This window comes from Apiospora hydei, assembly GCF_038363865.1.
Source record: "Apiospora hydei strain CBS 114990 chromosome Unknown utg000004l_segment0_segment0, whole genome shotgun sequence".
Classification (NCBI taxonomy): Eukaryota; Fungi; Ascomycota; class Sordariomycetes; order Amphisphaeriales; family Apiosporaceae; genus Apiospora; species Apiospora hydei.
This window is the reverse complement of record NW_027117363.1, coordinates 2124247-2242965: the sequence shown is the minus strand read 5'-3', so window position 1 is coordinate 2242965 and position 118719 is coordinate 2124247. Positions and strand designations below refer to the sequence as shown.

At 53.7% G+C, this 118719-nt stretch overlaps 36 protein-coding genes across 36 annotated transcripts; 20 read left to right on the top strand and 16 right to left on the bottom strand.

The window, feature by feature from the left end:
- Positions 1-1331: 1331 nt before the first annotated feature.
- On the bottom strand, positions 1332-2207 carry PG997_003205 (superoxide dismutase; the record flags this gene model as incomplete). The annotated part of the gene is made up of 3 exons (XM_066807520.1): positions 1332-1816; positions 1874-2075; positions 2133-2207. The coding sequence occupies 3 exons, from the start codon at positions 2205-2207 to the stop codon at positions 1332-1334; spliced, it is 762 nt and encodes a 253-aa protein (XP_066671138.1).
- Positions 2208-6538: 4331 nt separating this feature from the next.
- Positions 6539-6889, top strand: PG997_003204 (uncharacterized protein; the record flags this gene model as incomplete). The annotated part of the gene is made up of 2 exons (XM_066807519.1): positions 6539-6576; positions 6658-6889. The coding sequence occupies 2 exons, from the start codon at positions 6539-6541 to the stop codon at positions 6887-6889; spliced, it is 270 nt and encodes an 89-aa protein (XP_066671137.1).
- Positions 6890-8369: 1480 nt separating this feature from the next.
- On the bottom strand, positions 8370-10511 carry PG997_003203 (uncharacterized protein; the record flags this gene model as incomplete). Its single annotated transcript, XM_066807518.1, has 5 exons — positions 8370-9222; positions 9574-9797; positions 9917-9927; positions 9977-10244; positions 10341-10511. The coding sequence occupies 5 exons, from the start codon at positions 10509-10511 to the stop codon at positions 8370-8372; spliced, it is 1527 nt and encodes a 508-aa protein (XP_066671136.1).
- A 3130-nt stretch (positions 10512-13641) lies between these two features.
- PG997_003202 (oxidoreductase) lies at positions 13642-14601 on the top strand (the record flags this gene model as incomplete). Its single annotated transcript, XM_066807517.1, has 2 exons — positions 13642-14105; positions 14172-14601. The coding sequence occupies 2 exons, from the start codon at positions 13642-13644 to the stop codon at positions 14599-14601; spliced, it is 894 nt and encodes a 297-aa protein (XP_066671135.1).
- Positions 14602-14886: 285 nt separating this feature from the next.
- On the bottom strand, positions 14887-16060 carry PG997_003201 (uncharacterized protein; the record flags this gene model as incomplete). Its single annotated transcript, XM_066807516.1, has 2 exons — positions 14887-15252; positions 15350-16060. The coding sequence occupies 2 exons, from the start codon at positions 16058-16060 to the stop codon at positions 14887-14889; spliced, it is 1077 nt and encodes a 358-aa protein (XP_066671134.1).
- Positions 16061-22696: 6636 nt separating this feature from the next.
- Positions 22697-23524, top strand: PG997_003200 (uncharacterized protein; the record flags this gene model as incomplete). The annotated part of the gene is made up of 1 exon (XM_066807515.1): positions 22697-23524. The coding sequence occupies one exon, from the start codon at positions 22697-22699 to the stop codon at positions 23522-23524; it is 828 nt and encodes a 275-aa protein (XP_066671133.1).
- Positions 23525-25572: 2048 nt separating this feature from the next.
- PG997_003199 (uncharacterized protein) lies at positions 25573-27399 on the bottom strand (the record flags this gene model as incomplete). Its single annotated transcript, XM_066807514.1, has 6 exons — positions 25573-25774; positions 25850-26047; positions 26115-26727; positions 26796-27081; positions 27155-27178; positions 27244-27399. The coding sequence occupies 6 exons, from the start codon at positions 27397-27399 to the stop codon at positions 25573-25575; spliced, it is 1479 nt and encodes a 492-aa protein (XP_066671132.1).
- A 1303-nt stretch (positions 27400-28702) lies between these two features.
- PG997_003198 (uncharacterized protein) lies at positions 28703-29685 on the top strand (the record flags this gene model as incomplete). Its single annotated transcript, XM_066807513.1, has 2 exons — positions 28703-28840; positions 28939-29685. 2 exons carry the CDS (start codon positions 28703-28705, stop codon positions 29683-29685), a joined length of 885 nt encoding a protein of 294 aa, XP_066671131.1.
- Positions 29686-29929: 244 nt separating this feature from the next.
- Positions 29930-31447, bottom strand: PG997_003197 (tRNA N6-adenosine threonylcarbamoyltransferase; the record flags this gene model as incomplete). Its single annotated transcript, XM_066807512.1, has 1 exon — positions 29930-31447. The coding sequence occupies one exon, from the start codon at positions 31445-31447 to the stop codon at positions 29930-29932; it is 1518 nt and encodes a 505-aa protein (XP_066671130.1).
- A 2004-nt stretch (positions 31448-33451) lies between these two features.
- Positions 33452-34867, top strand: PG997_003196 (diacylglycerol acyltransferase; the record flags this gene model as incomplete). Its single annotated transcript, XM_066807511.1, has 1 exon — positions 33452-34867. The coding sequence occupies one exon, from the start codon at positions 33452-33454 to the stop codon at positions 34865-34867; it is 1416 nt and encodes a 471-aa protein (XP_066671129.1).
- Positions 34868-37167: 2300 nt separating this feature from the next.
- PG997_003195 (nucleotide-sugar transporter) lies at positions 37168-39446 on the top strand (the record flags this gene model as incomplete). Its single annotated transcript, XM_066807510.1, has 3 exons — positions 37168-37188; positions 37354-38115; positions 38895-39446. The coding sequence occupies 3 exons, from the start codon at positions 37168-37170 to the stop codon at positions 39444-39446; spliced, it is 1335 nt and encodes a 444-aa protein (XP_066671128.1).
- A 1379-nt stretch (positions 39447-40825) lies between these two features.
- Positions 40826-42250, bottom strand: PG997_003194 (RNP domain-containing protein; the record flags this gene model as incomplete). The annotated part of the gene is given in 3 exon segments (XM_066807509.1): positions 40826-41033; positions 41221-42228; positions 42246-42250. The coding sequence occupies 3 exon segments, from the start codon at positions 42248-42250 to the stop codon at positions 40826-40828; spliced, it is 1221 nt and encodes a 406-aa protein (XP_066671127.1).
- Positions 42251-45547: 3297 nt separating this feature from the next.
- Positions 45548-47583, top strand: PG997_003193 (6-phosphogluconate dehydrogenase; the record flags this gene model as incomplete). The annotated part of the gene is made up of 4 exons (XM_066807508.1): positions 45548-45561; positions 45975-46007; positions 46079-46637; positions 46708-47583. 4 exons carry the CDS (start codon positions 45548-45550, stop codon positions 47581-47583), a joined length of 1482 nt encoding a protein of 493 aa, XP_066671126.1.
- A 731-nt stretch (positions 47584-48314) lies between these two features.
- Positions 48315-50698, bottom strand: PG997_003192 (uncharacterized protein; the record flags this gene model as incomplete). Its single annotated transcript, XM_066807507.1, has 3 exons — positions 48315-48915; positions 48987-50584; positions 50657-50698. The coding sequence occupies 3 exons, from the start codon at positions 50696-50698 to the stop codon at positions 48315-48317; spliced, it is 2241 nt and encodes a 746-aa protein (XP_066671125.1).
- Positions 50699-52846: 2148 nt separating this feature from the next.
- PG997_003191 (uncharacterized protein) lies at positions 52847-54874 on the top strand (the record flags this gene model as incomplete). Its single annotated transcript, XM_066807506.1, has 2 exons — positions 52847-54316; positions 54377-54874. 2 exons carry the CDS (start codon positions 52847-52849, stop codon positions 54872-54874), a joined length of 1968 nt encoding a protein of 655 aa, XP_066671124.1.
- Positions 54875-55983: 1109 nt separating this feature from the next.
- On the top strand, positions 55984-56362 carry PG997_003190 (cytochrome c oxidase copper chaperone; the record flags this gene model as incomplete). Its single annotated transcript, XM_066807505.1, has 3 exons — positions 55984-56008; positions 56071-56132; positions 56222-56362. 3 exons carry the CDS (start codon positions 55984-55986, stop codon positions 56360-56362), a joined length of 228 nt encoding a protein of 75 aa, XP_066671123.1.
- Positions 56363-57092: 730 nt separating this feature from the next.
- On the top strand, positions 57093-58091 carry PG997_003189 (acetoin reductase; the record flags this gene model as incomplete). Its single annotated transcript, XM_066807504.1, has 3 exons — positions 57093-57385; positions 57510-58052; positions 58079-58091. 3 exons carry the CDS (start codon positions 57093-57095, stop codon positions 58089-58091), a joined length of 849 nt encoding a protein of 282 aa, XP_066671122.1.
- A 1877-nt stretch (positions 58092-59968) lies between these two features.
- PG997_003188 (uncharacterized protein) lies at positions 59969-60553 on the top strand (the record flags this gene model as incomplete). The annotated part of the gene is made up of 1 exon (XM_066807503.1): positions 59969-60553. One exon carries the CDS (start codon positions 59969-59971, stop codon positions 60551-60553), a length of 585 nt encoding a protein of 194 aa, XP_066671121.1.
- A 334-nt stretch (positions 60554-60887) lies between these two features.
- PG997_003187 (small glutamine-rich tetratricopeptide repeat-containing protein 2-like protein) lies at positions 60888-62053 on the bottom strand (the record flags this gene model as incomplete). Its single annotated transcript, XM_066807502.1, has 2 exons — positions 60888-61955; positions 62051-62053. 2 exons carry the CDS (start codon positions 62051-62053, stop codon positions 60888-60890), a joined length of 1071 nt encoding a protein of 356 aa, XP_066671120.1.
- An 869-nt stretch (positions 62054-62922) lies between these two features.
- Positions 62923-66670, bottom strand: PG997_003186 (uncharacterized protein; the record flags this gene model as incomplete). The annotated part of the gene is made up of 6 exons (XM_066807501.1): positions 62923-63579; positions 63643-64039; positions 64091-64261; positions 64319-64510; positions 64591-65238; positions 65292-66670. The coding sequence occupies 6 exons, from the start codon at positions 66668-66670 to the stop codon at positions 62923-62925; spliced, it is 3444 nt and encodes a 1147-aa protein (XP_066671119.1).
- A 4186-nt stretch (positions 66671-70856) lies between these two features.
- On the bottom strand, positions 70857-72416 carry PG997_003185 (uncharacterized protein; the record flags this gene model as incomplete). The annotated part of the gene is made up of 5 exons (XM_066807500.1): positions 70857-70888; positions 70980-71472; positions 71527-71778; positions 71875-72120; positions 72216-72416. The coding sequence occupies 5 exons, from the start codon at positions 72414-72416 to the stop codon at positions 70857-70859; spliced, it is 1224 nt and encodes a 407-aa protein (XP_066671118.1).
- A 1887-nt stretch (positions 72417-74303) lies between these two features.
- On the top strand, positions 74304-75318 carry PG997_003184 (Tyrosinase-like protein orsC; the record flags this gene model as incomplete). The annotated part of the gene is made up of 2 exons (XM_066807499.1): positions 74304-74546; positions 74713-75318. The coding sequence occupies 2 exons, from the start codon at positions 74304-74306 to the stop codon at positions 75316-75318; spliced, it is 849 nt and encodes a 282-aa protein (XP_066671117.1).
- A 623-nt stretch (positions 75319-75941) lies between these two features.
- Positions 75942-76567, top strand: PG997_003183 (uncharacterized protein; the record flags this gene model as incomplete). Its single annotated transcript, XM_066807498.1, has 2 exons — positions 75942-76217; positions 76328-76567. The coding sequence occupies 2 exons, from the start codon at positions 75942-75944 to the stop codon at positions 76565-76567; spliced, it is 516 nt and encodes a 171-aa protein (XP_066671116.1).
- A 2198-nt stretch (positions 76568-78765) lies between these two features.
- Positions 78766-79878, top strand: PG997_003182 (uncharacterized protein; the record flags this gene model as incomplete). Its single annotated transcript, XM_066807497.1, has 1 exon — positions 78766-79878. One exon carries the CDS (start codon positions 78766-78768, stop codon positions 79876-79878), a length of 1113 nt encoding a protein of 370 aa, XP_066671115.1.
- Positions 79879-80777: 899 nt separating this feature from the next.
- PG997_003181 (uncharacterized protein) lies at positions 80778-82730 on the bottom strand (the record flags this gene model as incomplete). The annotated part of the gene is made up of 8 exons (XM_066807496.1): positions 80778-81118; positions 81183-81425; positions 81480-81901; positions 81963-82040; positions 82092-82182; positions 82253-82358; positions 82446-82566; positions 82606-82730. The coding sequence occupies 8 exons, from the start codon at positions 82728-82730 to the stop codon at positions 80778-80780; spliced, it is 1527 nt and encodes a 508-aa protein (XP_066671114.1).
- A 2374-nt stretch (positions 82731-85104) lies between these two features.
- On the top strand, positions 85105-87874 carry PG997_003180 (LIM domain-containing protein C4F6.12; the record flags this gene model as incomplete). Its single annotated transcript, XM_066807495.1, is given in 3 exon segments — positions 85105-85192; positions 85288-87683; positions 87698-87874. 3 exon segments carry the CDS (start codon positions 85105-85107, stop codon positions 87872-87874), a joined length of 2661 nt encoding a protein of 886 aa, XP_066671113.1.
- A 1212-nt stretch (positions 87875-89086) lies between these two features.
- On the bottom strand, positions 89087-89532 carry PG997_003179 (uncharacterized protein; the record flags this gene model as incomplete). Its single annotated transcript, XM_066807494.1, has 2 exons — positions 89087-89152; positions 89290-89532. The coding sequence occupies 2 exons, from the start codon at positions 89530-89532 to the stop codon at positions 89087-89089; spliced, it is 309 nt and encodes a 102-aa protein (XP_066671112.1).
- A 2612-nt stretch (positions 89533-92144) lies between these two features.
- Positions 92145-95221, top strand: PG997_003178 (Nucleoporin NUP84; the record flags this gene model as incomplete). Its single annotated transcript, XM_066807493.1, has 6 exons — positions 92145-92609; positions 92758-94088; positions 94110-94357; positions 94410-94674; positions 94729-94841; positions 94893-95221. Coding segments are annotated over 6 exons (2751 nt in total), but the record flags the coding sequence as incomplete, so codon positions are not given.
- Positions 95222-95646: 425 nt separating this feature from the next.
- PG997_003177 (uncharacterized protein) lies at positions 95647-98172 on the bottom strand (the record flags this gene model as incomplete). Its single annotated transcript, XM_066807492.1, has 6 exons — positions 95647-95892; positions 95979-97068; positions 97140-97357; positions 97398-97589; positions 97657-97922; positions 98007-98172. The coding sequence occupies 6 exons, from the start codon at positions 98170-98172 to the stop codon at positions 95647-95649; spliced, it is 2178 nt and encodes a 725-aa protein (XP_066671110.1).
- A 1932-nt stretch (positions 98173-100104) lies between these two features.
- On the top strand, positions 100105-100994 carry PG997_003176 (cutinase; the record flags this gene model as incomplete). Its single annotated transcript, XM_066807491.1, has 2 exons — positions 100105-100632; positions 100710-100994. The coding sequence occupies 2 exons, from the start codon at positions 100105-100107 to the stop codon at positions 100992-100994; spliced, it is 813 nt and encodes a 270-aa protein (XP_066671109.1).
- Positions 100995-101517: 523 nt separating this feature from the next.
- On the bottom strand, positions 101518-101989 carry PG997_003175 (uncharacterized protein; the record flags this gene model as incomplete). Its single annotated transcript, XM_066807490.1, is given in 3 exon segments — positions 101518-101683; positions 101701-101850; positions 101937-101989. The coding sequence occupies 3 exon segments, from the start codon at positions 101987-101989 to the stop codon at positions 101518-101520; spliced, it is 369 nt and encodes a 122-aa protein (XP_066671108.1).
- Positions 101990-102916: 927 nt separating this feature from the next.
- On the top strand, positions 102917-103725 carry PG997_003174 (uncharacterized protein; the record flags this gene model as incomplete). The annotated part of the gene is made up of 2 exons (XM_066807489.1): positions 102917-103155; positions 103254-103725. 2 exons carry the CDS (start codon positions 102917-102919, stop codon positions 103723-103725), a joined length of 711 nt encoding a protein of 236 aa, XP_066671107.1.
- A 649-nt stretch (positions 103726-104374) lies between these two features.
- Positions 104375-106921, top strand: PG997_003173 (uncharacterized protein; the record flags this gene model as incomplete). Its single annotated transcript, XM_066807488.1, has 1 exon — positions 104375-106921. The coding sequence occupies one exon, from the start codon at positions 104375-104377 to the stop codon at positions 106919-106921; it is 2547 nt and encodes an 848-aa protein (XP_066671106.1).
- Positions 106922-108482: 1561 nt separating this feature from the next.
- Positions 108483-110015, bottom strand: PG997_003172 (GLCD beta; the record flags this gene model as incomplete). Its single annotated transcript, XM_066807487.1, has 1 exon — positions 108483-110015. The coding sequence occupies one exon, from the start codon at positions 110013-110015 to the stop codon at positions 108483-108485; it is 1533 nt and encodes a 510-aa protein (XP_066671105.1).
- A 1753-nt stretch (positions 110016-111768) lies between these two features.
- Positions 111769-113273, bottom strand: PG997_003171 (uncharacterized protein; the record flags this gene model as incomplete). The annotated part of the gene is made up of 3 exons (XM_066807486.1): positions 111769-112362; positions 112426-112681; positions 113203-113273. The coding sequence occupies 3 exons, from the start codon at positions 113271-113273 to the stop codon at positions 111769-111771; spliced, it is 921 nt and encodes a 306-aa protein (XP_066671104.1).
- Positions 113274-115606: 2333 nt separating this feature from the next.
- PG997_003170 (uncharacterized protein) lies at positions 115607-117406 on the top strand (the record flags this gene model as incomplete). Its single annotated transcript, XM_066807485.1, has 5 exons — positions 115607-115645; positions 115838-116360; positions 116593-116713; positions 117038-117188; positions 117254-117406. The coding sequence occupies 5 exons, from the start codon at positions 115607-115609 to the stop codon at positions 117404-117406; spliced, it is 987 nt and encodes a 328-aa protein (XP_066671103.1).
- Between the last annotated feature and the right edge of the window lie 1313 nt (positions 117407-118719).

Here is a 118719-nt window from a genome sequence, read left to right as displayed (position 1 = left end):
ATAGAGGTGTGATGCAGGGTCAGCTGTCAGCTGACAGCCAGCTCTAGACAGAAAAAGGAATAAGCCGATGTCACTAATGCGGGTTAGAGGTTCAAATCCAATACTCTGGTAGCAAATGGCCGCACAGTCTGCTGCCAGATAGCGAGCACACTGGAGGGTTTTAGAATCAGCGATGAATACTTAATTCATCAATACAGATTGGAGCACTGGTCGATCGTCTTCCCACTGAAGTAAGGGTACGTGATCCGGCACTGCCTCACCTGAAATGTAGGTAGGTATAGATAGAGACAGAAGCAGCGAGAGGGTCGTCTGCCTTGGCCTTCGGCCGCTGTCTTGCATACCAGGGTAGTATTGAATCAATAAAACACCCTTACCTGGCCAAATTAATAAGCATACCGATGACTTGCGCGCGAGCCAAAGGATCCAAGAACCAAATATTCCCTAATAATGGCTGAATGATCAGCTCACTAATGCAGCAGATCATGAGCGTCATGCATATTGATATAGCGGCGGCTGAGCCCCAGCGATAGCTCTGAGCCAAGCGTACATGGGGGCACGGTGACCAGCACTCGTCTGAACGCCTATCACGATCCTATCACGGAAGCTGCCAGCGCCTATCGCGATTCACTAGCGCTCGTCACCAGCCACCAGCGCTGATCGTTCACAGTCGGCGTATGCCGGATTCGGAAATATCGCTGAGAAGGGAACAGGAGAGTGTAATTACAGGCAACTCGCGTGTTGTGTTGATACCAAGCAGGATTGGTCCGTCCAGTTCAAGCGAGTCCGTGGATTGTCACCGCATCATACGATCAGCGAGCCCAGTCTTGGATGCATTGGCCACATCGCATAAAGTGCTTACTGAACAGCGCGCATATGCAATAGATCGGAGTAGGCCCCGTCTTCACAGCCTATACCAGACCGTTGGGATTCACCAAGAGGGTTCGAGAGGCAATGTTCATACGACGCCAGGCGCATACTGTACGTGGCGTGTGCTTTGCAACGTTACAAGCCTACAGATCGTATCAATGTCACTCCCGGAACGCGAACGTGCAGCATCCAATGCAATGATTTCTTTTTTAGTCACTATCTGGGTGTTACTGGACGTGGTCATGTATCACCAGATTGGAGACCCATCCAGGCGCGGCTTCTCCTTGGGCCAGGGGTATCTCCCGGATGTGCAATGTCGTAACGGTGGCCCTACAAAACGGACCACCCAAACACCAGAACGCCGGGCCCATTAGTCCATGTGATGAGGGGAAGGAACCCATAACCTCCTCAAGCTGGTCAATGTACATCTGGTTATTATTTTGGGCGTCGCTGTCCATCCCCCCTTAAAGAGCAAAGAAAAGGCCGAAAAGGGCCAAACAGGCGGGCTGGGCGAAAGCGACCACTTGAAGAACGTTGGCTCCAGCTGTGACGACGGGAGATGTGCTTGAAGTGGGCGAAGTAGGAGTGCTGTTGGAGCCGGGCGTGGCAGAGCTCGTCGGAACAGGAACCGTGCCCGAGGGCCCCGACGCGTCGACCTGGAAGTTGGCACACGAGATGCGAGTCTTGTTCGAGAAGTGAATAACGAAGCTGCGGTCCGGAACGGAGGCATTGGCGCCGTTGTTCATTGAGCCGAAAATGTCCGTGTACGTCACCTCGAAGGGATCCGAGGTAATGGCGCCATACTTGCCGCTCAAGTCGCCAACCTGGCAAGTCTGAGGGAACGACTTGTCACAGACGGGCGTCTCACCGCGGATGGTAGGGTCCAGGTGCGCGCCGGTTGAGGTACAGTTTCCATCATCGGGGACCTTCTTCTCGTGGATGTGGTAGGCTACAAGGAATTAGTAAGCAGAGCATGTAAAGAAAGGATAACATGTCGAGGACATACGGAAAGGACCGCCCTCCTTGGGGAGGTTGGAGAACTTGACAGTATAGACGACGCCGATACCGTCAGGGCTGGACTTGACAGAGACAGAGCCCTTGACATTGCCATCGAGGGAGCCGGCGGTAAAGAAGGCCTTATCCGGAAGGTTTCCGGCGGCCGAGGCACCGACTGGGTTGTTGGTGACTGCTGTGGCATTGCCCAGGTCCTATACACGAAAGAGGCTGTCAGCATGGCCCGGTGGGGCAAAGGTGAAGTCACTTACGCCGGTCTTGATACCCTCAGCGCTGGCGAAGGCAAGGCCGAGGGCCATGGTAGAGAGGACACCGAACGAGTGCATGGTGGAAAGCGTGAATCGAAAAGCGGTTGCTGAATTCGAGATAAAGGCCAGAAAACCCTTGAAGCTGTATCCGACTACAGTAACACGAGCCCGAGATGTAGGTGCTGGATTGTGCAGAAATACGGGACCAAGGGGACAAAGATGCCTTGTGCGGACAGAATACAGAGGCGCGGGTGCTTGTTGCTTAAGAGAAAGGAGCTGCTTTTCTTTGCTTTGTTTTGCTTTGTTGGACCTTGGGGTTTAAACCGGGTGTATGGAAGCGTGGAAGCGAGGAATCACGAGGCAATCTCACGGTGGCGGTGGGAAGGCGGCAACAGAGTGGGAGAAGGCGCAGGAGGGGAATCCAAGGTGGGCAAGCACCGAGCCTTATATCAACACAACACTTGGGTCGCTGCGCCGACCTTTTGCCCCTCCCTAGCAGCCCTAGGAGGGTAGGTACGACGTAGATACATCCCCCCTGGGAATGAGACGATGATGTGAGACCAGCCAACGCCAGACCAACCGGCGGGAGAAAGAAAGAAAGCCTTCTGCCTGGGGGCTAACGCCGTGCAGGGCAAGGTCAGTGACCAAGAGAGCGCCAACATCCACGCGACTGGCTCAGTTTAGAGCGATGCGGAGAAGGCCCCGGCTCGTGCATGGCTATATTAAACCTGATGGAACCTTGCATCATCAAACAGCTGCGTTCTTGGGGAATGGGATGGCGCAGCACGAACAAACAAAGAACGGGCTGGAGTCTTGCCGCCGTTCAGGGTAAACCCACAGCTGCCTGTCTGGCCTATCAATCCATTCAAGGTACATGTAGCCAGTGCTGTTTCTCGCTTCTCTTATTCGAAATTGGGATGACCTTGGGTGCCAAGCAAAAAAAGCTTAGCATCCCCCCTTCACCAACTTCAGACAATGACAGCTGTCTTTCCCCCCTTTTAACGCTACATATACTTTCGCGTTTTATTTTTGTTTCCCTTGTGCGACCAAACCGGTACGAAGAGATGATAGATGAATAACACCACATGCTCAGGATCCTGATGCTTCAAACATAGTTCTTGCCTGTCTGCCTGGTGCAAAATTACAATCGATGTACACTCGCTCCTGCTGTTGGTCTATATTAGTTTGCGGATGGAATGTTTCAGTTTGTTTGCCGCTGTTCCTCGACTAAACCGTTTGTAGCTAACAGGCGAGGATGATAGCTGCTCAGGTTGTGATCGGCTTCGTATGTGCACTGCCGGATTAGGCGGTCGGCACGGTTCGTCTGGCATATACTGGATGTACTAATGAAGTACTTGTGTGGTGGAAGAATGGTAGGCGTGTGATAGCTGCATACCTACCAAGTACTCTATTTCTCGGCTAGTGAAGTGTCTGTCTGTCCCCCCCGCAAGCCCCCTCCTCTTCGTATCCTTCAGCCTACAGGAAAAGAAAACCAAGATGACTTTGGACCTGAGTCTCTCCCAAGAGCATTGGCAAGACTAGACGTACGCAGTAGATGAAGTAAAATGACATCAATCTAATCGGGGACGGCCACACAGTTGCATGGATCGACTACATCTTATCAATCTCGGATAAATGCGCCAGCAACTACCGCCGCGGTACAAGGCGGCATTCCTTGATGGTCCCTGGCGTTAGGCAAATGTAAGCAATGGAATATGATAAACGCCCGGTTATATGAGCGGCACAAGCATATAATATTAGCCAGACTACATACCTAGGTAGCTCCTAGCCAGAGAAACAGGGTACATGTATGGTAGGTAGATCGCTGATCACGCAAGATTGCCTTGAATTGACCACCAACAGAGACACCCATGCTGCCGTGGGCTGCTAGCCTGTCGGTATCCCGGCAAGATCTACCTAGAGCTCAGGCCCCTTAGCAGTCCATTACCTGACACATTGTGTGCCCACGTATTCCATATTGCCCTTCATCCTAAGACGATGCTTTTTCTTTTGATCCTATCAATCATCCTCCTTGTTTCAAGGAGGAAGCTGGAAGACAACAACATTGAAGTACTACCTTAAAATTACCTAAGGTATCTAGGTAGCTAAGGTGGGGGAGCTGGAGGTAAGCATGGTCCCTTCAATGTTGCTTTTAGAACGTTGGTTGGCGCCCTGAGCTGCTGGGCTGCTGGGCTGCGCTGCAGAGCGGCCATAAAGCCCAGCCAGCCCACCGCAGCCCGCGGCCAACAGCAATCCCGTACCTGGAATTAGAAACATCGAACCCACACTGGGCCACCTGAAAGGCCGGACCTCTACGTGCAAGCGTGCTAGCGAAGAATGCCCACTCATAGCCACCGTGTTTCCACCACTGCTCGCCAATCATTCACGACCGGTGTTCTGTTTATGGGTGTTTTGTTTCTATCCCAGAGCCTCGGGCCCTATCCTTGACCACATATGTATCTAGAATAGACTTCTGGATGGATACACAGATATTCATTCTCCTTGCGGTGGCATTGATGGCGGGTGGCCCCCTACCTAGATCCAACTTCACCTCTCATTGTCCAATCCCGTGGGCCAGTTTGCCGCTCTTCTAATGCCTCCATGTATTGGCACACTCAGCTCTTTCTCATACCGTTAGAGAGCACTGAAGAGAGGCAGGCTGCGGGAGGTTGTACCACAGCCTAGTTTTGGGAACCACATCCCAGGCGGCTACATAGCACATACTCTTGTCAATTGATCTTCCTTCCTTGATCTTCATCATCCAGGCCGACTTACATGATGCGTATTATTAGACCGTGTTTCGCGGAAGATCAGATAGACTCTTTGACTTTCCCACTTATCATGCGCTTTTTTCATGTGCTACTGCCGCCTGAACCTCTAATTATTACCCTAAGTAGCATATGTAACCATTTTGTTGTCGAAGGTAAGGTTGGGACTTATCCTGAGGGGGATGATGCGGAGAATGAGATAAGGTTCGCATTCGATTGGAAATGTCCCATGAGAGCCAAACCGAACAGCCCTATCGTTTATGCTCGCTTTCGAAACCCAAACCCGAGCCAATACCGAGAGCTTTCCCTCCCCCCTTACCTTAGTAACCTTACCTTGCCTTACCTACTCATGCAGCCGCGAGTAAGAACGGCGTCGTCTTTCCACCTGATCTTGAGTCGCATTGACACGGTCGTGGCGGCTCGGCGCGGGTATATCATATATTATTGGGCTTCTTCTGGAGGCAACTCAAAGACTGGACGTAGATGATGATGCATGGATGCATTTCCCATAAAGAATACGAGGTGGTTGGATGCGACTGACAACTAGTCCAACCTACCTGTCTTCCCTACACGTCCTTTCTTTTACTTGTTGTTTTTGGTCCGCGCATGAGAACCCGCCAGCATGCTAGTGCAGTGCAGCTCGCAATCTGGCTTGAGGTGGCTAGAAAACAAATACCCAAGTGGCCTCGATCATTGATGCAAGGGGGCTGGGTGAGAACTGCCACTTACCCGATGGCCAGGCAGGTTGGGCAGAGAGTTATCCCCTGTCTTGCTTACGAATCTCTACGTTCAACTGTCAGACAACATGTCACTTACAAAGCGATGATACACTTGTTCCGAGTCAGACACTGCCTTCACCCGCATGCAGAAGGCCGCATCGCGACCCAATACGACGAAAATCGGGTTGATCTGTTCCTTCGGAAGCTCCTTCCTGGGTCTCAAAAACGTGTGTCACAGAGATTACAGGAATCACAGACAATAGGTAAATAGGCAGGTAGTAAGTACCTACGTTGGTGTGAAATGTCAATTAGACTGACAGTGGAAGGTGCATTTGGCGATTGGATACATCAAGTGATCAGTTGCAAAATATCAACGCGGGCAGGGGAATGCTCCGAAATATCACCACATTGAACATATATCGCCGTTGGCTTGAGTTTAGTCTCCGCCACTCCATCGGAATCCGTTGTGAACATTGAGATGTATGAGAAAGCGGGTTTGATCATGTCTCACTGCTCGATTTTGGCCTACACTGTTGTTGACTGCACCACCCATTCAACCGCTGTAAAGCTTGAGCTTTGACCACTAGCACCAGCAGCAGCCTCACCAACTTCCGGCGCAAGCTCCCTCGCTCTCCCCCAAACTCCAGGCTAGCCAGGCCAAGGCAAGGCCCGGAAAACAGTGGATCGGCAACGACGACATCTAGACTCCGAGAGAAGCTCTCTAACCTAATTGAACTCAACCAACTAAAACACTCGACGGAATCTTGAATTACGGCATCCCATCCGCATCACGAACCCCGGCCCATCTCTGCTGTATCTCCAAAAACACCTCGTATTCCACGCTCTAAGTCGTCATCCATCGTCAGTTTTCGAAATCTAGATCGTACCAGGGACCCCGTGTCGGTCTCAGCATTCCGCCAAAATGAAGCCCGTCGTGTCGTCCATGCAAGCCTGGTCTTGGTGAGTTCTGGTCCATCTCCATCTCCGTCTACACTGCGCAACGCGACTCCAGAAATAGAGGCTAACAAGACTCTGTTGCAGCACCGTCATCTCCGCCTTCGCCATCATTATCCTCTCCGTCATCGGCGGCCTCTTCCGCTCAAAGCACCACTCGCTGACTGGCCATGCCGACGACCCGGCGGACGGCCCGGCTGTAGCCGGTACCGTATTCACCGCCGTCTTTGTCTATATCGTGAGTCCATCGCTCCCCATACCTGAGGCGCACGGAAATGAGCCGAGGTTACGGTTGATGGCGCTCGGCTTTGCTGACTGATTGCGTGCTTTGCAGGGCTTCCTCGTATTCTGCGGCCTCCAGGGCATGCTCCATGTCCGCGAAAACCGAAGGGGTGCGATCGCGTTGTAAGAAAGGTGTTGTTGCTATGTCAGAAGAAAACAACATAGAAAGAGAAACAGAGAGAGATTTAAATCGCGTGGGTTGGGCGTTCAGGTTCTTTTGCGGGGTTTTTTCCTGCGCGCGGCGGGTGCGACGACGATGGCGACGACATCAATATAAAGGAGACGAAGCTCGGACTCGAGTCACCAGCTACGAATACAAGCCGACCGACCTCTTGATTGCCGACATCGAAAGCGGAGGGTTGCGGCCATCTCTGTAAGATCGAGTCTTGGATTGAAGAGCAGAGCATCCCCAATTCCTGTCAGGAGCGCGCGCGTGTATTCATTATGGTCAACTATGAGAGCGGCATTTTCTTGCCGATTTGCGATGGGGGAATCGCGGGTATCCGAGTACCCGCCTGTACGTCAGAATGTGGTGTTGACTAGACGCGACATGTAACAAGCATACGGGGGCTTCTGGCGAAGTCTCTAATCGAATATTAAGATTGTACGATACTAGTTCACGCTTTTGGACTTTTTGGAGACATTTTCATGAACTGCTCATTCGCAAAGCCTGGGAATCCGTGGATATGCAGGTACGGTGTACCGTCAAGCCACTGCACTCAATACGGAGAGCATCAATTTGCATCTCAGACATTTGATAACTGTTGACAAACCAAACGCTGGTGGGTATGCCTCGATACAAGAGCTCGGCAGTGCCGTATACTTTACGAAGTCTCGGTGTTCCTTGCATGAAAGCTATTTGTGTTCAGTCAGACGCGATACGCAACATCCCACGGAATCAATCGCCCGTCACTTGTACTGTAGACAGCAACCCCTTAACGGCCCTGGGAAGCCAGGACTTCCTACCACGCCATCATAGACACAGCCGCTACAACTAAGAAGTCTTTCGCCTCCTGAACCTGCAAAGATCTCTGTCACTCTTGTGCGTCCTGGAAAGAGCACCCTGTAGGTATGTGCTTGAGCAGGATCCTCTGCGGCAGGTACCCGGGCATGACTCCCACTGATTGTACAAACTTCTCTGCAAGGAACGGTGAATATTAGGCCCGGGTTCGACGACAAGCATGAAACCTCAGACGGGTGGAACGTGACACTCACTCGCTCCGTAAGCCTCATTGGAAACGCGGCAAATCTTATGTATGTTTGCTTCCCCATATTCAAACACGCGAGTAAGAGGTATATATACTAAAACTACAATCAAATTTTTTACCGAGGTATCTTAACAAAAGCAAACAGAAAACTGGCCTCGGGGAGGGAAAGAAGTTCAACTAGCAAACCAACTCCCTAAACTCCAAGCTCTAACAAAGAATAACAAACAAACAAGTCTCAATTTTCCCCATTTCGCTAATACGGAAGAAGACAGCAGAACACCGAATCACTCCATCATCATTACCGTCGTGTTACCGTCGGTGCAACCGGTGGCGGCGGCGTAGTGACCACGTCGTCGTGCCCTGCAGCGGCAGGTCCCGGGACGACGAGGACGTGTTCGACCCGGTGGGCTCGGCAGAGAACGCCGTCACGGAATGCTGCTGTTGCAGGTGATGATGATCCCGAGGCAGTGACGACGACGACAGGGAGTGAAGGTCGAACGTCGTCTGGACGTTGATGCCGCCGTCAGTGGCGGCGGAGTTCGGTTCCACGTTATGCTCGCGATTCCTCCGAGCCTGAGGCGGTGGCCGTAGGCTTTCTATCTGCCAGTGCTGGTCCCGAGAATCGCCAAAGGCGTCCATGTGGTCGTAGATCCCACTGCTGTTGCTTCTGTTGCTCAGGAAGGTAGGTGAGTGCTGTGGCTCGTTGAGTGTAGCCTCGGATCCCCGTTTGTCGGGTCGATAGGTTTTAGTCGTGGTACTGCCAGTACTGCTCTCGGGGCCGGCTGCCACCGTCGTCGTCGTCGTTCCCGTTTTCGTCTTGTTAGTCGGTGCGAGCTCTAGATCCAGTTCGCCTCTGTTTCGGTCATCGTCGGCGACAAGGTCCTCCTCGTCGTCATCCATATCGTCCAGCCGCAACATGTTACGGTTGTTGTAATTGACGCCGTTGCTGGGCCGCGTCATCCGCCTGCTCGCACCACCGCTGCCGGCACCCGTGCTACTGCCGCCGCTATGGCTCTGCTTCTTGTTGTTGTTGTTGGAACTGTACTTCCTTGATCGCTTGAGGGCGCTCAAGCCTAAGTTCTTGAAGAGCGGGCGCAGCGTCGCGATGCACCCGGCTACTATACCGAGGGCTGGCTCTAGTACGGACCATGTCGCCACATCCCTACAATATCCACTTTGTTAGCAGGGTATAATTAGTATGTATGTATACATAAATACAAATATATATATGCGTGTGCGTGTGTTGCCGTTCCATGGATGGGTTGTTGACTTACACAGTATCGTGGAGAAAGTCGGCAGATATTGTGATATTTTTCACATAACTTGCCCTTAGTATCAGAGCAATACCAGCACTATTTGTCGGTTTCTTTTGGTCAGCAAAGTGCCGTGTACTACATGAAACTGGATTGCTACACAGCAATGGTGCGCGGGCTCCTACTCCAACCTCCAGCCTACACCCCCTTGCTGCAGTAGCATGGTAAAGGAGAAAAGAGAAAGCAGCCAAAGTGCTTACACCAGGCCGGTACCCAAGAGCATGGCAACACTGATCTTGGTCCGCAGGTTGATCTGGACATCCCACAGCATCGCGATGGGCAGCAGAGCCAGGGTCCAATCGGAGATGGCGCTCAGGACGCTGTGGAAGATGGTCGAGATGGGCACGATGGCTTTGTTGATGCAAGACCCGTGGGCGCCAGGGACCTTGGCGGGCCCTTCCCAGAAGAACGAAGGGGGCGTGCACTGAATGACCATTACTTTTGGGTTGATACAACTGATTAGCAAACCAACTAACATATAACATAGTATAGTCTCGTATCTGGCTTCCCTTGTTGCCCAAGGCTGACTGCGTGTGATCTCACGTGCTCTCGCCCTATTTGGATTCGATAGGAAACAGATGATGGAAGATTCTTTATACGTACTGAAGAAATACCCAATATTGAGGACCAAGATCACCACAATATTGATGCGGGTTATCCAGACATGCCAGGACTTGACAGCTATACGCAGCAAGAAAAAGGCGATGGACGTGCGGATCAGAGTGGCAGTCGGCACATATAGGACTTCGCCGAGATACCAGGCTCGCAAAGCGGTGATGATGCCTTGCTGTGTAAGCTGCGTTGTATGAAGCCCAGTACCGCCGAGGACGATACTGTGGAGTATTATGATGGAGGTTGGCGTGTAGATGAGCTGCGGGAGCGCTGCTTATTAGTCCCCGATCTCAGGATTCCTCACGTTGTTTGTCCTCTCAGACGCGTGATTTAGACAGGAACAGGTAAAACTTACTGTTGCAGTCAGCATCATCCAATCTTCCATCAGCATTTTCCGTACCATAAAGGCCCGAACATAGACCCTCAGGTAGCAGGCCAGACTTGCTAGAGCCAAGGCAACCATCTGGACGATGAAGAGCCGTGTCCCAGCCGGGTTCACGTCGAAACCCAACGTCCTAGGCGCCATCTTGGGTGGAGACAATGGCGAGGTATAACGTCGAGCCGACAGCCTTCAGTACTGCAATGCGAAGAACCACACGATGTTTGTCACATAAGTCAACATCGACATGCGAATACAAACAAAACCAAAAGAGCGTTATTCAGCAGAAAGACCAACTTGCACCTTGGACTCGGCCATATTCGGGGGCGTCCAGACTTATATTGGACCGTATGCGTCCCGTCTGTCTCCTCGGAGAGGAAACCATCACACCAAGTAAACATGGTGTGAAGTTAACCAAGCAAAGATCAGCGCCCTCTCCATTCCAAATTCCCTTTGATCACTTTATTGCACTGGCTTGACGGACAAGAATTGACAGAATCAAAAGCAATCAACTTTCATGGCGGCCTGTCGACCAGGGCTGGCCGGGTTTTGTGGCCTTGGTGACGAGGGTCCGAAAGCCACTTTCGTTGCGTGGAAGTCATTGAGAGAATAGAGCAGGGGTTGACGCCCGATTACCCCAGTCCCCAAGCCACATGCAGCTCTTGTTGCCCAATCACGATCCCATGTCAACCGTCTCTGCAGTTTAAGCATGCTATATGGCGGGAACGAGAGGAGCCAAGAGATATTTGCTATGGCCGATAGACCAATAACTATATCCAAGAAGCTAGCTTTCCACTCATATTCATACTTCCCTGGCTTCTTCGTCCAGGCTAGTATGTGCCCACGATGGTCTTCATTGCCTCTTGCATCCAATTCCACCAACAGCTGTGAAGGTTTTCCAAAGTTATACATGACTTGTTTCATGATACGACAATACTGCGATCGACTCATTGCCGCACTCGCCTTGTAGAATCATGCCATTGTTGTTGGCGATCCAACATGAACAGGGGCATCCACATAACCGAGAACAGCCTTGAGCGAGAAAAAGCAATCATATGGTGCAGGGGTCCTGGGCGGTAAAAGAAAAGAGAAAAAAGACAAGAGATAGCTGTGCTGTCGACGCATCGGGTTAACCGCGTGGGCAATGGCGATCTTACGAAGCCAATGCAGCGAGAGAAAGATCTCAGCCCGAGTAGCCGGATACTACACTCACAGGCATTGCTTATTCGCAAATGTCACGTCAAAGCCGCTAACTGCTGTCGACAAGCATGATTCCTGATTCGAAATAGGACTCGAAACATCTCTCTAGCCACCACATGGCAGGTGCCCCTTTTGACGGAGAGTCACTGCTGTATCTGGTATAAGGGAGGAACGAAATGTGGCGCAAGGCAAACCCGATCTCTGGGACGCAAGATTGTTCTCCACGATAGCCGAGTCTCACCTGAAAGGCCGTGCATTGGAAGATGATTCATATATCTATGCGACTGTCAGATGACCATAGAGCATAGCACGCACGAAATCTTCATTGTTGTCCAACATGCGACCAGCCGGTCATCTTGTCGAACTCGAATCCAATGATCACGAACTTTTTGGTCGGTGCGGGCAGCAGTGCGGATCACACTTGGGAAGATATCCACCACCGGTTTGCTGGTTCACCGGCTGCTTCGTGGAGAAGGCATTGTCCGAGCGTGCATCGCCATGCCTGGAAACGGAAGTCAAAATGCGGCGACTTTCAAGGTTTGTCTGGATTGGCAACGGTTTCTGTGAGCTGTAACATTCTGAAGCCCCACTGCCGACCTTGCGATGTTGGCTTGGTGGCGTTGATATATGATGGATACCTCCCCCTCATCACGACCTGACAGGTCGCATGCCCGCTGAGCTCTCTTGGGAAGCAATTGTAACGAAAGTAAAACGAGCCATTTCCCGGGGTTAGCAAGCGGGACCAGTGTATTCAATTATAGGGCGACGGAATGATGGCCGTACGTTGTTGCCAGTCCTGAAATGAGACAGGTAGGCGACAGGCTTATACGGCGCCGGCAGTTCTCGAAAAGCGTATTGCGGTAGGCGGCCCGGACTGACATGTCACTTTTTCACTATCGGGTAGTGTGCGTGTCGAGGCTTCGGGGCGCAGAAGCGATGTGCAAATGAGACATGTTTTATGATGGCTCCGAAAGCACGATGGGCGCGTAGGTAAGTGTCTGTGTCTGAGCAGTCCAGCCAGTCTTTGATGTCTTTGATGGAAAGCGGCATTAGAGTATGTCGGTACCCGTTTATGACAGGCATGGGGCTGCCTGCCAACTGCCTGTCACCGAGCCATCCAATGATCTTTCGCACCGGAGCGCGGGGGGCTGTCGAGTCTGGACCTCCATCCGACTCGCCCGGATGGTTGCAGACTGGAATGGACGGTGGTGGTGGTTCCATTATTGGAAGGGAAGCCGAAGTCCGAGGGCGCCTTGAAACTGAGAAAGGCAACATTGAAGTGATGATGTCCGACCTACGTGTAGGTAATTCATATAAGCCTACTAGCTTCGTGTTACATGCACTTTCCCGCTGTTGTCAATCACAGTTGACACCTGGCACATATTGCGAGGCGAGGAGATACGGTATATAGGTAGGTAGATAATGTAGGGATCGGCTTCATGCGCTTGCCCGAGGGCTTCAAACATTCACCGCATGAATGTGCCCTGATTCGATATAGCGGGAATGGCAATGTAAGAAATTCAGAAGCCGGCGCTGCTGCTATGAAGGCGTAGACCAAAAGACGCCGGAGAGAGCGGGGCATTTTGTTACTGATGTCACCGGTTCGGGCAGCGGCACCTCGACCTGACTTCCAGGTAGCGCGTACTTGCCTCGTATGTTACGGGAAACACTAACAACCTTCGAGAAAAACATCGCAAGGCCGTTACTGCCTGTACCCATCGATTGATCCGTCTTCAGGAGCATTTTTAAGCACAAGTAAGGATGTAGGTAGGTATGCAGCACCGATTCCCGATGGCAACGGAGCATCTGGTCCTGGCGGATGCAGAGAAAAGCGGCTTGTGGCTCGGTTTGCGGTAGGCGGGTGATGTCATGGACCCATCACTATGTACGGCATCGAGAATATCGTTGCTGTCATCACAAGCAAAATTCCCTGAGCCCAAGGCACTGCTTGTTGTCGTCTTATATAAACTTTTCTCTCATTGAATCTCTGCTCTTCCCGTCTGAACAATTCCTCAACCAAATCCAAGAATTGAACTATCACCACAGTTCCCTAACACCATCCTAGAAATCAGCCATCATGTCATCCAACGAGCAGTTCCAGTCTGGCTGGCTGCCAAAGCCTACCGACCAGGAATTCCCTGGCAAGGAGGGCAAGCTGCCTGTCGAAGCTCAGTATGACACCCTGCCTGACTACAAGGGAGGCTTCCAGAAGTATAAGGCCGCCGGTAAGCTCCAGGGACAGCGCGCCATCATCACCGGAGGCGACTCCGGTATTGGACGCGCCACCGCCGTCCTCTTCGCCCAAGAGGGCGCGGATGTCTTGGTTGCCTACCTGCCCGCCGAGCAGAAGGATGCCGAGGAGACCAAGAAGATGGTCGAGTCACACGGCAAGAAGTGCCATCTTTTCCCTGCCGACCTGTCGGAACGCAGCAACTGCCAGAAGGTGGTCGATGAAGCAGTCAAGCTTCTGGGCGGCATTGACATTCTCTTCAACAACATGGCGTATCAAATGATGGTCCCGGAGATCAAGGATCTCACTGAGTGAGTCCAATCCTCCATACACATATTCACTTTGCCGGGTGCAATGGGTCTAACACGTGACAACAGGGACCAATGGGTTCACACCTTCAACACCAACATCCACCCCTTTTTCTACATCTCCAAGTATGCGCTGCCCCACATGCGGCCCGGCTGCACCATCATCAACAACGCCAGCATCAACGCCTACATTGGCCGCCCGGATCTGCTGGACTACACCTCCACCAAGGGTGCCATCGTCTCGTTCACGCGGGGCCTGAGCAACCAGTTCGTGCACAAGGGCATCCGCGTAAACGCAGTAGCGCCTGGCCCCGTCTGGACGCCTCTGATCCCAGCCACGATGAACGAGGAGGCCCAGAAGCAATTCACCGCACCCCAAGGACGCCCGTCGCAGCCCAGCGAGATCGCGTCTTGCGTCGTCTTCCTGGCCTCGCCCGACAGTTCTGCTCTCAGTGGCCAGGTCATCCACTGCAACGGCGGCACCATTGTCAACGGCTAAATCGTCGCCTCCGACGCAAAGTCAGATATGCGTAGACAAGATGATTCTATGGGCAAGAATTGGCGTTTCACGGTTATGCGAAGCAGACTGTCACGAATATAGATATTAATGAGACATGACACCTTCAACTGACGTTAATTACTTATATTAATGTGCACGCTATATATCTCGTTTCCTCGTAACTGAACTCCGTTCTTATGCCGCTCGCTCGTCGTTCTCGGCTAAACGAGTTTCGATTAGCTGCGTTCGTGAATAAACATCTTAAGATTTACTTACTCGGCAGGCTTATTCGATACGGAAGTATCGATGCTGGCGCCGGATCCAGGCCTCGCACTGCGGCGGGAATGGCACATCGCGTGACATGGCTATCAGGGATGTGGCCATCTCCAACCTCTCGAGAGCGTCCAAGGGGCCGTGCTCCCGTCGGACGTCAGCCGTGGTGCCGCTGGTCCACTCCCCGAGCATCATGTTGAACAGCTCGGTCTGGATCGACGTCGACACGGCCGGACGAGGAGGGATAGCACCAACACTGCTAGAGTTGTCGGCCAGGGCGGGAGTGGGAGTGGTGGTGGTGGCGGCAGTGGCGGGAGCGGCGGCGGCGGCGAGACTGACTGGCTCCTCAGTCATCGGCGCGACTGGGGCCTTCGACTCCTGATTCGCGGCGGGTTAGTTTCAGTGTCACGCTTATATATAGGTGGGTGGCGGATGTGATGCATGCTGGTGGAATAAGTCAGAGGGTGTTGCTTACCTTCGGAGCAGCACTGGTCTCATTAGCCATGTACGATGGCATAGACGTAATGGACCGAGAGAGCGAGGAGGGCTTGTACTGTCGTTTGCGTACGGCCAGCGTGGGCAGGGGAGTTCTCTTGGCGACAGTGGCAGCAGCAGCAGGAGCAGTAGCGGGAGCAGAGGGAGCAGAGACGGCAGGGACGGCAGGAGCAACAGCAGGAGCAACAGCAGGAGCAACAGCCGGAGCAGCCGGAGCAGCAGGGACAGCAGGGGCAGGGGCCGCAGTGTTGTTAGCAGCAGAGGGTCTACCTCCGCTGGTCCGTTCCACACTGCCGTCGTCCTGCTGGTTCTCTGCAGCGTACTGGCGGATTAGACCAGACGGCCTTGGAGAATCCCGGACGGGCGCGGCATTTGATCGACCCCGGCCACGACCACAGCCACGGCCACCTCGAGGCGGGGGAGTCCAGTCCAGGGTCAGGCCGGCGAGATTATGTCGAGGCTCGTACCGGCCCTGGGCGTGGCATGCGCTGCAGGTGGTGAAGCCGCACTGCATGCACTTCTGTATCGTGCTGCTGTTGGGCTGGTTACACATGTCACATTTCGAGATCTTCGTTGTGACTCGTCTGTACTGGGTGTGCTGCGTAGGGGTCGCGGCAGCACCCGAAGGAAGGAGAGAACCACTGCTCTGGTTGTTGTCCTTCTCCTGGAGATTAGTACTGGCGAAACTCATAGGAAGGTTCAGAGATGTATATTCACCATGGCGACTTCTTCGGAATTCTTCGGCTTTCTTCGACGAGGGCAAGGCACTCAAATCGCGAAGTGGGAGGTGTGTTGGTGGACGTCGGCGATCCGCTCGTGATTTGTCAATATGGCCAACGGCTCAACTTATGGATGGGAACCGGCGAAGGGAGACTGAATGAAAAAGGTATGGTGTAGAGAGTCGGTATCGTGTAGGTAGTCGGCGACTGGCTATTCAGTGCAACAAAGCAGAAGGTTGATTGTGATGTCAAAGGACAGGAAACAGGTGAGGCACACTGGCGTAGTGAAGTGTGTATGGCTCTGTGGCTCTGTGGTTCTATATGGAGGTCACTGTGTGGTGGGTGTACTGGGTTCTGGATCTTGGCTATAGTGAGCTGTGATGCTGGATGGGAAAAGGAAATGGAGGAAGCTTCCCAGACCAAGCAGGTCGAATTTATACGGTTCCTGGGAGAGAGAGGCCTTGCCCAGTCCATTGCCTTGAATTGGGGTGAACACGGATCGTACACGGGTTGTTCACACTGATGATAGACTCTCTATAGAGAAGAACGGTGATGTTTATAGGACTAAGCACGCATGTGGACGACTCAGTCTGATCTATGGGACCAATCATACTTCAGACCAATGGTAACAGGTGAATGTATGTGTAGTTGAATAGGCGCTGGATGACCGAGAACTGGACATTCGTCCCTATAGAGAAGTATACCCACGTGTGAATACATGGGACGACTCAGTATAAGAAAATTAGACATGAGACGAATCATCAGATGACCCGCCGAGTAATCTGATCAGTTGTTGTTGAGATGGTTGCCCAACTGGCGATGAATAGGGGTCAGGCCGAGTAATTGTCTACCAGTGAACTACACTCCTCTTCCCCGACGACTTGAGGGATCATGACACAAGTGCTTTGTTAAGGTGATAAAACACTACAGATTGTGTGCAGACACTGTCAGGATCATATTCTATGTGGTAGGTCGATTGGGTATAGGATACGGGGTCATACCGGGGGAAGCACGCATTGAAACAGCACCCACGACAGTTATCCACCACAACCTCTTTATACAACTGAAGGCAGCACCGTCAGCACGCACGGCAATTGGTGTTGCATTTGATTCAAGAGATAACCAGACCTGAAAGAGGTGGTGTCATTACTGCCAGCACTGAAAGACCTTTTGTTGAAGACCAATATCTAGTAACCAGCACACTCCGATCACATCCATTTGACGGTGTTTGTGATAGCGTAAGCATTGCAGATAACATCTCACGTACACGCCCTCTAACTGGAAGAATATTGAGATAACATTGACATTACTCTAAGTGGTAGGATTGTACATGGCTACTGATTCCAGCTGAGAATGAACCAACGATAATCTCCCATATTAGATTCTCTACCACAGCCGTGTCGCAGTAACCAGTACAGATGCAGGTTGAAGCAACAGCGACTCCGAGGCAAGCCACCTCAATGACCACGACGAAGATGCCAGCTTGACAATGGGACATGCCCATCTCGAAGCCACGCAGCAGCTCATGCCCGTCGTCGCCGTAGAAGCTCTTGGGCACCGGTGCCTCCTAGAGCCCCGTCCGTCTCGACATCGATGTCGACAGCCAACACCATAAGCAGCAGTAGCAACAAGACGGAGCTCATCGATACAATTCAATCGAGTTTCAGCCCAGGCATGGCCTGTGACGCCTTGCCAATCCTTACAGCGCCACGGCACCGTTGAGAGAAGCATCAGTCAAGACAAAACTATGTAAAGCAGACTACCTACCACCTACAACTGGTGATAGATCAACAAGGAAAACTAAACTTTGCCACCCCCTTATCGAGAAGGCATATAGTGTATCCGATGCCTACCTACCTATGCACAGACTGCGGCTGACCAGAAGCGCCCGGGCTCGCTTCTAGAAGACCGGCAGACCAGGTTAAGTCCCCAAGTAACCCGGCCAGGAGTTTGGACTCAGTTCGTGCCAGTCATCAGGGACGAGCGGCGCGGATCTCGCAGCCGAGAGAACCATCCCATCTTACAAGTCCCTCTATCGGGTTAGGAAATAAAGTGCCCCAATAGCAGAAAGGGATGCAAGCAGCATGTATGTATACAGCCTCATCGGAATGATCCAAACTAAGGCAAACCATGGCAGGCGATCTCGTGGGAGAACGGTTGGCGAAGAAAGGAACCCTTCTAGTGTACGACACGGACGAACAAAGTGTGTAACTTCTTGGGACATCATGAAAGGTTACTTCCGTGGGCTCTCCCCCCCTCCCTCCCTCTCTCTTCCTTCCTTCCCGGGAAGACGGATTCGCTTCTTGTTGGTCGCCCTGGCATGACTAATCGCCCAGCTTGCTGTATGACAGCGCAAGCAGAGTCACTGGTGATCCATGCCAGCGTTGTGTGTGTGCTGTTTGCCAGCCCAGGTACGCGCCCAAAAGGCAAAGGCTTGGCAGACCCCATTCGACCAGGCCGCGGCCATTCTAGCCATTCCCATCCCCTGGATCTCGGATCGGCAGGGGGCGTGGCAGGGCAGGGTAGGGGTAGGGGAGGAGAGATAGAAAGATGACCGCGTGGGCAACATCCATTCGCAGGACGGGTGATCTACGTGGGCGCTGCCCATTAACCCGCACCCGTGGGCCGTCTGAACAACTTTATCCCCATATATCAAATCATGGCATCTGCGGCATTATCGAGAACTTCCGTGCTGCCACGTTTGAGGGCGAGGCGGGAAAAGGGAAAAAGGAAAGGAAAGACCCTCCCAGCGGCTTCGGACTTACTGAGGGGTCTAGCCTCCATAAATATGCAATGCATGATGACTTATACACAACTCTTCCTTGATGTCTTGCACTGCAACTGGAGGGAAGGAATCGCACTTAAGCACTTATCGCATAGGCACATCAAACGAGCCTGCCGGCGGTGCCGTAGTTTAAACATCAGGACGCCAAACCACACCCACCTCGACCACGTACGGAGGCTAGGAGGGTGCGATAATCAGACACTATAGGCCCAAAGTCGCTCACCGTCCGTGCCATTGCACACGATGATCTGGTTCGCCTATTTTAATGCCGCCAGCGAACTGCACGGACATCACAACCGCTCACTAGTAGGTAGGGTGGGAAGCCGTTGGCAGTTGGGTTAGAATAAGACAAGTCCCCTAATGCTGTATCGTCTGGGTAGCGAACGCGCCAGAAGACGCGACTGGCTCTACGTGCGCAGATGTCGTGATTCACCGCTCTCAGGTGAGAAGGATGCATGAATAGAAGGATATTAGTAGACGACGACGACGGGAAAACTGAGGCTCTTTCTTCGATTGACCCCTGCTGAACAAGGTCGAGCCGGTTTCAAGACCCCCCGGAACTGACAGAGTCAAACAATTAGGGACACAAAAGGCTGGTCTCCGGACCGGATCGAACCTATTAGATGCCAGTGGGACGGGGACACAGCATGAGCGCCGACTGCATATCTCACTTGCCCCGACAAGGCAAGAATGTATGGGTTCCTCAGAAGCGAGAGAGGTTGGGCGGGCAAGCGGATTGCACACCAAGCGCCTACATATATTGCAGATTCCTGCCTCTCCTTTGAAGCATGAAGCCGCGAGCTAGAGGGACAGAGAGCGAGCGAGAGGTCGGTTTTCAAAGCCAACGAGACGAGCCAGCACGTACCATGACATGGACATGGTGTGAGGCTTGGAATGACCGTTATCGCCCGTCCCGTCGATGGTCGTGGAGGGGCACGCAGCAAGCGAAGAAAATGGTGCTGGGAAATTATGGGGGCGACTGGAAACGGCCAGGGATGTGGCAGGCCAATGGGCGGGGAGAGTGGATGCAACCAGCGGGTTTCCTGCTGCCTCATAGGCCGCGGGCTCATGCAAGTAATAAAACAAATGCGGGCCGTGACACGGACGCGTCGCGTCTAGAACGCGACTAAACGCGTCAGACGCGTCTTTTTCTGACCTCACTCCATTAGCGAATGCCCACTTTCGCCCAGCTCGAGGCAGGACGGGCGCGCGCTTGAGAGCAAATTCTGCGCAACCCCTCCCTCACCGTCTTTGTAGAATGGATGACGGGCAGTTCCATTTTCCTCGCGAATAGCTGTTGCAGCTGGAAAGAGGAGCTCATGCGAGTGTTGGAAAAGGCTATCCAATAACTACTAAGTAGCTAGTAGTCGCTCGCTGCATTGCATCTGGATGTGCTGTGACAGCGGCACAATGTAAGTGCTGGGAAGAGGGACAGAGGGTGGCTATGGAACTCGTATGTACGCGAGCAAGGAGATTAACAAGAACAGGAACTCCAATTCAGCTGATGAGATCCAGATATTGGACGAAACCCCCTGGGGAATCAAGACCGTTTCCAGCAAATTACATGTCCCCTATAAACTGGACTTTGGCTTCACACATGACCACACCTTGCTTCCTCTTGGGGCCGCAGGGGCCAGCGGAAAGAAAGAATCGATTATTAATTGGGCAAGTATTCTTACCTACATACATACAGCATTGAAACAGAGGCGACATTCAAATGACCACTTCCGTTTGATTTTTCAAAGTGATAGCAGTTTTGTGAAGGGGGTATATAATGTATGGCATTAGTTGGCCATCGAAGATCCGCACCGAGATCCCGTTACTTCTTAATGGGTTATGACGAAGGGGGCCCCCAGCAGCAGGAGGAGGAGCTCTTGGCAGCAGGGCAACTATCGGAGAAATAACGGCTGGCGTTGCAGATGACCGACCTCCATCACCATCGATGGCACACCCAATCCGTATCTCATGTAAGTTATGTACCTGTAGATGGGCGAAGAGGAGTAGCGTTGTGGTGTGGCTGCCACCCACCCCCAGGACTGGGGACTGGGCGAGACTACAACTGCACTAACAAGTGAACCAATAACGTATGTGGCACGTTAAGGTACCTACATCACGGAGGTAGCACAGCAGAAACGTTGAGCCGATTGCGTGTGGTGACCCTTGAAAGTAACACATTGGAGGCCCATAGAGAGAGAGGAAGTGGTGTGCTGAATAACCTACTGCATGCGTCCTCTTCCGAGTCCCGAGAGACAACCCAGAGCCACGGGCCCCGAGCAAAGCAAGGACGAAGATGAGGAGAGGCGGCTACAGAGTAAGGCGCAACCTCAGCCTGGCAAAGGGATATCGCAAGGCGTCTAGCTGCGGGCCGCTGTAGCCATAATCAGGGCTTTAGGGTAGTCTTTTTGGGGCCCAAGGGAGGCGGCGAGCTAAGAAAGTTGAGGGTGAGACGGTGTGTGAGTACTAGACTAGACTCAATATCGCCCTTGGGCTCTCTAGTTAGTCTCTAGAAGGACAAAATTGACTAGACAGGCCAGCGACGGATCTTGGATAGGCTGGACGGAAAAAGAGGACCCTGGAAATGGTGATTTCCTTGTGACTCAGTTGCTGGGTCAGACCAGAGCTGTTTGGATTTGGGATATTTGTGCCAGACGACGACGGTGGAGGGACCGACCGGGACTTGGGCGAGGGTGTAACCCCCTTCCTCCCCCTTTGGCTGCCATGCGAGCATCGGTTGATGTGCGATAGCTACGATTGCACACCACTCGCCCTCTCTGTACCACCGACGACCGCTTTGTACGACGTCGAAGACGAAGACGTTCCATGACCGGGTGACATGGACTCAAGAGCCTGAGGTGTGGGAGTGCAGAGCGGTCAGTGCTAGGTATAAGTCTCCCATTGGCCCACCCACACCTTGGAGATGTACAGTAAATGCAAGCAAGCAGCAAGCTCTTTAACAGCGGGCGATCAGGTACGTATTATTACTTGGCACTTGAAGCACAGCATGTGTCGACGGGGGACTGGAGTGTGTGTGTATAAGAATGTACATGTCGGTACATGCGAGACATAGCGAGAGTGAGCAGCGGGTGTAGGTACTGCCGTGGGCGGGCGGCATGTACTGGCCAGCTCCATACCCCGAGTAGAAGATTGATGGATTTGCTCATGTGGCCCACTGAATTGAGACCCTCCCGCCCCGTTTTCGTCACCACGAAGCCCCCAAGTGCAGCTGCAGCTACCAGGCAACGCACGCAGACCACATACCACAGGCAGAGCAGCGAGCCCACTAATCCAATTCCCTGCTCCCTGCTCTCTGTTCTCCCCCCATGACTTGCCATGCCAGCCCAGCCTGTGCACATACGCCCGCCCGCCTACAGCGCCTGCCCAGAGCCCAGAGCCCGCCCTCGCCCACCCGTCGCAAAAAGCACTTCTGCTCGCTCTTATTAGGCGCAATAATTCCAAACACCCGCCCCTTCCCGTTTCTTCTTCCAACCCGCAACCCGCTACTCTCACCAGAAACACTCTACCACCTGCAAACTACCACCAGAAACATTTCAACCGCCATATTTCCTCGTCGCGAGTCAACTCAAACAGCTGTCGCAACCCTTCAGTTATAAACAAACGGTTGTCTCTCCAGTCTCAAAAGTCTATTCTACCTGTTCGCACCGCGCCGCTCAGACTCGACTTAAACCCAGTGCGCCCGCGCAATCCCATCGCAATCTTCTTTGACTCGGGTCGCACACCACACACAAGACTCACCATCCCGACGTCTACAACGTTCGCAATCGTATTGCACCTTACTTTGCATATATAAACCATCGCTATCACCATGCTGATGCCATCGGCAATCTCGTGCGATTCGTCGCGACCACCCGTGACGCGACTCCAAGCGGCGCTCTTCAACTCGCCGCCAGCCAGCCCTCCCACCTCCGCGCAGTCTACGATCGACAACATCTTCACAACATGTCGCTCGCTCCAGTCGATGCTCACAGCGCCTGCCATGGCCGCCACAAACCAAGTCGCCAACAACACCCCGCGTCAATTGCCCACGCCGCCAATGTCCCATGCAACCCTGCCACCGCCCATCAAGTTGCGCCTTCGATCGCACAAGACAGAGGCCAACGGTGACGGTGTAGCGCGCAAGAGGGTTGTCAAGCGCAAAGCACCTGCGCGCGGCATCAACAAGAGGCGCAGGGCCACCGAGGACGACATGGGCCGCGGAGACGAATTCGATAGCGACTTGGACGTTGATGCATCGGAAAACAACAACAGCTCAGATGAAGGCGAGTCTGCCTTCCAGCGACCGTCCACACCCAAACGGGCCCGGATCGCGCCTGAGGTCATTCCCCTGGGCCTGGAGCGCTCCGACTTCCACAACCTACAAACCAACCCTCAAGAAAACACTGAAGAGGCAGCCAACTCTGAAGCAGAGATGGAGGCCGACGGAGAGATGTGGAGCACCGAGGATGATCGCATACTAGTTGAGCTCGTCCTGGAGAAGCTCAAGCTCACCAAGTCGGACTGGCAAGACTGCGCCCGAAGCCTAGGCAAGGACCGCAGCAGCATAGGACGCAGGTGGAAGAGTCTGATGGTCAGTGGTGACGTCGGACTGAAGACGAGGAGCAGGAGAGGCAAGCTTCACGGAACCTGGAGGTGAAGTCCATCGTTTCGTTGACTTGATCACATTGTCAAGCCTTTTCCTATTTCACTACGCATCCCACCGAGCTAGGTGGTTCTCTTTTACTGGTTGCATTGTCACGATATCGGACAGCAAAGGAAGGCAGGTTGGAACTGGCGTTATGTGATATCCTACAGCGGCGATCTCATTTGGCTGTTGCTTACTTGATTTGTATTTGGCCGACACGGTCTAGATAGATATGGCTCATATGGTTGAAATGGATTCCTACGCTATTTCAAGGCAGATTCATACGGAAAAGAAAAACTTGAGCCTCATACCAACACTAGTCCCGTCGCGCTTTAACTGCGACGCCCGCCCATTTCTCGCGTGAACGGCCCTATTTGTGAACCAGTCTGTGTGTCTTTCCCTCATCCACTTTGACCCCGGATTGCCCTGGGCATCCGCCATCAGCTCAGATTCCCGCCTCCCGCAGCCAAGTGGGCTCCTCGATTCCAAGGGATAGGTCACGGGCCAGCTGCCAGCAAATCGACGGTTTCAGCAAAACGCACGACATGGACATCGAAGATCGATCTATTTTACACATCAACGTACCTGCTGCGGCTATTATTACATGCATACTACCAACGCCGGGGTTCGCTGCTCTGGTCACATCTCAATCCAGTTTGCCCATTTCTAATATTGGGCGGTTCTCACACTTCAAACACCCTCCTTAAGCAGATAGACAGATACCAGGCAGGAATCGCATTACTATCACTTCGGCCAGTAGTAGTGAGTGCTATAGCGACCGACCTGGTTCCTAGTATTAATGATTATCTCCCCTTCTCACCAAAAAGAGAAACTATATACTTCGGTGCTAGTCGTATTACAGTTTTCCTGCGATCCCTGACATGCTGTCAAAAAAGCCCACCGAATTAGACTTTGGGATCTAGACAAGACATGGGGGCTTCTACTTGCTTCTCCTGGAATTGCTCCCCTTGTAGGTAAGGGGAGGATTACTGTCTGTGTGTCTTTTCGCCAAAGCTGTCTTAGAGCTCGGGTGCGAGTACGTAAGTAGGCACTATGTCATGCTTGCGAGACAATGGAAGATTGCAGCTTGCTGATGAATCAATGCTGCGCATACCTACATTGCATACATCCCAGCTAAGAAGAGCTGCTGGTTAAAGTGCGTGCCTTGGTCCCCGGTCCTGGTCTCTGCTACTAGGTAAGTAGGTAGGCTACGAACCAGAAGCAGTCGAAAGATTGATAAGAAGCCCCGACCCCCAACGCGCTACTCGTCTGTTACCTGCGTGCCCCAAGCAGCAGGTAATTACTGATCGTCCAGTTCGCTTGCTGGGTGCCCCCCAGTACATACAGAGACCTAGCCAAGAAGTAAGGGTCTGCTAGTCAGACCTCGACCGGAGGTCCCTGGACGGAAAGAAACGTTCAAACTTGAATTGGTCGTGTCTGGCTATATTCTGGGGACTCCGCTGTGGCTGGCAACCCGAAAGGGATCTCTCGCCCTCACCTAAAGTGGTTACATCCAACTTGGACCAACTGGGTCTAATGAGTATACTCCTTTACGGATGTACCGTGCGCGAGTAATGGCATACATACTCGAGTGTAAAAACGTGGACTATGTATCCAATGATAGCCAAGAGCGACGGCCGAGAAGATTGAGGGAGAAGTATACCTCAGTCCCACCCACTCTAACATCACCAAGAGATTGAAATACGAAAAGACGGGTGGCTTTTACCTCTTGCGCGATCTCTGAAAAGCTGCTGCACCCCGCCAAATGGTCGATCGGTGTTTGCTTTTTTCAGCTTGCTGATTTCGATCATGCTGGCTCATCATGACAGCTGCACTATCCTGGAAGAGGAACGACAGTACTACAGCTGCGTTTGGACGTTCTTTGAGACAAATATGTGTTTTTCTATTGCCCTTTCAGTCACCATGACTCGGAGTCGAAGATTAATCTCCGAGGTGACCTATCCCCTACACTAATAATTAGGCTACCGTACATAGTCCAGTATCATGAGTTTTAATACGGGTTCGCAAAAGACAACCGCCAAGCCCAGACATAAGTCAGATCATAGAGTGTAGCGGAACGACTTATTCTCTCGGTCCGTGAGATCTTCGAGACCGTGGGACCACTCCGGCGGGCCGTATTTCGTGTCGCGCCGCTTGTTCTCGCGCGCCAGGAGGAACCGAATCACCTCCCCCAGAACGCAGCAGACCGCGAAGCACACCGTGATGCCGGTGAAGCTCTCGTCGTATCTTGGACCAAACTTGCTGAAGACGGGGTAAGAATGTTAGCAACCCGATGTCGAGCACCCAGTACTGGGAGGACTCTTGTCAAGTACTTACGCATCGAATAGCAGTGACCCAATGACGTTGCCCAGCGAATAGCCAATGAATGTTCCAGAAGCATAGATCGTTCGCTTGGTGTGCCCGGCAATGTTCGATGTACCCAGGCCGATACATTGAACCCAGACAAAGGAGAAGAAGTTAATTAGGTAGAACCCTACAACCCGCCCAGCTCGTTGCTCGTTTGTCAGTTGCCACCTGTGTTCCCATGTTAGCTATGACACGCAAACAACGAGGACAAACCATGACGACGAGAAATACTTACACAAGGGAAGTACCCAAGATAACCGGCAAGCATCCGATTGTGATGAGGTGGAATCGGGCATTTTTAAAATTGCGCCCGCAATATCCGGAACCAATGACGCATAGGAAAGCCATGCCGCCGGTTGGGAGGTTAAGGAGCAAGGACGTATACTTGTCGAAGCCCATCCCGTTGAACACAATGGACGCGAACTGGACCACAACAGCGGATCCGGTACACGAGAGCATGGCCAAAACGAAGATACCCCAGAACTGGTACTCCATCAGTGCCTCGGTGATCTGGTAGAACTTGACGTGAGTGTTCTCCGAACCGGCGTTGTTGACTCGGACGCGCTCAAGAAGCAGCCGCTTCTCCTCGGCGCTGAATCCCCTGGCCTCCTGAGGCACGTCAGGGAAGATCCAGATAAGTGCGATGCCCCAGAGCAGAGTTATGCCACCAGCAAAGAAGTACATGTATTGCCATGGTGCTCGACCGCCCCCAATGATGTGAGCGAGGCCAAAGTTGACCAATGGGGAGATGATGTTGGAGCCACCGCTGAAAGAGTACCATATACTGGACCTCAGGACTTGTTCGGGGTGTGTGTACCACAGGGCGATGACCAACATAAACACGGGGCCTGCAAAGGAGTGAAGATTAGTGGGGGTGTTTGTAGCAGGCTACTCTCTTGTTATGCCGGGTGCTTACTGATGCCAGCCTCAACAAACCCCAGGAAGAACCTGTTGGCGAGGATACCAGAGTACGTTGTACAAGCAGGTGTGGTGAGGACAATGACGGCCCAGACGATGGTCATGGTCGAGCACACACGCTTGGGATGGTAGCGTTGAGCCAGCCACGAGAACGGGTACATTCCCGCGATATGGCCAAAGTATAAGATGAGAGAAACCCAGGAGAAGCTGCTCCCGTGAGTCAACTTCAAGTCTTCCCTGAGACCGAAGACGGCAGCCTGGCCCAGCATGGCCTTGTCCCAGAACTGGAAGAGAGATTAGTATTGCGGTCTTCGAGCACTGCAGTCTATCTACTAGGTAGGTAGAGTGGCTTCCTACCTGGAGAGCGTAAGTGACGCATAGCTATAGAGGGAGATATAGGTCAGTTGTTGGTCAGGCCAAATATACTGGTGTAGAAGTGGACGTACCACAGGCATCAGTCGCCAGTCTATCTTCCGTAGCAGGCGACGGTTCACTTCGGGATCGATTGCAGGCGGTGCAGCCCTCCTCACGGAGGCATTTTCCGCGTATTCCTGTTTCTCGACCTCGGTCTCGGCCACCTTGGTGTCCAGAGCATCGGCCATGATGGCGAATGTGGGGGAAGGAGAATGAAAAGAGTCTATGGTCGAGCAGTCAACCTTACGATGACCGGTTTCTCCGGATACCGGCAGGCTCAAGAATCGAAGACGGGGAGCAGGATAACCTCAGAAGGCCCAGGAAAGAATGACTCAAAGCTTGTTTACAAATGCTTCTCTTTTAATACTTGTTGTAGCGGCTAATACGCCACGCGCACGTAACGGCCCTCTATGCATGCGAGAAAATAGCGTAGAGTGGTTTCCCGACATCGCGTACCGCAGGATCGCCCATATCCAATCTGGGGATGCCGGCTGGCAAAGCTGGGCTTGGCTAAACGTATTTAGCCAAGCACTTTTGGACCAACTTGGCCTGTCGGGACTGGGGTACGGGGTTGGGTTTGTTACGGCGTGGGGAAGTGGGATTGGAAATCCTTCTGGGGCAGCCCCCGGCCAGGATGCTCATGTCAATTTGTGTTAGCAATACTTACATACTTATGCACTTCTTATTTGACTAATATCAATATGAGTTGCCGAGGGCCTTCCACTTTATCAACTTGACTGATTCAGCCAGCATGAACTGCTGACTGACATTGAGTTCGTAAAAGGGTGCCCAGGTGGAAACTGGATGACTGAGCAACATCACGCAGCCAGCTGACACCATACGTACCACCTGCAGCCTTTGATCAAATATGATCCAGCAGGGCAAACATCAAATCAACAAGGCTCATTCGTTCATTGGTAAGAAGTACATTGCTCCATTATTATTCGGAGGCACTCGAGAAGGGAGAGCTTCTTCAGGTCAACCACTTCCGTACGCTGGCCAAACCGGGTAGTGGCACTTGGGTCGGCATAAGAAGATGCATGTACCTACTTGCAAGTGGTGTATTCCACAGCTGATTCATTCGAAATATGAGTCGCACACTGCTTCAAGGCCCTCGGGTTTTCGTTATCGGTAAAGTCTGGCAGTTGTTTGGAAGAGTCAGTGTTCAAGTTGCTGCTGTTAGTGTTAGTCCCAGAAGTGCACGAGCCACATAAGCCCGATAGCTCCAGCCACAGCTGTGTGGCACCAGCTCGAAACGCGCATCTCTCCGTGCCTGGAGGAGCTGTTCCTAGGCCTGGGCAAGGCTGCTGTACTGCCAACGTCAGTCAAGCAGCCCAGACAGCTTGACCACATTCCCCATATCTCGTCCGCCTCCACCATTGTGCCATCACCAGCGGCTACCCTACCATTGAATCCAGACGCTCATTTGGATGATTCGAGACTTATTTTCCTCGTTGATCAACATTTCTTGAGCAAGCACCAAACACCAAGATGGATACCCTCGTAGCCCGATACAGCCGCCCGGGCGCTTTCCAGAACGAGCGTCACATCGAGGATGGCCAGGACGACCTCAACGATGATACCACTCCTAGCCTGTCTCTCAAGTTCGCCATGCCTCCGGTAGCACAGGTCAGTCAATATACTATTTTGTCTATTTGTTCTGTTCCATAATACAAAACGGGTTCGAGTACTGTTTGCAACGATACTGACATCATCCTGATATCTAGCCTTCAGCCTGGCTCCGATCAGCAACCGACGACCGCTCGAACCCTCACTGCCCTATCAAGATTGCCCACGGCACAACGACCTTGGCCTTCCGTTTCCAGGGCGGTATCATTGTAGCGACAGATTCCCGAGCTACTGCCGGCAACTGGATTGCCTCGCAAACCGTCAAGAAGGTTATCGAGATCAACAACTGCCTGCTGGGTACCATGGCCGGTGGTGCTGCCGACTGTCAGTACTGGCTTGCGTGGTTGGGCATGCAGTGCCGCCTGCACGAGCTGCGCCACAAGCGCCGCATTTCGGTCGCCGCCGCGTCCAAGGTCCTAGCCAACCTGGTCTACCAGTACAAGGGCATGGGTCTGTCCATGGGCACCATGTGCGCCGGCGTGACCAAGGAGGAGGGCCCCGCCCTGTACTACATTGATTCGGATGGCACGCGGTTGGCGGGCAACCTCTTCTGCGTTGGTTCCGGTCAGACCTTCGCCTACGGTGTGCTGGACGCCCAGTACGACTACAACCTGAGCGAGGAGGACGCCCTGGAGCTGGGCCGCCGCAGTATCCTGGCCGCCACGCACAGAGACGCCTACTCGGGTGGTTACATCAACTTGTACCACGTCAAGGAGGAGGGCTGGGTCAAGCACGGCTTCAGCGACACGAACCCCATCTTCTGGAAGACGAAGCTGGAGAAGGGCGAGTTCACCAACGTCACAAGCTCGTTCGCCGAGGACGAGCAGGCGGGCAACCGGGTGTAAGACTAGATATTTAGACGGAATGAGAACAGCCGCAAGATCAGAATGGGCAGAGAGCAGAAATTCTGTTAGAACTGCGGCTCGTATTCATCTCGGTATCGCAATGGAGCCAGGATGATCGCTATGTAAATGTATAATACAGGCGTTCAGTTGCACAAATAACTTTTCCTAAAATCCAATTCGTGACGGGTCATTCATATTGTACACATGATGAGACAGTATATTTTCTGTACACTTCCCCCATGAACTAAGGGCTGTTGTCCTTGACCCACCCACTGGCCCCCAGAATGCCACCACCTTCAGCTTCCGGGTCAACGGGCCATTTTCTCATGGCGAGGATGTCAAGCTGACTCCGGTAGCCGGCCTCGAACATCTCCATGCCCGTCCACGCGATCATGGCCGCATTATCTGTGCATAGGGCAGGCGGCGGCGCGTTGATCTCCAAGTGACCGAAGCCGCGAACCGGGAGCATCGACCGCAAGACGTGCATCAAGTAGCGGTTGCTCGCAACGCCGCCGGCCACCACGACGGTCTTGACGTCCTTCATAGTTCCCAGGTCCGCCTCCGAGGAGCTGCTATCCTTCTTCAGGGCGAAAAGCAGGCGGCTGGCCAGGTGCTCAAACGCAAGACGCATGGCGTGCCGGCCGAGCAGCCGGCGCTCGTCGAGGGGCATGTCCGGGCGGTCCTCGACGATGCGCTGGACCTGGCTGCTGAAGCCGGAGAAGTTATAGGTCATGGCTGTGGTGCCGGCCAGGAGCGGGGTCAGGGTCCAGCCGAGCCCGGAGTCGAAGGTGACGATTTCGTCGGCGCGCCGGGCTGGTGGGGTGTACTCGTAGTCGTAGCTATCTACCTTGCTACTCCCATCCTCGCCTATCAGAGGAGGGAATACGAAACGCTCAAGCAGCGCTCCGTACATTACGTTGCTAGTCCCGGACAGCTCGGAGGCCGGAAGGATGAGGCGGGCGCACTTGTCGAGCATGTCGCCGATGGCGATGTTGCTGGCCGAGGCTAGGATCTCGTGCTCGCATAGTGAGCGCGAGTGCACGAGGAGCGTGTGCCCGCCCGACACGAGCAGGGAGAGATAGGGGAATGCGGGCTCGTCGTTGTCCTTTTGCTGATGCCCGGACTCTGCGGCTGCGGCTGCGGCCGGCCAACGGGCGAGGGCGGACACCAGACGCGGCGTCAGTGCGTGCGCCTGCATGTGGTTGACACCCAGCAGCGGCACCCCCCACGCCGTCGCCAGCCCCTTGGCCGTGTTGAGCCCCGTGGCCAGGTTCGAGGTCATGCCGGGCCCCCGCGTCACGGCGACGAAGTCGGGCTTCCGACGGACGGAGCCCCGGACGGAGCATAGCTGCTGCCAACGGGTTTGAAGACCCGGCGAGTCTTTTTCTTCTGCTTCTGCTGCTGCTTCGGGCAAGTGGCCCAGTGCCTCGTCTATCAATGGGGCGAGGCTGGCCGTGTGCGACAAGACGGCCACGGTGGGATGCACGCCCTGAAACTCGCGGTTGTCCGACGTGACCTTTTTGTTGAACCTGAGCTTGGCGGCGCCCGTGGAAGGACACTTTTCCAAGATGGCGACGCAAGTGTCATCGCATGAGCTTTCAATAGCTAGCGTAAGAAGACTTCTCCTGGGTCGATGTGCTGCGCCTCTAGAGCCAGTGTCAACACTGGCGATGCTGTTGATGCACCTTGCCAGCAGGCGATGATGTGCGACTACACTTCTCCCAGCCACGTGTGGCCGGAGTCGCAGCCATCCTGCGCTCATCGAAGCGTATGGGGCGTGTATTGCATGTAGCAGGTGGACGATGGCAGTGCCGGGTGGACGCTTTGCTACTATCAATGTCCCTAGCTCAACGTTCGGTAGTATACGGCGCCATGAAACCCTTTTTCTCCGTAGGAGCCAACCAGACGAGACCAATGGGAAGCTCTAGGTTATCTTATCTGTGGCTTTTTCAAAGTACATAGATACCGTCCAATACTCATCAAGAAGTCCCGACGTACCTGCATAGAGCACAAATCAGACCATATATACATGCGTTGTAGTATAATATGCACTGGACAGCAGAAGTGGAGTGTTTAGGTATCCTTAGGACCTCAATTGCATGTGACAGCCATGATGGAATGATTGTTGTACGTGGGTTGGCATCAGCAATTTGATACCTATACGATATTACGAGGTGGAAGTACTTTGCACTTTAATTTGCATGTGCTCCTCGGCCGGAGCTGACGGATGTTCGTACCCTTGCCCCTGATCCCTGAGGAACCTGACAGCCCAGAGGCCCAGAGCCCAGAGCCGCTCAGCTTTCCTTTCCAATTGCTACAGCTCTAGCCACTCAGCAGAGGCGCTGGTGGTAATACTTTGCGCTGCGCAGCGCAGTACTCCGTACCACGCCAATCCAACGTCATCGTGAAGTGCCCACCCGGGACCCAGTGCCAGTGACTTTGCGACAATTCGATTGACGGCCATCGTAATATTCGATGCCGACTGTTCCATCCATCACAACATCACGTAGCGGGCCACCGTGGTGCACACACAGCATTGATTAAAATTGAATAATATCCTTATACTGGTTTTCCTCTTTCGCTCTTCTTTTCCCCTGTTTCGCGCATTTATTATTATCACTTACCTCTTAACCTTACCGCGTGCGAGCCACGGCACTGTAAAGTAAACCCTTCCTTCTAACAAACTCCCCGGCACAGCGCTATATGCTAGCCTTGAAGCTCCCCGAATCAAACCTAAAGTCGAGACGACCGGTGCATGCCAGAATGCAGATGTAGATGCTACATACTTGCGTAGTCGAAGTTTATTACTAGGGCCCTGAGGGGAATAAGAAGTCACTGAGAATATTCCAACCACCCAAGAGGTATGACCCGGCTTCCCCTTCCAGCATGCCTGCCCATTTACTACTCTCCTTGGGCACCCCGAACTCTTCTCTCCGCGTATCGTCTATGGGCACATTGTTGCTTTGTAGATAGCCAGTCTGTACTGTAGCCCAAGATAGAACGATGGCGGACAACGGTGACCAGCAGAGACAGAAGGGCTTCGGCGGAGCGCCGCGGGGATCCAAACTCCCTCGTCGGGGGTCGGGCAGTCGGCGCCATGATGCTTCACACAGACGGACTGATTCGGATACCACAGGAAGCCCTCAACAGAGCAGCGAAGCAACGCAACCCTTGAGCAACGAAGCCACAAGTCTCCAGGCAGCCCGACGAAGCTTTGAGTCAGCAGCAGGGAAATCGTCAAAACCCGCAAAGCTTACAGCGAAGAAGTCGGCATCGAAACCAGACCGAAGCGAACGATCCACAGCCGCAGCCGCAGCTGCAGTCGAGACCCCCAAAAGCGAAAGCAAACGGAAAATCGAGCAGCCGCAGCCAACACAAGAGCATCATCAACAGCAGCAGCAATCTGGAATCCCACCGCGCTCCCCCGAAACTACCAGCACCGCAACCTTTGCTGAGAAAGCAAGGGCTGAAACGCCTTCAAGAAACCCTCACGCGTTCGACTTTACGAGACAGTCCAAGATCCCCAGTCCGAGCGCCGCCTCGGAAACTCGGACACATCGTCGCGCGCCGTCCAGTGCTGCAAGCGTTGCCAGCGCAGTAAGTCATAATAACATATCAAGCAGTCTGAACAGTTTCTGATCAACTCTAGGTGAGCGACGAGGTATCGAGCCCTGCCACAACTGTCGATACACCTTCTCCTAAACCAGGGGCTTGGTTGAGATCTGGCAGTAATCGTAAACTGTCCAATAAAAGCTCGTTAGAAGTCATGGCCGCCACGGAGAACGGATCCAAGGAGGAATCGTTCACTCACGCCAGCGAAGCACCAGAAACTGTGCAGCTTAGTACGAAGGAGGGCGAGACTACAGGCGAGAAGCAGCAACCCGAGGAAAGCCATGCATCAGGCACGAGCCATACCTCGGAGAACACCTTGGCCGACGACCAACCAACGTCGACCAGCTACGCCGAAGCTGTGAAGGAAGGCCCTAATGGCCAGGGGAACGGAGCAAGCAAGGAGGTCGAGGAAGCGCCCGCGACGCATGGAATCAACCCGAACCCGCAGGAACAAGAGGTCGGCAGTGACGATTCCTATCCTGACTTGGACCCCTTGACCATCGATGAGAGACATACACACGAGCCTGACGCGCCACCTCCGTCTTCCGGGGGCCGCATCAGGTGGGCTCCTTTCAACATTCCGGCCGAGCGCCGCCTTCAGACGCTTACGGTTCTTTTCCACTGCACCTGCATTGCCGTATCGACTTCGGTCTTTTTTGCGTTATGCGCCAATCCTTTCATCTGGCCTCTCCTTATCCTATATCTGCTTCACATGTTGACGTCGAGGGCGGCAACGGACGGTTCATTGAAGTATAGATCCGAATGGTTTCGTAGTAGCTACATGTGGCACCTGTTCGCCGGATACTTCCCGGCCAAGCTGCACAAGACTCACGATTTACCGCCAACGCGCAAGTATATCTTCGGTTATCATCCCCACGGTATCATTTCGCATGGCGCCTTTGCGGCATTTGCTACGGATGCTCTCGACTTCTCCGGAAAGTTCCCCGGCATCACCAACACCTTGCTCACGCTGGACAACAACTTCCGCATTCCCTTGTACCGCGACTACGTCCTTGCCATGGGAGTGCGTTCTGTTTCGAAGGAGTCCATCGTCAACATCCTTACCCGAGGAGGCTCTAACAAGGAGGGCATGGGCCGAGCCGTGACGATCGTCATCGGCGGTGCTCGCGAGTCGCTCGAAGCCCAACCGGGCCAGCTGCGACTCATCCTGAAGGAGCGCAAGGGGTTTGTCAAGATCGCGATCCGGACCGGGGCGGATCTCGTGCCGGTGCTGGCATTTGGCGAGAACGAGCTGTACCACCAGCTCCAGCCACACGAGCACCCCTTTGTCCACCGCGTGCAGATGTTCATCCTCAAGGTCTGGAAGTTTACGCTGCCGTTCCTGCACGGCCGCGGCATCTTCAACTACGATGTGGGGATGATGCCGTACCGCCACCCGCTCAACATTGTGGTCGGCGCGCCGGTCAAGGTGATGCAGTCGAACGTCGTGGACGACAAGGAGGTCGACCGGCTGCACGAGCTTTACGTGACGGAGCTGGAGAAGCTGTGGGACAGGTACAAGGACGAGTTCTCCCCGGACCGCAAAGAGGACCTACAGATCCTTTCATAGAAAAAAAAAAGACTGGACGGCGTAGAGTTTGTCGTTGGTGATAACTATATTTTGTACGATGGCTGGACGTTAGGGAGGCAGGATTAGATCCTTGGAGTTGCAAGAGGGAGATATGCGCACACAGAGTGTGACGTTTTTTTTATTTCATTTTGTGCTGTATTTTTATTTCCCTATGTTAATTCATCAGATCAGGTTTATCAGAAACATGACTTCCAATTCCAGTTATCCAAGACAGTTTTGGTCTCACTGTCCCCATCGATGCTCTGGGTCATGTCTAGAGCTAGTGTGCGGTGATCTAAGACATGGCTAATGTGGATGATGTAAGGGAATGGCCATGACCGATCAATGGAACGTTGCTGGCTGTGCCGATAGGCTTGACGATCGCATCGAAATCCAATAGCGTATAGTCCAAGCTTCTCGCTTGACATCATCCGGGGGAGTTTTGCCTACTACTCACACAGCCCGACAGCGCCCGTCCGGTATACGCTATAGGCAGCTCAGCTTGTCAAGTGCGCAAAGTTGTGCGGGCCAGCCACTTTTTAATCTCCTCAAGTGATCCCGTGACCCCTTCCATCCGGGGCGCTATGATGCCAAGTGCATGTCACTGCTTATTGGCAAACGAGGGGAAAGACCCATATGGTACGAACGTGTGATGGAAGCAGGGAGGAGCTCTGGGAGGAGGAGGAGGAGGGGATCGATCTGGGCGGAAATCCAGGCACAAGGCCTTTTCTGCTGTGAGAGAGTGGACACTGGATGAATTGTCCTCAGGGTCTACGCCGAGGAGAGCAAAAGAACAACAACATATAGTCGGTCACCAGAGGCCGCGAAGATCAGAGAAAAACCGGTCAAACTGATGAGTTACCTTATGCTACTACTTTCTTTTCTGACATGAGGTCATCAGTGTGCAATAGTGTCTACCTACCTACTACCACCTGAGCTGAAGCCTAAGGCAGCATTGGGGAAAAGTCGGCCGTTGTTCGTCCTCGCTGGCACGCACAGAAGAATGCAGACCGCAGGGCACGCGCTCGCCCTCGCGGGACGCGGAGATTCGGGTCCGCTAGCTACCCGACGTGTGATTTTCCTTACTAAAACGAGTCTAGGTAATTTCCATGTAGAAGTACGTGCTATGTATCCATTCGGGGTCCTGCACAGGTCCTGGATCTGGATCCCCTCGATGGGTTCTCATCTCTTGCGTGCCTGCTTTTGCAGATTGGTGGGTGGTCTCCGGCTTTGCCAGTCGTGACTCCAGTCTCTCTATTGACTCTCTTGCCGCCCTGAAGGTGGAAGGTAAGGTTTACTTTACCGCAGCAACAGCTGTTCTTTTGATTACCACCTACCCGCCAAGAACCCCTGAAGAGGGCCTGAAGAGGGCCTGAACTGGCGGAAGAGGGAAAAAGTCAATCAATCGATGGGACTTTGACCGTGCCCGGCCCCCCATGTTTCGCAAAAATCGGCAATGTGACTTCCCATGGCATCTGTATCCCAGCTTTCGGATTGCCGGCTAAGCCAGGTCTGTGTGAGTTCGTTTTAGTCTGTTCATTAGGCCAGTGGTGACAATTGCTTAAATTGTCAGTTGTTGTGATTCACCGTGGTGGTTGGCTGCATGAATATGCCGAGCACCAATTCTTGGTCGTCTGTCACTACAGTAAAGGGAGACACTAGAGGGAGACTTATGCAAAAGTCGGTCTGCACAATCGAGCGGATGGGAACCTGGCAAGTGAGGCAAGATCAGGCAAGATCAGGCCAGAGCAGCCAGCGTAGCAAGGCCAGAAGCAGGGCCACTCTAGCCACTGCAAGGCAAAAGCTGATGGATTTGCCCAGACCTGATCAACGGCCGTCTCTTATGCAACGCCCTCTGGCTTCTTATCCTTCGCTGGGTCCAAAACCGGGTCGAGATCCACGCTCTCCAACTCGGCTCTCCACTTTCCCTTCCATCCAAGCATCCTACCCTTGATGCTTGATGGGTATTAGCAGCACCTGGGCATTTGTACTACAACAACATCAACACCGACGTGAATTAAGGCACGAGAGCACATACGCTACTCAGCACTCTGCGACTCCCGGCCCCATCTCTTTTCGCGCGCTGCTTGTTTCTTCTGCCTGTCCGCCAACCGCCTACCGCCTCCGGCTCCCCTCTCCCTTTCAGCTTCTGATCTCAGAGGCGCTGCTAGCTCGACTCTACCGCTGGGGAATTGGTCATCGGAACCCAGGATCCAGACCCATTCGAGCTACCCTTCCTGCTTCCTGCTTAGGGGCTTGCCTTAGCTGCACCACACACACACACCCGCACTAGACAGCACATGGCCCATGGATCACAGGGGGTGCGAGCATTCATTCACTCACTCATTCAGGTCAAGATCATGCGCCCTTGCTCGGTTCTGATTTGATTTGATTGGATTTGGCGATGAGAGATGTGTACAGTCCTTTTTCTGCCATGACTCCATAGAACAATAACACCACCATACTATGCCTTCCCCTTTGTCCAGACAATTCCCACAATCTCAATCTCTACCACCACAATCATTATCGCAGCCGTCGTCGTCTCTGTCCCAGTCGCACAGTCTGACGCCCCCGCCGCCTCCATCCATACCGGCCGCCCCCAAACCCAAGAGCCACGGCCTCAGCAGCATCCAAGTCCCTCCCCCGACTTCTCGAACCCGTCCTCGGCCTCGTCCACCAGCTTCCAGCACGAGTGGCCTGCTGCCGATGGTGGAGCGCCACTTCCTAAGATAGGAGGAGGAAGTCGTCGCACAGAAGACATCGAAATGGGCTCGATATCCCCCGCCGGCCACCGGCGCCGCCGCAGCACGTTGACGGCTGCCAACTACAACTTTGCTGCCCCGCCTGCCGCGACTGCTTCCAGGCCACGCTCTCAAAGCATCAAGAATACCGCCGTCTCTCCCGAGTCGAGTTCCCTGTTGGAAGCCAAACCTGCCGAGGGAGCTGGCCGAACATCACAGGACGCCTCTTCGAAGAACAAGAACGGAAAGAGGACAGAGTCCTACGATGACGAGTCTGACTTCACAGACGAGGATCTCCACGACGATGAAGAGACGGGCTTGACCCGTAAAGACAGGCGGAGGAAGCGGGAAAAGCGCCGCCGCAATACCAGGCTTGATAACAGGATAGCGAGAGAGAACCTCACGGAGCAGGAGCGCAAAGAAGCCAACCAAAACGTCGTGAAGAAGATAGTGATCAATGCCGTGTTGATCGGGCTGTGGTACTTCTTCTCGCTGTCCATCTCTTTGGTAAGTTGTACTTGCGCTACGTTGCAGCCGGCGGCTGTTGTAGTCGGACTAACTGCCATCCATTGCCGGTGCCCCCGTAACAGTATACTGACTTCTTCCTGACATAGTACAATAAGTGGATGTTCGACTCAGCCAGACTCAATTTTGCCTTCCCTTTATTCACAACCTCAATGCACATGCTGGTGCAATTTTCCCTTGCCAGTCTAGTATTATTCTTCGTGCCTTCGCTACGGCCGGGCAACAGATCTCATAACCCAGATCTGGGCCCCCGAGGAGCGAATCCGAGCCCCTTATGACCAAACTGTTCTATCTTACGAGAATAGGTCCATGTGGCGCTGCAACGGGATTGGATATTGGACTGGGTAATACGTCATTGAAGTTCATTACTCTGACGTTTTACAGTATGTGATAACCATTCCATCCCACATCCCACGATCCCACGATCCGAGCAGCCAAGACTGACCTGATTCCATAGCCATGTGCAAATCTTCGTCCCTAGCATTTGTACTCATATTCGCCTTCTTTTTCCGCCTCGAAACTCCCACATGGAGATTAGTGGCCATTATCGCAGTGATGACTTTCGGTGTAGTCATGATGGTTGCTGGCGAGGTCGAATTTAGCCTCGGCGGCTTCGTTCTCGTCATTTCAGCCGCCTTCTTCTCCGGATTCCGCTGGGGCTTGACCCAGATTCTACTTTTTACGCAACCCGGCCACCTCCAACCCCTTTTCTAGCATCTTCTTTCTCGCGCCTGTCATGTTTGTGACACTGCTTGCCATAGCCATCCCCGTTGAGGGGATTTGGTGCCCTCATCGAAGGATTCAAGCAACTGAGTGCCGAATGGGGCGCTGTTCGCGCACCTCTTATTCTGCTCTTCCCTGGAACCATCGCGTTCCTAATGACTGCTTCCGAGTTCGCTCTGCTGCAGCGTAGCTCTGTTGTCACCCTATCCATTGCTGGCATTTTCAAGGAGGTCGTCACTATCACGGCGGCAGCCTTGGTGTTCGACGATAAGCTCACGCTGATTAACATTTCGGGCCTGGTCATTACGATCTTGGCCATCGCTTTCTACAACTACATCAAATTGACGAAGATGCGGGACGATGCCCGGCTGGATGCCCATGCTAAGAGCAGTGCGGCATACATGGCGGCGACATCCGGCTCGTCAGATGACGAAGACAGCGATGAGGAGACGGGTTTCCTCTCGGAAAGGGAGGGACGTAGGTCCGAGGGAGGAGCCAGCGAGGCCAACTTTGTCACCACGGACGGTGATATCATATCAGGCCACGACGCGGATGAGTCCATGCCTCTGCACAGCGAGCACCACGATTGAACGGGTACTTCATGAAACCACCGACAGTTTCAATGGAAAATGGTATAATATACGACTATTACAGCGTTTCTGGGGCACTTGGAATATGGAACGGCCTCGAAAGCGTAATTCGCTAAAACAGAAATGCATCATAAAAGTCCTACACGACAAGATGCTATCGGCTATTGATAGTACTGTTGAATATATAACCATTCAACATACCCGCGTTCCAAGAATCTGAAGGACTTGAATCAAACACGGCAGATCAACCTGACTGGCACCATCCTGCGTCTTGGAAACAAGAAACAAGGGCCCAGGTGTTGATGTCAAGGCTGTGATGCCAGGGGCAGGTTGACAGCCGTGACCACACATCTTACCCGAAGATAGACCAACAACAACAGCAACCTGGTTAGGGAAAAGTTGGTATACAAGGGAGAAGACATGTTCAAACCTGCATAGAGCGGTTGATGTCCACACACTTTTGGAGAACATTACCAAAGGCTGCCCCTCGGATGGGGCTCATCATCTATCCCTACTTTTGCATATGGGAAAGGGGCTGTACCTGGATTGGGATATACTTGGCATACCAATATGGATAACCATTTAATGCTAATCAGGAAGCGTCACTTGGTAGAGAGAACAATGGAGGTTGCTGGGCATTACATCATAGAGTAGAAGTATGAATTATATGCCAAAATGTGTATATGTCCAAGTACATTGATCGGGTTTCAGACGTGGAGAGTCTATACTGAACGTGTTTAGTCCAGCCTAGGTAGGTAGTTTCTGTTTTTCCTTTCTATATTACCAGTCTATTATTATATTTGATAAAGTAGTTCACATCTAAGTGTGGTGTAAATGAGTGTTCCTGAAATATTTTCTTGCGATAACGATATAAACTACATAAACCACTCCCGCGAGGCTTTGGCTTTCCATATCAGAAGCCAACATTGCTAGCTGTAATGCTGTAAGTTGATGTATCGCGTGATGTTTACGTTAAGCCACAAATATTCCGGAACAGACTACCATCCTTTATTGATGGCCACATTGCTAGTTGCTGGAAGGATGCAGGACGCATCACCGTATTTGGAGGCAAGAATGATGTAATAGGTAGAACATGTGTATACTACAATTCTCGTGCCACTTCTCTGTGTGTTTATAGGAGTTACACAATCGAGCCACTCCCGAGACAACTCGGAATATAAAAACCAAAACGCTAGTGCTGCTGTTCCTGTCGAAGTCTGATATAACTTCTGCGGTAGCATATCAACGATGCTTACACGCTTTACAGAAAACCCGAGCCCCTGTGATAATGGTCCTCCATCTACCACCATGCCATAAAAAAATCGCATATGCTCACTTTCACACCAGTAACTGAGCTTATAACACGGAGAGATCCCTGTTTAACCGAGAAGCTTGAGTCCACCCTTGGTCTTCTGTCCCGGTTTCGTGACACCGCTCGGGGCAGGACCCAGACTCGGCTCAAAGCTGTTCTCGCGTGCTCCTCCAGCTCCGCCACCGTTGCCGCCACGGTTCTGGTTCTGATTCCTGTTGTTCCTGTTCTTATTCTTGTTCCATTTTCCACCGTGCTTATCCTTTACGGTTTGAGGCCTAGATTAATACCATTGGTTAGCGCTGACCAGCTTGACTCGACTCTCGACGCATGATTGCCGCAATGTTTCGCTAGCTCTACCACTCGAACAACAGCATTGCTGCTGCTGCCATAGGGGGAAGCTTTTTGATGCAAGCATTTACCATGCTCAAGATGACATCTAGACGCCAGGCGGTAAGGACATACTTAATCTCGGTTGTACTCTTCCTTATCACGACAGGGTGACTCTGGATGTACTTTCCGTTCATCTCCTTGGCGGCGGCAAAGAACTCATCCGGGTCACTGAAGCTGACGAAACCGAAGCCCTTGCTCTTGCTCGTAACTTTGTCACGAATCACGCGGGCCTTTTGCAGGGACTTCCAGCGGGAGAACGCCTTGAACAGCGATTCGTCCGTCGTCTCGCCAGCCAAATTGCCCACGAATAATCGCAAGTGTGAGGGGTCCCATTCGAGCAGCGAGTCATCGGTCCATTTCTGGCCACCGCCCGCGCGCACGACTGTCTTCTTCTTGCCGTCGGCCTGTGTCGTTGCTGCTGCTGTCGGCTCCGCCGCTGGCCTGGAAGGTTCGGCTGCGTACGTAGCAGCTGCGCTCACCGCCCCCGATCGTCCCAAGCCGGCGCCAGGAGCGCCAGAGGCAGCGGCGTCCTTGGCCTCGGGGACGTAGGCGCTCTGCCACTGCGCGATCTGCGCTGCCATGTCGGGATCGTAGTCGCCTGCGCCACCGGCACCGGCGCTGGCACCGCCAGCACCAGCAGCAGCAGCCGGCTGCGCTTGGGGCACCGGGAATGGGTTCCGAATCTGTGGTGCCGCGCCATACGAGCTGGTGGTATCTGCTGCCGCGCCATAGTAGGTCGGTTGCGCGCCATAACCTCCGGCTTGCGGGTACCTTTGGTAAGAGCTTGCGTGCGGTGCTCCGTAGCCACCGGCACCGCGACCGCTCATGGCGCCGGCGCCCGGGGGAGCGGCGTACGACGAATACGAGGGAGCAGCGCCATAATTCGGGGCGGACGCGCCCGGGTAGCTGGGGGCGCTCGAGTAGGCGGTGGGAGGAGGCGCGTAGGGGCCGGCCTTGACGCCGGGGCTCGGGGTGTGGTGTGGTTGTTGGACGGTTGGCGTGGCTGATGAGAAGGCGGGCTTGAAGCCGGAGAGCTTTGAGGGGGTGGGCGTGGAGGGAGCGACGACGAGCTCGAGGCACCTGGAGGCGGAGGGTACGACATGATGAATTTGCTGTGCCAACAACCAAAGACGAACGATCGATTGTTTGGGTTGCTGGGAGAAAGATAACACGTACCTATGAGCCCAGTCCCACGCGATGGAAATGCGAGGCTTTGCTCGTGATCTTTCCTGCTTGTATAATCTCAGGTGCTGCTGTAGGTCGTGAGAGTGGTGTGTTTGCGCGCGACTGTAGCACTGCTGTTATGTCACCGAAATGGCCAAATTGAAGGTGAAGATGATGTCGCCGTCTTTTTGCTCCTAGCCTTGGTGGAGCGAAAGGCAGCCTGATAAGTAAAGTGGAGCCTGCATTAGGAAAATTGTGGCGTTGGGAGGTGGCTTGACCAGTCGTTTACAGAAGGGGTAGAAGGGACGAAGGGACGAAGGGGCGGATTGATCAATTCACCTACCTGCCTACCTACATACAGCTCGGCAAATGTTGCTTAACTATTGCTGCAAGCTTCAGCTTTCCATGTATTCCATCTTATGAGTCGTTTTCTTTCTCCTTGGGTTTGACGGAGAAACTGCACGATGCCCTCTCCTCGCTTCTAGCAGCAAGCGCCGCCGCCGACTGACAGCAGCCAGTTGCTGCGGCTTCTGGAACATTGAACATTCCCAGAACTATATATCATCATCAGGGTCACGAATCGCGAAGAGCGTTGTCAGATCTTTTTGTTTCCATTGTGGTCTTGACACTGGTGTCTTGAAAGTCACGGTAGATAGAAACCTGCTCTCGGAGTCAATGGGTTCCTCACTAGACTCTGGTCATCGTGGCCAGACCATGACTAGAAGTTGATATAAGGACGGACATCGGGGCACTCCTTCCTATATCCAACCTGGAAGCATTGCCGTGACCCATGCCATTGATGGGATTCGGAGTCCGGACAGCTCTGGCCTCTGGCCTTTTGGGCCAAGAGTCAGCTCAGTTCACCGATGATACTCAGCTGCACGCTGCGCGCCCGTTGCTTCCGGACATGTTTGCAGGCGGTCGGCCAGAATTCCGTATGCCAAGCTTTCGCTCTATCCACTCTCCACGATGGGCCAGGCTTGCCAACAGACAAAGCTGGATCCAGGACCGTAACTCCGCTCAAGGACCGAATAGAGAGAGCTATGACGACCATGCTCGCCCTGGCAACTGAGCCAGATGCAAATTGGCTTTTTCGAGACCGCCAATCAACACGGTCGATTCTCCCAACGTTCCCGACATGAGTCAATCGTGTGGTAGCCTTGCAGCGAAAGCTGTTGTGCGTTGTTACGTCACTATCTGCTCATTGCAGTTTTCTTCTTCTTCGGATCGGGAGCCCAGCTGATACGGGAGCTTGCCGTTTTGTGATGGAAGTGCTTGAAGTGCCCCTCCTCCTCGTGGTTTGGGTTTTGCCGCCTCTTGTTACTCGCAGGCATATGGCGGGGCAGGGTGCTAATGATGCGACATTTTTTGGTGCACCAGCAGTGTCGAGGCGCCCGCCAACTCCAACCTCTCCAGCTCCAGCTCCAGCTGTTCTGCATCGACCACCGGGACAACCGACGTGTGTGCGGATACGCCGGCTCGTGCCAATCGAAGCTTAGGGGCCTGCTTACCTTATTAGCCCAAGTGTGGTGACAACTGATATTTCCCTATCCATCCTGCAAGCCTGGCATCGACGGAGGCGTGTCCACTTTAAGACGCAAAGCTGTGCATCGGCGATAACAGTGACCATTTGGGAACTGTGCACTCGGACAAGTGAGCTCCCACCACGCAGGCCGAGGTGGCTGGAGGCACTCTAGCGAAGAATTTCTGGATCTTAGTAATGCGTAGAAAGCAGGGTTGTTCGGTTCAGGAGTCGACGCTACGGACCAGGGTCGCTGGGCTTGGCTGTCTTGTAGTTGTAGCTTGGGTCCCGGAGCTTGAAGCTTACATGCATCTGTGTTTCGGAGCTATGTGTGTGTGTGCGTCGGGGTAGCAACTCGAACAAGCAGCATGATGGCAGCTTACAAACACCATGTATGGAATGTACCATATAGCTCTTATTGCGGCAGCCGGGGGATCCCATCGTGGGGTTCGAGAGGGAATTAATTACTAGACGAAAGACTCGTAGTGATAATCATAACCACTTTCAGTGGCATCGGGCCATGGAGGCAGTTCAGGCTGAAAGAAAAGAAGCTTCTGATGAAGTTCGAGTGGCAGTGCGGACGAGTCAAGTAAGAACCGTAGGAATCAATCGCCGGCATCTCGTCCCACGGGCCCGAGCAAGAACACCACCAGCAGCTCGACCTGCCCAGCGTGCGTTGAGAAAAAGGAGCAATCTAGCGCTTTTGGTGGTTTGCCAAGTCAGGCTTTGAGCATCTGGATGAAGCTATGCATCTTCGTCGTCAGGAAGATAAAACGGACCCTGCGTATTTGTAAGGCAGCATTGATGGCCACCCATGCTTGAATGCTGGGCCAAATTCCCGATGGGAGGGGCCGGTCTGTTGGACAAAGGCCATGTGCATTCGGGCATGGCGTCGGGGATAGGCCACCATGGACTTGTAGATGCTTACTCGGGGATGAGCAGTTTGTTAGTTATACAGCAAACCACGTTCCCGACTGCGTGTATTTTGCTTCCTGAAAGATTGGTTGTCTACCTCAAAGAGGTAGGTATACCTACCATATACGCTTGCAGTCACATGAGTATCGATATTGGCCTCATCTAGTCGGTTCATACCATTGGATGCATTGCATGGAGATGAGTATACCGTGGTAGAGCGAGCACATGAGTAAGCCCGTCGTGCCCTTGGTCTTGGAGTCGGAGGAGGCATTTGCGGACATGAACCCCTACCTAGCCAGCTAGCCCCTCGACACGAAACGCCGCTGCATGAATGCACGATCGACCAGTGAGTGTGCGTCCGGTACCTAGGTAGCCTCTCGAGAGCGACGGACGCCTGTGTGCCGGATGGGCTCCATGGCCCATGGCCCATGGCATTGGCATGGGTTAGGTAGCCCAGTCTGTCTGCCAGTGGTAGCCCGTCGAGGTACTCGCTCTGCTTGGCCTTGGCTACAAAGTGTTTTACCCCTCCAGCCCACTTTGACCCGTCACCCAGTCCCACGCTTGCTTGGGTAGGGACTTGGGAAGGAAGGTCGAAGGTGGCCTACTAATAGAAAAACTACGACAGTCCCGCCATCATCCGGACCTACCTATTCTACTCTCTCTTCTGACCCCAAACCCCCCAAAACAACTCTCTCTCTTTGACAGAGACTACATTGTTGTGAATCTTTGACAGATTATTCCTCGTCCTCCCTCAACCAAGTCTAATCCAATTGAGCATCACACAACCCATCCGCAATCATGTCTGGAGCCGTGTAAGTCACTACTGAACACCTCCCCGTCCATCTACCCCTCCTCTCCCTCTTGTCCTGCGTCCGTCAGCGACAGAGGGGGAGGCTACCTACCCCACCACCCCGCGACGTCAATGGGAATGGTTGCCTGCATTGGTGCTTGGAGAGGCTCGACGCCTCTCGACTGCCAATGGATTGTTTCCCTTTTTCCTATATCGTCGCTCGACACGTTTCGCGGCTTCTGTGACTAAAAGGAAGCTTGTCGGGGTCCCAGGGCACGTCTGAGCAACATCACCGGCCACTATGGAGCAGGCGTGTGAGCTCACCTAGTCCTTCCTGCAGCCATTGTCATGCCTCTGTCTTTCATCACTGCATAACCGCTCGCAAGAGAGGAAGAACCAAAAGCAACAAGAAGAAAATGCTAACTATTTCCAAAGTGCTGATCTCGGCCTCATCGGTCTGGCCGTCATGTACGTTTACTTCCCTCTCGCTCTCCGTGAGCGCCCCGGCACCCAAGTCCGCAGACTAATAATTACCGCAGGGGTCAGAACCTGATCATGAACATGGCCGACCACGGTTTCACCGTCTGCGCCTACAACCGTACCGTCTCCAAGGTCGACAAGTTCCTCGAGAACGAGGCCAAGGGCAAGTCCATCGTCGGTGCCCACTCCAACGAGGAGTTCATCTCCAAGCTCAAGAAGCCCCGCCGAGTCATGCTCCTCGTCCAGGCCGGCAAGGCCGTCGATGACTGGATCGAGACCCTCCTGCCCCTCCTGGAGAAGGGCGACATCATCATCGATGGTGGCAACTCTCACTTCCCCGACTCCAACCGCCGCACACAATACCTGACCACCAAGGGCATCCGATTCGTCGGCTCTGGTGTCTCCGGTGGTGAGGAGGGTGCCCGCTACGGCCCCTCCATGATGCCCGGTGGTGACGAGGCCGCCTGGCCCTACATCAAGGACATCTTCCAGGGTATCGCCGCCAAGAGCACCGAAAACGAGCCTTGCTGCGAGTGGGTCGGTGATGAGGGTGCTGGTCACTACGTCAAGATGGTCCACAACGGTATCGAGTACGGTGACATGCAGCTCATCTGCGAGGTAAGCATTTCCTCCCAATCGTTCGACGTTTTGCCCAAGTTCAGCGCTGACAAGAATCCCCCAACTACAGGCCTACGACATCATGAAGCGCGGTCTCGGCATGACCAACAAGGAGATGGGTGACACCTTCGCCAAGTGGAACAAGGGTGTCCTGGACTCCTTCCTGATCGAGATCACCCGTGACATCATGTACTTCAACGACGATGATGGCACTCCTCTGGTCGAGAAGATCCTCGACCAGGCTGGCCAGAAGGGTACCGGCAAGTGGACTGCCATCAACGCTCTCGACCTCGGCATGCCCGTCACTCTGATCGCCGAGTCCGTCCTGGCCCGCTGCCTGTCTTCCGTCAAGGCTGAGCGTACCAAGGCCTCCGGTCTGCTCCAGTACGTCGGCCGCACCACCAAGTTCGAGGGCAACAAGGAGCAGTTCCTTGAGGATCTCGAGCAGGCTCTCTACGCCTCCAAGATCATTTCCTACGCCCAGGGCTTCATGCTGATGCAGGAGGCTGCCCGTGAGTACAAGTGGAAGCTGAACAAGCCCTCCATCGCCCTGATGTGGCGCGGTGGATGCATTATCCGCTCCGTCTTCCTGAAGGACATCACTGCTGCTTACCGCAACAACCCCGAGCTCGAGAACTTGCTGTTCGACGACTTCTTCAACAAGGCCATCCACAAGGCCCAGCCCGGCTGGAGAGACGTCATCTCCAAGGCCGCCCTGCTCGGAATCCCGACCCCGGCTTTCTCCACTGCCCTGTCCTGGTTCGACGGTTACCGCACCAAGGATCTCCCTGCCAACCTTCTGCAGGCCCAGCGTGACTACTTCGGTGCCCACACCTTCCAGGTCAAGCCCGAGGCTGCCAACGAGAAGTACCCCCAGGGCCAGTACATCCACGTGAACTGGACCGGCCGTGGTGGTAACGTTTCTGCCTCTACCTATCAGGCATAAGATGTTTCATTTAGCTTCATTTAGAGATATCATGGCAAGAAGCGAGGCCTTGCCCGGTAAATAGGTAATGGGTTAGGGTGCGGTCAACGACAACATCTGTTAATGTCATGTTGGAATAGTATGACCACACAATAGAAATGAAAAAGAATGAATGACCAAAACGAAAGTCTTTATGTCGCTTGGTGACTTGGAAATACGTAGTAACACCAGAAAATGTACTAGAAGTGCTCTAAAGCTACGACTAACCATGCCCACCAATTCGACTAGCAATTACTTTATCGTTGTTTATGCGAACGCAAGCAAGTTCGCCGCCCTTTTCATCGTACACGGTGGACTGTCGTGTATTCTTGAGTCGGACATTCATCACCATACCATTCTAACTTCATTGCAGCAATGCCAACATCAGGCCCCAACACTAGCAAACTGTATATTGAAATTCTTTTACTACAGCTCTCGAAAAAAAAGCATCTATAGTAAAGGCCCTAACTCCCCCTTTACCATTATTCAACGCTCACCCTCTTGTCATCTTACACACCTGTAGGAGAGAAGAATCGGTCCGTCTCGCGGAAGAGTCATTTTCGCCACACTCCTTTGCCAAGCCAATTTCAACTTCGAGTTCGAAGCTCCCCCTATTTATCAAGTAGAATGATGCAAGCTTTAGTCGAATGCAAAACTCGTTTGACCTGTCTGTCCTTTCTTATCTACATCACCTCCAATATTTGTTGCCTTCTTCAGATGCCCGAATCCGCAGCAGGGGTACCGCTACCGCCATCGTCTCCTCCTATGGAACCGCCGGCAGACTCGACACCGTGGAAGGCCTCGCCGAATGCCGAGTCCTCCATGAAGTCGCCGCCGAGATCGCCGGGAGTGTCGGTGTTGAAGCTGGCGAGGGCGTCGCCGGCTGTGTCCAGGTCGCCGAGGGAGCCGAAGTCGTTGTCCGCGTCGAAACCCATGCTGGCTGTGCTGGCGGCGGCGGGAGTGTCGCTGCCGGATTTGTTAGTGGCCGGCGTGGCGGTCACTGCGGGTGGCTGCTGCGGTTGCTGTGGTTGTGGCTGCGGCGGTTGTGGCTGTTGTGGCGCTGACGACTCAGGGCTGGCTTGAGCAGCGGCAGCAGGTTCGGATGGCGCAGCGGTAGTCGGAGTAGATGTAGCGGCGTTTGCAGACGGGGGATTACCGGCAGGCGCAGCGGCTGTTGGGTCCGGAGTCACGCCACCTTTAGGGACGACGACCCAATCACCACTACCCGTGCCTTGGTCTGGCGCAGTGGTGTTCGAGGGGTGCTCATCAGTACCCGACATCGAGACGTCGCCAGATGGCTCCTGCTTGGGGCCTCTGGCACCGTAGGCATGGGAGAAGGCACATTCGCATTAGCTGGGGTCGCCGCATTGGACGGCATAGCTGACAACTGGCCCTGAGGGGTCGTGAAGTTGTTGGCCGGAGTAGAGGTGGAGGAGATGCCCGTATGCATCTGGTCAAGCATGCTTGCGGCGGTGCCGCCCATGTCGACATCCGAGTCACCACCCAGCATAATGTTACTTTGCTGAGAACCCTGGCGGGACATGGCGTTGCTGCCCGTCGCGCCCGCAGTGGGAGCAGGTTGCGGCACAGGCGAAGGCTCAGCGGGCTCAGGGGCAGGCTCTTGGTAGCCACCGTCTTGGATTCGTCTCATGTCGTATATGACTTCAGCATGACGACCTAGCTGCGCCTCGACTTGTGATACGATGTCGTCGACGCTCTTGTTCTGCTTCGATGCCCATCGTCCTGATCCTTCCTCAGGCTCCTCCGGTCGAGTTTCCAGGGTAATCGCGCCAGGACCCGCATCATCCACGGCATACCTTAGCTCCTTCTCAGCTGTCGTCAGAAGGGAGTTCTTCTTGAACTTGGCCATCTTCTTCTCATGTTCCGCTTTCAATTTGGCAATTTCATCGTTCGTCGAAGCAATGCGCTCGTCAACTCGTTTGCGGAATTCTTCTGCCAGCTTCGGGTCCAGGTGGCCTGCCGCCTTAACGGGGTGGTGGTCCGCAGCATCAGCGCCCTGAGCCTCGAAGATTCCATCGGTCAAGCTTGACAACTCGCCCTTCATGCCAAGTCCTAGATTGGTGAAACTAATTTGGCCCATTCTGTACGGCGAGGACAAGATCTCTTCCATCCACTCATGATTCTGACGGTACCGGACAAGGCTGATTTCGCGCGGTGTCAAGTGGTCAAACAGATCGCCTCGCGATGTGTCCTCATCATCATCGTAAGCACTCTCGGATGCGGGCAAGACTCCGATGGCGGCAGGTGGTTGATTCTGAGGTGGGTGTATCCGAGCCCGCTTTGAAGAAGGCGCACCACCAGCAGGGGGGTGGGTAGGATACGCGACCGCTGCGGGGACACCTCCCCTATTACCAGCATACACGGGTTGCCTCGCGGGCTCTCTAGGCCATGCGATTTGGGGCCAGTTCACGCGATCTCCAAGAATGAACTCTTTGCGCTGTATCTGTCCGCATCGCTGCAGGTAGGCGCGAGTTTGCAGTGTGCTGTCAGTACGGGGATCGCGCGGCAGCATCTGCACGGGAATGCGCTCGTTGTTGTCGATGGGCCCGTAGTGGACAATCCAAAGGCTCGGATCGACCTGGGGCGCATTGGGGTTGTGGACGTTGGGCGGGATGAGGCGGAAGCGCCTGCGCGAGTGAGTAGCGATAGGCTCGCCCAGCGCATAGCCGGCGCGGTGGTAGTACATCTCGAGGACGACTCCGTTGCCGACTTCCTGGGTGAAATACTGCTCCTGGGGCGGCCAGATGTAGCCGTCGCTGGCGAAATTGGTGCCCATCAGTTGAAGAGGCTGCCATGTGAGTGTGATGTAGCCATTCTCGGGGCGGTCGAGGTATGTCCAGAAGAAGGGCGCCTTGTCGCGAGCGATCTGGGGCGCATTCATCAACCAGTTGGTGACTTCGGGGATTTCGACGCGCGCTTTCTGCGTGTACCGGAACGTCGACAGGAGGTGCACATGGGGGAGCTAGAAGGCGTGGGTTAGAACTGATGCCCGCGGTGATCGCAATGCAATGTCAATGGCTCTGTTTGTACATACCAGTTCGCCCGCAACTCCGTGACCTGGATCCGATAAACTCATGTTGGACATGTTTGTGGAGGAAGGGGACAGAGAATGAGGGCCTCAGATCATTAAATTGATAGAGTAATGAATGGTACAGTCTACATGGGCCTGCACCCGGTGGGATTGCGCAGTCGAATGGTGTTGGTTGGGTGCCTGTATTGAATGCGACCGCGACGGCGAGGCTGATGAAGCAACTCAATTTCGAGTCTTGATGGTTCAACACAATTCAGAGCTTAGGTCGCGACTGGACTATTGCTGACGAGGCTGGCGACCGTGATTGATTGGTTGTTTGACCGATTAAAGTCTTGTCGCGTTCAAACACCAGACCCTGGCAAAAATGGAGGCCACTTGGGTCAGCTCGGACCACCCGCCCGTCACAAGCACAAGCACAAGCCACAATTGAGTGTTTCCCAGCCACCGTCGCCCAGTCCCGTCCCTACCTTGCATCTACCCATATCACTTGTCGCTGCATCAATGATTCACTCTGCCCCGTCTTGTAGACTTGGTATGCATTTTGATAGGTATTGCATCTTCTTCCCATCGGAGTGAATTCTTCTTGTTCTCTTGGACTCATACTGCCGATCTTTACTGCGGGCGACTGGCGGTAGCAACCCAATGAACAGGGCACTGTTTCCCTTGTTCCGTCTCCGTTTCTGTCTCCGTCTCCGTCTCCGTTGAGGATTGAGGATTGAGGAGCCGGAAGACCTCCTTCCCCGGACTTCTTGGTATCAAGTCCTTGCGCATGAGAGGTAGCAACCGGTTTTCTGGGAACCTATTTTAGGTCCTGTTGAATCATTACTGTAAACGTCTTGGTGACGGCTCACCGTCGGTTTTGTTCTCGTCCGATCACACGCTACTCGCTTAAACACATCCCCTCAACGTTGTTTCACCCCATGCCCATTACGAGTTCTTCGTGTCAGAGCCTCAACAGGGGGTTCTCACAACGCACGAGCTCAGCCGCGCGCCCGTGGAGCCGGCTCCGTCCAGCACCCTTGCCAGTGGATGGTGTGCAGAGCTTTCTTACCTTCTTGTCGTTTCGGTCCTCCGCTGTACCGCACGAGTGACGCCCGCTGGAGATTCCTCCCTCAGCTGGTAGCGGGTCATGCATCTCAACTTTAAATCTGCTTTCCGATCATCCAGATCTGGTGTTCGTGATATGTGATGGGGTAGGTAGGACAGAGCGAAGATCAAGTCAGGGAAAACTCGTAATAGGTAGGCAGTCGGAATGCAGAGGGAATCCCTACAGTTTGACATGATCTGCTAGTGCCTGGCAACGTTCTGCCAACTATATGCGATAGACTTCTGTCAATGCTCGAACTACTCTGCACAGCCTCCTGTCAAACAACGGCAGCTACAGATCTAGTCATCTCGAGCCGACTCCGAGGCGATGATCGGTTGGCATAGATCTCTCTTGCGCCCCACGAAAAGTTCAACTACATATCGCAAGCTCGTTTGCGATGCAGTCTCTGCCATCTTACGAAACTTCCCCAACGTGCCTGACACCCAACCAATCTTTGGCATCTGAACAAGTTTCTGACCATAAAACTTTTTAAGAATGTTCCTCGGACTTGCCAGACGAAGAGCCGCATTCCGGTTCCTAGCACGGGGTCGCTTGATCTGCAGGGGTGGCCTAGTCTCGTTTCTATACCCCTCGGCCTCACATCTCTATCCCGGTCTCAACTCCGTCCCTCCCATCCCCACCTGAAGTCCTTGAAAGCCCAACAGGTCGAGATCCAATACCACTCTGCAGAAAACGGCTCCTCCGGCGCCATGGTATGGGACGACATTCCTGCCCTGAAGACTGCTGCCGCAGATCATTAAGGCACTTGAGTGACCAGGGTGCGGCGTTATACAAGAGGACCTGAGAACTTCTTGTTACCTGCCCTGCTTCCCTTCACCTTCCTGCATCTATCGCTCCCGTTCAGTTTCTGTGTGTGTTCGCTCTCTCGTTCGCTTCCGTTGAAGCAGTATTGTCTTCTTTTTCTTACTTATTTTTCTCGTCACTCCTTATACGTTATCTGCAGGTCAGCTACTTGAAGCAGACTCTCGATTCCTGGTCTGTATAGATTGCTCTGGATCCGCTTATACCGACTTCTTTTGAGACCCTGTGGGCTCTCTTTCATATCCTTTCGTTGCTGGTTCATCACACACTACATTCCACTCAAAATGAAGCAAACATACTTTACCGCCGCCCTTGTTGTGTTGGGTGCGGCACTCGGGCAGGCACAAGACCTGAGCAAAACACCAAACAAGGCAGAGTTAACCACTGGCAAAGCCCAGCCTGCTACTACTGCAACGGCGTCCCTGGAGACTGCACTCGCCGGAAACCAAAAGGGGAACGGGCAGGGCCAACAAGATTCTTCGGACGGACAGAAGAAGACACCCCAAGGCCAGAACGGTGGCCAGCAGAACTCGTCTGACGGACAGAAGAAGACTACTCAGGGTCAGAACGGTGGCCAGAAGGAGTCTTCTGACGAACAGAAGAAGACACCCCAAGGTCAGAACGGTGGTCAAAGCAATGGCCAGGCCGGTGGCCAAAAGGGCTCTTCTGATGGACAGACGAAGACACCCCAGGGCCAAAATGGCAGCCAGAGCGGCAGCCAGAGCGGCAGCCAGAACAGTGGTCAGAACAGTGGTCAGGGCGGCGGCCAGTCTGCTGGTCAGCAGGGTTCTTCTGACGACCAGAAGAAGAAGACACCTCAGGGTCAGGATGATGACCAGAACGGCGGTCAAAACGGCAACAATCAACAGGGAGATAAGGGACAGGAGGGAGCAGCCACGACGACAACATCTGCCAAGCAGTCCCAAGAAACCAAGACACCCACATCGACCCCAGAGCCTGCCAAAGCCACGAAGTCTGCCAAAACAACATCAGTTGCTCAAACAACAGCGTCTGTTAAGACCACAGCAGTCGCTGAAACAACTGCATCTGCTAAGACCACAGCTACTGCTCAAACTACAGCGTCTGCTAAAGCCACAACTTCTGCCCAAACAACAGCCTCTGGTAAGGCCACTTCTCTGAAACAGTCTCTGGAAACCAAGGCATCATCGAAGCCTTCCGCAGAGCCGGTCAAGCCTACCACCACCTCTGTGGCGCCTCTTCCGAAGCTTGAGACAACGTCTTCTGCGACCAAGGCCCTCCCTACGACAGCTACGTCCCTTCAGTCCAGACCTGGTTCTGCTGCTGCTGCCTCCTCTTCCAAGACCCCCCTCCCAGCCCCTGCCGCTAGCTTGTCTTTGGTACGTTCTGCACCCGCACCCGCAGCCACTGCCGCGCGTAGCTCTTCGACCATCGCCGCTGTAGCTAGTCCTATTGCCCAAAGCTCTTCGAAGCCCGCTGCGGTTGCTACTTCTGTCACTGGAAGTGCTTCGGTACCCGCTGCCGCCGCTAGTTCCGTCACTCGGAGCGCTTCAGTGCCCGCTGCCGCCGCGACTTCGGTTTCTCGTAGCGCTTCGCGACCCGCCGCTGTGGCTAGTTCCGTTGCGCGGAGTTTTTCGAGAATCGCCGTGGCCTCTAGTTCTGCTACTCAGAGCCTCTCGAAGCCCGCCGCTGCTGCTACTTCTGCTTCGCAGAGCTTTTCGAGAATTGCCGTGGCCTCTAGTTCCCTTACGCGAAGCTCCGCGGCCATCAACTCGGTAAGTCCTGATTCCGAGGCATATTATTTTCAATACTTTGGTCGGCTAATGAATCAATAGGCGTCCGTCTCAGTCCCGGTTTCCCGGTCTCAGTCTCAGTCGCGATCCCAGTCTCAGGCTGTCGCCGCTTCCTCTAGTGCTGCCGGTCTTCGAGGCAGCTCTGCCGCAGCTCTCCCGACCCTTGACGCCAATCCAGTGCTTGCTCCTGCTTCCAGTGCCCCTGCCGCTCCTCAGCCTACGCGCAGTGCCTCCCTGCCTTTGGCTGGCACAAAGGCGGCTGGCGCGAGCCCTACATCTCCCCAGCCCCTCCCTGGATCAGGCACTGCCAGAGGTCCGGAAGCCACTGGCGGAGCTGGCGGTGTGAACAACGGCAAGCCCGACGGCACTCGAAGCGGTGGCAACAGCCCTGGTCCCAAGGAGGGCGGAAACTCGGATCGCCCCCAGCCCGCGGCTGGCGGTGACAGCAACGGGCCCGATGGCACGCGGAACGGTGGTAACACCCCCCGACAAGGCTGCGGAGAGAGAGAGCTCGTCAGAGCCTCCTCTGCCATCGACTAGCAGCCAGGCTGCGAGCTCGACCAGCGTGCAGCGCCCTCTGACTTTCCCAACTAGCGTGCAGCCTCCTCTGACCTTCTCAACCAGTACTGCTGGTGCCCCGACCCGGACAGCTGTCCAAGCCGTTGTTGCGAGTGATACCGCCGGACAGGCCATCACCACCGAAGAGCGGCCTAATGCGGCGGGTCTGGTCACTCTGCCCGCTACGTTGATGGCGGGAATTTCTGGCTGCGCTTTGTTGCTACTGTTGCTTTAAGCTATAGACTGACGGTGTAGCCATTAATTGGAAGAACGTGTACGCGCGAAGGTTGGAATGTATTCAATGGGTCAAGTCTATACAACCTTCGTTATCACCAAGGCAGATCCCCTATTCGTTAATGGACGCTTGCGAAGACTCGCCGATTTAGCAAATAAAAGTCCAAATCAGTATTATTATTATATATATTATCATATCAAATTAAAGACCAAATGGTATAAACCTTTTCAATCACTTATTACAACGCTCGTCTTGCAACCATCTCGTGTTTTCATGATGCTTCTTCAAACGCATAACCCACAAAAAGTAGAGAAGCCCGGGATCCCTTCCCTTGCCCCTGGATCTGGACGTGTTCGTCCCAAGGCAACTGTCAGCCAAGAAACAGGATAAGATGAGAAGAACACGTTGCATGGCGGCATGGATCAGTCCGTCTGAACGCCTCGGCGCAGCAGCATTGGCATTGAAGCTAAATTCTTCCCGAACATTTGGGACTTGGTTGCCTGAAACAGAGGTCGTCTTGTCTCGTTCCGAGCCTACGAGGCGGTACAAGTAAGTGTAAGTCGGAGTGGCTGCATAAGAGCATGAGAACTACTCTAAAAGATAGAGAGTTATGCATTAATGAATATTATGCTAGTCTATGACATAATGCGATATTGCCGAGCTACTTTAGCACTTTTGGCCAAGGAAATGGAAATTCCGGGGTCCAAGTGATTGATAGTCGATAATGCTTAATAATTTGGACCAGATTCTAGCCGAGAAAAAGGTACGGATTGGAAATCATCACGCCACCCAATCCCTCGACAACTCGCTCAACACCAAGTCCGATCTTTGAATTCTGTTCAGAATCGTTGTCGCCATGGCCTCTCAAAGCGTTTCCATGCGTACGTTCTCCCAATTGGGGGCCCTGCAGTCGCAAGTCCGCAGTCTAACAATTCGCTACTAGCTTCCCTGGCTTCCAAGCCAGACACCAAACCCGTTGCCGCCTCTACAGAGTCCAAGCCCAAGGTATGCGCCGACCCCATTTTCGCCAGAAGAAAGCTGGGAAAGTGTCGCCTCTTCTATGCGCATTGACTGAAATTTTCCCCTACATCCAGCCCTGCTGCGTCTGCAAGGACGAGAAGTCGAAGCGCGACGAGTGCATGCTCTTCTCCAAGTCGGCGGATCCCGCGGCCGACTGCCAGCCCACCATCCAGCAGTACCGGAGCTGCATGGCCGGCTTCGGGTTCAAGGTCTAATACCATGGGTCTCTACCGAACGACAAGCCCCCTTCCTTGTATGATGGAGAAGATATAGTAAAAAGAAGAAGACGGCTCGCAAGAGGTGATGATGGATTGGGGTTCTCCACGAGAGAGCCTGTGTATACTACGACCGCCAAGACTTATTGCTCCTCTCTCCGTGCCGTCCGAATAGGAAAGTAGCAGCGATCGGCATATTTTAATGGTAATGCATTGGGTGGCGTTCTACGGCCTTTTGGGGAATACAATTAAAAAAAAGAATTCGACTCTACTACACTGCTACATATATCGTCGTCGTCGTCGTCGTCGTCTCCAGCAACTTAAGACGTTTTGCGCGAGTTTACGCGTAATCTTACGAGCTAACTGGTCCAGAGCGTTGCGGTTCCTCATCCGCGTTGATCGCGGCTTCTCGCCCGCGCCGCGACTCTCGGCACTATTCAGGCCGAGACGCTGGGCACCTACACAGCAATGGCCAATCTGGGGCAGCACCCACATTTGCAGCATCATGTCGTACGCTCTGGGAACTCCGGTGAGCCGGCCGGGAAGGAGGGGGTGTTGCATGCGGGGAACGATAGAGCTACAGTGTTCCACGTTGCACCTGTAGATCTACTTGGCTATATGTGTATATATATATATATATGCCGACAATCTACTGAAGAAAGAATGCAAGATGCATTTTGCATCACCATCTCTAGTAAGTTAGTTGTTTGTCTATACGAAAGCCGCAACCATGAACCCCGCCCCATCGGCAACAGCCCGCGTCTTCCCGGGGCCTCGGAGCGCTATCGTGACGGGGTCAGGCCAGGGTATAGGCAAAGCGATTGCCTTGCGCCTGGCCGCGGATGGCTACGACGTATGCGTCAATGATGTCGGTGCCAATAGGGAAAACTGTGAGGCGGTGGCCAAGGAGATCCAAGGGATGGGAAGGCGTTCTTGCGTCGCCATTGCCGACGTCTCGAAGCGGGACGAGGTGGTACAGCTCGTACAGACGAGCGTCAAGGAGTTGGGTCCTTTGAAGACCATGTAAGTCGACGCGAGTGCAGACTGACACTGCCGTTCCCCCTTCCCCAAGCTTCCTTTCTATCTCAACAACTATGTTGGGTCGCATCAAAAAGGGTGAGACCGTGACTTACACTGCACCAAACAGGGTCGCCAACGCCGGCATAACCCTAGTCAAGCCGGTCCTGTCCGCGACCCCAGCCGACTTCGAGCGCCTGCTCTCCGTCAACGTGCTGGGCGTGGACAACTGCTTCGCCGAGGCGGCGCGGCAGCTGCTCGCGCAGGGGACCTGCACGGCCTCGGACCCGGGCAAGCTGGTGGCGGCGGCCTCGATCGCGGGCTTCAAGCCCATGGCGCTGCTGGGCCACTACTCGGCGACCAAGTGGGCGGTCCGGGGCCTCACGCACGCCTACGCCGTCGAGCTCGCGCGGCACCACATCACGGCCAACGGGTACGCGCCGGGCATCGTGGGGACGGGGATGTGGGATCTGATCGATGCGGGCATGGCCGCGCAGGATGGTGGCGACGAGAAGAAGCACGAGAAGGGCGATGTGATGCGGAGGTATGCGAGGGAGGGGAGCGTGTTGGAGCGGGTCAGCGAGCCTGAGGATGTGGCTAAGCTCGTGAGCTTCCTGGCGAGTCCGGATAGTGATTTTGTTACGGGGCAGACGCAGATTGTGGATGGGGGATGGTGTTTACTTGATACTCTTCCGAGAGCCGTGAACTTTGAAGGCTTGCTACTATTACAATGCTATTCTTATCTTGTCTTGTCGTCATGTACATATGTTCTATGGACGTTCGACTGCCCATACGGTAAAGAAGTCCCATCAGGATCTTCTAACCTCCTTACTTGAAGGGCCCCTTTCCAGCAATAGCCGTGCTCCTAAGCGAATTGATTCTACGGTCTACGAAACATGGGCAAACAAAAGGGCCTGCTAGCAGAAGAGGCCTTGCTCCCGTTGTCAGAACGAGAACCCGGGAACCTACTTTGGATGCAGGTCTGGGCCATGTAGAAGATCTAGACGTTCAGTGCCATTCATAGTAGCGCCAGACACGTCCTACAAGTTCGGAAAGTGCCAGTCTCCAGTAGCAGAAGCAAAGTTGCCAAAAGAGGGCAACGTGCTGTCGGGTCATGATCCTCAGCCCAATCGGGATCTAGAACGAAGTGACACTGCCAAGCAACCCAGCGTACCTTCTTAGCGAGCTGTGGTTCCCCGAGTATCGTTCCAGAACCGAAGCCCGATATGAGGTAGCATTCGCTAATACCACCACACCTGATGATATCGCCGCTTTCGGTCTCGTTGCTACTGAAGAATGCGGTACTGCTTGGCCAGCACTTTTTGCTAACCGACACCACCTCGACGACAAGTCTAGAAGTAGGTAGACGGATTGAAGGGGGTGGGCGGTCCGAGCGTACATTTCAATAGTGTTGCTGCTGTGCCGCTCATTGCCTGCACTGCAGACTGCAGATGCAGGCGATTTCTTTTCCTTTTCCTTTTCCTCGCTGTCTTATCGGATTCGGGTTCGTCGTAGTTAGTGGTCATGTATGTTTCGGATACATCGCCGGGACTGATCTTCCCTCCTCTCCTCGCAAGAGCAAACACACACAGCAGCATCGACTTGGTTGCCTCTATATTTTCGAATTCCTGGTTTCCAGAACAGGCGGGAGCTGGATAGAGCACGAGCAAACAGAAGGGAAGGGCGGATGTGGTGGTCCTGGCCAGTCCACGGGTAAATGCAAAACGGGACCAGAATGTGAGCCCCCTGGCCTGCCTGTATCTACCGTGCATCCCTTTCTTCCTTCTGCCCTCAATCTTTTCAATAGGTGGCGCACCCTATAGTACTAAAAATAGACATCTCGGATGGGATGGTGGATGGAACAGAACACCCCTCAGCGTTGCCAGCGGGAGGATTTAACGACAAAGAAATCGGGGTACTGGTATTGGTGGTGTTCTCGCTATGCCTGCTACAAGGTTCTGTCCCCTGCCCAGATACAAGTAGGGAGAGAGATTCATGAGAGCGAGCCATCCCTTCGCTATGCACACGCATGGATGCTTTTCAGCCAAATCCTCACGATACCACCATATCGTACGTCAGGTGAGGGTGTGATGAGCCAAGCTTTTTCAGTGACCGGGACAACGAACCCCTACCACTCATTACCTATTCGGACCTGATGGCCGCCCGCCTGCCACGTGCCAATGAGTAACAATGATGCTGCCGGCGTGGCGTACGGCGACAGACACACCATAATACCTCCGGTAGTCCGTCTATAAATCGAGCGGTCCAGTCCCGCTCCCTTTTCTTCTTCTTCACCTATACCTGAACCCATTATGGCGACAGGACGGCCTTATCAAGAGACAGCCCGTAAATAAGTCGAGACAAGATAGAGCATCACGACCACCCGCGCGCAAGCCTCGTTCTTCAGCTACTGCCAGCTATCCTTGTCTCACTAATACACACACCTCGTCCCAGGGGTCTATTTCTAATTATATACTTACCTAATACTCTCCGTATAGAGGGCGGCGAGTTCCCTCCCAACGATCCCCAATCTGATAATTACCATTACACTCCAATTCTTTCTACCAGCCAGCCACCACACATCCCACAATGGTAGTACTACGAGCCGCCATCCTGGCACTGCTCTCCCTCGCCAGCGCCGCCGCCGTGCAAGCACGAGCCCTACAAGTCCTCCACGAGGAACCATACGCCAACAACGCCACGATAGTCTGGTATTCCGCTGCCCCAGGCGACACAACGGCCGCGCCGCAGTACCAACAGCGCCCGCACTCGCGCGCCACCCGCCGCGTCCCCACCGCCTGCGGCGACAACCTCGTGACCTGCACCTCCAAAGCTCTGGCCCGCGCCGACACGTGCTCCGGCCTCTTCGGCTACCTGTCCGACAAGAAAGCGACGGTGCCGCCGCGCGATTCCGTGGCCGTGTGCTGGGTCGACCCCAACCTCGAACCCGCCGCCACTACCAACGGCGGCCGGGGCGGCGGCAACAGCCAGTGCTGCACGGCCTGGCGCGAGTGGAACAACGGCATTTTCCTGGGCTACTTGCTGGGCGCCGCCACCAAGACCTGGGACCAGTGCAAGACGGGCAACGGCATGGTGGGCGGCGTCACCAACGAGGTCAACCTGAACGGGATATGCCAGTCGCAGTGTCTGGGCAACACGCGCGAATGTTTTTAGAAAGGGCGGATCCGGTTAGTGCCACCATTGGAGAACTGGTGAAATCAAGGGAGCTGGATCATGACGGGTGGATTCCTGCTTGGGCTTGTTAAGAAGTCTCCTGTACAAATGTCAATGCGGTCTCAAGACACACGTGGGTAGCGAGAGGGCGTTTAAAAGGAGATGTCTGTTCCATTGCGCGGAGTCTTCGTGAGTCTCATGATAATGTCTATATAAATCATCTAGCCCCATGAATGCAAGTTCCTGGTCGAAAAGTGCAGTGCATTGCTGTTCTTCATTGCAGCGTAATAGTAGCGCTCACGCAACGCCTGTTTTCTTTCTGATAAATCCGCATCTAGCTTGACGGGGGAGGGCTGCCGGGTCCGCGTCCAGCGCCAGGTCCGCCAGCACCGCCCATGAAGTTCTTGGCCATGTCGGCAATGTTGGGGTCGCTCATCAGGGCGCCAATGTCCGGCATGCCGCCTCCTGATCCGAACTGGTTGGCCATCTCACGGAGGCGTGGGTTGCTCATCAGGTTGCTCATCATGTCGGGGTTCGACATCATGTTCTGTGCCATCTGCGCGAACATGGGGTTGCTCATGATGCTGGAGAGATCAGGCATACCGCCGCCGCCACCTCCTCCGAGCATGCTTGCGAGGCTGGAGAAATCAGGGGCGCCACCAGCTCCACCGCGGGTACTGGGGGCACTGGCATCAGGATCCTCTTGCTCGAGCTCCTCGACACGCTTCTTGGCCGTCTCGAAGCCCTTCTTCATGGCATCAGAGCCACCGTTGCCCTCGTGCTCAATGCCCTGCTTGTAGGCCTCCATGCTGCCCTTGGCATCGCCCAGAGCGAACCGCGCCAGTCCAAGTCGGGACCAGGCCTTGGTGTACTTGGGGTCGACGACGACAGCCGCCTCGGCGTCGGCGCGCGCTGACTCGTGGTCTCTAGCGGCTGAGTAAGCGGCGGCACGGTTGGAGAGGAAAATGGCATTGCCGGGGTGCAGGGCCAGAGCCTGGGTGTAGAAGTCAATGGCGGTCGGGTAGTCCTTGGAAGCCATGGCGCGGTTGCCCTGGCCCTTGAGCTCCTCGGCCTTCTTCTTGTCGTCTTCGGAGGGTGTCTTGGAGGCGGCCGCGGACGCAGCGCCGGCGGACGCGCCAGCCGGGGCAGCAGCAGCAGCGGGCTTGGTGGCGCTTTGCAGCTTCTCGTAGACACTGTAGATCTTGAGCAGGTTCTGGGTGCCGACAGCCTCCTTGACAGCCTCCTGGGAGGTGGGGTCGACCTTGAAGGACTCGGCGATGCAGTTGACGGCGACATCGATCGAGTCCTTGTCATCGGCGCTCAGGGTGCCATCTTCTGTGGATGTGGAGAGGAAATCGCAGATAGCGAGCGCAAGGCGCTGCTTAGAAGTCAAAGTGGACGCCTGCGAAGGCACCGGTTAGCTCTACTGTATGGCGACGGACGTTCGTGATCTAATACAACAGAAGGAGGGGCAGAAGCTCGTCAATGCTCACTCACCATATTGCTAATCCAAACCGGGCTGGCCTGTCGCTACAGTGATGCTGAAAAGGCTGCAAGTTGCAACACTGAAAACAGGGGAGGTTTTGGCGCAAGACTCGATTTGGCAGTCACGGCTCAGGAGAATGTTGATATTTTACAAGATTGGATCCCGTCGCTAACGAGATTCCTGGAGGTTCCAGAACATTTGATTTGACTCGAGCCGGGGGCGACTCCAGGCAGGCGGCAGGCCAGCAAAGGCCTGCCTAAGCTACGAGTTGCATGTACTCGATACTTCTTCAGGCGTGCCTCTCTTGCTGTCACGCTGTCTGGTGCCCGGGCGGTGAACAGCGGGGCGTTAGCAGGTGGCAGAAGAAAGAGGCGGGCAGGCGGGGTTGATCCCGACTCAACACCAAGATCTTAACCTAGGATGAACTGATCCGGGGATAGATAAGTAAGTATATAGCACTTTGCATATGCACGCCATCACACACTACTTTACTTCATTCAAATGGTCACAGGAAAAGAACACAAAAACAACCTAGCGAAAGGAGAACTCGTGGCACGGCCAAAACTGGAATTCAATGCTGCTTGCTACTTGTTGTACAATCGCATCTTTGCCTCGGACCAGAAAGAATATGTCAAGCTACAGTGTGTGGGTGCTGCTAGCAAATACAAACCCAGCCAAGCATATAAAAGCAACTAAGAATCATAGTCATCTCGCCATGTCTCCAGCCTAATTAAAACAGGGTATCTTGCTATTCCTCCTCTCATATCATGACGAATCTCTAAAGCCTCCAGTATACACAATGGACCAAAGATAAAACAAAAACTAGGCAAACCGCAGCTGTGCGTGGTAATAACGATAAAGCATCGCCGTCGCATCTTCTCGACTATTTGGCTGACGGAGTCTTGGCGGGTGCAGTCTCTGTTCGTCGTTGGCTATTCGATGGGTTGCGGCGACCTCGCCCACGTGTGCCGCCTCGCTGGTGGTGTCGACCCTGCGAACCTCTTCCGCGGCCGCTAGAAGCCCCATCTTGCTGGTGGCCGTTCATGTGGCTTTGGTGGACGTGGCCATGGGTACTAGAACTTTGGCTTGTACTTGGCTGCACTGGGCGCACACCGCGATGGGCACCGACACCTTGGGCTGTGTCTGTTTGGAGTGGTGTCTTCTTCAGAGGTGGCTCACTCTTGGTGGGCGTAGGGGTAGAAGGAGTGTTTGCCGGCTGTTCGGGAACAGGATCCGAAACAGACCGGAAAGTATCCTGAGACTCAAGTCGGCGATAACCTGGAGCCATTTGCACATCTGGGCTTCCATCCATCTGCTTGAGATCTGCGTGCTCTGCAGTTGCTTGTTCTGGCTCGTTGTGGACGTAATCGACGGAAGAGACGATGTCGAAGATAGGCGTAGTCACAGTATGCGACTGCTTATCAGCTGCAGCCTGGACGTCGTCAGCCCAGCTACAGCGGTCAACCGTGGCAGCATGACGGACTGGCGTGGCCGCCGATCGGGGTGTGAACTCGGGTGCTCCTGGATTCAGCTTCGATCCCTGTGACAAAAGTAAGAGTCAGCGTCAGTCAAAAAATCAATCTTGATCTTTCGACTGATCTACCTCTTTCTTATGTCCGCGAGGGGTCTTGACCACTTGGTCGTTGGCCTCGTTGGCCTGGCTATCCTTGGTAGTCGTGTCTAACTTCGGCGTATCGATCGGTCGTCGAAGTGGCGTGGTCACGGGCTGCTGACTTTTCAGCGGGGGCTGCTTGTCACAGTCGGATGCACTTTGCGAAGTATCTGGTGCCGCAGACTTGTTCTGTTGGTGAGTTCCATCTTGTTGTTCAGAGTCCTTGGGCTCCTTGAGTTCCTTTGGCTTGGCGAAGATCTGTTTCGACCAAAGTTCGGCATATTTCCCCTTTCTCTCCAGGAGCTCTTCGTGGCTCCCTTGCTCGGCAATCTCCCCGTCTGAAACCACGAAGATGGTATCGGCATTCATAACCGTCGAAAGGCGATGACTGTGCATTCGGTCAGCTAATGTAACCTGAAAGAGTACAAAGACTACTCACGCAACGATAAAGGTTGTTCGTCCTTCGCATAGGGCATGCAAACCGCCCTGGATCTTCTGCTCCGTCTCCGTGTCGACGGAGCTGGTAGCCTCATCAAGAAGCACGATGTCGGGGTGCTTCAGGATTGCGCGGGCAATGGCAATCCTTTGCAGCTCACCACCCGAGAGCTTGCTATTCCATCATCAGTAAGGGGACGACACTACACATGATGGTAGTAGGGTAGCTTACACTCCTCTCTCGCCGACTCTGGTCTTGTAACCTTCGCTGAAGCCCATGATATGGTCATGGATAGCAGCAGCTTTGCATGCCTCATATATCTCCTCATCACTCGCGGTATGGCGAGCATATCGAATGTTGTTGATGATGGTGTCATCGAAGAGTATCGGAGCTTGAGGGACGATGCCCATGCTTTGGCGGAGGCTGGAAAGTTTTCAATCAGTATACCCCATTTCGCTATTTACGTTTACCGTGATAATATTAAAGCAAGTAAACAAGCATACCTTGAAAGTTGAACGTCACGAATGTCTTGTCCATCAATTAGGATGGACCCGGAGGTGACATCGTAGAACCGGTCGAGAAGCTTAAGAATTGTAGACTTGCCGGCGCCGGTAGCTCCGACAAATGCTGCTGAAGAGCCGGGAGGCACGACCAGCTTCACACCCTTCAAGATGTCCTTCTTCTTGTCGTAACTGAAGCTGACGTTGCGGAACTCAACCTTGGCGCCCCTGAGATTGATCGGCTTGGCATCAGGTTTGTCAACAATTGTTGCCTTCGCTTGCATCACCTCTAGAAGCCGCTCAGCATAGACCAAGTCCTGGCTGATACTCTTTCCCAAAGTGGCAAAGAAATGAAGCGGTGAGGTAAGTTGAGCCCAGTACGTCAAAAACATGACGAAATCGCCAGCTGTAGCCTGCCCATGCTTCACCTGGTATACGGCTAGAAACGCACCAGCAAGCAGCCCACACAGCAGTATCAGATACTGGAAAGCATGGCCGACGTAGTAGCCAGAGAAGAGCATCTTGAGTGACGAGACCTTGGAGTTGATGGCGGCCGCGTATCGATCCTCCTCGTAAGGTATCTGGTTGAAGGCGCTAACAGTATGCCAACCTTGAATACCTGCCTGTCTTACATAGTGTTCTTCGAAGTATCTAACAGAATATTAGCTTAGCGCCTACATCGGGTCATTCTTGGGGGTTCGTACGTCTTGACCATTTTGTTTCTTTTGTCCTTAAACATGCCAACGATGTACGTTGCTGCCTGGATAAACGCCACACCAGTCGCTATCGTGATGAAACCTTCATAGGCACCAAACTTTACCGACAAGTAGATGAAAGCCACCACCAGGTCCACAACCATCGGCAATGCCTGGAAGCAAATTGATTCAAGCATGTTGGAGATGTAGTGCCCACTCGATATAGCCAAGATCAGATCCGAAGAACTCTGGCTGTCATGAAAGTCGGAGGAAAGTCTCATGACGTGAGAATAGGCAGCATTTGAGAGGGCCTCGATTGCATAGTAATCGACAGGGAGCCAGAGCATGTTTCGAAGCAGGCTGATACCAGCCTCGGATGATGCTAGCTTCAAGCCGGCAAAGACAACTACCTCGACCCAGGGGCTACGACCGCCCTCTTTGCCGCTCAGGGTGTCCATGACAATGCCCAACTGCCGTGGGATGAGAACATTCACCACATTGCCGAGTATCAGGCACAACCCCACAAGGGCCGCGTGAAACTGGAGGCGGCGGTTGCCAACCGGCCAGACGTAAGGGAAGAAGACAAGAAAGCCCTTCGCATAGGCGACCCAGCTACCCTCACTCTTCAGTCGCTTCTCCACCTTCTCGCGTGCCTCTCGCTCCTGACGCTCCCACGGGGATTCACCGTCGCTTGGCGAGTTGGTAGCCTCGGTGTTGGTAGTCTGCGTATTGGTGGCATCCGTGTTCCCTTCCGAGTTGGTTCCATAACCGCTGTCGCCCGAGTAGTTGCCTTCGGTCGACCTGTCGCCAGACTTGGGCAGAAGAGGATTGCTCTCATCGTCTTTACCAGTTTCCTCTGGTCTAGCACGCCAGACGAAGTAGACGATGACAGTAAGAGCCAGGACGAAGTAGCGAGCGGCAGCAATCGCCACATTGAGCCACAAATGGATACTAGAGTAGCCAGGCTTCTGAACAGTGGACAGGATGGTGATTGCCGCAATAGCTGGTTCAGCTACCAATGCGATGAACCAGGAGCCGTAGAAGGGGAACCAGACAATGCTGGATGCACCGCTACCCAGAGTAGTCTGCTGGATACCGAATACCAGCATGCATGATAGCAAACCAACAATAGCATCCGGGGCTGGCCAAGCCTGCTGAATGATGGCTTCGACCACCTCGGCGACAAGTTGGACTAGGTAGAGGAGGTTGAACAACACCAACAGGCCAACTATGCTTCTTGGTCGCTTATGTTGGGTGTTGGGCGACTCGGAAGTGGCCTGGAGCGTGCAAGCCGCAACCGTCGACGTGATAGCGAAGTATGCGAAGACAACGGTTGGATAGATGTAGTGAATGCTGGCCAGCAGCCTGTCATATGAGGTAGCCCCCATGCTAGCGAGTGCCTGCAACAAACGAGACAGAATCTGATCACTTGCTACAGGAACGGATATGACGAGATGTTGGGATCAATGGGGTTCCCTCCCGTGCTAGAGATCTTGGTGTAGAGTTCAAGTCTGAATCACGATTTTCTGGATTGCAAAAGTGAATTAGATACTTGTAGACACCATACCGTTGCCAGGTACGAGTAAGAGCTGGGGTTCCTGAAAAGAAAAGCGCAGAGAACAGAACAAAGATGAGACGTGCTTGAAGGAGAGTGGACGACGAAGACCAATGTGTGTGAGATGAAGATGTGTTGGGGACCATTCAGAGGTACTGCCGTCTGCTGTTTGGTCCGAATGCAATGTGATGGATTGGATTTCTCTGGTTACCTTACCTATGCGGGAGGTTGGAACGGGACGTGACTGACGGAATTGGCTTTCGGGCAGCAACGATGTTTTTTGAGTTGAAGCAGGAAGGCGAGACAACATACACTCACCCGACTTCAACATGTGTCCAGCATGGAGCAAGTGTCAAAGACATTTTGATATGTTGGCCTCCCGGAGGTGCCTGCCCTCCCGGTACATCTTAATAAGTGAAGTGGACTTTGAGGTGCTGAAAGAATGACTCCCACGTCTGGTGGAAGCTGCAGGCAAACATCCAGCTCGGAGTGTGTAAGTCGATTGCACGAGTACAACCCATGATGAGGAGGCAAAGTTCAAGTATGTATGTATGTAAGGTAGGGGGAAAGAACCATGACGAGGCGAGGCGAGGCAAGGCAAGCACAGGGAAGGTACGAAGTGCTAGGTACTACCTACTTGTACATACTGAATTAAGTATTAGGTAGAAACCTGAACCTGGGATGGATGCCATGCTGCATGGCCCAGCTGGACTTCCAAGCTTTCCATTGGATCGAGTACGGGGCAACTATACAACCTCCGTGAACCAGTGCAGTATACAGCGCAACAGCAGAAGGCGCCCCGATAGGACGGAAAGAGCACAGAGAGGAAGTACCGAAGCCTTCGTGAAGCAGGTTCCACGAAGTTTGCAATTATCCAGTCCAATGGGTCTAACGGAGAGTGAGCAGGCGAGAGATAGAGAAACGTACTTACTTCTTAGAGGGTAGACTGCCAGACTTACACACCGACGGATAGTCCAAGCAACTCCTGCGCCAAGTTGGAATCTGATTAATCACCTATAGAAAGAATTGGAGTTAGTGCAGATCGGCCAGAGATCGCCACAGCCTCAGCTTCGAATGTTTATCTTGGGGATATGATTGGGACATGGAAAATCAAGCTGATTGACTCAGCTCGCAGGTGGGAATTTCTTTGGAATCTCTTAGCCAGGCCTTGCCTTCTTCTGACATTCCCCAGTTGGGTAATCGGAGACTCCAGGCAGCCAGTGGCAATGCATCGTCTCATATACGTACATGCAATGGAACAGGCGAATAACAGTCCCCTCTCGACAGCCTTGTTCCGTTTAAGTGTCAAAACGGGTAAGTGAAAGCAGGTATGACAGCCAGCTGACTCTTCAGCCTCGATGTATCGTAGGTAAGACGACGCAGATGACGACGATGCTGATGCTGAGCAAGTACACTCTCGGCGAAGGCGCACTTGTGGTTTTGTGGGAGGCAACCTCGGGAGTTTTGATGTGTTGTCGTCAGCTTACAGGATCGAATAGAAGATCCGGACGGCGACGCAAGGACCCTACACCTTCACGAGAAGCAAACAGCGAAATATCGATGGACAGCACTTGCAAGCTTCATCTTCCCGAGTCGGACAGGCAAGTAGGCAGGCAGGCAGGTAGGCAGGCAGACTTCTGGAGAACCTCTAAAGGACATAAGCTGGCTAGTCTCGCTTCTCTTACACAAGCACGACCAAGGGTCCGTTTGCTGAGGTCCCTTGACAGATCCGGAATCGCACTAGAGCTGTCGTGTACTGGGCCAGGCTCAGTCCAGCCCGCATTTGGGATTCTCCGGACGTCTGGAGATGGGGTTGCGTCCATTACTACCCGCCCAGGATCACGACGGACAAGGGCCACTTCCCACCGTCTCACCGATCCCGTGTCTCGCGCTTTCACCGTTTTCCTGGGGTGGCTCTCGGGACAACGGCCAGGCCAATGGCAACCGCCCATCTCCCGGTCGGTCACGATGCGTATTGCTGTGGCTTTTGCATTGGCCCTTGGCCCTGCACTCGTTTGGCCTCGTCCATTGCCTATTCCGTCCATGCCAAGGCGTGCTAAGCGGCAGGCGTTCAATATCAGCAGTTCGGACCCCAGATCTTTCGTTTTTCGACAAGGTCCGATTTCCGTGAAATCCTATTCGCCCACGGCCGGCGTATATGCTTTGGAAATGTCTCGGGTTTTGGGTTTTGGGTGGGATTCTGCTTGCAATGCAGCCGCCTCGCAGCGCAGGCAACATTCGCGTGCGGCCTGTCGAGTGATGGCGCGCACGCACATGGACCTTTTCAACGGGACCGATGGGAAGAGACATCGGTACGGCAAGCGGTATGTGTTGTCAGTGACTCAATGGTGCCTGGCGCATTGGACCGTCACATGGATGGCTGTCTGAAGTGGCGGATATTGATTGCCAGGCCTAATAGACGCACGCAAGGATGGAGTGGTGAGTCTCCCCCCATCCCGTCCAATCAGTGGGCCACACCGGCTACACTTCAAGTCGTCAAAGCAGTCAGCTTCTTCCGAGCCGCCTCACCGTTATATTGTCAGCACCATCAGCAAGCCATGGCTTGCCGTTTAATTCTGCAGAACCCGTGCAGTGTGGTGTCGTGAGGGTGTCGTGCCGGGGGCGCTGCTGCTGCTGCTATGTGGTATCACTGACTGCCCTGATCACCAGACTCCTGCCGCAGACCTGCAGATAACAAGTCCAGTTTCGTTTCGCACACACAGACACAGTTGGCATGGGGCCGGATTGTTGCTGACCACTTTCCAAGGTGATCCTATCAAACACGTGGCGGTGAGACATGGTGACAACTTCAATTAGACTCCTCCGATTTGTACGACCACGATGCAGAGCCTGTGCCCGTTACATGGTGTTTCAAGAAGAGACTTGGGGACAAAGAAGCGCTCCAGACACGTTTGCCGATGTGTCATGGAGATGAATGTCGTGTCGTGGACGCTGTTGGTTTTGACTGCTGTTTGCCGCAGCACTGTTTCTAGTGCTTAGGCGTGTATATTGGATACCTAAAGAGGCATGTACTGATTGACAAGGGGAGGGACAAGGCGGCGGGGCCTACATCCATGGGTTTGGAACCGCTCACCGTCTTCCCGCTTGCTGGGGCTGTAGTGCCCAAAGAATCCCCCGCCTACTCGTGCGCAGAAGACAGGGGTAGCGAGGAAATCCAGACTACCGGTAATCCGAACGTTGATTAAGCGAATACGCACCAGGATGAGGATGGGCATTCTCGTGCACGCCTACAGGTGTAAAGATAGCCCGGGTCCGGAGGCATAGCGGTGTGTGGCTCAGTCTACCCCGCCGTTCATATCATGCTGGATGTACGGAGTAGTTGATGTAGACATTTGTCGTACCTACTCGCTTACTGCATAGACGAAGCGGACTTCGCTCCAAAACCGCGCGCAATTGCATGCTGTGTTGGGGGAACTTGCATGGCCGTAGCTCAAATTCAAACCAGCAGGATCAGGCTTCATGCGAATGGGCAGATCAGATCTCCCCGATGCTTCTCTCGGAGGCATCGCAAAAGCTGTGCTCCCGCAGTGTCTTATATTGAGAGATCTCACTTGTGACACGATTGACCACGACGCAAGGCCACCCAACCCATGCCCCAAGCAGTGTGCCATCGTGCATACGTTGCCATATATTTCCACGGCCAGTGTAATAACCCCCTCCTCTTCGTATGACCGGCTAGGTGCAGTGTTGCATTCGTAGCAGTTTGATGACCATTCCTCTAAGAAAAAGACTATTCCTCATGCCACGGCAAACGGTCACGGGGTTAGCGAGCATATGTTATGCCCAAAGAAACCGCTATGTGGAGTGAAATCGCTGGATTGGTTCCCAGCATTGTTGTATAACCACCTGCATGTAAAATGTACAAGATTAACCTCGCTTAATGCGAAGCTAGCCACCTCACGGCCGCACGTTTATTAGTACCGCTGATAGCCATGTTGATTGGGTATCGTCAAGGCAATGGGGAACTCAGCCAGCCCTCTCTCCTCTGGCCACACTCCTTATCCTCCGATGGGGTCGGTTGATAGCTCTTCTATACTTTGTGTATAGAAAGAAAGCGTCTTTCAAGACAACAAAGAGGCAACCGCCGACTAAGCTTCTTCCCCATCTCTCCTGTAACAGACCTGTAATTGGACCTTTGGAAGGTCGTGTAACCCAGGATTTTGGCAGTGTCATTCGTAGCAGATTCCCTACGCTATACGATACGGTGGGCCAGAGCAGCGCACCGGCAAAGAAGTTGAGCACAGAACTCAATGAGCTGTTGGGATTGGCTCGCCGATCGGCTTGGGCCTGAGCCTCAGCCGGGCCATGTTGCGGCTCGCCGGCTTCCTCTTCTTCTTCTTCGGCGATGGCCAGGTCGATTAAATCTGCTTCGTCGTCTTCAGGGGCCACATGTGGATTGTACGGTTGCGGAGCTGCAACCGGCCTAGCCGTCTCCCCTTGCAGACTCCGGTTTCTTGCTAGGGCGGCCTCTACTCTCCGGTCGACCATTTTGGCGCAGGCCCAGTAGGCTTGAAGGTACAAAGTCTTGATCGTGGGGAATATAGCCATGGCCTTCCGCGGACCGGGCGGCCATGCGAGCAGATCAGATTGATGCTCCACAAAGAACATGGCATACTGCAGGCGAGGTCAGTGATTTGAATCCTTATGTGGCATATTTCAAGATCTTACGACGACAGAGGTAGGCACGATGACGAAGTTGCCCAGATAAAGACGATTCAGGATTAGTGCCGGGCCTACCATCGTGAGACTGAGGAAGTGCAAAACGTTGACGCTGTCCTCTTGACTACGTCCATTTCTAATAGCCCGGGTGGCATCCTCTTCTTGCGGAATCAGAGCAGGCAACGCGTTCTTAACCTTGTCCATTGCCATAGACCAGTAGCCCGTATCCTTTGCACGAGTCGTGAATACAAAGCCATGTACCTGGTGTCTTATTGTCAGCAACGTACGCGGGTGCACCAGAATAGGTTACTTGGCGCGCAAGATCCCCTATGCGACGTTTCCGAGGATTATACTTACTGCATCGGAACCAGCAAAAATTTCCAACGCGTGCATACCATAGAAAGCACTGCTTACGAGTGCCCCTCCGCAAAGGAAGCTAAGCAGCACGAACGGTGACATGTTGGAGAGGGTGCGCATAATCTCGTCGCTGAACTGCACTGCAGGGTCCCATTTGTCCAAGACCTGAATTGGCGATTGGCAGATGGGGCATTTGATGTCCTTCCCTTGGCCCTCCAGATCGGCCACCCATGTGAGCATACATTGCTGGTGTCCTTCCAGTGAGCATGTGCAGGGCGTCACCCAGTCCGCGGGTAGGTTTTTCGGGGCTCATCCTCAAGGCATATGAAGCACCTATGTACGTCATTTGGTTCGTCTTGCGCTGGAGATGGTGTCGCGGCTGGTTCGGCATTCGAGATCTCGCGGTTATCTGGAATTTGAGGTGCCGGGGCTGCCTCTTCAGATGCTATTGGTTCGCCTTGAACTCGGGATGCGGAAGCGGTATCGTCGAATGCTGTCGCGTCGCCCGGGGCGGGGGAGATCGGAGATGGTGAGGAGGCCATGATGTCGCAAAACGGGCCTGTCAAGACCGGGCCATACCGCGGACTGGCTGGGATGAGGATGCGAAGCTGTCGCGGGCTGCGGGTGTTCAGGGTTGAATGGGCGTTGAGAGCGACGCCGATTGGGCTTCAATTACTAAACGAAATGTATGCAATCTAGAAGTTCACTGCCCATGCGCCAGGCTGGCTGGAAATCAAAGGTGATATCATTTCCAAGCCGCTGGATCCGCTCTTTGCTTTAGGTACCGTTCCTCGGTTAGCGGTTGGTTGTTCGCCTTTGTGGCTGCGCTTTGTGGCTACAGATGAGCAGGTGCTGATGCACATTGATCACAGGCAAACACTGCTGTTGCAGTCAACAATGAGTAAGTACGAATGAGCAGAACACATAGCTGAGAGCCGAGATGTGTGTAGGACTGGGCTTTTTAGGAGAAGACAAATTGATATATGATCGACGTCAAGAGTTGGGAGTTTTAGCCTCCCAACTTCTGCTAAACCTGCACTTGCCCGCACTATCTAAATCAAGTAGAGGCCCCCTGCCCCTTACTTCTTGTTAGTGTATAGCCCCACAGAATTGACTCTTCGCTGCCTGTACCCGCTACAGTTGACTAGATAGGAGAGGTTCCGTAAAGTACCGTCTTATTTGCTTCACCTACATGTAGTCACTTCGGCTCCGTTGCTGTCATCTATAGCGGATGCATTCTGTCCTCGCATCTCGCTAAAACCATTAACTGAATGTGCCGTAGGGCCGCGGCTGCGAAGTGCGTCATCACGGCTTCTCCCATTGCCCGCTGCTCCCCAGAACTCGGAAATGCTGTTACAGGCCTCGCCCCGGGTCGAGAAGGCCAGAGCCTTTCCGACAAGGTGTCCAGGCGATGGATTGCCAACGATGAGTCCTATGCTTAACTATATGTGGTAACAACTCACGAATGCCTGTTGGAGTCGAAGTCTTGGGTAAGTCAAATCCACAGCCAAAATCAGATGCCTTGGCCAAAGGTACAGACAGTATAGACAAACTCGCAAAACTTCTCGGTGAAGATGGTGAACCCTCGTGATTGTTGTGAGCCTACCCTAGGCATTTTTCTTGCGGGGGAAAATCTTGCACATGGTATAAATGCCCAGTACTCTGTATAAACCCTAGCATGGAGGATTCAGACCGCACAGGTATAGGCGAATCTGACGATTCTTGGCTCATAGATGGCACCAATCAGAGAGAGCCCGGAATCAAGTTTCGATCTAGATCCGGGCTGTATCCCAGATTCGGAATGCCTCCACATGCAGAGATCGTATCTCACCTACATATAAATTGATGTAGCCCAGGAATACCAAGCCTCGACTATGTTCATTGGTGCGGATCCGGAACGGGGCACCTGGAAGAGAAGCCCAGTGCCTACTTTTGCTGCCTTACATGAACTAATATATCACTAGTAATGCAGTCTGCCTCCTTCATATTGCTTGCTGCTGTCTACGTAAGTATAAATCATGATCCATTTTGGACTTCCCATTCCGCCGACCTCCTTCCTTTATGCGACCAGAGGCACTTCAGCTACTTTGCTTCGTTCGCTCGACTTTGCGTCAAGTATACTCCCAAGGTGGTTCCGCGACCTGTCAGTTAGTCCAATATGTATTTCCATGCTAGGTTTGCGTTGGCTTCAACTGCCCTTCTTGCTATTTCGACGGCGGCGGCGACGTCCCCTGCTTACCAGCAAGACGTTGTAAAGGACTTACAGGAGCAAGCCATTGCAGCCTTGAGGGAGAAGGCCGCCACCGAAAAGGGATCGTCATCATGCAACGTCTTCAACGCCCATATTCGCAAGGACTGGTCGGTCTACCCAAACCATGGCTTCCTAGTCATTCATTGTGTGCTGACTGGCCTTTGCTATTAGGGCTGCCATGACGGCGGTGGAGAGGAAAGCGTACACCAAGGCCGTGAATTGCCTCCTGAACAAGCCCTCAAAGTATGACCCAAATGTGGTGCCCGGTGCCAAGAGCCGGTACGACGACTTTGTCGCTCAGCACATCAACCAGACCATGTCGATTCACGGCACTGGCAACTTCTTGAGTTGGCATCGGTACTTCGTTTGGTCGTATGAGACGGCGCTGAAGGAAGAATGTCACTATGAAGGCTATCAACCAGTAAGTCGCGACCCTCCACTGATTTCGAGGAGCAAACTCTTACACGGTATTACGTGTAGTACTGGAACTGGTTTTCTTACCAAGACAACCCTGGCGAGTCGCCCGTGTTCGATGGCAGTGACACTAGCATGAGCGGTGATGGTGCCTTCGCCGCACACAATGGCAGCGTGAGCGGTGCCGGAAACATCTTCCTTCCCTCCGGCAAGGGGGCGGTTGCATCACCAGCGGGCCGTTCAAGAACATGACCGTAAACCTCGGCCCCGTCTCTCCGGCCATGGACGGCGAGACCAAGGTGCCCAGCACGTTTGCGTGGAACCCGCGCTGTCTGAAGAGGGACTTGAGCGCCTACACGGCAGGGAAGTGGCTCACGCCCACCAACTTGCTCAACATCACCACCGGCCCCGCCGCGAGCACCATCGAGACATTCCAAGACGAACTGCAGGGACGCTTCGCAGATAAGTTCCTCGGCATGCACGCGGCGGGCCACTTCGCTCTTGGCGGCGATGCAGGCGACCTTTACTCATCATCAGCAGACCCGATCTTCTACTTGCACCACGCCATGCTTGACCGTGTCTGGTGGATGTGGCAGGCGTTGCATTTGCCCCAAGCCTTCACCGTGGCTGGCACCATTACCATACTTAACAGGCCACCCAGCCGAAACACGACCTTGGAGGATCCCATCTACATGGGACAGTCGAACGCCCCTGAGCGCCCTATCTCTCAGCTGCTTAACACTCTTGGAGGAGAGCCGCTTTGCTATATATACCTCTAAAGGATATTATACAATCCAAGCTTATACTACTTTATATGTTCCTGGTCGTGAGAGTTTCGATGTGAATATGATTGTTCGCTTGACCAAGGCTAGCCCCCTTAACTCCAAATCCTCATACAATTTACTCTAGAATCACATCCATTTCAAGTACCAGTATCTGTCTGCTTGTTTTCCAATCCAAGTATATAGTCGCAATTTACTCCATGCTCTAGGTGAATGTAGAGTGCCTGTGAGACTGAGCTGAAGGAATTGTGAAAGGGGCAAAGACAATGTCACGGGTTACTGTCCGTGAATGCAACCTGATACTGAGTGCAATGCGAAATTGGACATGACGTGAAATTGAATACAGCTTATGTTGAATGCAGCATTGAATGTAATAGTGGCCTTACTGATCCAACCTCATTGCTGGAGGCCTATAAATAGGGCAGTGACCTCTCGTCAAATTTCAACTCTCTTCAACCTTCACATCCATCCTTCCTTTCCCTCGACCTCCAGACACACCCCACTGTCCACAGTCCACAACATTCGCTACTTTGCTCTTCACTTCTGCTTCTCGACTCGACCCTAATAACACAACAACTCTGTCTTGGTATCCTATTGCACGTAGTGAAACATCATCTACCATGCAGACCGTCCTCCACCTGGCTGCCGTTCTCTTCGGCTTCTGCGTCGCCATCGCTTCTTCGATGCCCGTCGCTGATGTAATCATCCCCGTGGTTGCCCCATCCAACCTTACCAAGGTCAACGTTGACCATGTCATCGTCCCCGTGATTGCTCCCTCCAACCTCACCAAGGTTAACGCCAACGATGGCCATGCCATCGTCCCCGTGGTTGCTCCTAACAACCTCATCAAGGTCAATGATGACGGTGGTGATTCCGGCACATACACTTGCTTTGGAGTAGGTTCCCTTTCCTCCCCTTCCTACCATGCACGCAGCTGTCTTTCCGCAACCGGGGGTCACGAAAACAAGAAAATGTACACAGGCTAACCAACGCGACTGCTTTGCAGACCCTCGACGCCTACTCTAGCGATTGCGCAACCCTGGCTGCCAACCTTCCCAAGACCACCGACCGGATCATCACCAATGCCCACCAGTGCGTCGGCTTCTACTACGGCGCCTGCGTGGCCAAGTTCTGCTCCAACAACGATCACAAGCTCTACATCCCCAGCGACGAGTTCGCCGACCATGTCTCATTGCTGACCGGCTGCACCAACAACGTTCAGAATGGCGTCATGGCCCCTTTGTAGCGACGACTCGTTCCAGGGCAGCTGCGCTTGGTGGCAGGTCTGGCTGCAGTCGAACCCCGACTTGATGACCCAAGGTGGTGGCAAGCGTTCCGACTAGAGGAACTACGAACGACACGAGAAAAGGTTATGGGAGACTCATCAATTGGAGCTCCGATTTGGGTTGCTGGATAGTTATAACACTGCGAACAAGGAGGCAGTGGTTTTTGGTTCCTCCACGTTATGGTCTCTAGGACGACTAAGCTCTCTGCTCGTTGTCGTCGATAGGACAAACCACACCCCAGGAGTGGAATAATGGAGTAAATGTTCTTCTATGTGCTTTGTTTGGTGTTCTCGTCTTATTGTGAAATAATAATACGCGTGGTATTTTGGCATTTGTCAGCCAGACGACTGGCCCGCCTGTTATGGGAGGATACGATGCCTTCTGGCAAACCCTTGCTCTGGCCTGCTCTCTCGTGTAGGGTACTCGCCATGTGGATCTTATGACAATTGATATGGTACATCAGATGTCTACATTTGGCACACCGATTCAAGACATGGCCAGACTTGGTCGACACAAAGGGTTCTTTCGAGATAGTGGCAACGCATGCAGTCGGACTCTGACAACAAAGAGATCCAATAGACCTAATTTATGAGCAGGAACCCAAGAATAACCCCAAAATGATAACAATGTTGCTGGTACCGTAATCAGGAATTGTTCTGCTGGTCTTGTGCTGTGAATATCTGAATCAGTATACACTTACAAACCGTCGTTCCAGCGTTCGAATCTTCGCTCCAAAGCTTGACACTTCCCTACACGTCCGCCTTGGCAACAGCCATACCTCCCAACGATAGCCTCTTCCGGCGCGTCCAAGATCATTCCGCCGCAGCCGTCCAAAACCACCTCCGCTCTACTACATCTTCACACACCGGCTCGGGAGCCCTAATAGCAACAATATGCGTCCTCGTCATCGTATTACTCGGCGCTGCGATAGGATACCTGCTGCTGAGGCGCTTCTTCAAGAAGAAGAAGGAGAAGAATGCGCCGCTGCGAACATTCGTGGGAGACCAGTCGGGGGCTTGAGGGGGAATCGGGTGCTGGCATAGAACATCAATCTGCCAAGCGCTCAGGATTACAATTAGCCAAAGGAAAGGGGTAGCAGCGACGGGGGCAAAGACTTTGATATATAGATTTTAATGGAAAATCCAATCACGGCCTAATCGAGTCTCAAATATTTCATTTCTGCTTTGATGAATTGCCACCGTTGCAGTCGGGGAGAGCGCCAATGAGGTGCTGTATGCACCTGCCCATATCGAAACCGGTAACCGCGCTGTACCCCGCAGATTTGCAGAGCAGATAGGAGTGTGTGACCAGGAAGGAAGTAATAGAGAAGCGCCTGTTGCACTTGGCTTCACTGTCCACCTTTGTGAATAACCGTTGCAAGGCATAACATCATTGTCCTGAGGTATACTCGAAAAGCAGTTCATTCATAAACAAAGGTCCGATTGCAATCTTCTCAATTCTGGATACAATACATCTAGGACATAGCACGCGCTGGTAAGTCGAGCTCTGCACGCGTAGGCAGCGACCTGTATTGCTTGTTGTGCTACGCGCTTCAGCTAACAATAACCAATACAGCCTCCGACTAGCAAAGTAGGGAAAGATATCGGCGGGGTCACACACACACACAAGTAAGAGCAATACAGCACATAAAGGCCTTTAACAGCGGTTGCTCCCCGAGCTGGATGCCATTACTTGAATAGCGAGCAACCTTGAAACAAACAGCTGCTCGAATTGCACCTAGCATCAATATTCTGGCGCCTGTACCATTGTACGTGTACCTGCTCTCCCACCAGTCTTCATCCACATAAGCAGCACCTCTTGCCCATTACATCAGTATTTGGCACCCAACAAGGTGGAGATCGATGTACAACACGAATTTGGCTTCGTTCTCGCGCTGACCTTACCAAGACTCCTGTGAAGGATCAAGAAACTGTAGTCCTTTGGCACTTGTTGCTATCTGGTTTGGCTACATGCAGAGTAAGTTCTCTCCCCCTCTTCATGATTTCACGTATCGGAACTCCTCAACAGTCTCACATCACTGTGAACAACACGGATACTTTCTTACTGACAATGCCTGCGTTAGGATTATAAGTTATGGGCCGCATTGTTTGGAAACATTCCATTGCTGTTACAGCCTGGGCTTCTTTGGTTGTCCACCATGGCGCACAAGTTCAGTGTGCTGCAAGATATGCTATTCGATAATGCCTCAGATGGCATGGAGGCAACATCAGAACTTGCTGAAGACAGTATTGAGAGTCGTTTGGGCGATATTATATCTGCAATCAAAAGGCTGGCTCAGCATGCTATCAATACCAACGACGGATCACCGAGCCAGCAATCTCTCAACCCACTCAATGCTACACTTGCCTTTTCTCAGAGCAATGCCATTACAGAAAGCTTCGATCGTGCCATGAGGGCTATTCGAAGCGAAACCTACAGGGCTGCCGGTCAGGTTGACGATGCTCTGCGGGTGTCTCAGGACTCGCATATGAGTGGTCCCGTCGAAGGTTCCATCGCCCTACCCGGTATTGACCGTGGCCATGAACTCAACAAGCTCTTGAGTCTGGAGTTCGACGAGGGCAAGAGCTTCTATCGACTTGCCGACACAAATCTGAACATGCCTTCGATCATCGTCGACCAGGAGGACGATCTCGCGCCTATCTCAATATCCCCAGGAACTATTCTTCTTCTGCCTACGTCGAGGAACGTCAAGATCTTACAGCATGCATATGGAAGAGCGCTCAAGCACAAAGTTGACCTAATCCAGAGCTATAGCACGGCTGCGGGTACCGGCAGTGCAATGGCGGCTCCGAAGCGTCATAAGCCCGCCCACGAAAATGACTCAATGACGGCCCTGCCGAAAAAGTATAAATTTGGCCCCTTTATTGATATGAAAACGGCAGAGATTAGCGGCATCATGAAGGAGAAAAGTGGCACCAGTGAGCTCGTATTGGCATTCCTCCTCCCCTCGGGCGACTGCCAATATGTCGAAGTTACATCTGGCAACACCAATGAGAAGGCAGCCGTCAAAGATAATGATGTGGTGGTGCCTGTGTCGGACGACGCTATAAAGTTGCTGTACGAGCTGTACGGCGAGCTGAAGGAACTCATTGCTCGGCGGATGGCTACGGCTGGCGCTCAGGGGCCCGCACAAGCGCAACCGGCTCATGATCCGACGGATGTAGCCCTATTTCGCCGGATGCGGGATGCTACTCTCGGCGACGAAGATGACAATGGCCCTGGCTCGAAGAGGGTGAAGACCTCTAAGTAGATCGACCACGGACTTGAATCCAGAACCGCTCTGGTTACACTGATGTCGCGCTTAGACGGCCTATATCAGGTATACGAGCACGAGCACATACGCCATGGATTCTTCTTCACGCCGGCTACGGACGATACTGCGAGCAATGATAGGGCGATGTACACCTTTCACAACTTGATGTTACAGCAAGACTGCAGAATCGGGTAGAACTTAGACGAATGATGTGATTCTCTAGTAAACAATTCTGTATCTCTAAACTTGTCCCGGTACTATCGTGAAGCGCTTTTTGATTCCAAAATCAAGTAGTCACAACGATACTTTGATGTCATTTAAACCCATGCTTGCTACCATCTTAACAAAAGGCAGGTTACCTTGCATGTTTCACCATCACGATGATAGGTATTTAGTGAAATCAAGGGACTCGAGTGGCCGAATACCACTTCCTGGTGGGTGGACGACTGAAAAACTCGGGCCCATCAAGCCACGAGGTTTCGAGGTGCAGTCAAGCAGAGGCAGAAGTAAGTTAACTTGACACAGGCATGTATGCAGAGACAGGAAAGGTCAGTCGTGCCGGTCTTGGGGGTACTGATATTTGTATTTGGAGATGAGATTAGCGGGTAGTTGCTCGTGGACCTTGACGGATTAACCCCCAAGGTCATTCATTAGTCGTTATATATCCACACCAGCTATGATGTGCCATTAAAAGTGCTTTCCCCTCAAGCAAGAGAGGAATCGTGCTGGTCCCGAGATGCGGCTGTTCGTAATATCCAACTCCGTAACCGGGGTATGCCAGATCATAACCATACCTGGAAGAAATCTTTAGAAGTCTATACGTCTATGCCTTTTCCTTTCTTTTTCAATCTACTAATAGAGGACCCTGAAGAGATACATATACTCTCCAGGGAGCCTCACACCTTTTCGCATGCGATCAAGGCTCTAAAAAACCCGATACGACTCGGGGTAGCAGAACCTCGATCCGTAGAGTCAGTTGAATCCGAGATGTTGGCTTGTACGATATCATCGTTCAGTGCGGCATCCTCCCGCTCTTCCTTGCTCAAGTTGGATTTGTGCAGCTCTTGCACTTTCCACCCCCGCAAGAGCCAGGAAAACATGCAGGCACCCATGAACATGACGCCAATGAAAACCTGCACATCGACATAGCCATCCGGCCCCGGTTTTCTCAACCCCAGTGCGATCACCTCGGCGAAGGTGGAGGGGAGGACCAGGACGAGCCAGGATATTGACAGTGCTAGTGCCCATTAGTTGAGTGCTCGAATATAGGGAACCGTCAAATAGAAATGTATTGGTCTTACCGGATGGAATCAGCTGCAAGCCTACGACTTCAGCACAGACCGGCGCAACTACTGCCCACAGAGTTCCAGCAACCATACCCGAAAGCAGGGCGAATACTATGCAGGCAGCTAGCGATTTGGCAGCAAAGATCCATACAAACAGACAATAGAGTCCACAGAGACCTGTAGCAAATGTGCAAGCATTAATGCGGCCAAATATATCACTGGACAGACCAACGAGAGGTCGTCCAATACCCTGGGCCACTTCAATATTGTTAGCTCACGAACAGACCGAAAGAGGGTGGTGGGTGAACTCACAGTTGAACATGGCTCCCACAAGGGATGCTTGCGAAGCAGTCAAGCCCATGCGACGGGAATAATCCACTATGCTGAAGACCAAGGCAATGTAGGGGATGATGGAGAAGACCAACCAGCCCTGAAACAAGAGGAACGACGGCCTCTTCAGCAGTTTGAAGTTTAGGGCGACGTGGACAGACCCAACAGCCTTGTTCCGGTCACGAATGATCAAGGCGCCGAGGCTGTTGACGACGAAGCAAACGATGGCCAGGACCCTGAAAGTCCAGGGCAGGCCGATCTTGCCGATCATAGCATTCGCCGCCAAAGAATACGTCAACCCTCCAAAACCTGACCCGGAAGCGGCGAGAGCATTTGCCAACGAGCGCCGCTCATTGAACCACTGAGCGGTCACAGGTATGGCGGTGGTGAAGATCAATCCCATGCTGTGTGAGTGGTTAGATATGTCCACTTGTCTTGTAAACGGCACGGGATATTATCACTTACCCTGCCCCGAACGCAACACCTTGACTCAAGACTAAATGCCATATCTTGGTAGTAAATGATGCACCAATGTAGCTGGCGCTGGAGACATCATTAGCTATGGCCAACATACAATGCGTTCAGTATCCTTACGTTTCGAGAATAGCACCGACGAAGATGGTCTTGTTCGTTCCCATAGGCTTCCAACCCACGAGGGCAGTTGCGAGAGGTGATAACAGCAGGGCTAGGAAAATAATCAGACGAGAACCCCCATGGTTTTTGCACGTTGTCATGTCATGGAGATGGATACTTACCAATCGAAATGGAAAGACCTCCGATGAATGCATAGACGATTGGGCTTGCATTGCTAAAGTTGGGGTCTTTAGAGTTGAGGTAATACGCAAGGAACACGCTATATGTCTACCAAGTACATGTAAGTAAGTATACTGCCAGAACCGGAGAGTATAGGCTAATGCCGAGGAGCTTCGCCAATCAGACGCAACTTACCGAGTTCAAGCCCCAAGTATGCATATTTAGTATGCCTACAGTCAGAACTATAACCCTGCACCGCCGGGGAACAGTATACAAATCAGCTACACGCCGTCTCATCTCAGGCCATACAGGTACACTACATCGTCGGCCATGGAAGATGCTGTCGATGACTTACCAGCCATAACCGCCCTCTTTGAACTCTTCATTGCCAGCCTCTGCCGGGATTGGCGAGGTCTGATTGGTGAGCGCAGCACCATCCGAACCAATGGCTGATTTATCTGGCCGGGTTGTCTCCTGCATTTCGGTTGGTGGGATAGACGCCATTTCACTTTAGGTTGCTGCTATACACCTCCAGCGGCAAGGATATCGAAAAGAACAAGAACACCTGGAGAAGCCTGGAACCACATCACGGCCATGAAAATTCTGTGTTTCGGAGCTCACGACTACATATTAAAAGATATCAATCCATGACAAATCGTTGGGATTTGCTCGCCGCTTGAGTGGATCGGAAATAAATCCGGCAACAGGTAAGGCGTGCCCCCTTCCGTGGGTACTCGAAGCGACGGAAGAGGGCCGACGGATCAAATGTCTGTCTGCCATGCCAGGGCTCCTGGCACACCTAGCCGCGATATGTGGGACTTTCTGTAGCGGTTGGGACTCCGCAAGCCGGGCCTGTTTCCTCATCGGCCAGCAATCGGAGCAGGATCACGTACCGCGGCGATGCTGAAGATGAGATCGCCATGGTGTGCATAATCAGAGATGCGAGGGGCAAGATAAGCAAGGCACAAGCAAGGGCTATGGTTGCCTCTTCCAGCAAGCACTCATGAACATCTGTCAAGGCCGAGCCTAGGAAGCTGGCCCTGTAAGCACGATAGCGGCCGAGATTGTGGATTTGCTGCGGCAAGGCTGCAGCTGGAACGGCCGAAATGACCTACTACGGACGTAGTGTCATGGTTAGACGGTCGAGAACTGACTCGGCGTTAACTTCGGGGTCCTGAAAGCGCTATACGATTAGCGGTATCTCAGCTATTTTGCTGGGTGCTCCCTGTTCTTGGAGAGGTAACAGCTGATTGTCACGATAGCCGCCTTTGAACTTGGTATATATAAAGGGGAGGCGACGGCCGTTGTTATATCTGGACATCCGTCGGGCAGCACAACATCAGACTGGATGGGGAAAGTCGTCGTGTTGTTCCCTACCCTATCCTTGGGTCGATCGTGAGCAATTTAACAACAAGTCTGGTTCAGGTGGCTGGTAGCGCTGTTTGACCGCTCTGTGAATTCCAAGGTGGAGTTCGTGAATCAATACACCCTCAAAGCCAGACACCGCCGGGGAGGATGTTGGCTGAGGGGAAGTAGAAAAGGTAAAGCCTTTGAGCAATTGCGTACTGGTATGGCACGATGCGCTCTCCTCTCAATCACAGAACGTGCCCGTCATTTCATACCTACCTTGGGAGTATTCGCATATTTGCTTGCTTACTTTTGCTTGGACAGACTGACCGACCAACAGAGAAAGCACGAGCCATGGAAGTAAGAAGCCGGTAGAATTAATTGACTTTGGGTGGTGCATCTTTAAAAGAAAACTGTTGCCTGCCACATGACGCATTCCACCTACCTACTGTATCAACAACTTGAAGCTCAGTAGCTCCCGTTATGGAAAGGAAAGGAAATAGAACCCATGGCACATGGCAGAACACTTGTTGGAGGTTCGAGCGAACAACTCAGTGGTACAGTGAAACGTCGTTGGCTGCAAGGTGAAGTCAGCCAAAGAACCCCAGTTGTCAGGACGATGATGTGGTGTAATTGCATTGGTGACACCAGACTTCTGACCAGACGGCATCTCGAACTGGAGGCAGGAGTTCAGGCAGGAGTCCAGGCAGGAGGTGCACCTTCGATTGATTCGACTGGACTGGGCATGCGTGCATGTACAGCTCCAGCGGTCCAGTGCATCCAGAGCGCGGGTTCCTGAGGTTAGCCAACCCCCAGCCGCCGCCAAGAAAAAGGGACAGCACATTGGTCGCCCTAGGCAACGTTCGCCGTTCTTTTTTTTGGAGACAAGGGAAAAGTAACATGGGGAGGAGGCAGAAAGCGGCAGAAGAGCGCACAGGAGAGGCAGGAGGTGGGAAGGAAAGAGGAGGGGCCCCTGGCTAGCCTCTACTTGCAACTATTGGGCATTATGATGGATTCATTCGCTTAAGGGCATGGATCCATGACTGTTGCTCTCCTTCATGTGCACTTTTGCACGCACCGGTAACCATCCACACCATGCCCCCTCCCTATTGTGACGGGACCCGGTTCATAATAATAAATAGCATAACTCGACATACAGCACTCACTCATACTATCGATATTCTCGACCCTACGCGATAACAACACGACCATATCATCACCGTTTATGCATTGCTACCAAACCCTGGCTGGCCCCTTTGACTCACATTCACGCACTCCCGCTCCCTGGCAACCACTTCGAGTGGTTTGCCAGTAAACACCTCGTGCATCTTTCCGTTGCCAACACATTAAAAGTTAGAATGCATGCTTAGATCGTCCATCCGTCGACTTGTCTGATCACCAGTCAACCTCATCTTACTTGTGTCTTCCTCAATCACACGTGTGTTTTACTATATTGGTTTTTTTCAACTGCACTACTGGTGAACGGCCAACCTAAGATTCCGCCAGTATGCTCCTCCGAGGCAAGTCTAAGGAGGGCTCGGGCAAGGCCTCGCCACCCAACCCGTCTCCCGCTTATATGGACAGCAAGCAATTTGGTACGTGCTTGCTTCTTGCTTCTTTGCGACAGCCTCCACCAGCTGAGCAACTCCTGGAAGCATTGCTAACATAGTCCCTCACTCTGTACGCACAGCGGCATACCTTGCGAGTCTGCGAGAGAACCGCGTCAACCGCCCCGGGACAACCTCACCACAATCGACGGCACCAGCCATCAGCTCTCGCCGGGAATCGGATCGTTTTTCGGCAGGTCGCCCTACCTCAACAGTCTACTCGGAAGCATCTGCCACCACCATCCCTCAAGCAGCATCATCAATTGCTGCCAAGGACAGGAGTACTCGTCCCAGCATTGCTCCGAGCGTCAGTTCTCGATACTCCACCGCTATTGGCGGCCGCGACTACTATCCGGAAAAGCCATCAGCAGCCACGCCACTGAAGCCCAACGAGGTGGTGCCCAGCGCAACTTATATCGAACGAGGAAGCCGCTGGATGGAGAAAGAAGAGGCGTTTTCCTTGCGTGCTGCTATGGAAGACATGGATCTTCAACAACGAGGTCGATCAGGAAGCCCACAACAATCAGAACAGGGGTCTGGCAATAGCTCGCCCGTTGATGAAGCTGAAGCACGACTCTACAATGCTGCACTCGATGAAGCCGCGGAGCTCGTCTGGCAGCACCAGCACGGTGTAAAGCCTCCCGAGCCTGGAACGCCATATCACTACAAGCCACACATGCGAAAGGACAGCTACGCCCATGCCCGCACCGCCAGCATCGGACGCTATGGAAGTGATATTAGGCCTTCGGGGCTTGCGCGCGACGGATCGCGCTCGGGCTCTGGCTCGGGTTCCGGCTCGGGCAGTTCGTCGGGCAGCGATGGAAGATCCTCACTAGAAAGCTCTCGTCCTAGTATGGAGGGTCGGCGAAGAACCTCTGACGAATCAACCAAACAGAAGTCATATGGCAACATGGGCAGCGGTAAACGTACCCCGTCGGGAGGCCGGCGACGCAGCAGCATGAAGCGCAACATCACCGGAGAGATTGAGAAGCCATTCTCCGGCGATCAGATCTGGGAGGAACCCGAGGGAGATTCGACTAGAGGGAATACGCCCAAAGCGGCACCACCCAGCACCCAGCAACCCGACAGAGCCTCAAGGGACACCTTGCCGCTCAGACTGGCCTTGCGTAACCCCCTCAACAAGGTTCATACCGGCTCCGGGTCTACTTCTCCCGATTCTGACGCCAGGAACTCCTCCCCTGTCAATGCATCCCCTACCAAGTCTCTCCAGAAGGTGGAAATCTACCGAAACCCGCCAACCCAAACCCGCAACCCCAACTACACCGTCAACACACAGAAGCCCGCGGGCCCACGCGAGAGCGACAAAATACCCAAGAAGAATGGCGTGGAAATCCGCAGTGATGATATACGTCAGGCCACCAGCTTCAAGCTTGGAGACCGGAGCGCAAAATTGCCCACACCGTCCGCTGTCAGTGACAGGCCTGGACGCCCCATCGTAAGCTTTGATAGCAACTGGAAGGCCCCCGAGGAGGCGGCTGCTGATCACAAACCAGAGCGCAAAGAGCCCAGACGCTTCACTGTCGGGAGCCTACCAGAGCCAGGCCAAGGCGAAAGTCAGAAAGACTACCAACCCGAGCCACAAAAAAGCCAGCAAAAAGCCTCCCCCTTGCCGCCCGTCCCTTCTCACTCGTTTACGCCGCCTGCTGTATCCGCGTCAACACCTTCGTCCACATCCCGACCGTCAACTTCTAGCTACCCCTCCGTCCCAAGTATTTCGATAGGTGGTCCAGAGTCCCGCGCGTCACCCCCAGTCAATATGCCCATAATTGTCACTCCAGACGACAGTCCGACCCTGCCAACGATCAACGTATCTACTGAGGATGACCGCACTCCTAATGTGCCGATCATCGTAACGCCTGACGATAACAAGCCGTCTGCGGGTTCCAGCTCCAGGCCTTCAGCGAGACCCCTGCCTACACCATCAAAGGTTCGCAATGCTGGACGTAGCCACTGGTCACCAGCGCCCGGATCTGTCTCGAACCGGGCAACAGCAGTCTGCCACGAATGCAGGTTCCCCATCGAGGGCCGCTTCGTAGCGCTGCATGGCGGAAGAGAGCGCTTCCACCCGCAGTGTTTCTCCTGCTATGCCTGCGGCACCGGACTGGAAGCCCTCGAGATCTCGCCCGAGCCCGATGAGTTCCGCGACGCCCGACTAGACCGCATTGCTCGTCGCGCGGCCGGCGAGGTGCTGCCCGAAGAGCCTGGCCAGACCATGGCAGAGGACGGTGACCATCGCCTGCGCTTCTACTGCCACTTGGACTGGCACGAGCTGTTCGCGCCGCGCTGCAAACACTGCAAGACACCCATCCTGGGCGAGCACATCGTGGCCCTGGGTGCCCACTGGCACTACGGCCACTTCTTCTGCGCCGAGTGCGGCGACCCATTCGAGCACGGCATGACCCACATCGAAAGGACGGCTACGCCTGGTGCATCAACTGCCAGACCAAGCGCACCGAGCGTCGCGCCCCCAAGTGCAAGCGCTGCAAGGTCGCGGTCATTGGCCAGTATGTACAGGCCCTCGGCGGCGAGTGGCACGATGAGTGCTTCCGCTGCGGCACTTGCGGAGGCGGCTTCGCGGATGGCCAGATCTTCCCAGCCGGCGACCGCATCCTGTGCAAGACTTGCCGTATGCGAGAGCTGAAGGCCTGAGAAGAGGATGGGAGCTAGTATAGACAGGACCACCGTAACTGATTCGGTTCAATACAGTGGATCTGGGGGATTATGCTAGGCCGAGATTGTGCTGATGCCCGAGGGCAGTAGAAAGGAGGGAGGAGGGAAAGTAGAAGACTCAAGTGAGCACAATGAGAGAGCATCTCCCTTTTAGGAAAGCCAGCGAGTCTTTGTCCAGACTCTCTTCTCTGGCCAACCTACGAAGGAGTACGTGGAAATGAAGAAACGATTAAACCGACGAAGTCGTCAATTTTTGCATTTGCGCGAGCGTGTTTTTGTTTTCGCAAATCAGTCTGTATGTCTTCATCATCTACATGAGCCTCTGTTGATGTATGAGCATGTGTCAGCCATATAACAGACTGATTTGCTTGTTTTTTTTCTTGTTTTTTTGATGGAAGGAGTTCACGTTTTGGTCGGTTGGGTTGGGTTGGGTTTAAGGGGTGTTTCTTGATTTGAAGTATTTGCATCACTGTTCCAGGTCCCACGAGCCTTCGGATCGTTGTAGTAGTAGCAGTAGTAGTAATACATGCCTTGATGGGGGATATGGTGCTTCTGAAAGATATGTTCCTCTTCGTCTTGACTTGCTCGTGAAGTGAGCTGGGCCGCAGCCGAAACGCACGCGTTAGTCAACATGGTGTACTATACTATAGTTCCCGAATCTCGCGCCTGTAGAACAAGGACGCCATTCGTTTTTCTGGCCATTTCATAGAGATTACTAGTGGGAAGAGCGGTATAAAAACCAGAGCAACATGTCATTCCACAGATTGTCCACTCCCACGAAACATCACAAACACGGCACAACCGCAACGGTTCAGAGAGGCGAGAAGGTGCTCACCGATCTGCGGTTTGGCCCCATTGCAGGCAAAAGAGGATAGAAACATCCAGGCTTCGTCAATTCATGTAACTGGATATTCGGGAGGCAAAATCATTAAACACCCTGAAGACAAGATTCCCCACCGGTAACCCCCAATGCAAACCGAAATCGTGTTTGCGAAGCATCTTCTCTCCGCCCTAGGTGTGACCTGCTAAATCTTCCCTTTTTGCGGAAGTGGCAAATTCCTTGACTCCGTTTGACTCCCTAAACGACATAGACTCCTAAATCCAACTGCAATGGCAGTGTCGGCTCTTCGAGAACTATCCGCTGTTAAAGTCGTGAGGTGGTCTTTTGTTGATCTAACTCAGGTTGATGAATCAGCAACAGGTGCCGCCGACTTGCTCCTGATGCACCTCGAGGGTGTCGCTGTCTTGCATCTCGAGCTGTGACAAGTTAGGCAATCAGCACATATCCAACACGTAGAAACGCTTGCGAGTGGCGGAAAAGTGAGCTGCCTGGCGCATCAAATGCGCTTATACCTGCAGGGCTGCAGGGCGTGAAGGGGTGGAAAGAAGCATACCGTATCGGGCGTGTCGGTAGGCTGAACACGCTGTCCCTCGAAGAGGAAGCGGACAGAAGCCATGTTCTTGCCTTGTCGCTCGCAGAAGGCGTTCATCAGCTTCTCGAGCTTGGTGCTGCGCTTAATCTTGAAGAAGACCTCATTGTTGTTGTCAGTGACCTTGATGTTCAGGTGCTCAGCTCCTCCGGCATTGGCATCGGGCCTCTCGCCCGCGGGGCTGCCGTTGTCATTTTGGTCGGACATCGTGAAGGAAGAGGGTGGTGGTCTGGATGTGATTTCCGACTATTCGTCAATGTTGAGTATCTTGCGTACGTCACACGTTGACTTGGAACGAGGACGACTTGTGGATGGCTGCTGTTGTTTTGGGGGCAAAAATGCCCGGAAATTAGCTCAAGTTCGAACGCAGAAATTGAGATGGATGGTGTGGTGGTTTATGAACCATGGGGGGTATGGAGGTTATCATGGGAGGAGTGGGGTGAAGCGAGACCTACATGCGCGACGAGATGTAGAGTAGCGCAATGAGTCTGCTCTTGTATGTGGCAGACGGTAAGGGAACGAGGTGGAAACCGAGCTAGTCGCCGCGTTGGTAAGAAGGAAGAGAAGTTATTGGAAAGCCTGGGGAGAGCGTGAAGAAAAATCACAGCTGGTGGGCGAGGTGGGATGATTGGACGTGAAGTTGCGGTAGTGAGGCTATGGGAAAGCGCGAAAGGGACGGACTTAACAGTACACTGTACCTTCCACAAAGGCTGCTTGGCAGGCTGGCAGGCTGGCAGGCTGGGAGGCGGTAGGCGGTAGGCAGGCAAATGGCGGATGATGGATGGATGGTGGGGTGATTGTGTGCCCTCCACTCTCACTAAGAGGCGAGGCAACAAGCAGTATTAAAGAAGGTTGCTTACCTGAGGTGTTTTTGTAAACTGTAAAAAGACGGAGAGGATGGATTCTTGATTTTGGAAATACCACGAGTAGGACGTAGATTAATCCAAGTAGTATCGCCAATTGATCAACAGGAATGCTGGTATGTATGTGTCGCAAGTTAGGAGTCGGGGGAGACAATGATCTTTGTGCAGGTGGTAGTGGTGTGTGTCGAAGCCTAGGCTCCAGCTGGGGGGTAGGTATCTTGAAAAAAGGTAGTAGTAGGTACCTTTAGGCCATCAATTCAATGGTCCAACCAAATGATGCTTGCGGCCAAACTGGAAAGCGGCCTTCAATACATGCCTAATTCAAAAAATAAGGCAAACGCAAATGCGTTTTGCGTCTCTAACACTAACTAACACCTTTAGCTGTGCGATCTGTGCATTGGCAGCATCAAATCTCAAGAATGAAGGCTCGGGGTACGAGCATATCAATCTGCAAGGGCGTCGAGTCTCTCAAGCTCGTGACCAAGTTACAGTGAAAATGATGGCGTTGGGGAAACCCCATTACATCATCCCAAAGGTTGCACCTTTTAACGGACGACCAGTTTCTTCTCTTTAGCTGTTACCAACCAATATATTCATCACTCGGACTGATTTCTTCTTTTCAATACTTCCTCCCACGCGACCAATATCAGACCACTGACTGCATCGTGACCCTGTTCTTTTCGAGATTGAAGAGACAGGACAATGGTGAGCTACCACACAAGAAGTTAACTGGCCGTTGTGTACCTACCTTACTGATAGGATATTCAACACAGGGGTTGGAAGATGACCTGAAGGCAAGCCCTCCTTGCCATCCTAGGGCAGTAAGTTTGCCATTCAATGACCTTTGTCAGCCCTTCTGTTACTGACGGACGTCTAGTGTGCTATCCAAAGTATGTTCCTGTTCCGCTCAAGTACACAGACTGTCTGCTGTGGCCAGTACCTGACCCCCTACAGGTTGCTTGACCAAGAACAACTACAACGAGTCAAAGTGCCAGGGCCTGGTGGATTCGTTGTATGAGTGCTGTGATGCTCTATACAAGAAGAAGGGGGACAATGCCACAAGCGCCAGCTGCCCCAAGGCGGACTTGCTAAGGCTCAAGATGAAGCAAAGGCGCAGAGACAACGAAATAAATCACGTCAGACCTCCACAGCCACAGCCGCTAGATCATAGAATAATATAGCTATACATAAGGGCACCGAGTGAGGTCTGGATTCGACTACCGCTCACTTCAAAGCAAGATATTTACGGGTTTGGAATGTGTCACGCTCCTTCTGATAGTCAGCCCGCAATGAATACACAGGTGACTTAATGGAGAGCGATAGCTCTTTCTAGGCGTTCAGTAGCGCGCAAGAGATCCCGTAGGACCTGGACAAGCATTGAAAGAAATTTGGGCTTATCCCGCGACTCTAATAAGAAGGCCGATGACATTATGTTGAGAAGAAGAGAAGAAAGGTTAGAAAAGAAGGACCGGCGCAGAGATTTATGTACGGTCGTGTCCAACCCAGCCGCAGGAGCTTGGCCAAGCTGCGGCTCCGCCTGCCCCACACAAGCTCTGAAAGCGCCCCAGGATCTCGCTTAGCGCGCCTAAATGGTGGAATGCCAGTCTGTCAGTGGCTCTGTAGTGTAGTGGCTACAGCCTACAGCTACAACAAGCAGCTAATGCGGTAGACGCGCTGCGGTGGCCGTCGCGTTGATTTGGTGCTACCGCATTTTTTGGCTGCAAGAGCCGACCACTGTGTTGATCCAGCAGTTGCAGAATCCAATTGTTTGTTTGGCGATGCCCTCTCCCCAACATCCTGCCAACCACCACCCCAATCTAATCAACTGAACCGGCTCATTCGATTCTCAACCCCTACAACGCACTCACTCTCTAGTCCAATCAGATCGTCGCGACCCGTTGCATGACCTTTTTGAACGCCTGATTGACGATGCCCAACCGGCAAATCGTCCTCTAGAATCCGTCTCAATACAAGCTGAAAAATCGCTGCGCTTTCATCGTTCTGGCATCAAGACCCGACGACCTCGCGACATCGCCTCCGGAGCGCACCCACCCCTTCAACCCCTTCACATTCTGGTCTGCGACCGCACCATCGACTTTCGCCATGGCCGATGACCACGATCCTGATTTGTTTGGAATGGATGATGAGATGGAAGCCGACATTCCTGCCGAGTCCCAGGCACAGATTCGGTTTGCTCTCGACGCCGAGCGATTCGCAAAAGCCCTCGACTCCATCTCGAGAGGTCCCAGGACTCATACGGAGAAGCGTGCCGATGTCATCAAGCTAGTCAACAGGTATCATGATATTGCGACCGAGAAAGCCACCACTCTGCGCGAAAGCAGCCGGTACGCTCTTTCCTCGCGGCAAAGATCCCTCGACGAGTCCAGCCAAGACTCGATGGATGTAGACGAAGCTGAAAATGTTCGTATCGACGAAGAACTACAGCATTGGGAGCTCGAGAAACAAACATGGGACTTGTTACGGCGATTGCTCCCTCTGAGATACCCGGAGAAGAAGGCCCCCCCAACTAAAACGCCGAGACATGACCAAATTCCAGGACAGCTCTCAGTTATGGGAAGAGTTCTTGGCGTCGGATTCTACGGCACAGGAGAGGAAGGCCATCATGGAGTGTATGCAGGAGTTTTCGGATGAGACGAGCGTCGACATCGATGAGATGGTTCGCGAATATCAGACGAAAGCGGAACGGGGCGATATCGTGGCATACGGGTGGCTTCATACACGGACTGCCATCAAGATGACGAAGCAGATGCAAGGCTACATTGGACCCCTGGACCCGAACGCCGCACGTATGACCGAGGACCATCGTAACATCACGAAGACTGACCCTCTGGTCACTCAACTTGACCCCGACGTGGTTACAAGACAGAACCGGAAGCTTGAACCTCAAGATGAGTACTTTGAGCGCGCTATCTGGCTCGGATGCTATGAGCTGCTCCGCAGGGGCAGGAGCATGTCTGAGATTCGCGACTGGTGTGTAGAAAGGACCGAGGTTTGGCGCGCCGTTAGTATGTCAGCCATGCCTTTGTCAAAGGACAGCGAGGGCGAGCGCACTGTTTCAAATCCGCTTGCAACCTTGCTTTGGCGGCGTACGTGTTATGCCTTGGCGCGCAACGGCGGTACCGACGACTTTGAACGTGCGGTATACGGCATCCTTTCTGGAGACATTCCGAGCGTGGAGAAGGTATGCGAGACCTGGGATGACTTTGTTTTCGCGCACTATAATGCGTTGTTACGATCCCAGTTCGACAGCTACGTGGCCACGCGCTCTTCTCCGGAGGCTGTCCAAGCTGCTACACAGTCACTTCCAGCGTTCAACGCACTCCAATTTCACGGCGATGGCGCGCCCATAGGGGAGCGCGTTGTTCAATACCTCGAGACCAACCCGAAAACCTCGGAGGAAGCCCGAGATCCCATCAAAGCTCTCCAGGGCGCTGTCATCTCTGATTCTGTCAGCCAGTATGCGTACGACAACGGCTTGGCACTAGGTCGTCATGCGAACAAGGAAGGTACCTCAGCCCTCATACCTGACTTCAGCCAATCGCAGTTCAAGCTGGACGACGACAAATACTTTTCGCTTCCCCAGCCCAACGGACTTCGAGTTTTGGTACACGCGTTCCTTCTGATTTCAAACTTGGAGGAATTGCAAGGCGGTAACACACTCAAGCAAGACTTGAGAAGCGCACAAGAAAATGTGCTGGCCGCATATGTTAGCGCGTTGCGGCTGCATAACCTAGTCGAGCTCATCCCCATCTACTGCGCCAAGATCCAAGGCGAGAGAGCATTCTTCACACTTAGCCGTAATGTCAGCATGATAACCGACGAAGAGGAACGGAGAACTATCTTGACCATCATGGAGAAGATTGGAATGGACATTGCCGAGTTCGTCATATTCCAACCTAGGTCTCTCCTTAAGGAGTATCCCGAAACCGGCAATGAACTCAGGTCTGGCGCCCTCAACATGTTCCTGGACGAAGTGCCTTCCCTCAAATATGGCAGGCGCTTGAAACCAGACTTCTTCGGAGAAATGCCTGACGTGCTGGATCAAGTGGATGAGCAATTGATCCAATCACTTGAGTGGATGATGCTTGTCGACGGGCTAGGTGATGAGATCTTGGCTATGGGAGTCGCGATCTACAAACGTTTCTTAAGTATGACAAATCACACCTTTCCTGGGGATCTTCTTTACTGACCTGCAAACAGAATCGTACAACCTGCACGCAGCGCGTGCTCTCTCTGAACGCGTTAGATGCGCGGACATCTTCAGAGCCAAGGCTGGCGTGACCATAGCGGATGATACTAATTTATCATGGTTCTCAGACTTCGATGCTAACATCCCTATGGAGGATGAAGGCTACGAAGGTCCGCGGGACATGGTGACGGCCAGGAACTACCTTGAGCTGGAGTGCATGATCCGTGTTCTCGACTCTATGGAAACTGTCGCCTCCAGCCAAGAGATTGCCCAAGAGTAAGTCCTCGAGCTCAACACTGAAGATGGCATCCCACTGACCTTGCATTTTAGCCCGACGAGTAAGATGAACCGGGAGTTCTGGGTACACATTGGCCAGGAGATTAAGCAAATCAAGAGCTTTGTGGAGCCATGCCTCCGGGGTTGGCTGAGAGAGTCCATCGATGGTAAGTCTCTTGTTGACTATGAGGGGTCGGTCAGATCTAACGCAGTTGTAGACGAGGAAGACTTTGAGATTCTCCGGGACATGTATCTGCCCGAAACCGTTCTGGGCTACGTGAGTGTCCTGCACTTCGCGGGCACCAACTTGAGCAGGGAGAACCTGCTCGAGTGCATGGAACTCGCCGCCACCATCGCAGAAAAGGACTCGGATATCGCGTCCGTCTTGATGAGGAGTGGCCGGATGAAGGAGCTGGTCGAGGGCTTCGCCAACTGCAGCAAGGCCCTCGCCGTCAGCGCGGCCGACAAGAAGGGCGGCGTTGGCGCCAGCAGCAAGAAGATGAGGGAGCTGGGGTGGTCGAGAGAGCTGTGGAGCGTCAAGCGATGAAGAAATGAAACACGACACGTTCGGTATCCTAATAGAGGTGTCTGTATTGTATAACAAACATCGCTAATTCCCAAGGGGCTTGGAAGCGGGGGAGTTCAGTTTGCTTCGTCAAAAGGGGCGCGTCGTAGAGAAGAGAAGTTACCTAGTTACAGCAACAGTAACGAAGCTGGGCGTCTGGCTAGACTTTTGCTATGTATGACCCGGTAATCAACCTAACCGAGGTCAATAGTTACCGTCTCGCGTCGCCTCGTTTTTCTACGTGGCCCAATATCAAATCCATAACGCATGTCTCTAGATTGCAAAAAGCGGGATGTATAATCTCAAACCATGACTCGTGCTAGCATGAACTCAACTCGGATATTTACTGAACAACAAGGTGTATCTCCCTTTCATCTGTCTCTCTCCCTCCCTCCATCATCATCGTCTTAAGAACTTCGCTTGGCCAATTCCACCGCCTTGGCGGCCGCCTCGTCGAAGTTGTCGAAGGCGTACAAACCCGCCAGCCCGCTGTCGGCGATGATCTTCTGTCCCTCCGCCTCGTTGGTCCCCCGGATCCGCACCACGACGGGAATCGTCGCCAGTTGCTCCTCCAGGTCCCGGAACGCCAGCACGATGCCCCGCGCGATCATGTCGCCGAGGGTCAGGCCGCCGAAGATGTTGACGAAGATGCACTGCGCATTGCGCGTTACTTGCGTTAGCACAAGAGGAAGGGATGGGGGAGGCAAGGCCAATAAAATATTTTTCACATCAAACGTACCTTGACTCGCTCGTCCCCGAGTATGACCTCGAAACTCCGCTTCACCGTCTCGCTTGTCGCCTTGCCGCCCGTGTCCAGGAAGTTGGCGGCCTTGCCCCCGGCGTCGGCGAGCGCGTCCACCGTGTTCATGGCGAGGCCCGCGCCGTTGACCAGCGTGCCGATGTTGTGGCTCTCGTCGGCGGTGCCGAGCTGATCGCCGCCGCCGCCGCCCAGCTTGATGTAGACGATGCCGTCGGGCTCTGCCGACACCTCAGCCGCGTCTTCGAGACTCACGTCCCGCAGCGCGTGGATGTCGGCTTGCCGCTTGCCGCTGTGGTGCGCGGCGTCGTCGAAGCCGAGGTGGGCGTGCGTGATCTGGACCGTCTTGTGGTCCGGGGCGGGGGCGGCGATGTGGGTTTGGAGGAGGAAGGCCTCTTTGCTTGTGAAGAGGTCGACGAGCTGGTGGATGAGCGTTGACAGGGTGACCAGAGAGCCTTCGCCGAGGTTCAGGGTCTTGAGTATATCGGGAATAATAGGGGCTAAGTCAGGCACTCCGTGAACGGGGTAGTCGAAATCAAAGCTCCTGGCGGCCTCGTCGATATCGCTGGTGGTGGGAGAGGTGATGATGCAGGGGCTGCTGGTAGCCCGGTTGATGGAGACGGCTAGCAGATGTTGCACGCTGTCGGACACGTTGTCGGGGGTCTCTAATACGTCGATATCTTGCTGGCGTAGCACATCCAGAGCCACGTCACGGTCTAGATAGAGGTTCCTCCGGTTCTCTGTCGTCCCTTGTCTAGGCGTTACCTTTTGATGCCATGCGCGAGGCAAGGGCCTCTTGGCGGCGAACGTGTGGAGGGTTCTCCGCTGCTGCATGGCCGCCGTCGCCCTTAATGAAGCGATCCCATTCCCGCTCTGGGTCTGGCTTCCACTCAGGAGCGTCTTGAGCACCGGCCCGAACCGCGAAGGGTGGTTGATCACAGCGACACCGGCGTCCTCCAGGGCTTTGGCTTTGGCAGAGGCGTCCGGCTCCCCAGGCAGAGCAAACGCTCCTGCGTGACCCATGACCCGGCCAGGAACAGCATTGACGCCTGCTACCACGGCAGCGATAGGCCTGACATTCCAACTACTCGTCAGTCCCAATCTACGTTTTACATTACTCAGGAAGAAGGGAAATGTACTCACTTAGGATTCCCTATCCTAGAGCGATACTCTTGAATCCACTCGGCAACCTCCATCTCCGCGAAGCCCCCTATTTCGCCACAGATGGCAATAGCCTCGGTCTCTTCATCCTCGACCAGGATCTTCAAACCGTCTACTAGGCCTGTGCCGGACAGGGATATCGCCGCCGACGCCAATGCAGAGACTCTGCCCAAGGCCGGCGCGAAGTGTCGATGCAGCCGCTTTCCACCTCAGAATGTAAGCGAAGTCGAGCTTTCATACTGTGTCTAGTGGTATGAAAAACCTACCCTCGTAACTGAGCGTGCCCGATTTGGCCACAATGCCGACCTTGCCGGGCTCGAAGCACGGTAGCGGCTGAAAGCCTATACGGCACTTACCGACTGAGGAGATGATGCCGGGTGAGTTTGCGCCTACTAACCTAGAAGCCGACTGGGTCTTAAGCATCGAGTGAATCTGTCTCGGTCTGATTAGCACACACACGTCCCTTTACTATATACAGGAGATCCTTGGTCTGGATTACCCGCAAGATATCGTGCAACGGAATATGCTCCGCCACTGCGACGATCAGCGGCACTTCAGCTTCAATGGCTTCTTCTATGGCTGCCGGTGCCTGGTGTGCGGCCACGTAGATTCCCGTCGCATCGGGCTTCAGCACCTCGACCGCCTTCTTGACCGACGGAAGAACCGGAAGGCCCAGGTGCTCGCCTCCGCGACCGGGCGTCACGCCTCCGACGATGTTGGTGCCCCATGCAATCGATTCCTTGGCATTGGCCGTGGCTTGTCTGCCTGCGAGGAGGGGGTTAGTTAGGTAAGTTGGCGTATTAGTGAGTGGGCGGGTATTAGCCAGCGAACTCGGCTGCCCGTACTTACCCGTAAAGCCTTGGAATATCACGCGTGTGTGTTTCCCGATCTTGAGGTTCTTCAGGGTGGCGTCGTACTTGGTGCGGTTCACGGATGTGGTGCCGAAGGAGCTCCGGCACGCGGCGGCGCTCAACCTCGGCAACCGAGTCTCACGTAGGGCAGGACGGCCGAGCATCGCTAAAACGATTTGGAGGGGGGATTGGGCAGATGGAGGATGTATTAAGTGTATGTCTACTCTACATGCAACGAAAGATTTCGGTCGTCACAAGTTTTAAGTACAATCATGGGCAATGCAAGGGAGTATCGTCATTTTGTCCTCTACACTGCAGCTGCTTTTCTGACCTGGATCCAAGTAAGGTGGTGCTTCGAGGGCCGACGTTCGGCTCAGGACCGCCGCCGTGGTTTCCATGCACAGCAGCTGAGCTCTCCCTCGCTCCCTCGCTCCCCAGGGAGGCCGGCGCTAGGCCAGCAATGTCTGTCTGACAGTGCCGGGATGGTCAATGGTCAATGGTCAATGGTCACCAAGTGGTGGTGCCCGTCGACTAACATGCTGGAGGTTAAGTCCTGGTTATTCCCGTGACAAGCCGAATCGAGGTTGGTTGGAGGTGTGTCCAGTGAGTGAGAGGTTGTCAGCAATGTCAGGTTGTCAGCATGCGACGGATAGCACGGTTCCGTCTCCACTTACTACTTTACCTTATACTGTTAGCTGCCTCGGTACGGGCAGATCTGTCAGAGAGCAAACTTTGGATGTTACCTCATCTGCCGGTTTCACTCTCTTCAAGTTGGCGACGAAGACATCGGCAAGCCCGACATCTTGTAGCAACGCCGTATATATACGATTTTGCATTCATGCCCTACGCCGAACAAGGCAGATTCTGCAACAACTGCGCCAAGCCACATGTTTGAGAGCCGTGTCCTCTTCTGGAAAACCGGGATCTAGGGCAAACTCTATCTCGAAAGCCTAACTGAGCCTCCACGCATTCTGCCACGCAGGGTTCAATCTTCCCAATGCACTGTCGATGAGAATCCAGGCTTGTTTCAGGCACCCTGGCGCATGGCCGTCACTGCCAGACTCGGGCACGTCAACGAATGGGCCGTGGTATTTCTTCCAAGTTCGCTCCATCCATCTCAACATCCCACAGGCACAGGGTACAAGTCTATGCGTGACGAGCTCATTTCAAATCGTTCGATGGCGGTTATCTATCAAGATCTGACACCCGCCCGGCCACCAGTCCCATCCAGGTGCATGCTTCTTGGCTTGTGCTCTTTTTTCCCTTCGTTTCCAACATTCCGAAACGCGTACTCGGCTCTAGCTGCTAGCTACTCGCTATCCTGTATGGAATAGCCGCCGCAACCAAACACCAAAGTGGGCAAACAATAAAACTACATGATCGGATTACTCGAATCAGGTGTACCAGATGGCAGCCTTATACAATTTGTCATTTCGTTCCTGCCACCAACAGCCCACCCAGAATGGCAATTCGGCGCATCGAATTGTGGGAATGCCGTGATGCAGCGTTTCGAAACGCACCATCGGGCCAGGGTTCGTTGGTGGCATAGGCCGTGATGGACAGGAGGACCCCTTATGAGGCTCTGCTATAGGCCCCGTAATGCGACTGCGCCCGTCTCAGTGGCGCTTGAAACGCTCTGCCCGCTTTATAGAGAAACGACTCTATAATTAAAGCCGCGAACTTCCATAATGGGATACAAGTAGAGTCCATGACCCCCCACGGATTCGGATCTGTTACCGTGTTACTGTCGTTCTCTTTTTCGGCATCCCTTCTTTTTCTTTATTACTTTCTTTGCAGCAGGTCTCATTGCAAACCCGGGGTGGCAGTGTTGAACGTTATTCTTCCCTTTCTCTGTCTTCTTCTTCTTCTAGTAATTAAAACGGGCATTTGGCACCCGTCGATTTTCAATAATACTTTGGGCTGGCTCATTATCGTTCGCAAGTAGCAGCCTTTCGGATAAGTGGTGGAAACGGGAAGCCCGTAGCGAAGAACAGCCCGCCCTCAAAAACGCCTTCAAACGAAACGAGCGAACGAAACCTCTTGTGGATTGGCCAGACTCTTCGAAAGAAAGAAACAGGAAAACAAAAATCGAAAAGATGCGGTTCCAGGCCCTACCCGCCACCTGCCTCGCCCTCCTCTTCGGCTCCCTATCGCAAGCCCAGTCCGTCAGCACCGGCGCGGCGCAAGCGCGGATCACCTGCCCGTCGGGTAAAGGCGTCGGCCTGATCGCGGTGCGCGGGTCGACCGAGGACCCAGGCCCAGGCCGGCTGCTGGCGCCCATCGCCGCCAACGCCACGAACCAGGTGCCCGGGACGACGCTGACGTCGGTCGACTACCCGGCCCGCCTGATACCGGACTACTTGGGCTCCGAGCAGGAAGGGGTAGTGGCCCTGACGGCCCTGATGCGGTCCTACGCCGCCGCCTGCCCGGGCGCGCCCGTGGTGCTGATGGGCTACTCCCAGGGCGCCCAGGTCATCGCCGACGTCCTGTCCAACGCCACGACGCCCGTGGATAACGCGGCGCAGCCCCTTTCCACGAACGACGTGGCGGGGATCCTCCTCATTGGGGACCCCAGTCGTGTAGACGGCAAGCCGTTCAATGCCGGCACTGCCAACGGCGATGGTGTAAGTTATTTAGTATATCCTTATTCGATCTCCCCTCTTTCATTTCTTTTGGTCAAGAACTGACATAGCATCATCAGCTCTTCTCTCGCAAGGATAGCACGGCGCTGGAGGCCATGGGCGATAAGATCTTATCCATCTGCAACGACGGCGATCCCGTCTGCGATCGCGGTATCAACATCGCGGTGCACCTGAGTTACGACGAAACGGACGGCGTCCAGGCTACGCAGTTCGTCGTCTCGAAGGCCATGAAGATGGTGGCGGCGAAGCAGGCAAAGGCAAAGGCGGTGAAGCCAGCAGCAGCAGCAGCAAATTCAACGACGCCGGAAGCGAACAGGAGGAGAGCTACTGCATGGGTTGCCTAGGGACGGTTTGAAGACCTGTTTATATTAATTTCTGTTATATTTCTGTTAGAGGAGGAAAGCGTGACATGTCATCTTGTCGTCAGTGGAACTGGACGAGAAATAATACTTGGACTTTCCCATTTTTTGTTAAGACAAAAAAATATTATGTGTCATGACACTCAATACATGCAAGTATATAATATGTGATTCCTGTGACGCTGAGACTTGGGGGCATCCACATAACCCGCACAGAACGCAACCGGAAAAAGGGTTGCTTTGGCCTACATAGATATCAGGCCCATACAGGCCGATTCGCTCATCGCAGCCCCACGGCCAGTTTTCTTCCGGGAACTGATTCAATGCTTGCTATCTCAATCGTAGTTCCCAATCCCTACCTAATGGCAGGATGCATTTGGTATATCTGAGTATGTAGTCAATGCGCGATCCTATATACGGATATCAGCGCAACGCGCTACCACCACTGGCTTGAACTCATGAGGTTTTGCGTGCTTCTACAGAGATTTTTGCACTGTTCTGCCTCAGACTACCACAAGAGTTCGCCCTTGACACCCTTTTCGGGCTCCTTGGTCGTAATGGGGGTCTTGGGTTTCGGCTCGGCAAAACCCAGATTCTTGAACTCATCCTTGGCCATCAGGTTCCTTGAGCGGGGGCCAGGGCCGTCAGTAAACCGATCCTCAGGGTCGCGGAAGCTAAGAATAGGACTTACTTGTCCATGCGACATGAGAGATAGCCCTTTGCTAGCTCGCGACAGGAAGGGTCGTTCATGCCCTTGGCCTTCTTGATGCATTCGAGATAGTTGCTCATCACCTCTTTACACTCGCCATCGTGGTCCAAAGGGAAACTTCCCCGTTGTGGTCTATATGTCTATGGTTAGTGATGGTGGTGGTGGTGGCAAGTTGATATATCGCAATCGTACGAGACTAGACAGACAGACAGACTTACGGGATGGGTTTTCCGGTGTACACCGCACCGCCAGGACTGCCGAACGAACTCATGACGCACCCATAAAACCAGGGGAGTAGAAGGTAAAATTTGGTATGGTACAAACAAAAAAGGGCGGTTCATGGACCAACTAATAATAGTATCACACAGTTCAATGCACGAGATACTGGTGTTGAACTCGTCCTAGCCTTAGATAATGGGTGATGCAGCTCAAATCCTCCCATCACGTGGTGTGGTGTGTACAGTGTCATACTGTGCTGCTAGCAGACTTCTGGGCCTGTTCTGGGGGCTAAGCAGCTAAGGCTCTAGTGGCCGCCCGTGCCGTGCAGAGTGCAGAGAGCAGAAGCGCCCAGTCAGTTGCCAGTGCCTGAGTGTGCCCTCCACTGCTGTCCACTTGCTTTGTCCACTGCACTGTCTACCCCCCTCCCCCTAACCTACGATTTTACCGCCGGGCTGGCTGGGAACTGGTCGTTGCTCGGTGACCCAGCCGATCACGAAAGAGGTTGGTGCCTTTGACATCATTCTAGAATCCATACCCGTCCTGTCGTCCCAAGCAAGGAACACGTGAGGATGCTGCAAGCCAGACCCTGACAAGATTTAGCTTTGACTGGTCTGATCCGATCGTGTCTTGAGTTGTCTTGTCCTCTTTATATTTTTTCCCGGCTCAGGCTATCAATTGGGTTATTTCGTATTACTTCGATCAACAGGACCGGACAGCGCAGCAGCAGAGCTCCACCCAAGCCACCAACCTCGTCCGGCCGGGTAGTGCGCGCGCGCGAAGGGCAATTGAGCGAGAACTTGGAATACGAGCGAGGGCCTTGTCGTAGATACCCGATCTTGACTACCTGAACCACCCGGCCTGCTTAAGACGACTCTCCTTCAATCTACTCTCCGGACATCCAGGGACTTGAAGCTCGAGCGACCTCGCTATCACCCACTGTCTTATTTGTATTCTATTATTTAGAGTTGCTGCTATAACAATGCGGACCCAACCTGGCGCTCTTGGCATTTTCTTTTCCGCGATAGCACTCTTGCCCGTGCAAGCGCAGCTTCAATACGTATCGCCGCTGAGTTACAATGTCCTCGGGAGGAGGCAGCAGTGTCCGACCGATTACAACAGCTGCGACAGCCAGGGGGCTGCTTTCGCGGGAACCTGCTGCCCGTTTGGCCAGCTCTGCTCCCTCGACCAGAACAAACAACCGGCATGTTGTCCGGCAAGGTAAGCTCTCTTTTGTACTCTCGTCTCACCCCTCTCCAACCGCCGCGAGCAAAAAAAAACATCTCACGCACGGTCACTGACTCTCAACTGTTTTACAGCGCCATTTGCACGGGAACAGCACCGGCGTCGCAAGGGACGCCAGCTCCTTCATTTGTGAGCAACTCGCTGTTCAACTTCCCGGCCATCCCCACGTCCTTCTCCAACCAGGGGGCGTGTTCCCGGGCCTGGGATGCGTGCTCCCGCAACTACGACGTCTGCACCTCGGGCCTCGCCAGCGGGACGGGCGGGTTCCACGTCACCATTGACGTGCCCGGCGGCGGCGGCGTGACCGTCGAGCCGACGCACACGACCATCCCGATCGCGAGCGCGACGTCCCTCTGCTCCAGCCTCTCGTCGCAGGCCTGCTACAACCTGCAGCCCAGCGTGTGCAGCCAGACGGGCACCGAGGGCAACTTTTACGTCGGCACCGCGCCCGCCAATGCCCAGCCGAGGCAAACCCCGCCGCCTCATATCGCTGGGATCATGGCGGGCATGGGAATAGGGTTTTTAGGAGCGCAGTTTGGGGCTTAGAGGTATCATGAGAGCATTGCTTGTGTGAGAGGATATAGTGAAGGGGCAAGTGTGGTTGTCAAAACTGAGGCTGAGCACCTGTTTGTTTGATGACCTATTATGACTGTCACGATAATAATGTCTTGGTAGATAAAGTATATTTTCTATTCGGTAAAAAGAAAAAATTTAACACTTACCCATCTTCATGAAATTATCTGCAAGAAATACTATGAGAATTGCAGCTGAACGAATACATACCCAATTTTGAGGTGAAGAGAACCAAACACCAGGAAGCCTAACAGTGATCGGCATATTTTCACACCGTGCATTTCGTCAATAGCTCTGACCGGAACTCGGTCAACCACAACGAATGGAACTCAACTGCAACACCATCAGTAAACTGATATGGAAAAGGACGACAGTATAACCGGGTTATAATTATTAATATACCGGTTTGTCATTCATTGATCAGTAAGTGATTTCGAGGAAACTACCCAAAGAAACAGTGGGAGAGGCTGTTTTCGTGAGATGGATTGAAATGGCTGACGCTGGATAAGGCGAAGCGATGCAAACAACCGTGCCTGCAAAGCCACTCCTTGCGCCATAGCCCCTTTACTACTAGACATACTCGATCAAGTGATTAAGACCCGTGGTGTCACAGAGAAGCAGCATGGCGGCACCCGTCCTGCCCAACGCGTCCAATCTCCTGGGCATAGCGCTGGTCATCAACCGGTCTCGCGATGGACCTCGCTACGTCTTCCACTACCCGGCCCACTTCTCGCCCGACAAGGGCCGGCCGCAGAGCCGCAAGTCCAACGGCGGCAGCAGTAGGCGGCAGGAGGAGGCGGCCGGCGGCGACGAGCTGGAAGAGGAGGACGACGACGTGCTCATCGACCGCATGACGGAAGAAGCCGCCGCGCACACCGCCGCCACCGGCGGCTCGCTGCCCAAGGGCGTCGACCTCGCCAACTGGAACCACGACAACCACCTCGAGACCGAGAGCGGCTCGCAGATTGTGCCCTGGGAGCACGTCGCCGGTTTCCCGACGCGCGACCTCGAGAGCTTGCTGACCCCGGCGCGGGCCTACCACAAGCGGCTCTTCCAGGTCTCGCTGGATGAGCAGATCGCCATCTCGTACCCCGTCTACGTGCCGGAGAACGGCTCGTGGAAGAAGAAGAAAAAGAAGCAACAGCAGCAGCAGCAGAACAGCCAGCTTCAGCAGTCGACCCGGTCGCGGCCCAGCCTCGCCAGCAAGTCCGGCACGGGCTCCGCCGACGACGTATTCGACACCAACGGTGGTAAATCCTCGTCCACCGAGGCCGTGCCGTCCATCTCCATGACGGCGCCTACCCCACAGGTGGAAGCTCGGGACCTACTGGAAGAGGCGGGCACCTCGTCTCCCGCCCCGCCCGATGCGCAGGACGAGGAGAAGAAGAGCGGGATGACCATGTTCAACCTGGTCTTTATGCTGGACCCGAAAAAGCACGAGGCCAAGGAGCTCGTCGATACGCTGTACTTTCACATCATCAAGAAGATCAACAAGGCCTACAAGTACGCCCAGCAACGCAGCGACTTCGTCTGGAAGGAGTCCAAGAAGATCTTGGCTCTGAAGGAAAAGGGCAGGGAGGAGAAGACGCGCATGAGCGTGCTGTGGCGCAACATTCTCGAGTCTTCGTCACTCGCGGCGAGCATACAGGATATCTACGAGGCCGTTACGGCAAACAGGATCGCCGCTCTGGCGCTTGAGACACCCGAGGGGACGGTGACGCATTCCGTGCAGATACCGATGCCATTCTACCTGTCGGACCTACCATCTATGGATGCTATCGACGACGCCGCCGCCGAGCGGTTCAAGGGGCTTTGGATCACCACGGCCAACACCTTTGGCGATGTGTTCGAGACTGGGCATGAGGATCCTTCCTTTCTCGACAAGACGTTCGCGCTGCTCCTGCTACAGGACGAGAAGAAGATCGTGGCGGAGCTGCAAGCCGACCCCGACGACACCACGGCCGCCATGGTCGAGTTCGTGCGGCTCTCTAAGCCCACGACTTCGTTCCACGCTATTGGCGCCACCACCATGCTGAGTCCCGCACAGGTCCGACGCTATGCCCAGCACTTCATCTTCTGGCGGCGTGCCATCGCCATTCCTCCCCTCCACGCGCGAGACGTCTATATTCTCTCTCCGAACTGCGACACTGCCGGTCTACCTAAAGCCAGCCAATCGTGGGCCCGCGCGTTCCCCCTGGCGCCGCCTCTGCCCAATTTCCTCGCGGAGATATCGGCGGCCCCGCGGCCGTACAAGTGGTTCGCGCCATCCAAGAACCACCGGCCAACATACCTGCATATGCTGGCATGGCTCATGCGCGGTGGGTGGGTGACGCAGCTCTGCACCTTTGCCTACGTCGTCGTGTGGCCCGAGATCCAGTACGAGGTCGAGTACCAGGCCGAGGCCGACGAGATCAAGGAGGAGATGAAGGCAGCCTCGCTCTCGGCGACGGAAGATGGAAGGACTTCCTCGGCGTCCACAAACTCGACCAACACGGGCGGCGGCCAAAATGATGAGTCGGCCGCTGCCGACATGTCCGCCTCTGCCCTATCTAAAGAATCGGGAACCGAGCTCAGGTCCCCACGAGACACTTCGCCCGACACCCACAGTAGCAGCCACCACCACAACGTGCCAAACACCAGCGCCGCCACCTCGCCCCTCTCCTCGCCCTCGCGATCCAGCGCCGGCGGCGCCTCCGCCGCCCTATCGTCCCCGGAGCAAACCAGCAACAAGTCCGACCCCAGCGCCTCCGTCGTCACCACGACGACAGCCAACGAAGCCGTAGCCGAAAAGGCGCGCCTGAACCGGCTCGCGGACCGCGAGTCCCGCGCCCTGGCCGAGCGCGCCGCGCACCACGCCCGCAAGCCCGTCCCGCAGGCCACGGCCCACCCGTCGCTCAACACGTCGGCGCCGCACCTCGCGCACCTGACCCCCTACATCATCGCGGACGCCAAGAAGGCCACGGGCAAGGACAGTTTGTACCTGAGCGCCATCGGCCGCCGCTTCCCCGCCGACTCGCGCGCCCGCGCCTGCTGGCCCGTCTTCTGGAAGTACTTTAACGGCCACAGCGCGCTCGAGCGCGTCGCCCTGCTCGAGGACATGAAGCGCAAGGAGGCCTGGGCCGTCCTCGGCGCCATGAGCGAGTACCTGGTCTGCGTGAGGCACTGGTGAGGGAGGGAGGAACGAAAAACCAGGCTAGCCCAGTCCCAGTCCCAGCCCCAGCCCCGGCGAGGCAAAAGCGGAAACAACCCACGATGCGAGACAAAACAATGAGTGGATGGGATCGAGAAGCGAAGGAAAGAAACCTGTTTTGGCGATCGATCTCGGTCGCCTGCCCTATTTGATCTACCCGCCCGTCCGTTCTTCCTCCCCCTGGTAATTTCCGCGACGGTGGTTTGTCGGATCCCGTGTTTTGCAAATCTCCCGCCCGACCGCCCCGCCTTGCCGACTTCCCGGTATCTCTTTCACTACCACTGCTTCTTTTTCTCCATCTAGTTGATACGCGAATTGCCTCTCGACCCGGTACGGTGGTGGAAACGCCACCCTTGATACCGCATTGCGCCGGCATCTCCGTTTCGAGGGTGGAGGGAGGGGTCCTTCTCAGTTAACCAGAAACAAACAGCGGTCCACCAGAGATATAACGGATGAATATTCCAAACAGCGAAGCAATTATACATGTATAATCCTTGGCCTTCGTTCCCATCGGCCAGATCGTGAGACCGGTCCGCTTGGCTACAGGGGGAAGGTTATTGTTATAAAGAAAAAGAGGAAGGAACCTCTAGTAAGCCAGCTGGCTATCGTGGCGAAGCGAGGACGATGATACGAGACAGACCCGAAGGCCGAGGTTGCATGTGCCAAGCTGAGAAGCAAACGAAACATGATCATCCTCATCCTCATCCTCTTCCTCGACTACATAGGAAGAGACCAACCATGCAGCACACGCCCTCGGAAGAACCTCAAGGTGATGCGTTGCATTACAAATCTCAGGGCACTATTGGGAACCACTGAGGGCATGTAGGCAAGGCACTGCCTGTGGAGGAAGGTTTGTCTCTGTTGCTTTATATCATCTGGATCTGGAAAAAGCATTGTAATTACATGCAATTATATAATGCCTTCGCAGGGTTTTCACATGTCTGTGACGAACCGACGCGAAAGGCTACACGGTATCTGCAACATATGCTACGTCTTTCGCTCTCTTGCTCTCGAAAGTGTAAATAAAAGAACCAATTGGAAATGAAAGGAACGCTAACCGCTAGTCATCATGACATGAGATACCAGAGGGTAATACATTCACAAACCAATGCCCTATAAAACTCCCAAAGAATAAACATCCCCTAGGTATCATATGTGGAAAAACAAAACAAAAAAAACTCCCTCATGCCAGCGCAGTGACCCGGGACCTGGATGAGTCTGGGCCATACCCGAGCATGAAAGAAACAAAAGCCACGTGTAACAACTTAAGGGGAAAAACAATAACAAAATCAACACATGCGACAGTGGCCCAGCCTCTTGCACCGCAGCTGACAGCCGCCCGAAATGTAGAATAAGGAAATCAACGCCGGATGCCACCCCCAACTGCCGTACGATGCAATCGCAGATATATCCCCCATCAATATGCACCTGTATAATTGAGAACGCCGTCGCCCTGATGCGTGGTAGTGTTGCGGCAGAAACCCTGACATGGTGACCGAAGACTCCTAGGACGTGTGATGCAGGGACCGTGTGGGAGTCACTACAAAGTGAGGTCCATGCCGCCGTACTCATCTTCGTCTTTGACATCGTCGTCAGGGTCATTCCAGAATTGATCGGTGTTGTTGAGATCCCCGGTCAGATCGGCCGTATCTCCTGGGCTGATGGAGAGGGTGTCAATCCCGGGCGCGCCATTGAGGGAGTCACCTCGGTAGTCGGTGTGGTGCGGGACTCGCAGTCCCGAGCCATTGAACCGCGAGTACGAGAACGGTGCAGGTTCGTTCTCAAACTTGGACAAGGCCTCCATCAGCTCAGTCTGCATGCGCTTCTCATCGTCCGTCAGTTCAAACGGAGCACTGCCGCCCATCTCAGTGATAGTGTTGATGAGCTCCTCTTGCTGCTGGAGTTTGAGCTGGAGCATCCACATCAAGTCGCGCATCCAGCTGACGGAGCCGTTCAGGATATCGCCTTTGTTAGGGCCCTTGTCTTTGTCCTCCAACGGGAGGCCAGTTGTGATATTCCCGGCACCGATAGCGGTTGCGCGCTTCGCACCAGGACCAGCCAGACCCGAAGTTGCTTGGTTAGGCTGAGACATGCCGGTCAGGGTAGGTGATAGAGGGGTGCCGTTCTGGATAAGCTTCTTCACCTTATCGTCTTCTAGTCTATGGGTCGGCACTAGCCTGCTGAGATCCTGGATCCTCTCGTTGATATTGTCTCGCCTGCGGCGCTCGACGGCGTTGTGTGACTCACGCCTCCGCTTTCGCTTAGCCTCCTGGCTTTGCAAATTCGTAGGCGCACCATTAACTCTAGCAGGCATCGAAGTACCGGCCTGTGCCATGAACTGGGGATTCGAATAGCCGTGTTGCAGGGGTGAAGAGAGGCCCGAGCCGGGGTAAGAGGACTGCAAGCTCTTAGGGGTATTCATCCATTGCCCAGAAGGTGACTTTTCATGATGGCCACCAGGTGTTCGGATGGGCTGGGCGCCAAAGTTGGGAGACTCGAGAGAGCCAGCATTCAAACCAGCCATCACAGCATTCGCCCCCAGTGGACTCCTTGCATTGCTCGAGGAGTTGCGCTGCATAGCTTGGGCCTGCGCTTGGGATAATCTAGGACGGGGTTTGGCATTAAGGAAGCTGCCTTCGCCGTCGTTGCTGCCATCATTAGCGAGGGGTGAGCCTGCAAATGAGTTGGGCGATTGTAGCGAATGGCCAAAAGGCTGCTGCATTTGGCGGAAGTGCTGGGCGGCATTGAAGCTGCTGGCCCACGGACTGTGAACAGGATCTCCGTCCGGTGTGTTCGAGTACCCGTTGATGTGTGACGGATACATGTTCTGGCTGAAGCCCATGTTGATATCGCTCATGCCATTGGAAAAGTCCTGGCCGTGGTCGCCCAAGGACTGGTTTGGCTCCTGGGGACTCATGTCGAGAAGATCCGAGTCTGCGATCATAGCAGAGCCAGTTGAGTAGCCGTTGGAACCGCCGTTAAGGTCGTGAATTCCAGACATGGCCCGCGGGTCGATACTGCCGTTGCTACTGCCCTGGCCCCCGCCAAATTGGTTGAAGCCGAAGTGTGCCATGGTTGGCAGCGATTCTCGGGTGCGACGACTATTTTCCTGTCGAAGGCCAATAAAATAAACGTGTGTTGCAACTATTAAGGGAACGATGCAAAGCTCGTGGCTATCGGTGCTTCACCATAATAAAGTCAGTTATCTTGTCGCACAAAACGGTTGGGAGTCATGGTTTCTCTTGGGGAAAGAGCGTGCCCCGCATCCCATTTGACATGAATTGGGTCACAGCCGCCAACTATTGGCGACGAGGTGGGGTGCGCATGTCGTGGAACAGAAGTCAGACCACGTTGTGGGCGAGGGGCCCATGGTCGGAGCAAAAGGAAGCAAAGATGGCAGCGACTGACCTTTGGGTGTGTGGAGTGTCTCAGGCTCGAAATTGGCTTGCAATCAGGAAAGGTTCGCCAATCCAATACACGGTTTCCTCGAAGGAAATTGATGAGTCAAAGCCGGGTTAGGTTTGTGCAGATGGAAATGCGCGGGGAGGTACCCAAGAATCGAGGTCCACCCCCACGGAGAAGACAGCAGCGGCGGCTTTATGCGCGTATAAATAGCTGAGGGGTGCAGATGAGCGGTTGCGTGCTCGTAGCCTCCAAAGCGTCGTGATTGTTGTTGGGTGTGTAGATGTTTTAGAGGTGTTGGACAGATGACCAGATAAGGCAAAGGGAGGGAGAGAAACTCTATTGCTTTTTTTTGTTCTCTGGTCTGGTTTGGTTCCAACGTGAAGGCGCAAAGTCCGGATCGGCCAGGTCGGAAGGACTTCTGGGGAGCGAGGGTGCGAGGTACCTGTGTACGCCAAGAGAGGCTACTCGCAATTCAGCTGGTGGGTGCCCGGGTTGAGGAGTCTGTGTGGGCAGCCAACAGAAAGTCGCCCAGCTGCAGACGGGCCCAGTGATTGGCCCGGCGGAGCAAATAAAAGGAAACTCCTCGGCTTTCCCAATAGGTGGCAAGCAAGCAGGCAAGCGCTGACGACAGCCTGATGTTTTCGTTGCTTGTCGCGAAACGAGGAGAGTGAGAGATGAGACGAAGTTGATCCCTCTTAGGTCAGACGAGAAGAGGCGGAGCTACCAAGTTCAGTTCGACAAGTGCGGCACAGACTCGGGGGAGCGAGCGCTTTTGATCGGCTTCTATGTCGTTGGGAAGGACAAGCGACAGCCCGGTAGAAGGTAGAAAGTTGATATGTCGCTTTTCTCGGGTCGCAGGAGCGTAGAGAACCCAATAATCGCTTGGAGAAGTAGCGGGCGGGACGGCGGTGATAGTAAGACGGAGATGATGTGCGAGGTAATATAACTGGATTGATGAGCTTGTTCGATATCTGGCTAGCCAGTCGGTGGTGGTGGTGGGCCTTGATGCAAAAGAACAGGCCGGCGCAACGTATAACGGCTTCGAGAAGAGATAAGAGTAGGCGACAGGATACCAAAGGTTGGGATGACGGTTGTCCGGGGAGGTGCAATCCGTCATGTATTTATTTGACGGATGCTGACTGGGAAGCTGAGGAATCAAACAGGCGGTAAGGCGCAGTTTCAAGCCTCAAAATGCCCAGAGACGGACAGACAAGGCAGGGCGGGATTACCGTCGAGATAATCAGATGGAGGGGGAAGGTTCAACTTGGCACGGAAGAAGGCCCGAGACACACAGTTAAAGCAAAGTTTGTTTGTGTGTGCCGAAGTGTGTGCAGTGCGCAAGACTCGAATGCTATTGCAAACGAAGCGATCGAAGCCTTCTGTCGTGTATGATATATGTTACCGAATCGCGGTGAGACCTGTCAAGAAAGAGGCGGTATCGACCAGGGCGCTGATTGATGGGAGAGCCCAGTTGCAGTCGGCGCAAGGTAAACCTTGCAAGCCTCTGTGCGGCCCTTTGCAGCGATTCTACTACTACTGTAGGGAAGCCGGAGACGCGAGGCGGCGACGTGATTGGCTGTGTCGTGCCTGCAGCTTGGGAAGATCCCCCAGGCTTTGGTGGTGTAGTAGGGGCTTGGCTTTTTGGGCTTTGACTCCGACCAGACAAGGGACAGGTTGGGAAGTTGGAGTTCGGGGGCGGGGGACCACTGTAAAGAGGGAGGAGGAGAGGGGGAGCGCCCTTTAGTGTTAGGCCTTGCAGGGTTCTGGTGCAGGCCTAGGGAGCCGTAGGGAAGACGGCTGGAGTAGTGCAGTCGAGATGGGCCCTTGGAATCTCTCGAACTCTTGACCCCGCTAAGGTGATTATTACTGGGAGTCTGGGAGGACTGGGAGGATGGGAATGCGCTTCCGCGACGAACAAGGCCCCCGGCGCTTGGTGGCAGAAACAAGCCAAACAGTTTCCAGCGTACCGACGCAGCCTGAGTCAAGACGATTGCTCGGAGCTGCTTAGTCCCGTGCTATTGACTCGGTCCGTCAACGTCTCGACGTTTCTTTCTCACTATCCCCTTTGTGCGCAATACCAGCCAAAGAGGGTGGGTTTGGATAGACGCTACAACCGCCGGCTGCAACGTTTCTTGTTCTTCTTGTTCCTCTCCTTGAGGTCGGTGAAGGCTGGGCTGACTTTCAACGGCTGTCAGTAGTGCCTCGTTTCCAGCCAGACCGGACCGTGTTGCTCGAGTCGCGGAGAAGATGTGCGAATGATCCAGGACAGGTAGATCCTCTGGTCCATGAAGGAACGCTCTTACAAAGATCTGCGGCGCCGTCTCTGGTGGCCACCTGTTCAGAGTAAAGTCCGATTGCTGTGGTTGTGGTTGGTGTTGCCTTGGCTTAGACAACAGCAGTCGAACAGTCCAGGCATATATGCGCGTTCCGGTGGGTAGCCTTCTTTTCCGGAGGAGTTACCTAGATACGTCTATTCCTCGGTAAGAGAATCCAGAGTATAATACGAGGTGGCGGTAGCAGTGATAGCTGTTGTTGTTGTGGTTGTAATTTGTGAGTTGCGACAAGTCGGGAAGCTTCCGTCCTATTAGAACCGGTGATGCGCGAGGTCCTTCTTATATGCTGACGACGGTGCCCTTTTCCGGCAAGAAGGCGAGACCGGTCCCTCTGTTAGGGAGGCCTTCATTTGTAAACAACAACCTTGCTTTCTGTTGGATGCGTCTTCTGACTTGAATGCAGACAGCTTTACCCACTTTAAGAATTACTCAACTTGTTTGGTGGTGTGTCAGGATGTTGACTCTCACCGGACCATTTTCGTGTTGCCCTGGTCGCCTCCCGCCGCAGTTCTCTCTGCGCACCTACCTGTAGTTTCCCATCTATGCTTGTGCCACGCGTGGTGGGCGTTCTCGGAAGGCGAAAAGGGCTCCATGGAGGGCATTACGCTAAACGCGTGACGCGGTGAAAGTCAGCCATCCCACCTGCGATAAGACATACTGCCACACCTCCTCTGGCCTGCTTTGGCTGCCTTGGTCCTTGGCTAGCGTAATCTTGGAGCAAAGTGCATCATGGCAAGAGATGGCATTCTTCAGCATCCTCCGCTAAGGGTTGCATGCCAACCTTGGAAATCCCGTCAAAAACAGACCCGCCTCGAGAAAGCTAATCACATCTGACCCATCGAGAGCTATCAGGTCGACCTTCCCGTTAGTCGAAAGGAACGATCCTGGCCATGATCAGCATTAGATAGCGGACCCAGTCAGAGTCAGGCCTTGTCGCTCAAGTTGTTGCGACCCGACCTATCAGGGCTAAAGAAGTCTACGCAAACGGCGGGAGAAACGAGGATGGCCGGTAGGCCGCATGGATATAGATAGATCACCGTATATCGTATAAGGCAGCCGACCTGCTGTGCTAAGCTTCGAGATATCGGGCTTAGCGGTTGGCCCCAGCCACTTTGTGCCATTGTTCTACGCGAAATTACAAGGTCAGTATCGGACTGACAGTTGACTGGCGAATTGCATGTAGTGACAGAGATGGTCGCAGAATGCCTACTCGGGCACTTGGGTAGAGGTATGTAGATATGGTATGCATCATGCTCGCTCATTTATGCAGGGTCTCTGGACTTTGCAGATCTTCAAACGGGATCCGTATGGAGTGGATGGCCCCTATTAGCTGATGGGTATCGGCATTTGAGATGGATGGGTGGTCTCCAGATGCGCATCAGCGAAATACCTCCCCCATTTGGACCATACTGTATGTAACGTTAAGTGGACGCATGCTTCTTCTCGACTACTATTGATGCTGGTGTCGATCCTGTAGGGCCAGCTGCATGAAATGCGGAAATGTCGCCAGGATTAGAGAGGCCAATCAAGCCATGCATCACCAGAGGTGCCCGTCTCCCACCTATCCAGCAGATTGGAGAAGTCCAGCTATTGATGGCGTCCACTCGGCTCGTCGCGAGAGTCTAAATACACGCACACTTGCTCTCTCCTGGCTCGTAGTGGGTAGCCAGTCAAAAGCATCGTGCTCAATCCGGGTTTTGCCTTTGGGGCTACACAATACGCCGAACATCGAACGCATTAGAGACTCGCTAGCCCGCCTCCAGTGTATTGAGTTGGATATCGGCGACCCACGACGACACGATATGCGAACCAAGTACATGTAATAAGCGGGTGGATGGCTCAGTCACCTTCCGGCCATGGATGCTGGATACACAAGCATGCTCATTCGCACTCTGCCGTGTTTGCCGCCGTTGCGCCTTACCCCACACCCGAATGCAAGCAAGTCTTTGGAGATGGTGTTGGGGTGAGCCCTCGCGACGATGACGTCGTCAAGCCCGACCAAGCCCAAACCCCGTATCGGCTTGCAGCAGCGCCAAAGACTGTGCCTATTGTGGATGATATGAATGCTGGCCACGATTATTGAGGCTCCGGTTCGGAGACGAAACCAACCTTCATGCCCGATAACCGCAAGCGAAACAGCTGCAAAGTCTGAAGAGCTACGTGAAGGCAGCACCCGCTATCAAAGGCTGCGCACTGTTACCCTTCCTGTTCTAATGGTGTCAGTACATGTATACATGGATGTGGATAAACAATAACGGGATAGGTCCAGTAGCATCTGGGATTTTCGTATTGGATGCATACCTCGCCTATTTCAAAAGTCAGTACATAGAGTCCGGAACTTACCTGGCCTTGGAGCGGAGAAACATGCACTATGCAATACTGCTGCCACATCCGGAGCACAGCAAGCAAGCAAGCAAGCACACGGGTTATTGTTTACCGACGGTGTCTCAGTTCCATCCCCATGAGAAATCATTGCGAGACGAGCTGTCCGGCGGAAGGAAATGTCCGAATATCCCGGGTTCGAGTCTGTACTCACATGTAGGTACCAAGGCAGCAGTTTGTGAGTCTTCACTGTCTCTCTACCTCTACCTACTGAAGGGTTTCCACCTTCTTGCATTGCACGTACGCAATACGCAATCGCATCTCCTTCTCGAAGGCAGAACACTCTGACACGAAAGGTATGCCTGCAGCCTGGTTCTAATATTAGCCACCTCGCCGCCGTGGAAGACCACCGGCCACCTCCCTAATGTCATGCATATGACAATACTCCTTTTGAGCATCCCGTATATCGCGTATCACACGAAGGTAAAAACGTAAGGGAGACTCGGACCTTGTCCGACATCTATCACAATCATGATGTGGAAGAAGGGGACCCAACCTCCACACTCATGCCTATTCTTACATCCAACGTTTTCCCGGACGAGCGATGGGTGATGAGCGTGCTGCGGCTGGTGGGCAGGATTGGGTGAGTACGTGCTGGAGCGTAGTGCTTCCTTACAAGCTTACTACCTACCTAGCCACCACAACCTGATCTGACCCAATCCTGGAAACGGTGGTGCCTGCAAGGCTAAGAGCGTGACACGCAACCAATGAAAGCTCCCCATTACAATCACCCCACCCCACCCCCAATCCCTAGCGACGACACCTCCTTTCCCAGAACATACCAAGCCTTGCCCCAACTGCCATCATCACGCCCAGATGGGAGGGTCATAGGACACACCTGCATCAAATCCATCCCGACCTTTTGAGCTGCCTACGCTCCTCGACGCGCAACCCGCTCACAAGACGCGAAAGATACCGACTCGATATCCATCAGGGGACAAGCTCGACAAAACAACGTGGCTTCGAGCGAGAGAACACAACCTTCCCGTTATCCCTCGCGACACCTTCGCGACAAGACCTTCCAACAAGTATCAGCAGGAACACGGACAAGAACAAGGGAACGGTCAACGTCGGAATAATGGCGTCTGCTTCTTTCAGGGAATCCATGAACTCGATGGGCTGGTCCCGTCGCGAACCCGACATGCCTGTAAACACCAGCCAACAGACTGGCCTGCTTTCCTCGATCAAGTCGCTCAACCCATTCGGCGACCGTTATGTCCAGCTACCCACCACCGAAGGAGCTGGTGCTCCACTGCCGGCGAGCAGTCGCCGTGAAGAAGAAGAAGGGTGGTTCGCTTGTGAGTACAACACCCATGTTTTGTCTTTACTGCTCTTGTCGCAATGCCTGTCTCGCGTCACCCGGTTTCGAGCCCCTTGCAGGGTGCCTCGATGGCGTTCATGTGCGAGTTCCTATAGCGTTGTTAGCTCAATAGCACACTCCACTCATGTGTCTTATCTTTGCACATGGGCAAAAGTATACCCCCCATATCCAAAGCAAGGCTGACCACAAATCTCGATTTCGTCATACAGTGAGCCGTTGGGACCGCATGCTAGTCTTCGCCGGCTGCAATATCGCTGCCTTGGCCTGCTTCGTGCTTGTCTTCGCCTTGTGGCCTGTTCTCTGGCTGAAGCCGAGCAAGCTTGCAATATTGTAGGTCCTCCTTGATTCTCTGCATCTCTCATACACAGACCCTTGTCTGCTACAAGTGGGCTATCCTGTCCATGTGGCCAAGTTCTTTGGGGTCCTATACTCCGCATGATATCCTTGGAGCGGGCTCCTCCCGCCCCTTGCTACATGCGACGAGCCGCTGCGCATATGCGGCCAGCCCTGCATAAGTGCGGTCGATCAGCGATCTGTAGATGGGAATCGCATCTCGAACTTGACGGGTCTGTCTCAATGGCTGCAAAGATTTCGCTACTTCCAAGTTATTCCCTGGCCTCAGCTATATGCCCTGCTGACACAATCCTCCTCCAGATGGTCCTTTGGTTCCGTGCTATTCCTTTGTTCATGGGCGGCCATGATGGGACCGATGGCTTACATGCAACACCTGCTATCTGGCAACCGCCTGCCGTTTACTGCAGGCTACTTCGGTTCCATCTTCCTCACCTTATTCTTCGCCCTTGGTGTGAGTCATACTCCTCGGTAGACCTCAAGCGCATAGTCAGGACAACATATACTGACTTCTTCCAGGTTCACAGTGCCCTCCTGACCTTGATGGCGGCCATCGTGCAGTTGGCTTGCCTAGTATGGTACCTCGTCAGCTACTTCCCCATGGGATCGAGCGGTTTGCGGTTTGCAACCAGCTTCGGCGCTCGCAGAGCTGCTGCTTGGATGACTGGCTAGACGTAGATGCTTCTGAAACTCCGGGCGAAAACCATCGGCATCGATGTACGATATGTGGAATTGTGTCATCTACCTCGCAACAACATTTAATTACGACCGTGTTTGTAACTCTATAATGTGTTTTTGGGAATTAACGAGACTACAGGAGTAATCACAGGTTTATATGATGCTCTTGTGTTCCTACTCGAAGACATCTGTTACAGAAGAACAACAAAGGCCATGCAATGCAGCCGGGAAGTATGGCATTGTCTGATCATTTCTTACATCAACCTGTATTATGACGTGCGTCGCTATTGCCAGTTACTGCTGAAGGCCCCAAGAAAAACCTACGACAAGACCTGGGTCAAGAATGTCCATCGTACACATCCCAATAGCTTAGGTAGCTATTCATGCTCACGAAATCGTGAGCATTAGGTCAAGTAGGTACCAGTCTTACTTTTGATAAGGGGTGACAATGTGGTAATGATTACTTACATATCTGCGTGCGCAAGGGCCCGCTGTCTTTTCCCAAGAGGCTTGGCTGGCTTGGGCTGATCCAAGTGTTACAAATCGCAATACAAGAACGGAAGCGAACACCAATATACCCGTAAGCATTAGGAGGGCCCGGCTGGCCCGGATCACTGCATCTGCACATACGTCTTTCACCAGTTACCAAGGTAGAGAAGCTTCAATGACTGACTGCATGTACGTACTTGTATCCCGCACCCGCCGGAAGGCAGGTAGGTAGGTAGGTAGGTAGGTGCTTATTCTCCTGTTGGCTTCGATTGCGTCTAGGGGATCTAAGATGTCTAAGATGGACTCCCTATCGACGTTGTGGAACTCTGGAACCGGCACGCGCTGCTGTGGGCGTGGACGGACATGGCTTGCTCGAAACCCCAGATGCCGTAAGCCTCCATTGGCATCTGGAGCCCAATCGACCCACTATTGACGGACCATGGAGAGCCGTTATCAACGGTTCGCTATTTTCAGAGATACATCAGCATGTAGACACAGACCCTGGATAATCAGGAACGGAAACAACCGGCTACCTCTCAGATTTGCCCTCCTCACATAGCCATTGTGTTTTCAAAGTCGAAATAATTTTCTCATTTCAATTTTCTTCCCAGAAAAAGCGCAGGGCGGGGCAACTGCACATGGAGAGCAGGTACTCGGTCCGCATTGATCATTCCACAGTCTGTCTCCCTCTACCTTCCACAAATAGAGACCTGCATTGCACGGATATGAATTTTCATCACTGCAGTTGATGGATCGACCGACGGTAATATATTCCAATGTTTCAATGCCTTTATTGAGACTACTCTAGATTGCTTGCC